The sequence below is a fragment of the Lithobates pipiens genome, unplaced genomic scaffold (assembly GCF_037356315.1).
Source record: "Lithobates pipiens isolate NorthernLeopardFrog02 unplaced genomic scaffold, aLitPip1_a1.2 Scaffold_25, whole genome shotgun sequence".
Classification (NCBI taxonomy): Eukaryota; Metazoa; Chordata; class Amphibia; order Anura; family Ranidae; genus Lithobates; species Lithobates pipiens.
In genome coordinates, this window is record NW_027507787.1 from 228,209,451 (window position 1) to 228,346,020 (window position 136,570).

At 46.5% G+C, this 136,570-nt stretch overlaps 1 protein-coding gene and 1 pseudogene across 2 annotated transcripts; one reads left to right on the plus strand and one right to left on the minus strand.

The window, feature by feature from the left end:
- Positions 1–41,535: 41,535 nt before the first annotated feature.
- Positions 41,536–42,529, minus strand: LOC143930011 (transmembrane protein 59 pseudogene; annotated as a pseudogene).
- Positions 42,530–56,241: 13,712 nt separating this feature from the next.
- LOC143930933 (NKG2-D type II integral membrane protein-like) lies at positions 56,242–121,449 on the plus strand. Of its 2 annotated transcripts, XM_077455622.1 has the most exons (6): positions 56,242–56,357; positions 69,428–69,484; positions 89,630–89,737; positions 93,655–93,702; positions 103,206–103,387; positions 121,210–121,449. In XM_077455622.1, exons 1-6 carry the CDS (start codon positions 56,306–56,308, stop codon positions 121,318–121,320), a joined length of 558 nt encoding a protein of 185 aa, XP_077311748.1. In that variant the 5' UTR covers positions 56,242–56,305; the 3' UTR covers positions 121,321–121,449. The 2 variants fall into 2 exon arrangements, with proteins under 2 accessions (XP_077311748.1, XP_077311749.1); XM_077455623.1 differs by lacking the exon at positions 93,655–93,702.
- The last annotated feature ends 15,121 nt before the right edge of the window (positions 121,450–136,570 follow it).

The window sequence follows — 136,570 nt, forward strand, 5'->3', positions numbered from 1 at the left end:
AAAGACTTAGTCCGCCAGACTGTCTGCTGAAAAAGTCCGCTGAAGCCCACACACGAGCGGATTGTCCGCTGAAACACGTTTCAGCGGACTAAGTTGGATGGACAATCCTCTCGTGTGTACGCGGCCTAATAATAAATAAAATGTAAATATAACAGACCCATCACATCAAGTCCATACACCCTGTTAGGATAGCTGCTGCCTGCAGCCAGTTGGTTTATAGTTTTTGATGGCCAAGTGCTTTCTGGTCCATCATACATATTGTTGGTCCTTTTGTTTTTATGTATTTTTATTTTTGAAATCCAAAGCAGAATGTGTGGATTGTGAAATGATGTGCCCCTTTTCCTTGTAAGTGCAGTGGGTATAAGTAGAAGAATATTTTGGATTTATGGATATCTCTGCATGACTGCAGGGTATTCTTATCATTTATTATAATATTGCCAGGAAAAAGTTTTCTTTTTGAAACATGAAACTGGAGTTCTTACACAAACAGCATGATAGAAAACAAGCCATTGTTATATTTATACAAGCTTTACCCAGTAATGAAGGGTTCACCCTAATATATCAGAGCTGTAGCTTTATGCAAAGGTGCTATAAGCCCCTGTACACAAGGTCGGAGATTTCCACAACCAAATCCATCGGATTTTGCCCATCGGATTTTGTCCGTCGGATCTTGTCCGAAATTGTTGCATACACACGGTCGGACAAAGTTGGCGAAAAATCCGATCTTTCAGAACGTGATGACGTAATTTCGTTACGATGGGACTACATTCAGGCTAGTAGCCAATAGCTTTGATGTAGGAATTTGATCTGAGCATGCGTGGCACTTGGTCCGATCAAAATTCTCTACACATGATCGGTTTATGTCCGACCGGCCCAGTTGGTCAGGAAATATTTCCAACATGTTGGAAAATTGGGTCCGACGGATATTCCGACGGAATCAGTCCGATGCATACCACACACAGTCGGATTATTCCGACGACACGGTCCGATAGGACACATTCCGACGGATTCTCCGACCGTGTGTACAAGGGCTTAGACAAAGTTACAGACATTATTTTGGTTGAATATTTAATTTTTAATGGTCCGACATTCTGCACAGCAAATATATAGCTAACTAAATGTTTGTCTAATGAAAGGTTCAAAATATGAATTTGTTTTGTTTATGTACAAATCTAACAATGAAAAATGCGTACATTTGAATCCAGCCACCTTATTGCCTCTATTGGAGGAGGCTGGAGACAAAGAGAAACCACATGTGTTAAATTGACGACGTAGGAATCAGCTGCTATGAGCCCAGTGCAGGACACACTCCCAGAAGACCCAAATATTTACTTCTGTGTAGTGTTATTCCCGGTTTTATACTGAGGATGGCCATACCCATACTGAGTATGCAGTTTATCACCCAGAAGGATACTCTGTATTCAGAGTCATTGGATCCTTTTTCCCCAGCTCAAGAAGCAGAGCTCCATGTTTTAGCAAAGCCTGTGAGCCATAAAAGAGTATATATATATATATATATATATATATATATATATATATAGATAGTTAAAATATAGAGAGCTTTTGGTTGCATTTGAAGGGCCAGAAGTTTGCTTTTACTTTGGCAGGTAAACCAATCAAGCATGCCAAGTTAATTTGATCGGCTGTTTTTCAGCCTTCCAGGTTCTTGCTGAGATAGCCATACTAACAGTAAAACTCAAACATGGAAGCAGACCAGGCAGCTCTAAGCCCATGTACACACGGTCGGTGATTTTGCCAACCAAATCCGCCGGATTTTGTCCGTCGGATTTAGTCCAATGGATTGTGTCCGAAACTGTTGCATACACACGGTCGGGCCAAGTTGTCTGATTTAGCGGTTGCCAAGAACGCGGTGACGTAAGCCGTGTACGGCGGGACTAGAAAAAGAAAGTTCAGCACCACGTCCAGCACCCTTTGGGCTCCTTCTGCTGATCTCGTGTTTTAGTAGAAGTTTGGTGAGAGACGATTCGCGCTTTTCAGATTAGTGATTCAGATCGCTACCGCTCTTCAGTTTGTGCTTGTCTTTGCGTATCTGATAATCAGTGCGTGCAGTCATTAAGTATTTGCTTCTCATTGTGGACTCTATCTTGATATAGTACGCTTTGAAAGGCATTTTTATTGTCTGCTTGCTTCTGCTATTCAGGTCGTCCTTTCAGGCCTTGCTGTTTATCGGTGCTTTCTGGTGTCCGTTCTGACCAGCCGACCGTTTTCCCAACATGTTTCGTCTACGTATTCATCGTACAGTTTGTGCTGTGCAGGGGTTCTTACTTTGACTTTGACACAAGCCCGGTCCATGAACAGGGAGGGGAGGCGTTTGTGGACCAAGAATTGGTTGCGCCAGCGTCACCAGTTCTCCCACATGCCTTTGCTCCGTGAGATCCGCGAGAATAATCCTGATCATTTCTGTATTATTCTCAGGATGACGGACCCTATTTTTCACTGTCTGCTGGCTTTGCTCACCCCCTTATATCACCAGGCAGGATACCTGCATGCGGCAAGCCATCACTCATCATCACGTTGCGCTACTTGGCGACAGGGAGAAGCCTTCAGGACCTCAAGTTCTCTACAGGCATCTCCCCCCAGGCTCTGGGGATCATTATTCCAGAGACCTGTTCTGCCATCATTCATCTCCTGCAGAAGGACTATATTATGCTAAGTTTTAGCCTTAAACATAACATTCTATGTATTTCATGATTGCTAATGTCTTGCATTTCTTTCCTCATTCCCTAATTACCATCATTGCAATATGCTCTAATTCATATGCTCTGCCCCTTTGTCCTCATGCAGATTTGCCTCACTAACTTCCCCACCATGCTCTTCTTGGCCCCTAAAACTATAGTCTAGTCACTTAACAATGTCTTTTGGCAGCTCCATGGTATTGCTTTACCCTAAACACCCCCTAAAATCTCTACAAATGTGATGTGTGTGCTTCAATTCATGCAAAGTGACCTTTTTTTGTTTTTTTGGAGTTATGCCAAACTCATTAGGAACCCCCCTCTCCCCAACTGCTACCTCAGCTGATAGCAATCTTCTATCTGATGACTTGACCCAACCCAATACACACTCTAAATACCCTTATCATGATCACATTTATGGACAAATTCACCAAAGCATGTAGTGTAAGGGCCTGCCTCAATACGTTCAAATGCTATTTTTATTTTTTAAACACATTAATTTTCTTGCTATGTAATAGCAGAATGTCAAAATGTCCTTCCATTTTGTTATTATGACACTTCTTACCCGTCTGGTGGGCTGCCATTAGTGTAACTAAGGAGGGGCTTCACAAAGTATCACACATTATTTAGGCATTCAGCTCTCAATCAAGTGGAGAGGGTTACCTGTCCTAAACATCCCCCCTCATTTTTTAGCAAGGGCCCATCAGATGGAGGGGGGGGTTATGACTCTCATAAGGGGACCTTATACTTTAGGCTTTAAATACTCATTTCAAAAAATGTTATACTAATTTTGCCAAAAATGTGGGTGTCTAATCTGAATGCAATGTTGATTTGTCAAATTACTAGTTTTTTTTCTTGTGTCACTACACAGTGTCCTTCAACGGGAATGGCAGACTGTGGCCTCCCACTTTGCCATTTTTATTATAGTTGTGCCTTTTTCACCAACAGTGCAAACCCAAGTTCAGAGCGAGATGAGTCTCTTCTTCAGATAATCTTATTATGTTGTGGGTCTGCTACACACACACACCTTCTTTTTGTTAACTAATGTATGTAGTGCATTACTGACCAAAATCATGCTCATTTTTAGCACCATGGCAGGAAAATGGCATGATTGTCCAAATTTACACATCACTGTTGATGCTTTTTACTAAAGGACATTCATATGTGCGTTTATTAAAGGTTTTTACAACAAGCCAAGATATTTTGGGTATCCAAAACAGAGTTTAATCATATTTTTGTTTTACTTGTTTTTTTTGTGTAAACAGGCATGTATCAAACCGTAAAATACAGAACACAGGAACTTACAAAGTTCAACTTGGAAAAGTGAAGACAATATCAGACATGAGTATGTACAAACTGGGCTGATATTGCCTTCATCACATGGGGTGTGACCCCTGAAAAATCCAAATTTGGAAGATGCACACAGTGTGTCAACATGTGCTATCTCCCATCATGGGGGATCAATGTACATGCTTTGGGGCTGCAACCCCTTCATCTCAGACACTTTCCACAAAACATGTACATTGATGCCCCATGATGGGAGATAGCGCATGTTTACACACACTGTGCATCTTACAAATTTTTAATTATGCAAAGTACAACATTTTTAGGTTAAAAAGCAAAAATAAAACCCTATCTAGTTTTTTATTTTTCACAGTCTCCCCAAAACATCAATGATGTTCTTCATTTTTTTTTTAACATCATTGATGTTTTGTTGTACAATTTCCAAATCACGATTGCACCCCATTATCTCCCCGATCAAGATCTGGGCACTTTCACTGGTAAAACGGAAATCTTCCTCCACATCACCTAGAAAACAAAGCAAACAAACACACCATGTAATCCAAATATGGTGATATACATTGATGAGCTTACCGTGCTCCATGTTCTCCGACACTCACCTGTTGTGGTGACAATTTGTCCAACCTCCACGATCTCTCCTTCTTCCTCCTCCTCCTGCTCCTCTGTTTCTTCTTTTGGAAATTGCCCTTCTTTGGGAGGGGTGTGGTCCCTGGTGTCCTCATACTTGCAGAGTCTTCTCTCCCCTATGAGAATGTAAACAAAGATTAACCACTTGCCGCCCGCCCTATTACAAATAGACGGCGGCAAAGTGGTTTCATAATCCTAACCGGACGTCATATGACGTGATCAGGATTATGAGCCGGGGGCGCGCATCGCGGCGATCGTTGTTGCGGGGTGTCAGTCTGACACCCGGCAACTACAATCTCGGTAAAGAGTCTCCGACGGAGACTCTTTACCACGTGATCAGCCGTGTCCAATCACGGCTGATCACAATGTAAATGGGAAGAGCCGGTGATCAGCTTTTCCTCACTCGCGTCTGTCAGTGCGAGTAGAGGAGAGCCGATCGGCTGCTTCTCTGACAGGGGGGGTCTATGCTGATCGATTATCAGCACAGCCCCCCCGAGGATGCCCACACTGGACCACCAGGGACGCCACCAGACCACCAGGGATGCCCAGCAGAGGTAATCCTCCCTAGACCACCAAGGATGCCAGTCAGGCACAATGGATGCCAATCAGTGCCCATAATGGATGGCAATCAGTGCCCACAATGGGCATCACTGATTGGCATGCATTATTGTTTGGCACTGATTGGCGTCCATTAGTACAGTATAACACCCGTGTTGCTAATGAGTGCCCACCTGTGCTGCTGAGTGCCCACCTGTGCCGCTAATGAGTGCCCACCTGTGCCACCTATCAGTGCCCACCTGTGCCGCCTATCAGTGCCCACCCATGCCCATCTGTGCCGCCTACCAATGCCCATCTGTGCCGCCTACCCATTCCCATCTGTGCCGCCCATCCATGCCAATCCGTGCCAGCTATCAGTGCCAATTTGTGCCACCTATCAGTGTCCATCCGTGTCGCCTATCCGTGTCGCCTATCAGTGTCGCCTATCAGTGTCGCCTATCAGTGTCGCCTATCAGTGCCGCCTATCAGTGTCCATCAATGCCACCTCATCAGTGCCACTTCATTGGTGCCCATCAGTGCTGCCTTATCAGTGCCCATCAGTGTAGCCCCATCAGTGCCCATCCGTGAAGGAGAAAACGTACTTATTTACAAAGTTTTGAAACTGAAACAAAAAAAAACATTTATTTTTTCAAAATTTTCAGTATTTTTTTATTTGTAGCACAAAAAATAAAAACCGCAGAGGTGATCAAATACCACCAAAAGAAAGCTCTATTTGTGGGAAAAAAATGATAAAAATTTCATTTGGATACAGTGTAGCATGACCGCGCAATTGTCATTCAAAGTGCGACAGCGCTGAAAGCTCAAAATTGGTCTGGGCAGGAAGGTGTTTAAGTGCCCGGTATTGAAGTGGTTAATTAGCACACAGAGGGCAGAAATAGGAATCTGAAACATTGCTTGGAAGTGTTGTACAATTGTGTTTTTGGGCCGAGTTACAAGATGAGAACATTATTGGGGACACTTTGTTAAGCTTTAATACTTCCCTGCAGAACGATGTTTCATACGAACGAATGAAACCATGACCTTGAAAGTGGCCATTTTAAAATGCACAACATGAAATCAAAGCACATGGAGCAGTATGCAAGCAAGAATAATCATATGAACACACGACAACTACTTACTTTTTTTAAGAACACGCTTGATCCTTAGGTACTGCTCGTGCTCCCTCAGTTTCAAGTCTGACCAGCGTTTTCTCAGTTGATCCTTGGATCGGCGTACCCCAAAATTCTTCAGAAGACTCTTCACAACTTTATTCATGATCTTGGCCTTTCTGATATTTGGGTTTGGGTAAGGTCCATACTTCCCTTCATAGTCGGTCCTGTTCAATATGTCCACCATCTCCAACATCTCTCCAAAAGACATATTTGAGGCCTTAAATCTTGTCTTCCTGGATCGGGACGTTTCAGGCTCCGGGCTTTCCTCACCCTCCTCCTCGTTAGTGGAACTATTAGTGCGCACCTGCGTTCTCTCCGCCATATGCTCTCCCCACTGCGCGGGAAGCGAAGGGGTGGGGAATAGTCTGGAAAGAACGTCAGGGGCAGGCGGAGTTTCACGCATACGCACTGTATATAAAACGCAACACTGTGTATCGTCCGTACGATCTGGGAGGAGAGCGCGAGTCACGGACGCGGCGAACGTGGAAACGAAGGTAACATTTTTAACTTGGTGCTTCACTAGACTAGACTGCTTGTATCTAGGCCGATGTTGGGACAAGATTAGGAGGGATTTTAATTGCATTAATAGTATTTGAGGGTTTGTCTTGTGTTGTGTCTTGCAGACAAAATGGATCCATTCAATAATGCCAACTTTATGGGGCTATTCCTAGAACTCTACATGGAGATGCCCTGCCTGTGGCAGTTCCACAACAAGTTTTATAATGACAGATCAAAGAGGAACGCAGCACTGGAGAAACTGCTTTCTTTGTTGCAGATCAGGCTCCCCACGGTAGACATGACCTATCTGAATCACTAAATTGTGGCCATGAAGCTTACATATTTCAGGGAGAGAAAGAAGCACCTGGAGTTCTTGAGAGCAGGAGATCCAGATGCTGTTTATTACCCCAGGATGGTGCACTTTGACAGGCTGCATTTTCTGGTAGACCAAGGGGTACCCAGGCCACCACTCAGGCCACCACTCTCCAGGCTTCCTCCAAGGCATCCTTCACCCCCAGCTGAGGCTTCTGATGTCCAACCTGGGCCTTCCAGGCAGCACCATGTGGTGGGGCCCAGCTTGAGACAGGTATTGCATTGTTGAACATATTTCTTGTGTTACATTTAATGATGTTAACTAGATGTTCTTATTGATCAGTAAGTTGAGATTTCTCCAAGTGGTTTACATCTCAATAGACAGTAGTGACCAAAAATGATTGGGATGGGAAAGAAAAATGCTGGTGTCAGAATGATAGTCTGTTCTATTTTGTAACATTCAATTAGCAAAAGCCAGGAGCACAAAATGGTGTGATTGATCAAAAAACTAAAACTATGTCCCCTTTTCATACACAGGATGACCTCAGTCGGGGGGAGGCTGTGGCAAGTGGCAGCCAGGAGGTCCACCAACGCCCTCCTCCTCCTGCCCCAGCTACAGGAGCCCAGCCACAGCCTGGAAGGATGCCTGGTGGGAAGTCCCAAAGGAAGACGAGAGAGTGATGGCCTGGGTTGAGTCTGGTGTGCCAGAAGATGCAGCCTCTTGAGGATCCCCATCCTGGGGACAGAAATGGCATCTGAATTTCCTGCTCTCTAGGACTTCAGGAGCAGACTTCTCTCCCTGAGATATCTACTCCACAGGGCACCAATTTTTGAATATCTCATTTAGTCATGTCTGCCCTGGGGGCCAAAGGCTGCACCAAAGTTAAGAAGTTTCTCCAGTGCTGTGTTCCTAGTTTTAATTTCGAGCAAACAAAATACATTTTTTTTGTTTGATGAAATACTTGTGTAATGTGTTTTCCTTCAAAAAGTACAGTTTATTTGTGAGCAGGCAGGTACATTTCCAAAATACAAAGTGAACTAAAGAACAAGGGGTGCCAACACTAAACAACCTCCTGTAGATTAAAAAAGAAAATATAAAAAATACAATAATGTTGTTGTTGTAAGTTTACACACAAAAAAAATAAAAAAAAATAAGGAGAAATGAGCAAAGTGTCTTTAAAGGAGATTTTTAGGGAATCCCCCCTCCCCCAAAACATCCAAAAAATAAAAAACAAAATCAAACATTGTGTAGATGTGACGCAAACTAAAATTGTATTGCTGAAATGGTTAAAAAAGAGTCATGAAATACGTTCGGGAGAAGTGTGTGTGACTATGAGCAGCAAAAGAAGTTCGTTCTTGCAGCATTGTAAAGAACAAGAGAATGCGCTTGATGAATGAATTTTTAACATTGCAGCGTGACGAATGTGCTATATCGCTTACGAGCAGTAGTTTTACCTGAACGAGCGCTTCCGTGTCGGAATTTGAATGTGAGCATGCGTGGCACTTGGTCCGATCAAAATGCTCTACACATGATCGGATTAGGTCCGACCGGCCCAGTTGGTCGGGAAATATTTCCAACATGTTGGAAAATTGGGTCGGACGGAGATTCGGACGGAATCAGTCCGATGCATACCACACACAGTCGGATTATCTGACGACACGGTCCGATAAGACGCATTCTGACAGATTCTCCGACTGTGTTTATGCGGCATAAGGATGCTTTATTTACAGCCCCGGACACTTGCTGGGTCTGTGCAACTCACAGATTCCACCCTAGTTCTGGCCCAGTATAGCTGGGATTAATAATTCAACTTTAGGGACCCCAGAATGAGAAGAACAAGTGGTCCACAGAGGGCAACTTCTTACGAAACAAGACTTTGGAAAAGGTGATCATTTATGTTTGCCAGACACTCTTTTCCCTTCAGCTTGACACATGGACCGAGTCATCAGTCACAAGCAGTTATGGCTGCTTTAGTAAATTAGTGTGGGATAGAGCCAGGGTTTACCACAGTTTGTTTTTATAACATATCACTTCTTGTTTTACCTGTTACCAATGGTGTTACCAAAAGCTGAACATCCCTTCCAGAGATAACAAAAAGATCTATCCAGATGCCCAAGTCAGGATCTTAGTATGTATTTTGTTTGTATGGACATGTTTTCTGGATGTCCAGTGGCAAATGCTACTACAAAGGCCACAGTAAAAAGTGTTATCAGAAGTAGTTTGTAAGTACAGAGTTCAGAATCTACAGAGAGTAACAGGAAATCAATTTTATAGGAGAGTCCTTACTAGAAGTTTTGAGGTTTTATTTTTACACCCCCTACTGTCTACAATGTAGCGGACAAAGTAGAGTAAGAAACTAGAAAACTTTTGCCTGAATGTTTTATATTTTATCAAGCCCGTAGGGGGATGTTGGACTCTTTCCCTATGGGATTTGGTTTGGGAGTGTGTTACTCACTTGCTTATATTTTGTCTCAGCAGCTGAAGTCCTCCATTCGGATCTCACAGAGAATGTTGCTGATCTTTTAAGATTTTTGACAAACTCATTTATGTGTTTTCTCCCCAATTCCAGATCCTAAAAGTTTGGAAGGATCTAAAACTAAAGCCAAGTGACTTGTGGATTGTTAAGAGACATTTATATATAAGGAAATGTTTGGAGACTCAATACAGCATCTATTTCATGTGGAGTTTTGCAAAACTTGAAGGAAAAGTGACCTGGATCCACACCAGAGACTGCAAAAATGACTAAATGAAAGAAATCTCTGTGTTTGATTTGTTTCCCTCTTGCGATAACAGTCTAGGGTAATTTTTGATTCAATTACTTTAATTGTAAGGGATATATATATTTGAAAAGTAGTTTTGCCATGTTGAAGTCATATTTGTCTTTTGTACCTCTTCCATTGTATGTAGAATTGTCCTTGTTTACATATGATAAGTCAGCATACCAACAATTAAGCTAGAAGGCCATTCTGGCCACGGGAGTGTACAGCCAGTACTCTGTAAATATGTCTTATCAATCATTTGTTTTTCACAGTGAAAAGTCATTTTGTAATGAAAAAAGCTGCTCAGCTATTATTTTCTCCACAATAGAGTTTTTGCCTCTTTGGCCAGGACTACCTCCACCTAAGCGTGTGGAGGTTCCAGGTTAAAGATGATAGCAGGTATGGTTAGTGATCAAAATATTGATCAAAAGAGAGGAGACTGTAATGGAAATTTGTAGGTTCTGTATATAATTGTATTCTATTTTATATGTATTGCGCACTGCCCTCACTGTGCACACGGCACTAATAATGTTTTCAGTACATGTTTTGCATTCTTTCGAGTCCTGATTAGAATTAGCCTGCCTATGTAACGCCCCTTGTTACCATAAACGTACAATTGTAATATTAATGTGATACCTACGTAATCATGTGTATAAAAACCTTCAAATGCGTCATAATAAAGGAGAACGGTTATTTGGAAAGATGCTGAGCGTATCTTTTGTGTCTGTTCCCTACTGCAGTAGTTATTATTAATTTGGAACCACTAATCAATATGAGGATAGGAGTTGCCTATCTATAAAATATCCATTTCAACACTGTAAACACATAAGTCCACCGGGCGAACATCGGCAATAGTCCGCCGAACGGGCGAATCGCGAACACGCAAAATTTGCCACGAAGCGACCGCCGGGCGAACAGTTCGGCCATCCCTAATTGGGAACATGTTACATCTTCCACCCTAAAAATGGCTGGAACAGGTTACATGTTCCCATAGGTGAACTTATGCTTTAACTGCTTCAATATCAGACACTTTCACCCCTTTCACTTTCAGCACTCTCACACTTTGAATGACAATTGTCATGCAACACTGCACCCAGAAGAAACTTTTATAATTTTTTCCACACATATAAAGCTTTCTTTTGGTGGTATTTAACTACTTCTCACCCGGCCAATGTATATATATACGGCCGGGTGGGAGCCTTCTCCTTCTGAGTGGACGCTCCTGAACATCCTTCAGAAGGAGGGGGATCGCGCACGCGTGTGCCCGATGCGCTCGTGTCACCCGGTCACGGAGCATCTCCGATCGGCAGGAGGGCTCTGTGATTGTGACTCATGTTCAATCACGGCCATCGTGATGTAAACAAACAGCCGGTTGCTAGGCAATCAGCTCTCCTCTCTTCACATGGAAGTCGTCGCTGAGGAGAGGAGAGCGGATCGCTGCAGCCAGCTGGTGATCAGTGAGTATGAGCTGTTTTTTACAGCTTTTTACTCACTGATCACCAACCTAGCGTAAAACACAGTATAAACACAATGTCCCCACACATGTCCCCAAAACACACGACCCCAAATAATAAAAACACATGTCGACCACATATGTCCCACTAAAATCACATGTCCCAATGATTATCTGCACACATATGTCTGTGATCATCTGCACACGCGGGTCGCCCGGCGGTCGGTTTGCGGTGTATTTTGCGTGTTCGCTATTCACCAGATCGGTGGACATATGCTTTTACAGTGAGAAAGAACTTTGACCCATGATGACACATCCATCATGGGGTACAGGACAGCCAATTGAGACATTTCAGCACATGGACAATTGGACATTCCCCCTAACTTATAAATAGACCTGATCTGGCGGCCATTTTACATTCTGTCTTATGTCAGTGTAGGGACAGGACGCTGTGTGGAGCAGGGAGAGACTGTAGTGACACAAATCCCTAGCTATTAGGTCCACAAAAGTCCTTTTAAGGACTGGTATAGGTGTAGTACAGTATATAGGGTTCAGTGCACTGCTGTGCTGGTGATTGCAGCTGTCTTCTGTCAGTGTAGGGACAGGACGGTGTGTGGAGCAGGGACAGTCAGTTTAATCACTAGCTAGCTATTACTACTAGGTGTACAGTATATAGGGTGCTGGTGCGCTGCTGCCGACTGCTGCCCTATTCTGCAGCAGTCTTTTATCAGTGTAGGGACTGAGGGACAGTCTGCAAATCACTAGCTACTAGGTCCACAAAGGTCCTTTTAATGACTGGTATAGGTGTACAATATATAGGGTTGTGGTGCACTGCTGTGCTGCAGATTACTGTTTGTTTCTGCAGCAGTCTTTTATCAGTGTAGGGACTGAGGGACAGTCTGCAAATCACTAGCTACTAGGTCCACAAAGGTCCTTTTAAGGACTGGTATAGGTGTACAATATATAGGGTTGTGGTGCACTACTGCTGACTGCTGCCTGATTCTGCAGCAGTCTTTTACCAGTGTAGGGACTGAGGGACAGTCTGCAAATCACTAGCTACTTGGTCCACAAAGGTCATTTTAAGGACTGGTATAGGTGTACAATATATAGGGTGCTGGTGCACTGCTGCTGACTGCTGCCCTATTCTGCAACAGTCTTTTATCAGTGTAGGGACTGAGGGACAGTCTGCAAATCACTAGCTGCTAGGTCCACAAAGGTCCTTTTAAGGACTGGTATAGGTGTACTATTTGGTGTGCAGTATATAGGTGTGTAATACACGTATAAAATACTTGCACATATAGAAAGCATAGTATAGTGCATTTCCACTGTGCAGCATTGTGATTGCTGAGTAGTTCTGCAGCGATACTACAAAGAGTGACAAAAGCAATAAAAAAAGTATTATAACTGGTTTGATAGACCAGTGGCCCCCAAAAACGACAGATTGAAGCGGGGTGTTATATACCTTCTTCCACATACATACTGCACTTCTCTAAAGACTTTTGTCACAGGGTCATTTAAAAAATGACAGGCAGAGGAAGAGGCAAGCCCTTCCGCAGGGGTGGTAGGGGTAGGGCGGGAGCAACAGGCTTGAGCCAAATTGGCAAATTGCAGTAGGTGCGTGCGATTACGTCAAAGGATGCACCAGACTTGGTTGAGTGGCTCACTCAGCCTTACTCTTCTGCACCCTCCGCTCAGTGCTTTATATCTCTGTGCTGGTGTCAGTGCTTTATATCTCAGTGCTGGTGTCAGTGCTCTCTATCACGGTCCTGGGGTCAGTGCTCTATATCACGGTGCTGGTGTCAGTGCACTCTGTCACGTTGCTGGTGTCAAGGCTCTCTATCTCAGTGCTGGTGTCAGTGCTCTCTATCACGGTGCTGGTGTCAGTGCTCTATATCATGGTGCTGGTGTGAGTGCTCTCTATCTCAGTGCTGGTGTGAGTGCTCTCTATCTCAGTGCTGGTGTCAGTGCTCTATATCACGGTGCTGGTGTCAGTGCACTCTATCACGGTGCTGATGTCAGTGCTCTCTATCACGGTGCTGGTGATCATCTCCTGCACCCTCTTCATAGCCTACCCTGACCTTTCCTCTCCTCCATGGCCTTCATGCGCTCCTGAGTCCTGAATTGTCAAAATTTCACAGATAAAAAAAGAATGCTTGTCGTTATCGATCCCAGATTCACTTCATACTTCTGGTATGTCAGTGGCCATGTGGTGGGACTATGTGTGCACAGCTAGTAAGTATTTTGTGGCTGAAAATATGACCTGTAGGTTTTTAAGGTTCACCTGCCATTGAAGTCAATGGGGCCTGCCGCAAACTTTGCGGTTCGCAAAAACTTTTGGCCACGTTCGTGAAACGTCCCGTCAGAAGTTTGTCCATCTCTACTGCACACATCTGTACATGATCATTTGCGCACATATGTCCATAATCACACAAACCAATTATTATACACTTAATGAATTTTTTTTTACCAAAAACATTTAGAAAAATACATTTTGGCGTAAATTTATGACAAATTTCAATTTTATTGGATTTCTTCTAAAATAGAAAGAAAATATTGTTTTTTTTAATTTCTGCTATTTTTTCGCTTATATTGCAAAAATTAAAAAACGGAGTCGTGAATAAATACCACCAAAATAAAGCTATATTTGTGCAAACAAAATGATAAAAATGTAATTTGGGTACAGTGTACCATGATTGCGCAATTGTCATTGAAAGTGCGAGAGTGCCGAAAGCTGAAAATTGGGCTGGGAAGGAAAGGGGCAAAAGTGCCCAGTATTGAAGTGGTTAAACACTGCTGGGTTTTTTATTTTTTGCTAAAAAAAGGGAAGGAGGGGCGTGGTCTGGAGTCGGTCCAAGATGGACGCATAGATCCGGAGCTCCCGTCTCCCGAGGTCCAGCTTCAGTAACAGCGGCACCGCACAACGCCGAACGAACACCGGAACATGGTGAGAACCCCCGGGGCGACGCGGCATCCCATTCACGATCCCCACGAGGACCAGACACTCAAGCAAGCGGCCAAATCCCTGCGATCTTCAGACCGCGGCCTAACAGCGGCATGCAGGCCTCACAATGCCCGGCCTCGCATGAGCCGCGCTCCCCGAGCTCCAGCCCACACTGCAGCGGTAACCGGAGCCAGCCTGGTTGAGTCAGGGCAGAGGCACCCACACGCAGTAAGCCTAGAAGATCTTCACAGCGTGGCGGCAGATATAAAGAACACCCTCATAGCGGCCATCACAGACATGCGTTCGGATATACAGGCCATAGCCTTACGTGTGGAAGAGGTGGAAATTACTCAAGCCCGCAGGATACTGCACTATGCCACGTACAGCAATTGACAGAGTCTCATGCCGTCCATCTTAGAGAGATCAATCGCCACATGGAGGACTTAGACAATCACGGGAGACGTCGAAACCTCAGGGTGAGAGGAATCCCAGAATCGATCGATCCTAGTCCCCTCTCCCTAGCGGTCACCAATATATTTAATGATCTCCTAGAAAGACCCCTGGACACACCAATAGTCTTTGAGCGGATCCACAGTCTAATAAGTCTTTGAGCGGATCCACAGGGCGCTACGCCCGAGGGGACGAGATTTGGACCCTCCTAGAGATGCGGTTTGCTGTCTTATGGATTTTCCACTGAAAGAGGAAATTCTCTGCAAGTCAAGAAGCAGGAACCAGCTCACATACCAGGGGGCACCGATAAAGATTTATCAGGACTTATCCAACATCACCCTACAACGTAGACGGGAGCTAAGGCCCCTTCTGGAAACTTTGAGATCCAGATCTATTATCTACCGCTGGAAGTTACCCTTTTGTCTGTCGGTGACGCACCAAGGCCGTACAGCAAATCTCAGAGTTCCGTAGGATATGGAACACTTTTGTTTTACATTGGATCTCCTGATGGTCCCTCTCCCAGATTGGTATAGTGACTTCCGCTTGCCGTTACCCAAGAGAGCCACTTCCATGGAAGGAGTGGACGAAGCAGGCACCTACAGCATCAGGCACTGCCGAGCCTACCCTCCCGCACCACTCACTCCACCACGGATACCAGGAGCCCAACGCAATGGTAGCCCAACGGCTTCCCCAGCTCACCGCAGGGCCCGCATTACCTAGACAGGTACTCAGGCCCTCTCTATACGCTTTTTTTACTTTTTGTTGTTGCTGTTGCCTCTCTTTGTTTTATGGTCCTTTCTCATGACACAGGGCCCTAGCTCTCTTCCTGGCGAGAGCAGGGGATGGGGAAAAGACTTCAGCCCGATAATAAGGTAGACTTTTCTATATTTGCAACGTATAGATGATACCCATTGCCCGGAACCACACTGAGACAATACTTCGAGCCTACCATATCTTTAATTGGTGCGGATCGGCTATAACTCCAATATCCCTGACTGACTCACGTAATGTATACCACTCCAAAGGAGCAGAGAAAAGGCCCTCACCTCTGCGATGTGTAACTGTCATCACTGGTTCTTTATCCTCTGACTGAAACTCTTTGTATTCCACTTGCCTTCAATGTTTTTCTACACAAGGTATATCAAAAGGCAGATTTTCCAGCAGAGTTCTACGCCTGGCTTATAGTTTACCTGATTATCCATAACAGCTCCCCCTAGAGACTCACGAAATAACAAGGAAGTAACAGGTCACTTCTCTAGGTGGAGGGTCAATCACGTAAGTCACTTATCTCTCTAACTTTTTGGCCCGTCCCTTCTGCCCTCCTTTCCTACTGTGCTCATACCTCACTGCTTCCTACCCTTTTTTTTTTCTCTCTTCCTTCCCCTTTTTTCCTAACTATGCAGCTCTTGTCTTCAGGCCAACAAGAATAGGCCTATACCCAGATAATGCATATTGCAATAAGAACTTTTTCTGCTATTTTAGGATTGTGAGTATCCTTTTTTGCCTATGGCTCAGCTATGATGGTGGGCGCGGAGCGCCAAGGGGGTTGCGCGCAGGTAAGACTGCCAATTGATGACAAAACGTATAACCACGCATTGCCTAAAGAAGCAGGGCTGTGTGTGACCCCCCCTGGCGCTGTGCCTTTGTTTACTCCTTCATTGGGGCATAGTCTTATTAATGGTTACTACTTATTTGTTCTTTGTCAATGTTATTGTTACCATGGTTGTATTCATTAACACATAGTTTTCTAGCTCTGTGTCATGGGAACCATCAATTGTAAGTGTTCAGTTATTTGTTCAGATAAGCTAAAGACATACATATATGGTGCTTACACAACATCTCCCCCCCAAGGCCCTGGTATGTGTTTTTTTTTTTCTCCCCAAAAAAAACCAAAATGAACTATAGCCCCTTCCACATCCCTAAACATTGGATTGAACCAAATTCAGGCTTCTCACTAACTGGCATAGTTCCTAAAATCGGACATACTCCATTATCTGAAACATACTCATGCTCACGATTTCGTCGCCCTAACGACAAGTTATCTAGGTTATTCAAAGGGAACTATTACTCCTCACCTGACACCCGGAAATTCTCACCATAGTAATTGTGCTCATTTGCACCATAGACCTCTTAGAGACGTGAAACGTATCCTTTTGTTGATCGTCACCTGCCAACCCCCCCCACAGTGGACTTTGGTAGATACCGCTGACATCAACTGGAGTATCCCTGAATCTTGAGTGGGATTGCAGGACATTTCCCACTTCCTGTACCCCTCCATCTTTCCCCATTCCTTTCCAGTAGATTCTCTCTCTTATATCATAACCTTCCCCGCCTTCTGGTCCCTTCCTATCCTCTCCAACTGTACGTCTGATCCCGCTCTCCCTCACCTCCCTCCCCCTACCGGTCCGCGTCTCTGGCTTCCCCAAACCAATATACTTAAAGGGGCTTCTTCCTACCTAAGTAAAACATGGCTTTGTCCAAGTCCAGTAGACAAAACCTCTCCCTTAAACTTGTTTCCTTGAACACCAAAGGCCTGAACACCCCAGAGAAGCGTTCTCAATTACTGTCTAACATGAGAAGTATGAAAGCAGACATAATGTTTCTCCAGGAGACCCATTTTTGCTCGCAAAAAACGCCACCCCTGACTAACAGATTATACCCCGTCGGCTACCACTCTACTTCCCCCGACTTCAAAGTCCAAGGGGGTCTCTATACGCCTTTCCAAAAACGTCCATATTGGCATTAAAGACAAAATCATTGATGACCAAGGCAGATTTATCTTTCTGAAGGGCACTTTTAAAAACCACCCCATCACCTTGGCAAATATATATAGCCCCAATAAAGCTCAAGTCCCCTTCTTTCGGGCCATCACGCGAATGTTAGCTAACTTCCAGGAGGGGAATCTTGATCCTTGGGGGAGATTTTAATGTTCCACTTGACCCTCTCCTGGACTCCTCCACGGGACATTCCCACTTACCCTACCGAGCCCTCAAACAAATCAAAAAATGCTTCCAAGAACTACTAATCCATGATACTTGGTGCACACTTCATCTGAACGATAGGGACTATACTTTTTTCTCTAACCCCCATAAAAAATATTCTCGTCAAATTGCAAATGGCAACCATAGAACCAATGACACTTTCGGACCACCACCCGATCACGATAACCCTTGTTTTCCCAGATAAGATCAACCATGCCTATATTTGGAGGCTGGACCCCACGATTTTGACAGACAATTCAAAAGAACAAGAGATCAGGGAATACCTTTCCAACTACTTTACTGATAATGATACCCCAGACACATCAAAATTTACACAATGGGAGGCTCACAAATGCGTCATACGAGGCAAATTGATCTCCCTGACGTCAGCAATCAAAAAAGAAAAGAGACTCAAACTGGCTAAGCTATATACCAAACTCAAAAATCTTGAATCTCTTCATAAACATAACCTAGCTATACAAACACAAATTAGTTGCGACGCGCACCCAGATAAAGGAGGAATTGGGACAACACTTACGGAAAAAATATACATTGTCTCAGAAACTCTTTTACGAATACGGTAACAAGTGCGGCCACCTCCTAGCACAAGCCCTACGTAAAAAAAATCTAACATAACAGTCCACCAGCTTCGATCCAAGATAGGCAAATTGATCACGACAAATCCTGACATAGCAGCGGAATTCGAAGCCTATTACACTGCGTTGTACAACCTCAAGGGCACTGACCCGAACTCCCCACGGTCTCCCGGAAACATAGCGGCGATAAAATCGTTCTTAGCTCAGTACTCCCCTGATAAGATCTCAGCCGAAAATGCCACTCATCTCGACTCCCTGATCACCATAACGGAATGGAACCAAGCGATAAAACAATTGAAACCAGGAAAGAGCCCAGGCCCAGATGGCCTCTCTGCGGTCTATTATAAAACATTCTCCGATACCCTTCAGAAACCCTTCCTTGCTGCTTTTAACTCTAAATCCCATGAGAACCCTCTCTCTAAGGAAATGTTAGAAGCACACATTGTTGTCCTCCCCAAAGAGAATAAAGCCCTAACTTGTACGAGTAGCTATAGACCCATATCTTTGCTAAATGCGGATGTTAAGATCTTTTCTAAGATACTTGCGAATAGAATCTTGCCAATACTCCCTTCAGTCATATCCCAGGATCAAGTGGGGTTTATCCCTGGCCGAGAAGCCAGGGATAACACTATAAAAGCAATTAACCTACACTATCTGATGACGCACACGAACCAAAAAGGTTTTTTCCTCTCTTTGGATGCGGAGAAGGCATTCGACAGAGTGTCATGGGAGTACATGGGAAAAGCCTTTTGAGCATTAGGAATGGGCTCGCGCTTCATGGACTTAATCCTCTCATTATACACGGAGCCCTCGGCCAAAGTACGAGTAAACAACACTCTGTCGAATGCCTTCGCCATCCACAATGGAACAAGACAGGGATGCCTCCTTTCTCCCATTCTCTTCGTACTTACACTTGAACCATTCCTCCGTAAATTGAGACTCAACCCCGGTATTACGGGTATTCGAACACCTGACAAGGAGTAAAAGTACGCATCCTATGCGGACGATATACTGCTATTTCTAACAAACCCAGTGACCTCTCTACCAACTTTACTGGTGGAATTCCGTAACTTTAGCCAACTATCCAACCTAAAAATCAATTTTTCAAAGTCCTTTGCCCTCAACATCTCCCTACCCCCACCTTTAGTCTCCCAATGCAAAGATAACTTTCCATTCCAATGGAAGCGGGATTCTATCACGTATCTGGGAATACAGCTGCCATCCAAGCTCTGGGATCTATACATGATGAACCACCTTCCCCTTCTGAATAAATTATCCTCTGACTTCACTTCATGTAATAAATCTTTATTTTCCTGGTTCAGTAGGGCGGCGATCCTAAAAATGAACACTTTACCAAGAATGCTCTATATATTACAAACGATACCTATACAACTCCCATCCGTATTCTTCAAAGCATACAGAAGCATCTGCTCCAGATTCCAATGGGGGAACCGCAAACCCAGAATTAGCTTTTCCCAACTTTCCCGCCCAAAAAGACTAGGAGGAATAGGTCTCCCAGACCTCCTAAATTATCATATGGCCATACACCTTACAAGAATAGTAGACTGGAATGTGCACTCGGCCCATAAGGATTGGGTTTCACTTGAAGCATCCTTCACAAACATGTATCTGGAATCCCTTCCTTGGATTCTCCCTAAACATATACCCCAAAGTTTAAAACACCCCCTAATTGGATCCACACTAGAGTGTTTTCGGAAATTATGTCACAAAATCCCAATATCCTCCATTCCGGGCCCACTAACACCGGTCAAACTAAACCCTGACTTTCCGCTGGGCTTGCATAGCAGATTCCTCACAGAATTCTGGCCACACGATCAGATGAGGGTTCACCAATTCTTTTGCCAACATAAACTACTGACAGCTTCCCAGCTATCTACCCAAGGAGATAAACCACCCATTCCTCCCTGGACATACCTATTGCTGACGCATTTTCTAAAAGCCCTCAACAAGGACATGCAATGCTCTAGGCAGCTCACACCCTTCGAAAGGTTATGCACCCAACATTCACCACAAGCCCACCTAATAGCTGTCACACATGAGCTCCTCTTCGCTAATTTTACCAGCTAACGACAGCCTGTCGTGCAAAGCATGGGAGAAAGATCTTGCCATATCGCTCTCAGAAGAGCAATGGGAAACAATCTTCCTAAACATCCATAAAGATTCCGTTAACGTTAATACCCAAGAAAACGGATATAAAATCCTAACCATATGGTACTGTACACCTTCCCTCTTACACACAATGAACCCAGCCATATCAGACGTCTGTTGGAGGTGTCATCAAGAGAAAGGCTCCCTACTCCACATCTGGTGGTCCTGCTCTTCCCTTCAAACGTTTTGGAAGGAAGTTTGCCGGATCACATCCCAGGTCACCTCATACACACTTGATTTCGCTCCAGCCCAATTCCTTCTCCACCACTCATCCTTATCACGTCATTCATATCACAAGTCATTGGCAATGCATATGATTAATGCAGCAAAACAATGTGTCCCCTTATTCTGGAATTCCAATTGTGCACCTTCACTCAAGGACTGGATTCTCAGACTTAATAAAGTGGCTGAAATGGAAAAACTCATCCACGTTGCACAGGATACACCCACAAAATACAGCACTAAATGGGCCTGCTGGTCTCATTTTCAGTCAACACCAGAATATAGGGCTATAATGGTTTCACCCACGCAGAAGAGGAATTAACAAGAGCCCACTCTTAGGCATTTCACCCGGAACTCCACTATAACCTCCTTCTCTGCCCTCCTCCCTTATCACTTGTAGGACCTGCCATACAGAAGATCATCCCTACCCCTGGCACTTAGGTCCCCTATTGGACCTTAGAGGATTGGGGGAAGCCAGAGACGCGCCCCCCCCCCCCAACATCCACCCTTGACCCTGTCTCCTTTCCTTTGTCCTCCCCCCGCCCATTCCGTACCTGGTCCCCAATACATTCCCCTTTCTTCCTTATTTATGCACTTTCCCTAATCGGGACCTTCCATCTGCCGGACACATATCTAGTTCATCCCTTCCTTTTTACAAGGCCCAAGAATGAGGAGCAAATACCCATTACATGATTAGGAGAACGCCAGACCTCCCTCCCACTCACGTGGTCCCATATAGTCAAAATTCTTTTAAGCCCCCTGGATTAAGCCCCCTAGACTCAACCATAGCACACCTTCCTATAATTACGCCCCCCCGCTCTAATGTTTTCTACCCCCTTCACATTCTATGCCTATCCACCAGGCATCCTACTCAGAACAGCAGGGAAGGTCACGATTCCTGACTCCCATTCTCACTTGTTATTGTATGTTTTGGTACCATAAGTCTTGTAATAAGATGAAAGTTTTGGGCTTTGTAACCCCTTATTGTGTGTTCGTCTCTACTATTCAAGACTTCTGTACGTTTTTTTTTTCCTTTTTCTCAATAAAGTAAAAAAAAGAAAAAAAAGTGAAAAAAAAAACAGAACTTTTTTTTGTTTCTGTCAGAAAAGTTTGTAAATAAGTAATTTTTCTCCTTCACTGATATGCGCTGATGAGGCAGCACTGATGGGCACTGATGAGGAGGCACTAATATGCGGCACTGATAGGCTGCACCGATGGGCACTGATGAGGTGGCACTTATGGGCACTGATAAGAGGGCACTGATGTGGAGGCACTAATATGCGGCACTGATGAGCATTGATAGGCAGCACGGATGGGCACTGCTTGGTGTTACTGATGGGCACTGATTGATGTTACTGATGGGCACTGATGAGCACTGATTTATTCCACTGATGGGCACTGATTAGGAGGCACTAATATACAGCACTGATGCGCACTGATAGGCTGCACTGATGGGCACTGATCAGACGGAACTGAAGGGCATATTAGGTGGCATTGATGAGGAGGCACTAATATGTAGCACTGATGAGCATTGATAGGCGGCACTGATGAGCAGGCACTGATGGGCACTGAAAGGCAGCACTGATTGGTGTCACTGATGGGCACTGATTGGTGTCACTTGTGGACACTGCCGGTGCTGCACTGGGGATTAGTGCCCTCATTATCTGTACAGTCTTCCCTGCGAGGAGATGCCGCTGATCTGCTCTGTCAGTGTGAGGTGAGGAGAGACAATAAACTGCACTTCCATATTTCCATGTGACTGGCTGTGATTGGACACAGCCAATCACATAGGTAAACGAGCCACGTCATCGGCTCTTGAACGAGACCAGGGTTGCACCATGTCCTAGGAACTACGATCTCCTCACTGGTTGTTGAGACTGTAACAGGAGGTCCAGCCCACCATTATTGTACTATACTGCGGGCGGGAGGTAGTTAATCTAAGGGTGTATAAGGCTTAGTTTATACTTGCAGATGGCGAACAGTAAAAAAAACATATCTTTGAGCCATGTTTTTACCGCCTCTCAACTCCACCACTGCCATTCAAGCTGGAAAGGCAGAAGACGGGTGTACACATACCATGGTTGCGATGATTTGTATTCTGGCATGAAAAATGACCCCCCCCCCCCCTCCCCTTTGCATTTGGTCAACAGTACCACCCGTCCAACGTGACTCATTTAGCTGAAAGGGGCCATGTCACATCTGCATGCAATGCTCTTGGTTGCGGTGCAATGGTGAGGGTTTTTAGGGCAGGCAGTGAGGAAGTGGCATAACAACTCCGGTGTAAATAAGCCTTAAAGGGGTTGTAAGGTGAAAAAACATCTGACACTGCCTGCCCCCCCCCCCCATTTTACTTACCTCACCCCTCGAAAATCCTGCGCTCGCCCCCACCACCCTCTTCACCGTTCAGCCTGGCCGCTGATTGGCTGGAGTGGATGGATAGAAAGCAGCGCAGCCATTGGCTTGTGCTGCTGTCAATCACATCCACTGATATGGAGCGTTGGGGGTGGGGCTGTGTGATACAGCGAGCGGATATAGCTGCCGGCTGTATCACGGAAGTGCGCCCGCAGGTGCTTCTCACCACGTGAGGAAGCCAAGACAGCCGCCAAGGGACCCCAGAAGAGCAGGTTCGGGGCCACTCTGTGCAAAACAAACTGCACAGTGGAGGTAAGTATTACATGTTTGTTATTTAAAAAAAAAAAAAAACACTTTACAATCTCTTTAAAAAAATTTTTTAACTAACCGATCCTTTCCTCAATTGGAAGACGGCCCTCCCCAATGAAAAGGCGCTGGATTGTCCCTCGTCATCCTCATGTTCAGTGGAGGGCTGTAGACACTGCATAGGTCTTGATGACGTCAGAACTGTAGACCAATGGAGCATGGGGGGAGAAGACACTGCGGGTACCTGTCTACCAGCGCTGGGGATCAGGTAGGTAAATCTACTTTTCTATGCCCCTTAGACCTAAATGACCAATTAACCCACGCAGCAGGGGAAAAGCTCCAATAATAGAGGAATTTTCAGGTTTACTGGGGTCAGCTTTAAAACTGCTCTCATTTATTAGTTGAATACTTGACCAGCATGTTCTAGTTTCGCTCACCGATTCCTCCCAGCACAGTGATTTCTTGTAAAACAAAACGGAAACTGTTTATTTTCCTTTGACTCATGTACTACCATGATACTCAAGGGGGAAGAATGCTGGAAAATAGAAGATTGTAGATGTACATGAAGAACGCACTTCATTTGAAAGCAGCTACAGTCACATGTGACCAGATCAATATATTTGTAGGCTTTGTTAGGATTTCAAGCAGAGCAACAAAAATACACCCAAAAAAGACATGGAAAAAAAAATGCATAGAGAAGACAGGACACCACCTTTGTTGAACCCCTTGTTGCCCATGGTACCCAAATATACAACCCCACTGGACTGGGCTATTGTCTGTGGGGCCGCCTATTTGCATATCTCCCTTTGTGCTGGGGACGCGCCGCACAGCACACTCCCAGCACAGAGACAGGGGTCTCACCGAGAGTCCCAGGCCCCATACTAATGGTTGGGAACCCGGAATGCCCGATTCTGGGTTGCCTGATTGATGTGATAGCCTCTGATTGGCTGTCATAGTGATCAGTCACTGTGAAACCCGTCCCTTTAATTTCTCTCTGTGAATGGAGGAGAGAGATACATCACATCTCTCTCTCTACTTGCAAGGAAAAAAAAGTGTGTGGAAAAAAAAATATAATAATAATAATAAATACAAAAAATGCCTAGATCAGTGCCAGGGTTAGCGTTTGGATCAAGGTCAGGGTAAGTATTTTTTTTTTTTTGATAGGATTATTTTTTAAATTAGTATCAGTGTTAGTATGTTTTAAGTAGAATAAAAAAAGCAAAATGTGCACTATTGTTTCTGGGTTGTGCTACGGTTACCGTAATTTTTTTACAGAAGTCTTTGGAAAATGTGGATAAAAAATGAAAACACATTTTTTTTCTTTACACAAAGTTGTCCATTTGTAAGATATTTTCAACACACAACATGTACATAGCAAAAACGACACCTCAAAATACATTCTGCTACTCCTCCTGAGTATGGCGATACCACATGTGAGACTTTTACATAGCCTGGCCACATACAGAGGCCCAACATGCAAGTAACACCTCTAGGGGTTCTAGGAGCATAAATTACACACATAAATTTCTGCCAACCTATCACATTGTTGAGAGCCCTTCATATTTCTTTTTTTTTTTTTTCACAGTTTGTGATTATTTATTACAGGAAAACTGTATAATTACACTTCAAACCCCTTGTAAACATTTAGATCCTCATTACCAAATTGTTTTATAATCTGTTGGTATCAGTTTTCATCCATTAAGTTTCATTAAGAACATATTAGTTTATGTTACATCACTGGACATCTTATACCTTGGTTAGGGATGAGCTTCGAGTTCGAGTCAAACTCATGTTCCACTTCAGCGAACAGTGAACAATTTGGGCTGTTCGCGGCAAATTCGAAAAGCCGGAACACACTATACAAGTCTATGGGAGAAATCTAAAGTGCTAATTTTAAAGGCTAATATGCAAGTTACTGTCCTAAAAAGTGTTTGGGGACCTGGGTCCTGCCCCAGGCGACATGTATCAATGCAAAAAAAAGTTTTAAAAATGGCAGTTTTTTTCGAGAGCAGTGATTTTAATAATGATTAAAGTGAAACAATAAAAGTGTAATAGTCCTTTAAATTTCATACCTGGGGGGTGTCTATAGTATGCCTGTGAAGGGGCGCATGTTTCCCGTGCTTAGAACTGTCCCTGCACAAAGTGTCATCTCGCAAGGAAAAAAAGTCTTTTAAAATCACTTTCCATTGTCGGCTCCCGTAATACAGACTCAATGAATGTTCTCTGTATTAGCCGACAATTCATTCATTGATAAAAAAATAAAAAATAAAAATAAAAATACGTGGGGGTTCCCCTAAATTCAATTACCAGGCCCTTCGGGTCTGGTATGGATATTAAGGGGAACCCTGTGTCAAATTTTAATTTTTTTTTACGTGGGGGTCCCCCTAAATATCCATACCAGACCTGAAGGTCTGGTATGGATATCAAGGGGAACCCCGCATCAAATTTAAAAAAACATTTGACGTGGGGGTCCCCCTAAAAATCCATACTAGACCCTTTACCCGAGCACACAACCTGGCAGGCCACAGGAAAAGAGGGGGGACGAAAGAGCGCCCCCCCCCCCTGAACCGTACCAGGCCACATGCCCTCAACCCTGAAGGGTCTGGTATGGATATTTAGGGGGACCCCCAAGTCAATTTTTTTTTAAATTTGACACGGGGTTCCCCTTAATATCCATACCAGACCTGAAGGGCCTGGTAACTGAATTTAGGGGAACCCCCACGCTTTTTTTTTTTTTTTTTATCAATGAATGAATTGTCGGCTAATACAGAGAACACTCATTGAGTATTCTCTGTATTACGGGAGCCGACAATGGAAAGTGATTTTAAAAGACTTTTTTTCCTTGCGAAATTACACTTTGTGCAGGGACAGGTCTAAGCACGGGAAACATGCGCCCCTTCACAGGCATACCCCAGGTACGAAATTTAAAGGAATATTACATTTTTACTGTTTCACTTTAATCATTATTAAAATCACTGCTCCCGAAAAAAATGCTGTTTTTAAAACTTTTTTTGCATTGATCCATGTCCCCTGGGGCAGCACCCAGGTCCCCAAACACTTTTTAGGACAGTAACTTGAATATTAACCTTTAAAATTAGCACTTTAGATTTTGAACGTTCGAGTCCCATAGACTTTAATAGGGTTCTAAAGTTCACATGAAGTTTAGGTCTGTTCGGCTCATCCTTAACCTTGGTCCTCTAGTAGGAAAAACGTATGGCTCAGCTGTCCAACTCCATTACAAAGAGGCTGCAAACAGGCCAGATTTTGGGTCAGTAAAATGATTTTCTGTTGATTGCAGAATTCCTAAAATTGGAGATGAACCACGGCCTTTGTGAGTGGAGTTGAACAGAACACCAATGCCTTACAGCAAGCTTAGATGGTTAACATAGTGGATGTGTGTTTCACAAGTCAGTGTAAAACCACAAGGTCAAAAAAGCCCTACCAATGGAGAGCTTCTTGAGGACATCCGATCTGACTAAAAAGGTTTAGCTGGTTACATGAAAAAATCCACATTTATGTACTACACATAAGCAAGACCAGTTATCCACAATGTTCTCAAGAATATCAAAACTCTCCTAGATACTAGAAGACCTTTACATCAAGCACTTCACCAGGTTAAAGTTAGAACAGAAAGATACATTTTAGATTGCAGTCTCTCAAACAGCTTTGTTTTACAATGGGCATTATAAAACACTACATTTTAAAAATGGACCACGCTGTACCAACATCTGGCTAGAGAAATGCAGAGGGTCATATATGTAGGACTGCAAGAATGTGTCTACAATAAAGAGTAAAACGTGCCATGAGAGCTTTGAGGTGGAAACACACCAGAATTCAGAGGGAAAAAACCCCACAAATACACAAATCAGAGAGAGCAGATGGAAATTGACTGCCCATGTTCTTTACAAGGTCCAGACTAGGTTCCATGGAAAGAAGCAGACTGCAATGCTACAACCCCTATCCCACACATAAAAAGGATGAGGATCAAACGCCCATGCCTGGACACACGCTTTACTTGCCATTTATAGACTCAATGAAAGACAGGAGGTCCAACACTGGAGCAGCTTGAATTAAAATCATAGACTTCACTACAAATCCATCAAGACATAAAAAAAACTCCTACAGTAAGATTTACACGCCTCAGCCACCCGCATGGGCCCTAGCCATAATAAAATGACCAAGGTCCATATAGGTGGCTAAAACGTTCCAATCTCACCGCAGACATTGGATTTATAATAAAGTCTACGACCCTACCTCAATCTTTCATCAAGACTAGGTTCCATACCGGGAGCTCCACTGAACCTTCCCTCCCCTGCATGGGACCCAGGAGTAGGAAGCCCTGAGCTACTTTGAGAAAACGAGTTTAAGCAGAAATGGCAGCCCCAATCAGTAATAAAATACAGAGATTTAAAAAAGAAAAAGTCTTGCAGGGTTGCTCCTTTAGAAAAATAAAAAGGAGTCAAGCAGGCAACCCACACTTCTGCTTCTGCATGGTGTCCCCCTACCTACCAACAGTGCATGAGTATTTTACATGCAACAGGAGAACACCAATAAAGTGTATGTCAAACCAAACGTAGTTTGTATTTTTATTTTTATATTATTAGCTTTGGTTAGAACGTTGGTTTTGACTTTTTACTGCTATATTGATTTTTCTCTTTTATAAGCCTGGCAACAATAACTTCACCAGAGAAGAGGGGAAAATATGAAACCGCAACATTTGAAATGTAAATGCCTTCAGTGAGTAGGCAGTAAGCACTTCATCTTCACAATAAATCTTATGCCGCGTACACACGATCGGAATTCTCGTCGAAAAAAGCTCTGATGGTTTTCCCGACGGAATTCAGATGGAATTCGGCTCAAGCTGTCTTGCCTACACACGGTCACATCAAATTCTGATAATTTATAATGAGGTGACTAGGGATGAGTCGAACACCCCCCGGTTCGGATCGCATCAAAACTTTTGAACGGACCGCAAATTCGTACGAACTTTAGAACCCCATTGAAGTCTATAGGACTCGAACGTTCGAAATAAAAAGTGCTAATTCTAATGGCTAATATGCAAAGATACTGTCCTAAAAAGAGTTTGGGGACCTGGCTCCTGCCCCAGGGGACATGGGTCAATGCCTAAAATGTTTTTAAAAATGGCCATTTTGGCGGGAGCACTAATTTTAATGATGATTAAAGTGAAAAAAAAGTGAAATATTCCTTTAAATATCGTGCCGGGGGGGGGGGGGGTGTCTATAGTATGCCTGTGAAGTGCCACGTGTTTCCCGTGTTTAGAACAGTCCCTGCACAAAATGACATTTAACGGAAAAAAAGTCATTTAAAACTGCTTGGGTTTTTAATGTAATATCTGGTTCCGACAATATGGATGAAAATCATTGAAAAATGGCATGAGTAGCCCCCCTGCCCATTACCAGCCCCTTTGGGTCTTTTACGGATATTAAGGGGAACCCCATACCCATATTAAAAAAAGGAAAGACGTGGGGCCCCCAGGCCCAATATACTCAGAACAGCAGTATACAGGCGGGGCAAACAAGACAGGGACTATGTAGGTTTGTTGTGTTAAGTAGAATCTGTTTGTAATTTTGAACTGGTACATTTTTAAAGTGTAGCACCAGTCAAAAAATCTATTTTTAAGCTTTTTGGAAAACATAGGGAAGGGTTATCACCTCTGTATAATTTGTTTTGCCGTCCGTCTTTTTTCATCTCACTTCCTGTTGTCTCCTTCCATTTGCAAGTAGGAGACCTTTGTATGTTGAATGTTTGAAAGTAGGGGCCTGCCCTATATGCTCTGCAGAAATGGAGGAACAAGGTGTTGGTGTTGTCACAACATTGTAAGCCCTATAAGTGACTCTTGGTGGGCGCTGGAGCGATTATATCAAGAATTGTAATTACATGCCTGTCAGGAACTTACCAGCAATGGACAGGCACAGCTGCGTGCACACAGGCGTCGGCGCGTGTTTCCTGCGCGTTCGCGTACGCGTTCGCGTTCGTTTACACGTTAGTGTGCACGTTCGTGCAAGCGTTCGTGCGCGCGCTCGTTTGCGCGGTCGTGAGTGGTGTGCGTGCGCTACTTGCCGCCACTGAACACTTAAATGCTCCCCAAGTGCGCTGGTGCGGCACTGTTTCGTCTCAGCTCCTGTGTACCTGAATACCTGATCCTGAACCTGATTACCTGCTACAGTTACCGACCCGGCTTCGCTTGACTTCTCTGCCTTCTCCAAACCCGACCCGGCCTGCCTGACCTCGCTACTTCTCCTGCCTGTGATTCCGTTGCCGACCTCTGCCAGTTTTACCGACACCTCTTTTGCCTACTGATTTCACCTGTCTGCCTGCCTGCTGACCCGGACCGTCTGACCCTGCTCCAGCCTGCTGCCTGTTCAGCCCTCGGCTTCTGAAGCTACTATTCGCATCTCTCAGCCTTCCAGCTATCTCCAGTCGCTCAGCCTTCCAGAGGAATCTCCGCTCTGCTATCAGTTCCAGCGGCCCTATCCAGCAGGCACTCCTACCCACTGTGCTCTCGAGACCGCTGTTCCCATTCCAGCGGCTCCTGAACCAGCGTTGTAAGAGAGGTCTCCTCCTACAAGTCGGGCTTCAACACCAGGACCTTAACAGTACGAAACAGCCATGACTGAGCCCGCAGGAGAGACCTCTCCCATGAAGGAGATTTGCACGCATCTGACGGCCCTTACCCAAGCCGTAAAATCGCTGCAGGATGGCTACGCCAGACTTGAAGGACAGGTCCAGAACCTTACTGATACGGGTCACGCGGCTTCTGCTCCTTCCCCCCCACCAGTACAGCCTGCCGCCTCACCATCCGTTGTCATGCTTCCACCTGAACCAAGGGTGCCCATCCCAGAGAGGTTCTCTGGGGATCGAACCAAATTTCGGGCTTCGGGATTTCAGCTCTACTTTGCCCTACAACCACGGACTTTCTCCCTGGAAGTCACTAAAGTAGGATTTGTAATCTCCCTCTTACAAGGAGAACCCCAGACCTGGGCCCACCGTCTACTTGAAGGAGATTCAGTCTCGACCTTCTCTCTGCAATCCTTTTTTGAGGCCATGGCCCAGCTTTACGAGGACCCCCAAAGGACTGCCACAGCTGAATCTGCCCTGTTTGCGCTCCAGCAGGGCCGTAGACCGGCCGAGGATTACGTCACGGACTTTCGACGCTGGAGCGCAGACACGGAATGGAATGATGCGGCTTTGAGGCATCAATTCCGCATGGGACTATCCGAGGGGCTTAAGGACGAACTTGCTCGAGTCGGCATACCAGAAACCCTGGAGGCCCTGATCTCCTTGGCAATCCAGATTGACCGTCTCCGGGAGCGAAGATCAGAGCGCTCCGCCCAGCAAGCCCGCCCAGTTTGGATGACAGCGAAAGCCCCAATGCCTGCTTCCCGTTACTTACCTCCGCCCAGCTCTATTCCGCCCTGCTCGGCTCCTGACACCTCTGAGCCCATGCAATTGGGTCTTATGCGGCCTGCTTTACCTCCAGAAGAACGTGCACGTCGCCGGCAGCAGAATCTCTGCCTCTACTGTGGTGGTTCGGGTCACTATGTCTTTAACTGCCCTGTCAAGACAAGTAAGTGTCTATCTTCTGCCTCTACTAGTCTCTCTGCATTGTCTGCCAATTCAACCCACCTTGCTGTTCCTCTTTTACTACAGCTCCAAGGAAGGACGGTGACAGTCAACGCTATCATTGACTCCGGGGCGTGCAGCTGCTTTATTGATTCCACCTTTGCGGGCCAACAGGGCATCCCGTTACGAGACAAGGCTCACGGACTTTCAGTTTTTCTGGCTGATGGATCTAGCATCAGTTCTGGGAAGGTAATTCAAGAGACTCTTCCTCTGCCTGCCATCATCTCCTCTCAGCATAAGGAATTCCTGACCCTTGATGTAATTTCCTCTCTAATGTTTCCGATCATTCTGGGCATACCCTGGCTCCAAGCCCATAACCCCTACATCAATTGGGCTACTAGAGAAGTCACGTTTCCTTCTTCCTATTGTTTGAAGCACTGCCTAACAGACTCCACCAAGCCTTCTGCCACCCTTTTATGTGTAGACTCTGATCAAGATCTACTTCAGACTGTACCCAAGCACTACCACGAATTTATTGATGTGTTCAGTAAGAAGGGAGCAGACACTTTACCTCCTCACCGCCCCTATGATTGTCCGATTGAACTACTCCCTGGGGCCGAGATTCCTTTCGGACGTATTTTTCCTCTATCAGAAAAGGAGCAGGGGGCACTTAAGACCTACTTGGATGAGAACCTAGAGAAGGGGTTCATCCGCCCTTCAACTTCCCCAGCAGGAGCCGGAATCTTTTTCGTCACTAAAAAAGACCAGACCCTCAGACCGTGTGTGGACTATAGGGAGTTAAACAAGATTACGGTTAAGAACCGCTACCCCTTACCTTTGATACCCGAACTCTTCCAGAGACTGAGGTCCGCTATAATATTCACTAAGCTTGATCTAAGGGGAGCGTATAACCTAGTTCGCATTCAGGCCGGGCATGAATGGAAGACAGCCTTCCGGACCCGATTCGGGCATTATGAATACTTGGTAATGCCCTTCGGGCTCTGCAACGCCCCGGCCACGTTCCAACACCTAATTAACGACGTATTCAGGGATTTTCTTGATGTATTCGTAATTGTCTACCTGGACGACATCTTAATATTTTCCAGTTCTCTCGATCAGCATCGGGAACATGTCCGCAAGGTCCTAAACCGTCTTCGTCAACATCGACTCTACGCAAAGGCTGAGAAATGCGAATTCGAGTTACAGAGCATCCGATTCTTGGGACTAGTGATCTCCCCAACGGGCATCAAGATGGATCCCCAAAAAGTGTCTGCTGTGCTAGACTGGCCAGCGCCTCTGGATAAGAAGGGCGTAGAACGCTTCATCGGCTTCGCAAACTTCTATAGGAAATTCATTAGAGGCTTTTCAGCTATAATTGCGCCCATCACGCAACTGACCAAACAAAACTCTCGCTTCTGCTGGACTCAGGAGGCCCAGAGTGCCTTTGAAGAACTGAAGCGACTTTTCACGTCTGCCCCAATTCTCAGTCATCCGGACCCGTCTCTACCCTTCATCCTCGAAGTAGACGCTTCTGAAGTGGCTGTAGGAGCAGTCATCTCCCAACGTCGAGGCAACAAGGACCTTATGCACAATGTGGGGTTCTTCTCCAGGAAACTCTCTTCCGCAGAGAGAAATTATGACGTGGGCGACCGAGAATTGCTCGCTATCAAAGCTGCCTTGGAGGAGTGGAGATATCTATTGGAGGGTGCTGCTCACCCGGTACTAATATATACCGATCATAAGAACTTAGAGTACCTAAGGTCTGCCAGACGACTGAGACCCCGACAAGCCCGCTGGGCTCTGTTCTTCTCACGTTTCTCCTTTCATATCACGTACCGGCCCGGATCGAAGAACGTGAAACCGGATGCGCTGTCACGTATGTATGACAATCCAAAGGACTCATCTGTTCCTGACACCATCCTGCCTGCCGGAAATTTTTTACTTTTACAGTCAGACCTTCTCTCTGTGATCAAAGAAGCATCCAGCTTCTGTCCTGTTTGTATTCAGAACAAGACGCCAAGAAATCGGGCTTGGGGACTGCTGAAACCCTTACCTGTGCCCGATAGACCCTGGAGAATGATTAGCATGGACTTTATCGTCGAGCTCCCATGTTCTGAGGGGTGCTCGACTATCTTTGTGGTCGTAGACCGGCTGTCCAAAATGGCCCATTTTTTACCCCTAAAAGGGACCCCATCTGCTGTGGAGACTGCCCGCGTATTCATTAAGGAGATTGTGAGGTTACATGGAATTCCAGCAAATATAGTGTCCGACAGAGGAGTGCAGTTCACCTCACGTTTCTGGAGGGCCCTGTGTGAGATCCTGAAAATTGAGCTGGCTCTGTCCTCAGCCTATCATCCCCAAACTAACGGGCAGACAGAAAGGACCAACCAGACTCTTGAACAGTACATTAGGTGCTTCACATCATTCGTACAGAATGATTGGGTGTCCCTGCTGCCTTTGGCAGAATTTGCCTACAACAATGCTTGTCATTCGGCCACCGGTCAGTCCCCTTTTTTCGCCAATTATGGCTTTCATTTAACCTTTCTGCCTGACTTTCTTTCAGAAACCTCAGTTCCAGCGGTCCAGGAGACAGTGGACTTCCTCAGCCACAATAACCGGGTGTTGCAGGAGGCAGTGGCTAAAGCCCAGGCAGACAGCAAGAGAGCCTTTGACCGGAGAAGAAGAGGGGAACTGACCCTACAACCTGGCGACCAGGTATGGCTTTCTACTAATAACATTAAAATGGCTTGTCCTTCCAGGAAACTTGCACCTAAATTTATGGGACCATTCCCGGTAAAGAGGAGGATCAATGAAGTTTCCTATGAGTTAACCCTGCCCGAGTCGCTTAGGATTCACCCGGTGTTCCATGTGTCACTGCTGAAACCTGCCGTCCCTGACCCTTTTCCTGATAGAGGAACTAGACCTCCAGAGCCCATCTTAGTGGATGGAAACGAAGAGTATGAGGTGGAGGCCATCCTCGATTGCAGAAGAAGGCAGGGACGTATTCAGTTTTTGATTAAATGGAAGGGGTTTGGGCCGGAAAACAATTCCTGGGAACCTGACAGCAATATCCATGCCAGGCGGTTAATTCGTGCATACTTATCTGCCCATCCAGAAAAGAGGGACTTGTTGGGCATCCGGAGGCTGCCCCTTGGGAGGGGGCAATGTCAGGAACTTACCAGCAATGGACAGGCACAGCTGCGTGCACACAGGCGTCGGCGCGTGTTTCCTGCGCGTTCGCGTACGCGTTCGCGTTCGCGTTCGTTTACGCGTTAGTGTGCACGTTCGTGCAAGCGTTCGTGCGCGCGCTCGTTTGCGCGGTCGTGAGTGGTGTGCGTGCGCTACTTGCCGCCACTGAACACTTAAACACTCGCTACTTCTCCTGCCTGTGATTCCGTTGCCTACCTCTGCCAGTTTTACCGACACCTCTTTTGCCTACTGATTTCACCTGTCTGCCTGCCTGCTGACCCGGACCGTCTGACCCTGCTCCAGCCTGCTGCCTGTTCAGCCCTCGGCTTCTGAAGCTACTATTCGCATCTCTCAGCCTTCCAGCTATCTCCAGTCGCTCAGCCTTCCAGAGGAATCTCCGCTCTGCTATCAGTTCCAGCGGCCCTATCCAGCAGGCACTCCTACCCACTGTGCTCTCGAGACCGCTGTTCCCATTCCAGCGGCTCCTGAACCAGCGTTGAAAGAGAGGTCTCCTCCTACAAGTCGGGCTTCAACACCAGGACCTTAACAATGCCATTGTTGAACAGTGGTAGAAAAATTGGGCCTTTGGTGGCGTGGTGCTGGTGCCACAACACTATAAGTCCTCACAGTTACTCTCGGTGGGCACAGGAATGGGCCCTGCTGTGAAATATTATATCAAGAATTGTAATTACATGCCCCTGTTAAACAGGGGCTGAAAAATTGAGCCTTAGGCACTGGTGCTGGTGCCACGACACTGCAACCTCTCCCATATACTCTAGTTGTAGTGCAGGAATGAGCCCTGCTGCAAAGCATTGCATCAAAAATTGTAATTAAACGCCCCTGTGAAACAGGGGCTGAAAAATTGGGCCTTAGGCACTGGTGCTGGTGCCACGACACTGCAACCTCTCCCATATACTCTAGTTGGAGTGCAGGAATGAGCCCTGCTGCAAAGCATTGCATCAAAAATTGTAATTAAATGCCCCTGTTAAACAGGGGCTGAAAAATTGGGCTGGTGGCATCACCCAGAACCAAAAATATTCTTCCAACATATCAGCGGAGGAGGAAGAGGATAGACAATCAACATAACAGGACAGTCACTCAGCATAGGCAGTCTTAAAGGGATGTGATATTTCAAAAAAAATTATTCGGATACATCAGCTAGCTTTAGGTGCTTGGTAGCTGTGGGTGATCCAAGACTGATTCATCTTTATGAGGGTCAGTCGATCAACCGAGTCGGTGGACAGGTGCACCCTGTGATCGGTAACAAAGCCACCAGCAGCACTGAAGGTGTGTTCAGAAAGAACGCTGGATGCAGGACAGGCAAGTAGCTCAATTGCATACTGTGCAAGCTCTGGCCAGTGATCCATCCTCAAGACTCAGTAAGCCAGAGGATTTTCGGTGGGGAAAGGTGTCCAAGTCTGACCTTGCCCCTAGGTATTCCTGCACCATGTAAATCAGACGCTGGCGATGGTTGCTGAAACCGATCATACCTTGGGGCTGCGGACTAAAAAATTGTCTGAACGCATCGGTCAGAAGGCCACCTTCTCCACCGCTCCTTTTGACCAATGCCTCAGCAACACGTTGTCAAGGATCAGGAGTTTGTAACCTCCCAGTCTCTGGGAACACGTTGCACAGACCTTTCTGCAAGGCCTCCCGGAGATGTCTCATCCTCTGCTCCCTCTGTGATGGCAAGATAAGGTCGGCAACCTTACCCTTGTACCGTGAATCAAGGAGAGTGGCCAGCCAGTAATGGTTAGCTGAGGCATTCGGTCCGGAGTCCTCTGGGTCACTAAGGACAACATGATCCGCAGCTACCTCCTCCCAGCCACGTACAAGTCCACGGGTTTCTTGGGACTGTAAATCATCCCTACAAGACTGCTTCTGCTGATGCTGAGTGCAAGCCTCCACCTCCATGCTTACACAATCATCCTCCTCCTCCTCCTCGTCCTCTTCCTGTGTGATGGGTGGGACAGCAGGAACACTGTCTGGATAAAGGGGGCCTTGAGAGGCAAGGAAGTCCTCCTCTTCCTGCCTCTGTTCTGCCTCAAGTGCCCTGTCCATTATTCCACGCAGCATATGCTCCAACGGGTGGGCAAGAGGTACAGTGTCACTGATGCATGCACTGTCACTGATCACCATCCTTGTGGCCTCCTCAAACGGTGACAGGACAGTGGATGCATCCCTGATCATGCCCCATTGGTGTGGTGAGAAAAAACTGAGCTGAGCCGTAGTCGCACAGGTACTCATTGATGGCCCTCTGCTGCGTGTGCAGCCACTGACGCTTGGCCAACCTGGTGGGCATGTCACATATAAGGCGGTTCTTGGGCAGGTTCAACTCCTTTTGGAGCTCAGCCAGCCGAGCACAGGCATTAAATGATCGACGGAAAGCTGGTGTGGCCTCAACCACCTCTCGGCCTGCCCGTGCAGAGCTGACAAAATATCTGACCCAGTGTGGCTCCTGTCCCCCAAACAAACCAGTGCAAGCACGGCATGGCATCGTTTTGCCTGCGTACTTGCGTAGCCCCTTGAACGCCTACTGAGCACCGCTGGTTCTGAAGACAGAGCACTGGAAGAGGCCATGGAGGAAGAAGAAGAGGAGGGGGTGGAGGAGAGAGGTGTGTCACAACCAGTAGTAGCATTTTGGAGGCGTGGTGGCGGAACAACCTCCAACTCTACTGTACCTTGTCCTGCATCCTTCCCAGCTGCCAGAAGAGTGACCCAATGGGCCTTGAAAGACAGGTAACGTCCCTGTCCATGTCTGCTGGACCATGAGTCAGCAGTAATATGCACCTTACCACTGACCGCCCTGTCCAGCGAGGCAAGGACATTGCCTTTCACATGCCGGTAGAGAGCCAGAATCGCCTTCCGTGAGAAAAAGTGGCGTTTGGGGACCTGCCACTGAAGAACCGCACATTGAACAAACTCACGGAAGAGGGCCGAGTCTACCAACTGAAAAGGCAGCAGTTGAAGTGCTAGCAATTTAGCCAAGCTAGCATTCAACCGCTGGGCATGTGGATGGCTGGGAGTGAACTTCTTTCGACGGTCCAGCAGCTGGGGCAGGGAAATTTGCCTGCTATAATCAGACATGGGTGTACTGCTAGCAGAGTGCCCGGAAGCACTTGGCTGTGACACACCTAATTCTACACCTTCATTCCTCTCAGAGCAGGTTTCAGAGAGGACTGAAGGTCTAGTGGGGTTGGAGATCCCAGCTGATGAGGAGCAAGGAGAGGTCTGCTTTGTTCTTTGGTGTGGGTCTTTGAGGTACGCTTGCCAACGAGCTGCATGGCAGGTCAACATATGTCTGGTCAAGCATGTGGTGCCCAAGCGGCTGATGTTTTGGCCACGCGAGATACGCTGGAGACATATGTTGCAAATAGCAGTGGTGCAATCTGATGCACTCATCTCAAAAAGGCCCACACCAAAGAACTTTTAGAATAACGTGCAGAGGCAGCGCCCTGCACAGGCGGAGCTCTGCAGTGTGATTCAGTCGGTGTGCTGCCCCTAAGCTGGCCCCCGGAGGGCATCCTGCCTCGTTGGACATGTGCCTCCTCCTCCTCTCTCCTACCAGGCACCCACGTGGAGTCAGTGCCCTCATCATCCCCTCCCTCTTCATCGCTGGAGCAAACATGGCAGTATGCTGCAGCTTGTGGAACATGACTGCCAGATTGCTGTCCTTCTTGAGCATCCCCTCTCTCTGTGCTCACGCTACTGCCTTCCTCTAGCTGAGTATCATCATCAGAGCCTACAAAACACTGGAATCCTCCTGGAGCATGTACCCAACACTGTGCTCAAAGAGTTCAGGGGACTCCTCAGGAGGGGTCTAGGGAAGGAGTCACTGATGATGACATTGAGACGAGGGAAGATGATGCGTTGGCAGCTGCTTTGCTAGTACCTGGAGCCTGGGTGAGAGAGGAGGAGGAGGATGAAGAGGGCTTGGTCATCCACTGTACCAAGTTTTAGGCATTATGCGGCTCAACACGTCCAGCTGTTGAAAAGAAGGACAAGCGTGTCCCATGGCCACGTGCTGATGATGACGATGCACCGCGTCCACGACCAGCACTGTTGTCTCTAGACACAGAGCCTGCTTGCCCTCTTTTATCGGCTCGCACCTGTCTGCCTCTCCTTGTTGGACTTCCAGACATGGTAATGGCTTGAAGGGAGATGGGAAAACCAGCAATTGGGTAGTGTATATTGTGCTGGAGGCACACAACACCCACTAACTCCTGCAGATGCCTTTATTATAGAACAGAAATCAAAGGGTAGATACTGGTGTATACTGTGCTGTGCTGGAGGCACACAACACCAACTAACTTCTGCAGATGGCAGATGGCTCAATTAGAGAAGAGCTATATAGGTGGATAATGGTGTATACTGCAGTCAGGGCACACAGACATTACCCACAATCTCCTACAACTGACTGCAAGCTCTATTACAGAAGAGCAATATAGCAAGCTATATAGGTGGAAAATATGGTGTATAGTGCGGTCAGGGCACGCAGACAACACGCACAATCTCCTACAACTGACTGCAAGCTCTATTACAGAAGAGCAATATAGCTAGCTATATAGGTGTATATAATGGTGTATAGTGCGGTCAGGGCACGCAGACAACACGCACAATCTCCTACAGCTGACTGCAAGCTCTATTACAGAAGAGCAATATAGCTAGCTATATAGGTGGATATAATGGTGTATAGTGCGGTCAGGGCACGCAGACAACACGCACAATCTCCTACAACTGACTGCAAGCTCTATTACAGAAGAGCAATATAGCTAGCTATATAGGTGGATATAATGGTGTATAGTGTGGTCAGGGCACGCAGACAACACGCACAATCTCCTACAACTGACTGCAAGCTCTATTACAGAAGAGCAATATAGCTAGCTATATAGGTGGATATAATGGTGTATACTGCGGTCAGGGCACGCAGACAACACGCACAATCTCCTACAACTGACTGCAAGCTCTATTACAGAAGAGCAATATAGCTAGCTATATAGGTGGATATAATGGTGTATACTGCGGTCAGAGCACGCAGACAACACGCACAATCTCCTACAACTGACTGCTAGCTCTATTACAGAAGAGCAATATAGCTAGCTATATAGGTGGATATAATGGTGTATAGTGCGGTCAGGGCACGCAGACAAAACGCACAATCTCCTACAACTGACTGCAAGCTCTATTACAGAAGAGCAATATAGCTAGCTATATAGGTGGATATAATGGTGTATACTGCGGTCAGGGCACGCAGACAACACGCACAATCTCCTACAACTGACTGCAAGCTCTATTACAGAAGAGCAATATAGCTAGCTATATAGGTGGATATCATGTTGTATACTGCGCTCAGGGCATGCAGACAACACCCACAAACTCCTGCAAATTGCTAAAAGCTCAATTACAGAAGAGTAAGAACGCTAAATCGGCTGATAACGAACAGTGTATACTGTGTTGAAGGTACACAGAGAACACCCACTAACTCCTACAGATGCCAACACACTACACAAGGCCGCCGCGCTGGTGGCCTTATATAGTGTGGGGCATGTACTACACAGCCTGAGCTATGATTGGCCACAGGCATCCTGCCTATGGCCAATCATGGCTCTCCTCGCTGCCGGCGTTGTGATTGGCCAAGCATGCGGGGTCACAGTGCATGCTTGGCCAATCATGAGCCAGCAATGCACTGCGATGGCGCAGTGCATTGTGGGCCACGAGCGCCACACGAATTTAGCGCGAACGGCCCATAATGTTCGGTATTCACCGAACGTGCGAACAGCTGATGTTCGAGTCAAACGTAGGTTCGACTCGAACATCAAGCTCATCCCTAGCGGTGACGTACAACACGTACGACGGGACTAGAAAAGGGAAGTTCAATAGCCAGTAGCCAATAGCTTCTGTCTCGTAGTTGAATCTGAGCATGTGTTATTTTTGGCGTGTCGGAATTGCATGCACACGATTGGAATTACCGATAGAAAGTTTTTCCGTCTGGAAAATTAAGAACATGCTATCAATTTTTGGCTGGCGGAAATTCGGACAGCTAAATTCCGATGGAGCATACACACGGTCGCATTTTCCGATGAAAAGCTCTCATCTGTCTTTTTCTGGCCGGAATTCCGATCGTGTGTATGCGGCATTAGGGTTAAGCAAGACAAACAAGAGAATTAAGCAGTTTCATTTTACTGAACATACCAGGACAGGTCGCCACGTAAAAAGGAAGTGAGAGGAAATGTGTCACAGAGCTTGCGATAGCCGTAAAAAAAAAACTATAGAGGTTCTAATCCTTCCTGCTCTATCCAAAACTAATAAAAAAATAAAAAAATAAAAAAAAAATAGTTGTTTTGACTATACATACACTTACTTCTTAAAATGCCATAGAAGGTGTCTGTGCAATTCAAAGCTCATCAATCCTTATGCAAGGATCCTATGCTATGCTGAAACAGTAAAATGTATCCTACCTCTAAGAATAAACTGCGTTTATAGTACACTTCAATGGCTGACTCATTTTTCGACTCATTAACAAGGAAAAATGTAATTCTCTGCTGCTTTCTGGTAGCAATTATACAAGCAAGCTTATTGCAGGTCACTGATTCCTTTGTTAAAGTTCACAAGTTCTCGTGTAAACAAACACAAAGTGCTCAGTGAAAGTTAGGCCTCTTTCACACGGGGCGGATCAGTAATGATCTGCCCCGTGAAGATCCGCTCGCTCAGCGGGGATCGCTCCGTTGTGCCCGCTGAGCTGGCTGCGGACAGGGCGGTCTCCGCACGCTGTGCGGGGACCGCCCTGTCAGCTCTCCGCTCTCCTCTATGGGGATCGGACGAGCACGGACCGTGTGTCCGTGTTCGTCCGATCCGCTCTGCAGACGGATAGAAAAATAGGATTTTCCTCCGTCTGCAGAATCGGACTGTTGCAGAGGCGGATGAAATCGGGTGTCTGCGGATGCTCATCCGCAGACACCTGCTATCCCATAGGGATGAATGGATATCCATATTTCATCCGCAAACGGATGGATGAAATACGGACATACCATCAGCATGTGTGAAAGGGGCCTAACTGTGTGAAACGGACACATTGGCAGTTTCATCCAGACTTGTGTGTCACGTAGGAGAGGCTTGCAAAGCAGATACAGAATGATGCATCATTGTATTACACTTTCGAATAATAACAGGTTTACAGTCAATGAGACCAGGATGCAAAATCAGGAGAATATTCACCCAGCAGCAAAAAGATTACGCAAAAGACTAGCTGTGCAATTAGATCCAGTCCTAGATGGTAATATACAACTCAGATTAGAGATCCCCATATCCCACACACCACATGGAAGCTGTTAATCTGATGGAGAGTTTATTGAAGTCTGTATTTTCTCTAGAAATCCATAGTGCTACAGGGCGCCCACCCCTTGTACACGGTCATAGGAAGTGATAATTGAAGGCTGCATGGCTGGTTATATGGCAGACTGGGCCAAGTCTACCTTTGTAGGCAAAGGGCCCGATTCTTCATTTTCCTGTGGGGCGCCATGAACGACCACCAACGATGCAGGAGGGTACTTGTATAGCTTCTCATCATTTAGATATTCAAGATCCCCATATATACTCAGCTTCTCACAAAGAACATACTGATCAGATGTGGTAGCTACTGTAGCACAACAAATCCAGAGCAGAACCAAAAAGAAAGAATCAATGTGGCTGTGAGGAGCCAGTTGGAATTCATAGCTAGACACTTCATAATGCTGGCTCCTCTTTCCAATTCCATGAAATCGCCTCTTCTGCTCCATGGTCCCTCTCCTGCACGGTCTTCAGGTGCTAGGTTTTGAACAGTATCCAGCAAGTTGCCTCTTGCAGATGGGTTTTCTGAGTACAATGGTGGCATTTGCTGAATTTCTGGTTGAGACTGTTCTATCAGAATACGCCCAGTATCTGCTTGAATGTAGAATGTCCACGACGATGATATGAAACTTTGAGCAGAATCCATCATGTCACTCCAGAAAGCTTTCACCATAGTCAGAGGGAAGAGGAAATGTATACGAGGCACCATGTCTGAGAGCTCTTCTTGACGTTTCACTGCAAAAGGCATCTGGCTGTTACAGCCCAGGATACAAGCATACTGCTCATTGGACTGGGGATAAGCATCTGTACAGGCTGATTCACATTCCAGCTTAGTCTTGTTCAAGTCTTCTCCAATCCCCGCAAACTGACAGAGAAAAGACGACATCCTCTATGATAGGCAAAGAGCTCCTCCTCCTCAGGGTTGGTGTGCAGGGGGTAGGTGCCCTCACAGACATGGTGGCAGGAAGAGCTGTCCCCCAAGGAGCCCAGAGCCCCCCAGCTACAAAACAGCAACAACACTGTGCTGCAAAACATCCGTGATGTCGCCATCTTTCACCTCTCAATGGCCCTTCATATTTCTAACACATAGCATGTACTGTACATACCAATTACAAACCAGAATACATTCTGCTGAGCAAAGGGTAAAGGCAGCAGCCAGGAACATGGACAGCGACAGCAAAACAGGCAGAAGGCAGGAATACTGTCCATGGTCAGTACAGGTAGAGGTGTTGTCAGCACAGCCAAATCATTGGTCCAGGTAGCAGGCAGGGATTTGGTCAGCAGCAGCAAAAGGATCGTCCATGCAGCAGGCAGGAATACTGTCCATAGTAAGAAAGGCAGCAGGCATGTACTGGCCATTGGGACTACTGGGAGTTTCCCGGTGGGCCGATGGCTCAGTGGGCCACTCTGATGTAAGGGGGCTGGTGATGGGACACTATGATGTAAGGGGGTTCTGATGGGACACTCTGACGTAAGGGGGTGCTGATGGGACACTCTGATGTAAGGGGGCTACTCATGGGACACTCTGACGTAAGGGGGTGCTGATGGGACACTCTGATGTAGGGGGCTACTCATGGGATACTCTGACGTAAGGCGGTGCTGATGGGACACTCTGATGTAAGGGGTGCTGATGGGACACTCTGATGTAAGGGGGTGCTGATGGGACAGATGTAAGGGGGCTGCTCATGGGACACTCTGACATAAAGGGGGTGCTGATGGGACACTCTGATGTAAGGGGGCTGGTAATGGGACACTCTGATGTAAGGGGTGCTGATGGGACACTGTTGAAAGGGGGCTGGTAATGGGACACTCTGATGCAAGGGAGTGCTGATGGGACACTCTGATGTAAGGGGGTGCTGATGGGACACTCAAAATGTAAGTGGGCCGGTCTGGATGAAGTCCAGGGCCATATTTCTGTCCCAGTCCAGCCCTGGCAGGCAGAGATATGGTCAGCACAGCCAACACAAGTATTTGTCCACGGAGCAGGCAGGACCACCAAGCTTAGGGCATCGGTCAGGAAAAAATGGGGACAGGGGTAGAGGCTTCTCCCACCAAAATCTCTTTGAAGCCTCTGGGCAACCAGACCTTGTTCTGGGAGCACAGAAAACCAAAAACGGTTTTTCTCAACTCATATGTGAGACCCTGTGTAGCAGGGTGAAAGATCAGTCCAAGGGGCAGGCAAAAACATGATCAACAGGCCAAGGTCAGTGCATGTAAAAGGCAGAAGTAGGCAGAGGCATAGTCGATAGTCCAGGGTCAGTTCACGTGAAAGGCAGAAACATGGCGGATAAACAATGCAGACGGCAGACAGAGGCATAGTCGATAAACAGGCCAGGGTCAGTTCATATGAAAGGCAATGATATGGTTGGTTGAGGCACCAGGGAAATATTCAGGACAGAAATTGAAAATGGGGAAATTACAGTCTATTAGAAATATGGGCTAATAGTTTACAAGAGTGTGATAGTGTCTGAAGCATTCTCTGATGCAAAGGCCAGGTTGGGAGGGACATTGGGGACAATGGAAACCGGTGTCTTTCCTAACTCCTCTTTTGGTGCACACTCGACATTTTTTTTTTTCCGTTGTCTTCCGGATCCTGATTGTGAAATATGGTCAGGAAAATGACACGCATGTAGTCTGTTGACACAATCGGAGCGAATGCTTTCTGGGGGGGATACTTGTTGATATATCAAGGCAGTGATAATGTCTTCAATATACTTTAGGAAGGTGTTGGGTGTTTCTGTCGATTTTTGATAGATGAAAGAATTATACATGGCCAAATGAAAAAAGTAAATTGCAACTTTTTTATACCAGAAGAGGGATTTTCGTGTTGATAGATAGGGCTGCAACATTTGATCCTTTAAATCCCCCCCCCCATGAATTTATTGTACTCATGGATACAGGAAGGCTTTTGAACAGGACCCCGGACATGATGTACACATCTTTGCTATGCCTCCACTTCACAGCCAACACTTCCTCGTTCCTCAAGCTTGTCGATTCCCCTCATTTGTAGCCTTGTGGTGGCTAGACTCTGTGGGAAGCCCTTTCTGTTTTTCCTTACTGTACCGTATGCCAAAGTATTCTTCAGGTATAGGTGGCGGAAAAGGGGAAAACTAGTATATTAATTGTCCATATAAATATGATACCCTTTTTTTCAAGAGTGAGAATGCCAACTCCCAGACAATTTTCCCACTTATTCCAATGTACGGTGGACACTCAGGGGGCTGCAGCTGGGAGTCCTTGCCTTTCTATATGTGGAATGATACGTACATATCCAGTGGAGCTTTCACAGAGCTTGTTGAGCTTAAACCCGTACCTCGCCCTCTTACTGGGGATATACTGCTTGATTCCCAGCCGGCCTGGGAAATGGACCAGGGATTTGTCCACAGAGATGTTCTTGTCAGGGATATAAATTTCGGCAAACTTCTTGGAGAAAAAATCAATTAGGGGCGAATTTTATAACCTCCCAGATCCACAGTAAATATATTCACCCTATTGAGACTCACAGGTGCTGGCTCTGCTCAAGATTGAGGAGAAAATAAGTTCCTGGATGGCCACACATCAAAAATAGGCATCTTTATTAACCAGTTAAAATCCAAGTACAGTCACATCATCAAATTATGGAAAACAGGATAGAATAACTAACGCATTTCACACCCCATCATGGTGCTTATTCATAGCTAAAGAAAAGAATAATGTTCATGAGTATATATAAAGACATTTGGTTAATTCTGTGAGATAAACAACCAATCAGAAAAAAACAATCAGAAAAGACAATTTCAAGCCAAAGTGGGCAAATTTTATAAAATTGATCAAAGTCTGGGTGATTTTTTTTTGGGGGTGGGGGCACTGTGAGTTATCACTGAAATGCAGGAAGCGCATTATAATTTCATATCGGGACCTGGACATGACAGATGAAAAAATTGCTTCTCCACTGTTAGGGGTCTCCATTCAAAAGGGTTGACATAGCTTGAGCTGGGGTTGTTTTCAATGAATTGTTGGGCAAAAAGATTGGTTTGGTCCACGATGCTTTAAACTAATTAGACAGGGAAAAATAAATTTAAAAATCAGATTCGGAAAAACCTTCAGTGTTGACCTGCACACCTGGCTGTGCTGTGAAAAGGGGGATCATGACTGACTCTGTGCTAGAAGGCATCGACAATGGGTTTGATAAGGCATCCGGAAGCTGGGTTTGGGCCTTAATTCTTTGGCGTGCAATTCCCGCACTTGCACTGGGCCTTTCCTCTTGGGGTCTAGCAGTTCTTATACTTGGCCTCTCCTCCTGGGGTCTAGCATCGTTGGCATTTGCCGAGTGGCCATTGGGGTTTCTGGCACTGCTGGTAGCTGCTTGGTGTTCAGACCATCTTCTTTTTGGACGGACTGCTTCCTCCTCTGATTCGGATGTTGATGTGCTGCCTTCGACGGGCTCATATTCTGAACCAGAATCGGAATCAGAACTGTAACTGAACGGTGAGAGCTCCCCGTTTCTCTCATCGGTCAGACTCAGTATTTGTTATGCCTCTTCTGGAGTGTATACCTTTCTGGACATGTGCTGTATGATGGGTGACACTCATGGGCTGCACATCAGGGACTAATGGGCTTAACGACAGGGACTAATGGGCTGCACCTTGGTAGTAATTGGCTACAGACAGGTACTCCTGATTAGGGATGGCCGAACTGTTCACCCAGCGGTCGGTTCGTGGCGAATTTGGCGTGTTCGCGATTCGCCCAATCGGCGGACTATTGCTGCTGTTCGCCCGGCGGGCATATGTGTTTACAATATGAAAGAACTTTGACCCATGATGACACATCCATCATGGGATACAGGACAGCCAATTGAGACATTTCCGCACATGGACAATTGGACATTCCCCCTACCTTATAAATAGACCTGATCTGGTGGCCATTTTACATTCTGTCTTATGTCAGTTTAGGGACAGGACGCTGCGTGGAGCAGAGAGAGACTGTAGTGACACAAATCGCTAGCTATTAGGTCCACAAAAGTCCTTTTAAGGACTGGTATAGGTGTAGTACAGTATATAGGGTTCAGTGCACTGCTGTGCTGGTGATTGCAGCAGCCTGTCTTTCGTCAGTGTAGGGAGGGACAGGACGCTGTGTGCAGCAGGGACAGTCAGTTTAATCACTAGCAAGCTATTACTATTAGGTCCACAATGGTCCTTTTAAGGACTGGTATAGGTGTACAGTATATAGGGTTCTGGTGCACTGCTGTGCTGGTGATTGCTGAGTGCACTGCTGACTGATTCTGCAGCTGTCTTTTGTCAGTGTAGGGACAGGACACTGTGTGGAGCAGGGACAGTCAGTTTAATCACTAGCTATTACTATTAGGTCCACAAAGATCCTTTTAAGGACTGGTATAGGTGTACAGTATATAGAGTTGTACACATATAATATACTTTCTTCCAAACATAGAAAGAATATTATACTTCACTGCTGCCCGATTCTGCAGCTGTCTTGTATCAGTGTTGGGGCTGAGAGACAGTCTGCAAATCACTAGCTACTAGGTCCACAAAGGTCCTTTTAAGAACTGGTATAGGTGTACAATATATAGGGTGCTGGTGCAGGGCTGTGCTGCAGATTGGTGCCCAATTCTACAGCAGTCTTTTATCAGTGTAGTGACTGAGGGACAGTCTACAAATCACTAGCTACTAGGTCCACAAAGGTCCTTGTAAGGACTGGTATAGGTGTACGATATATAGGGTTGTGGTGCACTGCTGCTGACTGCTGCCCTATTCTGCAGCAGTCTTTTATCAGTGTAGGGTTGAGGGACAGTCGGAAAATCACTAGCTACTAGGTCCACAAAAGTCCTTGTAAGGACTGGTATAGGTGTACAATATATAGGGTGCAGGGCTGTGCTGCAGATTACTGCTGGTTTCTGCAGCAGTCTTTTATCAGTGTAGGGACTGAGGTACAGTCTGCAAATCACTAGCTACTAGGTCCACAAAGGTCCTTTTAAGGACTGGTATAGGTGTACAATATATAGGGTTGTGGTGCACTGCTGCTGACTGCTGCCCTATTCTGCAGCAGTCTTTTATTAGTGTAGGGACTGAGGGACAGTCTGCAAATCACTAGCTACTAGGTCCACAAAGGTCCTTGTAAGGACTGGTATAGGTGTATAATATATAGGGTTGTAGTGCACTGCTGCCCTATTCTGCAGCAGTCTTTTATCGGTGTAGGGACTGAGGGACGGTCTGCAAATCACTAGCTACTAGGTCCACAAAGGTCCTTTTAAGGACTGGTATAGGTGTACTATTTGGTGTGCAGTATATAGGTGTGTAATACACGTATAAAATACTTGCACATATAGAAAGCATAATATAGTGCGTTTCCACTGTGCAGCATTGTGACTGCTGAACGGTTCTGCAGCGATACTACGAGTGACAAACGCAATAAAAAAAAAGTATTATAACTGGTGTGATAGACCAGTGGCCCCCAAAAACGACAGATTGAAGCAGGGTATTACCTTCTTCCACATACATACTGCACTTCTCTAGAGACTTTTGTCACAGGGTCATTTAAAAAATGACAGGCAGAGGAAGAGGCAGGCGCAACAGGCTTGAGCCAAAGTGGCAATTTGCAGAAGGTGCATGCGATTACGTCAAAGGATGCACCAGACTTGGTTGAGTGGCTCACTCAGCCTTACTCTTCTGCACCCTCCTCATCCTCTCGATCTGCACCCTCTTCTTCACTCTCTGCTATGTGCACCCCCAAAGACCAACCAATACCACCACCACCACCATGTCACAGGAATTCTTTTCTGATCCATATCAAGACATTTCCGATGCGCAGCCACTCTTGGCATTGGATCAGGAAGAGGAGGTAGCAACAACCACCACTCAGCAGTCTGACGACAGTACCCAGATCAGACAAGGAGGAGGTTGGTCCCCGGTGTTGCTGCCTACTCCGAGATCTCCAATTATAGCGGTGGGGAAGGTGACGTCGATGATGACGTGTCTAGTGATGTCACGTGGGTGCCCACGAGACAGGAAGAGGAGGGGAGTTCAGAGGGATATATGGACCAGCAGATAGGGAGGAGAAGCAGGAATAACTTACATTGCACAGGAGGGACAAAGCAGACTGCAAATGTATCAGCAGCGAGGCATCAACCATGTACGGTCACATCTGGTGCTCCCAGGACGCCGGCACATGGCTCCGCAGTGTGGGCTTTTTTTTTTTAACGTGTCCGCTGCTGACAATAGTGTTGCCATCTGCAATCTTTGCAGTGGGAGCAACGGAACCCACAAAGCCACACTCCAGGCTCTCACCGTCCAGCATCGTCTTCTACTTCTCCTTCTCCTCTCTCCTCACAATTGTCCTCCACTCCACCTTCCATCACGCCATCCTCATGTTTTTCTGCAAAAAGTCAGGCTTCCGTGGGCCAAATGTTCGAGCGTAAAAAAATGATGACGCCAGATAACCCTCTTGCCCAACGGTTGATGGCTGGCTTGTCAGAACTGATAGCCCACCAACTACTGCAATATAAACTGGTGGACTCAGAGGCCTTTCGAAAATTTGTGGCCATTGGAACACCACAATGGAAGGTCCCAGGAAGGAAGTATTTCTCACAGAAGGGCTTTCCAGAGCTATATGGTCATGTTCAGCGGCAAGTGAATGTATCTCTGGCACACAGTGTCGGTGCCAAGATACATCTGACCACAGACACGTGGTCTAGCAAACACGGGCAGGGAAGGTATATCACTTTTACTGCCCACTGGGTGAACCTTCTGACGGCCGTTAAGCATGTAAACCGTGGCACCCGTGTAGATTTGGTTTTACCGCCATGGATTGCATGCAGGCCTGCCTCTTCTTCTCTTCCTCCTACTCCATCCTCCTCCCTCTCCTCCTTTTCCGCTGCTAGCGTCTCTTCCGCTGTGCCGCTCAAGCTCCCCAGAACCTATTCGACATGCCAGGTGAGACATTGCCATGCTGTGCTGCGTCTGTTGTGCCTGGAAGCCAAAAGCCACACTGGCCCTGCACTCCTTTCAGCTTTGCGTTCACAGGCAGATCAGTGGCTTAACACCGCTCAATTTGACAGTTGGTAAAGTGGTGTGTGATAATGGTGCCAATCTGCTTAGTGCATTGAAACAGGGCAAAATTACACACGTGCCATGCATGGCAAACATCTTAAACTTGGTCGTACAGCAATTCGTTGTCAAATACCCTGGGGTACAGGACATCTTGCGGCAGGCAAGGAAAATCTCGGCCCGTTTCAGAAGATCTTACACGGCCATGGCTCGCCTTGCTGACATTCAGCGGCGACACAATCTGCCGGTCAGACATCTTATTTTCGATTGCCCGACGCGATGGAACTCAACCTTCTATATGCTTGATAGGCTGCTCCAGCAGAAATGTGCAGTTAACGTCTACCTGTACGAACTCTGCGGCAGAACAGGTTATAGGTAGCTGTTTTTTTTTTCACTGCGCTAGTGGCTGCTCATGCACGACGCATGCAGACTTCTGCGTGCCATTTGATGAGATCACCAAACTGGTCAGTCGCAGCCATGGCGCCATCAGTGACATGGTACCTCATGCCTTCTTTATGGAGCGTGCATTGCGTTGTGTCATTGATCAAGCCGTGGAGGAGCAGGAGCGGGAAGATGAGGAAGTCGCAATGCTGGATGAATTTCCAGGGGGGGCTACTCTATCTGAGACAAGTCAACAACAGGAGTCTGAAGAGGAGTCAGAGGAGGATGGTGCCGGGGCGGATGAGGAGGAGCAAGAAGAGCATGCTTTAAACCTCCCTGTTGTTGTGCGTGGATGGGGAGAGGAGAAAGAGGAGGATGACATTATCCTGGATGATGAGCAGGAGCCAGGCCACCACACCGCTTCCAGTTTAGTGCAAATGGGGGTCTTCATGCTCCAGTGTTTTAACAGGGACCCCCGTATAAAAAGCATAAGGGTCAAGGACCAGTACTGGGTGGCAACGTACTTAGACCCCCGGTACAAACACAAAATGGCGGAAATGTTACCACCATCACAGAGGGCTGTCAGAATGGAGCACTTCCAGGCCTTGCTTCGAGAAATTCTGTATTCTGCTTTTGCGTGCGCTCGCAGAGTTGGAATTCCCACTCCCAGAGAAAGAGTTGCGGGTACCAATCCAACAGTGCCTGCAAGAAGACGGCGGTTTGAAGATGTGTTGGTGACTTCTGATATGAGGTCATTCTTTCAGCCGACCCATCGACAGGTCTCATCCGGATCCAGCATCGGGGAACGCCTAGACCGTCAGGTGTCTGACTACATCGGGTTACCGGCCGATGTGGACGCTCTGAGGAGTGATGAACCCCTGGACTACTGGGTGGGCAGGCTTGACCTCTGGCCAGAGCTTGCCTAATTTGCAATGGAACTGTTGGCTTGCCCCTCGTCCAGTGTCCTGTCCGAAAGGACGTTTAGCACAGCAGGGGGGATCGTGACCGATAAGCGCACTCGCCTAGCTCATGACAGTGTTGACTACCTCACATTTCTAAAAATGAATGAGGCATGGATCTCGGAGGAATTCAACACGTGACCAGTAGACCATGTATATGCATAACTCTATAAATTACTTATTTAATCTAGCACATGGACCTTTTTTCTATATTTGGCTCACTTCCTTGTACAAAAAAAGCACACCGTACTATATGCCCGTACCCTCCTGTTTGAAGAGGTTGACCGGTGTCATATTTTTGGGGCCCAGCAGCGAGTTGCTGGTATCAGTGCTGCTGTCAGTGCTCTCTATCTCAGTGCTGGTGTCAGTGCACTCTATCATGGTGCTGGTGTCAGTGCTCTATATCACGGTGCTGGTGTCAGTGCTCTATATCACGGTGCTGGTGTCAGTGCTCTATATCACGGTGCTGGTGTCAGTGCTCTATATCACGGTGCGGTGTCAGTGCTCTATATCACGGTGCTGGTGTCAGTGCTCTATATCTCGGTGCTGGTGTCAGTGCTCTATATCATGGTGCTGGTGTCAGTGCTCTATGTCACGGTGCTGGTGTCAGTGCTCTATGTCACGGTGCTGGTGTCAGTGCACTCTATCACGGTGCTGGTGTCAGTGCACTCTATCACGGTGATGGTGTCAGTGCTCTATATCACGGTGCTGGTGTCAGTGAACTCTATCACGCTGCTGGTGTCAGTGCTCTATATCACGTGCTGGTGTCAGTGCACTCTATCACGGTGCTGGTGTCAGTGCTCTATATCACGGTGCTGGTGTCAGTGCACTCTATCACGGTGCTGGTATCAGTGCTCTCACGGTGCTGGTGTCAGTGCACTTTATCACGGTGCTGGTGTAAGTACACTCTATCATGGTGCTGGTGTCAGTGCTCTATATCACGGTGCTGGTGTCAGTGCACTCTATCAAGGTGCTGGTGTCAGTGCTCTCTATCATGGTGCTGGTGTCAGTGCTCTATATCACGGTGCTGGTGATCATCTCCTGCACCCTCTTCATAGCCTACCCTGACCTTTCTTCTCCTCCATTGCCTTCATGCGCTCCTGAGTCCTGAATTGTCAAAATTTCACAGATAAACAAAGAATGCTTTTAGTTGTCGATCCCAGATTCACCTCATACATGTGTTATGTCAGTGGCCATGTGGTGGGACTATGTGTGCACAGCTAGTAAGTATTTTGTGGCTGAAAATATGACCTGTAGGTTTTTAAAGTTTGCCTGCCATTGAAGTCAATGGGGTCCGCTGCAAACTTTGCGGTTCGCGATCTTTTGGGCGCGTTCGCGAAACGTTCCGTCTGAAGTTCGTCCATCTCTACTCCTGATGGGATCACGGTACAGGTACTCAGACGGGATGACAGGCACTCAGGCGGGATGACAGGTACTCAGATGGCATGACAGGTACTCAGACAGGATGATGTGGTGTTTAGGAGATATTCACATGGAAAGCAGCCGGTGATGTCACTGGTGCATGCGCTCTGAAGGGACAGCATACCACTTGGTTGTACTTCTCATGGGGAGGAGGGCAGTTTTTCTGCACTTTTGGGACCCATTTTTAGCCGACAGCCAGCTATAGCCCTCTGTCAGAGCTACAGACTGACAGTCACCACTCTTTGCTCACTGAAGGCTGAGAACTGAGTGAGCGGCTGGGGGCAGATGCAACATTGGATCGATGCTCCATCCACCTAGCTAAGTATAATAAAAAACAACATCTCTTTTAAAGAAAAAAAAAACCCTCTCCTTCCTAAGAACCCCCCCCCCCCCCCAAGCAAAGATTCCCACTGTAAAATATCTTCCTCCCTGTCTCTAAACCGACCCCCCAAAGCAAAAATATCTTCCTCAGTCAACACCCTCTCCCCCCAGCAAAGATTCCTAATTATGAAGAAAATCTCCCTTCATCCAATCAAACTCCCTCCCAGAAGCAAATCCCTGCCATTAACCACCCCCTGTAAACTTCTCTACAAGAAACTCCCCCTTCTCCAAACGCAAACCCACCCCCCTCTCCTTAATATCCCCCCAAAAGGAACTCCCCAGGCTGGAATTCTCACGTCCTCCTTCCCAAAACAGAAAAATGTAATGCCTCCCCACTTACCGGACCTCAGATTCAGCACGGCACAGAAGCATCCCCAGTCTCCCTTCGGCTGTGTCATATGATACCTCGAGGAGTCCCCGCAACCATGCACTGTAAATTGCCTGCATCTGAGACCTCGCAGTAATTTCATGCTTTTCACGGGGACCCCTTATTAAAGTGGATTGGGCACAATAGAAGGGGGATGGCTGCTGCACTCCAAAACTCTGATTGCTTCTACTGTGCTGATGCTGAGGCTAAACAGCAGGGACACTGTCTGGGCATTTTGCCAGGATGATCTGGTGGGGGTTTGAACACCCCTGACCCCCCCTTATCTATACCCCTGGACAGGTACTGATGACAGGTACTCTGATCATCTCAGACAGGTACCGATGACAGGTACTCTAATGAGCTCAGACAGGTACTGATGACAGGTACTCTGATTAGCTCAGACAGGTACTGAAGACAGGTACTCTTTATTTGGGGGGGGGGGGGCAATCAGGGCACAGTAATAGCACATTAAACTATAACTCACTGTTAACTGCCATCTCCTCCTCACACTGGATTTGCGATTGGACACAGCCGGTCACCTGTTAAAGAGCCAATTTCATTGGCTCTTTACCCTGATCGGGGCTGGGCTTTTTCCGAGGGAAAAGCCTCAACCCAATCGGTGCGCACGAGAGGCTCTGCATTGTGACCGGCTGTGATTGGATACAGCCGGTCACGCTGTTTCCCCACACTCCGCTGGCCGCTCATTACCCTGACCGGGGACACATCGGATCCCCGATCCCCATGCTGTGGGCCCTCGGGGGCCCACAGTAGTGGCGGGAAGCAGAGAACATCATATCAGCCCCGCCCAGGATGGGAGATCCCATCTGCGGACGTCACGGATCAGAAATGGTCCAGTAATGGTCCAGTAAAACAAAAGAATGCGCTTTGCCAGTGTCAGTTGTGACACTAGTGTATGTAAGTGTTTGGTGTGATGTTTTTAACATAAAGTTATAATGATTTTACACTATGTGAGCTTTTTCCTCCTTCGGACTGGGTGTACAGTGCATCTGGAAAGTATTCACAGCACTTCACTTTTTCCACATTTTGGTATGTTACAGCCATATTCCAAAATGGATTAAATTCATTATTTTTCTCAAAATTCTACAAACAATACCCCATAATGACAATGTCAAAGAAGTTTGTTTGAAATCTTTGCAAATTTATTAAAAATAAAAATTGAAAAAAATCCCATGTAGATAAGTATCACAGCCTTTGCTCTATTACAATCTCAAGTCTTTTTGAGTATGATGCTACAAGCTTGTCACATATATTTTTGGACAGTTTCTCCCATTCTTCTTTGCAGGACCACTCAGGCTCCATCAGGTTGGATGGGGAACGTTGGTGCACAGCCATTTTCAGATGTCTCCAGAGATGTTCAAGTCTGGGCTATGGCTGAGCCACTCAAGGACATTCACAGAGTTGTCCTTTTTTATCTTGGCTGTGTGCTTAAGGTCAGAATCACTGTAGGGATGATATTGGCCAGGTGATGAATGGTGCCTGGTTTTCCTCCTCTTGTATCTAGAGGACAGGAAGTGAAGGAAAAATTCCCAAATGAGACACAGATGGCAAAAAAATGGTTTAAGGGCTGTTTCACGCCATAGAAACGCAGTCCGGATGCATTTCGGATGCATTTCTGCATGCACGTTTTAGATGCTTTTTTGATGTATTTTGGTGTATTTTTACCCTGTGTTTTTCTTCAACTTAAATAAGGACATGTGTGTACCGGGGCATTTAGGTGTGTTTCAGTGTTTTTTTGATGCAATTTATCACGTTCCAGTGCAGTTCAGTGCAGAAAAAAATGCATAATGTTTTGCTTTCTTCTGGAAATGGAACATACTGGAACTGACCACACTGGAGTGAACAATGGCATTGGAAACCATATACCGTATGTACTCGAGTATAGGTCGATCCGAATATAAGCCGAGGCCCCTAATTTACCACAAATAAAATGGGAAAACGTATTGACTCGTGTATAAGCCGAGGGTGAGACATGCCTGTCCATCCCTGTGTGTCCATTCCTGTGTGTCCATCCCTGTGTGTCCATCCCTGTGTGTCCATCCCTGTGTGTCCATCCCTGTGTGTCCATCCCTGTGTGTCTATCCCTGTGTGTCCATCCCTGTGTGTCCAGCCTACCTGTGTCCTGTGCCTCTTTGTCCTTCTGCAGCGATCTGCATGTAAAAACATGCCAGGATCGCCGCACCTCTTCTACTCGTCTGTGACAGACGGCGGCCATTCCACTGTTCAAAAGCCGCGCCTCCGTCTGTGATAGGCGGAACACTCAATTTCCCAGCAGTCAGTGTTCCGCCTATCATGGACATCCTCTCATCCTCGTCCGTAGTATGAGGATGAGCGGATGTCCGTGATAGGCGGACCACTGACTGCTGGGAAATTGAGTGTTCCGCCTATCACAGACAGGGAGGCGCGGCTTTTGAATAGTGGAATGGCCGCCGTCTGTCTGCACGACACGCTGATCGGGTAGACAGACGGCGGTGACTCGAGTATAAGCCGAGGGGGGCACTTTCAGCCTAAAAAAAAGGGGCTGAAAATCTCGGCTTATACTCGAGTATATACGGTAGCCTACTATTCATGCATTTTTGATGCAGAAAAAAATGCCCTAAATTCCTTATTAAAATACCAGCTATCTGACTGTTATATTGATTCAGCAATACATATATGTTGTGGTGGGCCTTAATACTCTGTCGCCATGTATATGTGTGCTGCTGTCATAAATGGATGGAAACTATCGCAACAAAACAGGAAGCCAAATGAAGAAGTGACTCAATTCTGGTATTCAGTAAGCAAAAACAAATCTGTAACCACAAAACCACTGGATATATTCAGAATATTGAACCATGTTGCTAACGATTGGGCTGATGGAGTGGTTACTTCAGTTGAGGTTTCTGGTGATAAAAATAAAGTAGTTGATAGTAGTGTTTGTCATGCCATATGCACTAATGCTCGCAGTTGGGACGACAAGCTTTGTGAGCTGACAGCCCTTATGTCTAGGGAAAACTTGGACCTTGTTTCTAATTACAAAGACGTGGTTCAAGGATTCAAATGACTGGGAAACAACAATACCAAGGTATACACTACGCAGGACCGACAGAGTAGGTAGTGTTTGTCATGTCATATGCACTAATGCTCGCAGTTTAGTCTGCACAATGAATGTGGGCATGTCCAGGGTAGGGACTAGGGAGGTGCTTCCCCATTGTGTACAGCGTGTTTCCTCCTCTCTACAGCACTTGAACAGAACACTTTGAGGATAGTGATACACATCCAGCCTAAGATGGGGATTGTAAAGCACAGTGGAGATCCCAAGGACAAGACATTAGAAGAGGGTAAGAGTCACATTTTCCTCGCACTCAGAGCAGTAATAGTCACAGCTCCTCTAAGACACATCACCATTACTCAGCACCAAGCTGAAGCTGTTTCTACTGAACAATATCTCAAAAGAAACCAAGCAATAACTAACATATGGACAAAGTCTGCAAGCTTTGAACTGTATTATCAGTGCTGCTTTCTTTTTACATTAAGTGTTCTTTATATTTGTTTTTCTTTCCCTTTTACATTACAAAAATACGTCTTTTTATTTTTTTACTGCATTTTTTTCCCACTTCTATATCAATGCAGTTTTTTCTTTTTGTATTTGTGTTTTTGTGTATGTGATCAGTGTGTGTGCTCTGTTAGATACCTTCCGACTTTCTGAATTTGGAAAGAGGGGCACCTACTAGAAAACATGATATAAACAAAGGACATGTCCTTCACACACAGAGAATTAAAGCGCTATTCCAGACATTTTTTTTTTTTTTTTAAGTCGGCAACTACAAACACTGTAGCTGCTGACTTACCGTATATACTCGAGTATAGGCCGACCCGAATATAAGCCGAGGCCCCCAATTTACCCCCAAAAAAACTGGCAAACTTATTGACTCGTGTATAAGCCGAGGGTAAGACATGCCTGTCCATCCCTGTGTGTGTGTCCGTCCATCCCTGTGTGTCCGTCCATCCCTGTGTGTCCGTCCATCCCTGTGTGTCCGTCCATCCCTGTGTGTGTGTGTCTCCATCCATCCATCCATCCCTGTGTGTGTGTGTGTATCCGTGTGTGTGTGTGTGTGTGTGTGTGTGTGTGTGTGTGTGTGTGTGTGTGTGTGTGTCCAGCCTACCTGTGTCCTGAGCCTTTGTCCCGAGCCTCCGTCCCGTGCCGAGCCTCCTTGCCTCCGTGCCTCGCCGCCGTGCCTCGCCGCCGTGCCTCGCCGCCGTGCCTTGCCTCCGGTCCCGTCCCGTCCCGTGCCGTGCCGTCCTGTGCCTTGCCTCCGTCCCGTGCCCTCTTCGTTCGTCGGCGGCCATTGTAAAATTCAAAAGCTGCGCCGCCGCCTTCGCCTGTGATAGGCGGAACACTGAATTTCCCAGCAGCCTGTGTTCCGCCTATCACAGACGTCGTATCATCCTCGTCCGTAGTACGAGGATGATACGAAGTCCGTGATAGGCGGAACACAGGCTGCTGGGAAATTCAGTGTTCCGCCTATCACAGGCGAAGGGGGAGCCGGAGGCGCGGCTTTTGAATCAGAATGGCCGCTGTCTGTCTGCTCGACACGCTGATCGAGCGGGCAGACAGCGATGACTCGAGTATAAGCCGAGGGGGGCACTTTCAGCCTCAAAAAAGAGGCTGAAAATCTCGGCTTATACTCGAGTATATACGGTATAATAAGGGCACTTGTCCAGCAAGCCTGCGATGTCGGCCCCCCGAGGCTTATCCATCCATCGGATCGGGTGCCGGCGCCACCATCCTAACTAAGGGAAACAGGCAGTGGAGCCTTGCGGCTTCAACGCAACAATCTAGCGAATGGATGTAAGGTTTAGCAGTGTAAAACTCTTTTTTGATAAATACTGTATGTTTATTTTTATTTTTTTAATGCAAATATAAAAATCAGACCAAAATGAGAGACAAATGAGCAGGAAAGAGGGATAGAATGTATTTTATGTATTTTTTTTAAACTAGATAACTGGTGTAAAAGAAATTTGTAAGTTCTGTATATAATTTTATACTATTTTGTATGTATTGCACACTGCCCTCACTGTGCGCACAGTACTAATAATGTTTTCATTATGTGCTTGCATTCTTTTGAATCCTGATTAGAAGTAGCCTGCCTATGTTATGCCCCTTGTTACCATAAACGTACAATTGTAATATTAATGTGAAACCTTCAATTGCTTCATAATAAAGCAGAACGGTTATTTGGAAAGATGCGGAGTGTATCTTTTGTCTGTTCCCTACTGTAGCAGTTATTAATTTGGAACTACTAATCAATATGAGGATAGGAGTTGCCTATCTATAAAATGTCCAGGTCAGATGGCGAGCTTTGCCTAGGAGAGGATTTACAGGTGACCCTGAGAATCCGAAACAAGGAGCTTAAGGCGATCCGGGAATTTCTGATAATCAGCCGGCTGAGGTAAGCCTTTTGCTTACATTTGAGTTATCAGACTTCCTTGATCGGTAAGGCATTTTCAGGACAAAGGATACCTATTTTACTCCCCTTAATCGAACTGTAGTGATTGGTGGTTATATGTTATGTTGTCACTGTCTACTGTCCATCGGAGTGTTATAGAGAAAGGGAAGAATAGTGCTGTTCACAGGTATAAGTAGTACATCTGCTAGATAAAGTCGTTTAGAGGCAAAAGGGTATAGGCACACGTAGAGAAGACTGGCCAGTCATTATGGGCATTAAATTAATCAAGGGAATGAAGGGTAAGTGGCCCTCAAAAATGCCCAGGGCAAGAGGAGCGCTATATATGAAGCGAAGATGTGGTTATGCCTATACTAAGCCCCTAGATTAATGGTTAAAGTGGACAGGGATCCACAATGGGTAATACCAAAGTACAGAGGGACTAAGAAACAGCTAGAGAAACAGCTAACTATGTGAGCAGGATGGATCAGGGGTGACAATTAACACAAGACAAAAAGGGACATTTCGATGTTAAGTTGTGGGATGAATTTGGGGTCAGGCACTACAACTAGTAAAAAACAGAGAAATGAGAGTTAAAACAGAATACTTTATATGTTGTCAGTGAGGGAAGATGGGATGGGCACTATGGCTGCCCGTCTGATCATAGAAGCTAGAGTATGTGAAGTATGGGATTACAATACATGGGATGCCAAGGAGATCAGCACAAAATAAGGAAAGCAGAATTTAAGCAGGGAAATATTAAAGAGTTAAAAGAAAGTGAGAGAATGATATGCATGTGCTGTGTACAAATGGGAAAAATTTAAGCGATTTTAGAGATATATTCATGTATGTGTGTGAATGCTGGAACCTTTAGTTCTATCTCTTGTGTGTGTCATGTACGCAGATGTGACCCCCTCCTTTGCGCTCTCATGAAAGAATGTAGCTGGGATGAAAGATCAGTGATAAGCTGGAAGGACACCATGCCAACTTCTGTTTTTAGACAAAACATTTATAACAATGTCACGGGTTAATTAATCTAATGATAAACAATGTGAACACAATTATTTTTAATCTGTTTTCCAAAAATTGTAAAATTAAGGTTACATTTAGCCATGTATTACACAAATTTAATATCTTTTGATAGTGGAAACAGTGCATTTAAAAAGGGGAAATTAAGTAAAATTAAGTAAAATGTCCTAAGTGGAAGTAAACTCCCCTATCTTTTTCAGCCAAGGAAGCTGCCATCTTTGCCTCTGTTTAATCTTCAACTGCTATGGTGCTGCACATGTGATTTGTTATGACACCAGCCATTGGATGGTTTGATAGTTTGGCTGAGAGCACAGGCAATGTGCAGTTAGCATTCCCGGCATGCCTTTTTTTTTTTTTTTTTGAATAAAAACATTTTATTGGGTTTTGAGAAACAGAACAGAAATAGACAATTGCGGACGCACCCAGATGTAGTTAACAACAAAAACGTATTCAAGGTTAGGTACATTCAGGTAAGAAAATGACATACAAGGCATGTAAATTAGGTTAAGTAGTATAAGTTACAGTTATCTAGTGATATATATATTTTATGCAGTAACGATAACATTTGTATTTATTTCCGTATTTGTAACACATATCAGAGTAGATGGGGTGTCTTAAGTTATATGACAACATAGGATCCATTCTGAATATGTTTATATTCCGTTTCTGACAGACATATTGTGTGGGTTCCTATAATCTGGGACGAATAGCAAGAGGCTGTAGAACCTCTTGTACAACCTCATTTATGCCGAGTTATAATCCTACAGCCTTTCATCAGTGTATGGACTAGGCAATCCTTGAGTGTGTTTTATTAGACTCATCGCAGTAGAGAATAAACCAGAACTTCTACTCCTATGGGCTAATAAGTGGAGAATTGGGACCCTGGGATTCCACTCCCCCTCCCTCTCACCCCTACTAGGATCTGACTGTGAGAGGGGTGGGGAGCCCAAAAAAATTATAAGGTATATAAAAATTACCTCGTCCCATTGTTAGTGATTAATGACAGCCCATCCGTCAACTAGAGAATGTGACATGAAAGGTTTGATTGTAACTAGTATGTCATTGAAGTTTAGAGACAATATAAGGGATATCCACAGTTGCTACCAATTGTTAAGTAGGAGGGAGGGTATAGGAGGCTAGTTATAGGGAATATAAAATAGTGAGGTACAGATGTCAAATAAGTATATCCTGAAACAGGTAAGTATGTGGGTATTACCCCCCAGGTCAAGCTATTGGTTGTGCGCCCGTTCGTACCAACACGCACCCGCGTGCGTCCGTTCACGCCAACGCGCGCCCAAGGATACTGCTTAGTTCTCAACGTGGGGATTCCGTGAGCAGGCCTTCCATAAGCCACTGAATTCCGGGGACGACCATGACAGGAGCATTGGTTCCATGGTGAGGACGAAAAGTATAAGGGAGAGAGGACAACCCTGTCTGGTTCCGTTGGACAGGGAGAAGGCATCCGACAGGTGACCGTTAATTTTGATTTTAGCCGACGGGGACGAATAAAGTGCTGCTATATATGCTAGGAGATGTTCTCCAAATCCCACCAATCGTAAGACTGCTAGCATGTAGTCCCAGGCCACTCTGTCGAATGCCTTCTCCGCGTCCAGGGAAAGGAAAAAGCCAGGGGTGTTGTGAGTTTTCATCCAATAATGCATATTGATAGCTTTTAGGGTGTTGTCGTGAGCCTCATGATTTGGGATAAATCCTACTTGGTCTAGTGAGATTAAAGATGGTAAAAGGGGGAGTATGCGGTTAGGCAATATTTTAGCATAAAGTTTTATGTCCACGTTGATTAAGGAGATGGGTCTGTAATTGGGCACTAGGGCTGCATCTCTACCAGGTTTGGGAATAACTGATATATGGGCTTCAAGGATGTCAGAGTGTTTGGTGGGATCACTAGGCAATGTATTGAAAAATGTAAGTATAAATGGGCTCAAAGTTTCCGCAAACATTTTATAATACCCAGTAGATAATCCGTCTGGACCCAGGCTCTTGCCTGTTTTCAATTGTTTAAGGGCCATCATCATCTCCTCTCCAGTAAATGGAGAATCCAGGCTTGCCGCCGTGTCAGGGGAAATGGGTTGTGGGCTGTATTGTGCCAGAAAATCTAGTATTTTCTGTTGTCTGTCTTTTGCAGCGGTCTCAGTGTTCGGCGCTGGGAGATTATATAGATTCTTATAAAAATGTCGAAATTGATTAGCAATATCGGTGGGAGTTATGTGTTTTGTTTCCCTGTGGATCTAGGATATGATGAATGTTTGAAGAGGCTCGTTTTTTTTGGATTTCCCTCGCTAAATATTTGCTGGCTTTATTGCCGAATTCATAGAAAATGCGTTGTGTGAATGCAAATTTGCGTTTAATGGTTTTACCTAATTCTATGGTCAGCTCTTCCCTTGCTAACTGAAGAGACTGGAGTGTGGATTCCGCGAGTGATTGCTTATGTTTGGTCTCAAGGGTATGTACGCGCTCGGATAAGTCGTGTATGCAGGCCTGTCTGATTTTCCGTCGTTTAGCTGCTACGGCCATAAATTCTCCACGGACCACACATTTGTGCACTGCCCAGAGTGTGAGCGGGTTTGTGTCGTCAGACGTGTTCTCCTGGAAGTATTGCTTAAGGCATGTACTGACATTTTGAACATTGTCAGCGTCGGTTAATAGAGAGTCGTCTAAACGCCAGGTGAATGGTGCGACAGGTGACCGTGGAAAGGAGACAGTAACTGCGATTGGGTGGTGGTCCGATAGAACCATAGGGTCTACAGACGCTGTCAAAAGGGAATCCAAGTAATTTTGAGACATAAAAAAATAATCAATTCGCGTGTACTTGCGATGTGGAGGAGAGTAGAACGTATAATCTCTATCTCGTGGATGGAGGGTGCGCCATGTGTCGTGTAGAGTTAGCATCTGCAACTGTTTTTTGATTGCGCGCAACGCCCAATAGGTAATGGAAGACGTTACCGAGGATGAGTCTACTGTTGGTGAAAGTGGTATATTGAAGTCTCCTCCAACCACCAGCATTCCCTGGCAGAAGGAGGTGAGCTGATGAAGCTTTTTTAAGGAGTATAAGGAGTTGAGATCTTTTTTCAGGTGTATTTAAACCCCTTACGTTCAGGGAGTATAGCTTGACCTGGGGGGACGGGATCGTAATGTCCTTACGTGGCATGATGAAATGAAGTAATCTCACTAAGCAGATAAATAAGATTTAGATTGGGTTCGTGCAAAAATTGAAGTGGGGAAGGAAATAGGGAAGGGGCTGGGGATAAGGTAAAAGAAAAGATTTTTTTTTAAAAAAATTTACGTCACTGAGGTGTACCGGAAAGGAAGGGGACCAGCCCCCCCCTTTAGTGTTTCTAGTGTTCGGTCGGATACAACACCCAGATGAGGGCCACCCCTATTGTCGGAGGTATTCCCCACTGGGTCCCTGTGTGGGGGTTGGACAATACCGATCGGAAGGAAACTAGAATGTGGTTGAATGAAGAATCTACCGCCATCCATGGCCCTGATGTATATACTCATCAGATGACAGGGAGGTATCGAGTCACCATACATATTATAACTCAATTTGTGAATCTGGCGAGAGATATGTAAGCCTTGGTACCAGGGTATTATGCTGGATACATATGCGTCCAGATAGACCGCAACTCATGGTCTATTCAGACCAGTTATAGTCTATGGTATCACCTGTGGTTCTAGAGAGCCATAAGTCGGCAGACATCAACTCCAAGAATGACATTATCTCGATATTGTAGAGGAAAAGTAATATAAATGTCATTGAGTATATAATGAAAAACTCTGTATGCAACAAAACCTTGGGAAGCTGTAAACTGAAAGCAAGAACTGTAAAAAACAGATGATAATCAAACCAGTAAAGTAAACTTCCTAAACCTGTTTGTGAGTCTCATCATGCATAGCACTTCCATTTCCATGCTAGAGATAATTTGCTGGGTTTCTCTGCATGTCATATATCCCATTTTTACCCCATAGTCTAGCAAATAGCCATGTGACCTCTAAGGATGACTGAAGGGGTATTCTCATGAGAATACGGGCCTGTATAGAGTAGGCATAGTGTGTCCCTAGGGACATGCTATACAAGCCCTCGTTCCCCACTTCAGTCATGAAGACTTGAAAAGGAAAGTACGGTCAAATCTAGGTATCTACAACATTTTGAGAGTATGGGCCCATAACGAGCCTTGTGCAGCGGTTGACAAGCATGGCAGAGGTCTACCATACTTCTACTGCTGATAGGACCTTTGTTGACATGTGGGCGTGACCAGGTCATTGTGTCCTCATGTATCTGCTAGTGGGTGAAATGAGTACTACACCTAAGCCAGGAGGGGGTGTAGGAAGGCCCAAGTTGGTGCAAAGGCCTCTACATTATGGGCAGTAGAGGCTTAAGTCCTCCTATCGGTATGAGTTTTGGATTCTAAAGGATCCGCATATTTAATGAGGAGTGTAGGAAAACGTGTTTGAGCAAAGTCAAACACAGTCTAAGGGTTGGGGCCTTCCAGCACTCCATCGGTGCATCCCCACTTCCCAATCATAATGATGCGTATAGATGCAGATAGTAAACCGTAGGCAAGGTAGGTAAGTAGCTAATGCAACGGTACTTAAAACCTAATAGAAACCTGGTCCTATCCCTCTCCATAGCGTCAATTTTATGTCGAATTGGATTTATACAACTTATCCTGTATACCCCCTGCTGGAGATTGTGGGTTCGTGACTGCAACTGTACAATAGGGAAGTCTTTGGTCGCTGCTCCCCAAACAGCCATCCTGTCAAACCTTACACTTTGTCTTGTAAAAGGCTCAGCAGCGGGGAGGTAGTTAGAGTCACGGAAGTGGGGATCTTCAGATTTGGGGTCTAAACCAGGTATACGTCCCCAATAGTTTTGGGTCTAGTAACTCTATCGTGTATACCTAGGGCTCCTGGTATCTCAACAGCATATTAGTAGGGAGGATGCATATAAAAGAGAGGAAAGAGACAGCGAGAAGTTGGAGGTTAGGAAATGAATAAGGGAAGAGGCAGAAGGGGAAATGGTCCTGGACTTAGCTGACGCAGAGGATCAATATCGTGGAGAGCGCCCCCGAGGGGGACCGGTGTCCCGTCTCGCTCTCCTGGAGCTCGGTGAGTCGGTAGGGCTGCCATCCATGTAGGATTCCCTGCGAGATGCGTAGCGCCTGTTGCCCGAAGGGGATCTGCGCCTGCGATGTCTGGTGTTTTGGGCTTCTATCGGTTCTTCCTGAGGTCTTCCCCTTCCCGGTTGCATTCGGCTCCTGAACTCTGCATACCACGCAGGGATGTCCATGACTGGGATATCCATGGCCTCACAAAAGAGCGGGAGCTCCTCTGGAACTCTTAATAATGCACTACGGCCACGATAGGTAGCGGATAGACCGAAAGGGAACTTCCACTTGTACGGAATGCCTTTAGCACGTATCTTATCCAACAGTGGCCGTAGATCCCTTCTGTGTTGAAGAGTGATTCCTGACAGGTCTTGGTAAATGTGGATTGATGCGCCCTCATGTTCTAGCTGTATCCTGTTCCGTGCCTTTCGTAGGATTTCCTCCTTCAGCTTATAATCCACGAGGCAACACACTACATCCCGTGGGGGGTCAGAATCTCTCCCTTTGGGCCGCAAAGCTCTGTGAATTCTCTCCATAGCCACAGTAGACTGTGCTGGTTTATCTAATAGGTTGTTGAAAAGGCCTGTCACTGTCGCCTCTAACTGCTCTGCTTCCACAGATTCTGGCAGGCCCCTCACCCTCAGATTATGGCGCCGTCCTCTATTGTCCAAATCCTCTAAATGGCGCTGGAGGTCCCTCATCTGCAAGGTGTGAGTGTCTATTGTGGAACCGATAGTGCGGATGGATGAGTTGTGTTGAGCTGTTGTCATTTCCACCTCATGAACAGGGTTTCTTTAATGTCTGCTGCCAGAGCTCTAAGATCCATGAGGCTGGGATGCTGCTGCTGCTGCTGTGGACTTCCCTGCTCTTCAATGCCTGTCAGTGTGAGGTGGGGAGATCCGCTCGGCTGCGCTGTGTGAGGGCTGTGTAAGAGACTGGCGGGAAGCCGCCATGTTACCTCTCTGATGTCCGGGATAGTGTGGTTATGGCTGCTTTGCTGCCGTCGTGGAGAGCGGGATGCGGAGGACTGCCTGGACGCTGTTCATGATTTGAGCAGCGGCTGCGACGACAGAAGACTGGGCCACCGCTAGTAAAAGAGCTGAAAGAAGAAGTGGTGGCCCGGCAAGAAGAACCGAAGAGGGGGACAAGATGGTGCCAGCACTGACTGGCACCATCATGTACCAAAACAAAAACAGTGATGCCCAGCAATGCCACCCATCAGTGTCCAGCAGTGCCATCTATCAGTGCCCACCCATGCCACCTATCAGTGCCACCCATAATTACCCATCAGTGCCACTCATAAGTACCCATCAGTGCCACCTATGAGTGCCCATCAGTGCCACCTATCAGTGCTGCATACCAGTGCCACCGATCAGTGCACATCAGTGCCGCCTATAAGTGCCCATCATCAGTGGCCTCCAGTGCCACCTCATCAGTACCACCTCATTGGTGCCACCTCATCAGTGCCCATCAGTGTCGTACTTATTACGTGCTATTTGGCTGAGTAGAGTCCAATATTTATACAAGATGAAAGAAATTTTAGCGATGAAAAAGGAAAAAAGCAATAGTTTTATCAACACTTGGCAACCTTGGCTATTTATCTATTCGACTTAATATGAAACGCTTCTTACTTAGAATAACAAATACAAAACCCCTATATTACAGCATGCTTAAAACCTCATGTACGATATAAGTGATTAATGGTATGTCCCCCAATACTCATCCCCCCCCCTAACCCTATCCCCCCCTCCTCCCTTCCTACCCCCCCTCCCCCTTTCCCATACCCTCCCACCTATCTTATTCTTCTTAAAGCGGGAGTCCGCCGGGAGTTCTGCCGTTTTTTTTTTTTTTAAAGCCAGCAGCTACAAATACAGCAGCTGCTGACTTTTAAAATAAGGACACTTACCCGCCCAGCGCGCCCGCGATGTCGGCACCCGAAGCCGATCTCTCGATCGTCTCTCGGGTGCTGCCGCCATCTTGGGTATGGGAATCAGGAAGTGGAGCCTTTCGCGAGTCGCGCTGCGCAATAAGGATGGGCCCGCTGCCTCTGGGATCTGTGTGTTTCCCAGCAGGCAGCGGGGGACTTTCGGAAAGGGGCGTAGATCTACGCCCCTTTCCGCAGAGAGCTATCTCGGAAGTGGGTGCAGTTACCTGGATTATAAAGGTAACTGCACCCCCCTCCCCCCTGAAAGGTGCCAATTGTGGCGCCGGAGGGGGGGAGGATTCCAATGAGCGGAAGGTCCACTTTAGGGTGGAGCTCCGCTTTAACGCGAACAGACTATCATTTGAAATGAAAACACTGTTAAACCTGAATGTTCACAAATTGATAAAATGTTCACTGACGTTAATTTTCAATTTTCAATTAATTTTCAATTACTACTCTGTAACTGTATAATGTCAATGTAAACTACATTTTCTCTAATAAAATTCCTTGATTGAGAAAAGCAAAACAAAAACAAACTTAAAGTGTATGTCCACCCCAAATTTATTTTCCTTAGCTTTGAGTGTGTGTGGGTAGTCTTAGAACCTCTGTTAGATCTTTACTGCTCTCCAGGGTTTTACTAGACAGGAAGGGGTTGATTTACTAAAGTCAAATTTACTATGCACTTTTAAAAGTCCAGTTGCACTCCGCAAGGGCAGTTACTCCAGAACTTAGTAAATGAGGGAGAGCTCTGCTGGCTTCCATCATCCAATCTTTAACAAGCATAATTGCAGTTGTTTTTTTAATTTTCCTTGCATGCGATGGTTGTTCTTTGTAAAGTGAAATATATATATATAATGTATATATGTATATAATCACACACATAGGTTGGACTTGATGGACTTGTGTATTTTTTCAACCTCACCTACTATGAAAAAAATGAAATATTACCTCATTTACTAAGCTCTGGAGCAACTGCACTTTCAAAAGTGAAAAGGAACTCTCCAACATCCGCAGAAAGCAGTACAATCCTAATAAGTGTTCTTATACTTCCCCACTCTACTTAAAACTAGGGGAAAACAATGTGTTGGCATGATTTTTTTTTCCACTTTTCCAGATTTTTGAGAGTATTTACACAGATTATTAGCTTGACAATTTAGAAAAGACCAGCTACTTTAAACTTCCTGGAAGCAAAGCACATATAGAATACAAATATGGCAGTTGAACCTTTGCATGTTACATGATATTTGTGGAAAACTTTATCACATTGCCTGCGTGCTTGTATAAATATATTCAGTATGTGTGTGGGTGTAGATCATTTATGTTCTGGTTACCTTTTTTCGTAGAGGTTGGGAGCAGATGGTGTCTAGAGATAATGAGTACATAACAAGACAAGCTAGAACTTGTGGGAGTACAATGAGCTGCTCTTGCCTCAGTGGCAGCAATATAATAATTATGCATGAAAAAAATAAAAGAAGACATATTAGAGAAAAAAAAATGCCAATCTTCAATAGGTTCTTTACATATATTTTCTGCATGTAGCACTATACTCCATGAATTAGTTGTCCTTTAAAGTTTTTCCTTCTCTGCTTTCTTTCTGTACATTGATGCACTACTTTGTGTTTGTTTTTTGATTCTGTTGTCTATATATTGTATCTCTCTGCACTGCCAGTCTATGGATCAACCCCAAATGGGGCAGGTTCTGTTGGAGTTCACCTGGTCAGCTGAGAATCTGTCCACTGATCCCCTCTGAGCAGGTAGGTGTCTGTGTCCAGTCTGCATATGCAGAGAGTGTCCGCTCTCCTCTCCAGGCAGCCTGGTTTAAATAGGCTGCCTGTCCGTTTACACCCAACTACCATCTGATCTGCTAGACAGGGCACAGATCTGCCATCTGTCTGTTTTTATCGGACAGGATCGGATCAGATGTCGGCGGGTGTCAACAGACTGACAGGCGGCCCCTATAGGTCTGCCCATGTGAATGGACTCCTATTCTCAACCATGGTTCCATGGAACCCCAAGGTTCCTCTTGAGATTGATAGGGGTAACTTGAGCAATGAGCAATTTCTGTTCTCAAATATGTAGCCAAAAGAAAGAGGACCCTCACCTTGCCAAAATCCAAATTTAGTATAATATGTAGCCTTACATCAATAATCGTATTAGCAATCTGGAAGAAGTGATTTTAGCTACTGACCACAAATGTAAGGGGGATTTATCCTACTGATCATCACACTCTTGTACTATGAGCTGTAGATAAAGTAATTATTAGCAGGGGTTACCAGAGACCAAAAAGTTATTTCAAAGGTTCCTCTGTGTTATAAAGGCTGCTATAGATATACTACATGGCCAAATGATTGCGTACACCTGACCATCACACCAGAATGAGCTTATTGCAAATCCCATTCTAAACCCATGGCCATTTATTTGGAGTTGGTCCTGCTTTGTGGCTATAACAGTCTTCACTCTTCTGGTAAGACATTCAATGAGATTTCGGGGTCCATCTTTGGGAATTTACACCCATTCCAAAGGTGTTCAGTAGGAATGAGGTGAGGGCTCTGTGCAGGACACTTGGATTCCGCCACCCCAAACTGTTCACACTATTTCTTATGGAGCTGACCTTGTACACAGGCCCACAGTCATATTGGAATGGAAAATAACTTTCCCCAAACTGTAAGCTCAATGTTGGAAGAGCACAATTGTCTACAATGTTTTCGTGTCAGCATGAACCACTTCACTAAAAGGACCAGAACGCAATCATTTGGAGGGGTGTCCACAAACATTTGGCCATATAGTGTAGTATCTGTACACTTTATGTGCTGCTCCTATAATGTACATTGATATATTGCTGTCCTAAGAATAGTTGTAATAAAAGTGTTTTTCTCTCTGCACAGGATATTTAAACCCCCTCACAGGCAAAAGCCAAGAAAAGACTGCAAATAAATCTAAAGGTATGAAATAGCATACGTATGTACAACTGTGTACTGTATTGAGCTGTATTCAGGGCCGGCGCTCCCGCTAGTTGAACTAGGCAGCTGCCTAGGGCGCACTGCCACCTAGGAACTAGTGATGGGAAGTCCGGAACTTTTAAGTCAAACGGTTCATTTCAAACTACTCACTGAAATGAACCGATTGAATGAATAAATTCTTCGGTTCACTTGCTGAGTCTACTGACAAAAGTGAACCAAAGCTCTCACTCAACCTTCTTAAATGATTAGAATTAGGGATGAGCCGAACACCCCCCGGTTCGGTTCGCACCAGAACTTGCGAACGACCCCCGCGTTCGGTACGAACGTTAGAACCCCATTGAAGTCTATGGGACTCGAACGTTCGAAATGGAAAGTGCTAATTTTAACGGCTAATATGCAAGATAGTGTCCTAAAAAGGGTTTGGGGACCTGCCTCCTGCCTCAGGGGACATGGGTCACTGCAAAAAAAAGTTTTAAAAACTGCCGTTTTGGCGGGAGCACTGATTTTAATGACGATTAAAGTGAAAAAAAAAGGTGAAATATTCCTTTAAATATGGTGCCTGGGGGGTGTCTGTAGTATGCCTGTGAAGTGCCACATGTTTCCCATGTTTAGAACAGTCCCTGCACAAAATGACATTAAACGGAAATAACACCATTTAAAACTGCTTGCGGTTTTAATGTTATATCTGGTTCCTGCAATATGGTTGAAAATCATTCAGAAAAATGGCATGGGTAGCCCTCCCTGCCCATTACCAGCCTATTTGGGTCTTGTACGCATATTAAGGGGAACCCCGTACCCATATTAAAAAAAGGAAATGCGTGTGGCCCCCAGACCCTATATACTCAGAACAGCAGTATACAGGCGGTGCAAACAAGACAGGGACTGTGTAGGTTTGTTGTGTTAAGTTGAATCTGTTTGTCATTTTCAACCGGTACATTTTTAAAGTGTAGCTCCAGTCAAAAAAACTATTTTTAAGCTTTTTGGAAAACATAGGGAAGGGTTATCACCCCTGTATAATTTGTTTTGTCGTCCATCTTTTTTCATCTCACTTGCTGCTGTCTCCTTGCGTTTGCAAGTAGGAGATGTTTGTAAGTTGGATGTTTGAAAGTAGGGGCCTGCCCTATATTATAGCGGTATGTACTGGGTACAGAGCATGCAGACAGCACGCACTATCTCCTAACACTACTGACTGCAAGCTCTATTATTAACCACTTGACCACTGGGCACTTAAACACCCTTAATAACCAGACCAATTTTCAGCTTTCGGTGCCCTCACATTTTGAATGACAATTACTCAGTCATGCAACACTGGACCTATAGGAAATGTTTGTCCTTTTTTCACACAAATAGAGCTTTCTTTTGGTGGTATTTAATCACCTCTCAGTTTTTTATTTTTTGTGCTATAAAAGAAAAAAGACCGAAAATTCTGTGAAAAAATGAATTTTTCTTCGTTTCTGTTATAAAATTTAGCAGATTAGTCATTTTTTCTTCATAAATTTTGGCCAAAATTTATACTACTACATATCTTTGGTAAAAATAAGTACAAATTGGTGGATATTATTTGGTCTTTGTGAAAGTTATAAAGTCCACAAGCTATGGTGCCAATATCTGAAAATTGATCACACCTGAAGTACTGACGGCCTATTTCCTTTTTTTTTTTTTTCCACACAATTGTCATATTATCAGGTTATTTCACACACACAGCATATGCATACCACAAATTACACCCCAAAACACATTTTGCTATTACTCCCGAGTACTGCGATACCACATGTGTGAGACTTTTACACAACGTGGCCACATACAGAGGCCCAACATGCAGGGAGCGCCATCAGGCGTTCTGGAGCACCCAGGCCAATTCTGACATTTCTCTCCTACATGTAAAAATCATCATTTATTTGCTAGAAAATTACAGAGAACCCCAAAACATTATATATATATTTTTTTTTAGCAAAGACCCTGGAGAATACAATGGTGGTCGTTGCAAATTTTTATCTCACACGGTATTTGCACAGCAATTTTCAAACGCGTTTTTTTGGGGGAAAAAACTGTTTTGTGCTTAAAAAACAAACAAAAAAAACAGTAAAGTTAGCCCAATGTTTGCATAAAGTGAAAGATGAAGTTATGCTGAGTAAATAGATATCAAACATGTCACTCTTCAAAATTGCACATGCCCGTGGAATGGCGCCAAACGTCGCTACTTAAAAAATCCCGACGCTTTAAATTTTTTTTTACTGGTTACATGTTTTGAGTTGCAGAGGAGGTCTAGGACTAGAATTATTGCTCTCGCTCTAACATTCTCGGCGATACCTCACATGTGTGGCCCATGCGAGCACATGGGGACATGGGCGCTTTAATTTTTATTTTATTTTTTTATTGTTCATTTTACTTTATTTATTTTAGTTTGACATTTTTTTCCCCAAAAATATATTTTTGATCACTTTTATTCCTATTACAAGAAATGTAAACATCCCTTGTAATAGGAATATGGGGTGACAGGTCCTCTTTACAGTGAAATCTGGGGGGTCAATATGACCCCACATCTCACCTCTAGGCTGGGAAGCCTGAAATAAAAAATAAAAAAAAGATTCTGGCTTTGATCGTACTGGCGAGTTGGTAGAAGCACCGGAGGGCGGTGAGGGGTGGGGGGCGTCTATGGCTGGGTATTTCAGGGTATCACCGAGTATGGCTGGGTATCTCCGAGTATGGCTGGGTATGGCAATTTATGGCAGGGTATTACAGAGTATTGGCAGGGTATTGGCGGGGTACTACAGAGTAATAGCAGGGTACTGCAGAGTATTGGGGGGTACTACAGAGTAATGGCAGGGTACTGCAGAGTATTGGGGGTACTGCAGAGTAATGGCGGGTACTGCAGAGTAATGGCGGGTACTGCAGAGTAATGGCGGGTACTGAAGAGTATTGGGGGGTACTGCAGAGTAATGGGGGTTACTGCAGAGTAATGGGGGTTACTGCAGAGTAATGGGGGGTACTGCAGAGTAATGGCAGGGTACTGCAGAGTAATGGGGGGTACTGCAGAGTAATGGCAGGGTACTGCAGAGTATGCACTGGTATTGCAGAGTATTGGCAGGGAATTGAGGGGTTAAATTCGGTGAGCAGCGATGTGGGCACTGCAGATGCAGCCCACATCGCTGCTGACACCGATCTCTTTCCCCTCCGCTGTACCGATCGGTACAGAGAGGGGAGGGAGGAACCGGCGTCATAACATGACGCCGGTTTGTTTACAAGTGATCACTCCGTCATTTGACGGAGCGATCACGTGGTAAACGGCCGCTATGAGCGGCCGTTTACCGTGATCCGTGATGCGCCGGGTCCTGTGGACCCGGCAGTCACGGATGCTCTCGAGTGCGCTCCCCAGGGGGCGCGCGAGAGCAGAATTCTGGGAGGCCATTAATTAACGGCCTCTCAGAGTTAAACAACCGCCCTGAAGCCGTTAATCGGCAATGGGCAGTTGTTAAGTGGTTAAAGCTAGATCACTAGCTATATAGGTGAGGTGAATATAGTGGTGTATACTGCAGTCAGGGCACAGACAACAACCACTACACAGCAGCAAGATAGGAAATCAGCCAAAAACGATTGGTGTGTACTGTGTTGAAGGTACACAGAACACCCACTGCTTCAGATGCTAACTAACACACTACACGAGGCCGCCTCAAAGGCGGCCTTATATAGTGTGGGGCGTGCACTACACAGCCTGAGCTATGATTGGCCACAGGCAGGATGCCTGTGGCCAATCATGGCTCTCCTCGCTGGCGGCGCTGCGATTGGCCAAGCATGCGGGGTCACAGTGCATGCTTGGCCAATCATGGGGCAGCAATGCACTGCGCCGCCGCAGTGCATTATGGTCCGCGCGCGCGTCACTCAAATTTTGACGCGAACGGCCCAAACGTTCGGAATTCGCCGAACGGCCGAAACAGCCAATGTTCGAGTCGAACGTACGTTCGACTCGAACACGAAGCTCATCCCTAATTAGAATCAAAAGAATGATTCTTCACAGAAGGTTGGCAGGTCCTGGGGATGTTTACTTGTATCTATTTCTTGCTCAAAGCACAAGCACAATCCTACTGTTGTGTCAGACTGTCAGACCACAATTTGTCAGATTAGCCATCATCATCAATTTTGGTGACGTGCTTATGCAGCTGTATAAATGAAAAGCGGGTTTTTGTGCATGTGAACCTTTCTGGTGGGCCAACTTCACAGTTAACATTGCTAGCCATCAGATTTTTCCATAGTCTTTACTGCGCATGCACATGAAAAATTATCAGATTTTACTACCGTGGGCGGGCGAAGTATCCACGGTAGTAAAATTCATTTGTTAGGCTCCTTTCATAGGTGTGCAATTTTTGCCACAATTTTTACCGTGACTTTGATGCGATTTTGATGCGACTTGAAGCAATATCTATGTAAACTTGAGGTCTCTGCCTCAAGTCGCATCAAAATCTGACCACAGTAGTGCAGTTACTACTTTGAAGTCGCTGTGACTTGAAGACACACAGATATGAATGGTACTCATTGTAAATTGGAAAGGGTTTCCTTGCATCACACCAGTGTGAATCCCAGCCCAAAGAAAGTATTATCAAAAGACAGTTAAATATAATTTTTTGTAACAGTTTAATAAGTACAGTTTTTTTATCGTAATTATTCCAGTACTTTAAAATAGTTTGATAATGTTCTATTAAAAACTGTTGATTTTTTTCTATCTTGTGTGTGTTATTTTATACACCACTGTAGAGGTCATGGCTGTAGGAATTAAAAAAAAAAAATCCAAGGATCCAGGGGGCATAGAAATCTCAGGACCAGAATGCAGAAAAATATTACTATAAAGCAGAATAAAATGTATTTTTTTGTTATAAAAATGAGACCGCTCTCTCATTCAGTTATATAGCTACTAAATTAGACACAATTTGTCCCTTTTAACATGCATATCTCCTTTAGGATAAGCCAACTAAATACTAAAGGGTTAAATAATTAATCTGAATCAAGATATCTTCTTATCCTGACTCTTTGTCCTCTCTGTCTTTAAAGCAGTCTGTAGTGTACTGCTGCTACCCGATCATTGATTTAGCGTATGGTTCTACTGGTGGTGACTAGGGATGAGCTCGGTGTTAGAGTCGAACGCATATTCGTCTCAAACACCGGCTGTTCGCCTGTTCGGCGAATCCAGAACTTTGTGGGCCGTGAGCGTCACACGAATATGGTGTGAACGGCCCACAAAGTTCTGGATTCGCCGAAACAGGTGAACAGCCGGTGTTCGAGTGCATTGCTGGCTCATGATTGGCCAAGCATGCACTGTGACCCCGCATGCTTGGCCAATCACAGCGCCGGCAGTGAGGAGAGCCATAATTGGCCACAGACAGGATGCCTGTGGCCAATTATAGCTCAGGGGAGTTTAGTACACGCCCCTCACTATATAAGGCCGCCAGCACAGCGGCCTTGTGTAGTGTGTTGGCGTGCAGGGAAAGAGCAGAATAGGCAGGGACAGTGTCTTTTTGCATGGGAACCTAGCGCTGTTACAGTGGGTGCTGTGTGCCTCCTGCACATTATTCACCTGAAGATACCCCTTATTGCTGGTGTTTTTTTCTGTTTCTGTACACAGGCATCTTCAGCAGTTAAAGTGGGTGTTGTGTGCCTCCTGCACAGTGTACACCTGAAGCTACTCCTTGTTGCTGGTGTTGTTCTGTTTATATAATACAGGCATCTGCAGTATTTACAGTGTGTGTAGTGTGCCTCCTGCACAATATACACCTGAAGCTACCCCTTATTGCTAGTCTTGTTCTGTTTCTGTAATACAGGCATTTGCAGCTGTTACAGTGGGTGTAGTGTGCCTCCTGCACAGTATACACCTGAAGCTACCCCTTATTGCTGGTGTTGTTCTGTTTCTGTAATACAGGCATCTGCAACATTTACAGTGGGTGTTGTGTGCCTCCTGCACAGTATACACCCGCAGCTACCCCTTATTGCTGGTGTTGTTCTGTTTCTGTAATACAGGCATCTACAGCAGTTAAAATGGGTGTTGTGTGCCTCCTGCACAGTATACACCTGAAGCTACCCCTTATTGCTGGTGTTGTTCTGTTTATGTAATACAGGCATCTGCAGCATTTACAGTGGGTGTAGTGTGCCTCCTGCACAGTATACACCTGAAGTCACCCCTTATTGCTAGTCTTGTTCTGTTTCTGTAACACAGGCATCTGCAGCATTTACAGTGGGTGTTGTGTGCCTCCTGCACAGTATACACCTGAAGCTACCCGTTATTGCTGGTGTTGTTCTGTTTCTGTAATATAGGCATCTGCAGCAGTTAAAGTGGGTGTTGTGTGCCTCCTGCTCAGTATACACCTGAAGCTACCCCTTATTGCTGGTGTTGTTCTGTTTATGTAATACAGGCATCTGCAGCATTTACAGTGGGTGTAGTGTGCCTCCTGCACAATATACACCTGAAGCTAACCCTTATTGCTGGTGTTGTTCTGTTTATGTAATACAGGCATCTGCAGCATTTACAGTGGGTGTAGTGTGCCTCCTGCACAGTATACACCTGAAGCTACCCCTTATTGCTAGTCTTGTTCTGTTTCTGTAACACAGGCATCTGCAGCATTTACAGTGGGTGTTGTGTGCCTCCTGCACAGTATACACCTGAAGATACCCCTTCTTACTGGTGTTGTTCTGTTTCTGTAACACAGTGTAAGGGAACTGTGTGCCAAGTGCACGCTGGTGTGCATGCGTGCGCGCATGGGACTAAAAGAACCAGCAGAGATCAAGAAGCGCGCGTGCTGGTGCATGTGCGCACGGGCACAGGGGACCACAGATGTTTGTGTGTGCCTATGAGCATGCGCGTGTGCATCGTGTGGTGTGCCTCATGCGGCGCGCGGGAGCGTGCTTTAGTGCCAGTTGGCGCCAGTTAGCTTATTTAAGAGCGACTCCAGCAGCAGACCAGCGCTGGCTGGTCTTTCAGCTTAGTTCCCGTTACTCTGAAATCTGCACTATCTGTCTGATTACCTGTTGCTGACCTTGGCTCCCGTTGTCCCTGCTCTGAACTCTGCTGTTCCTGATCCCGGCTTCCCATTTGACCCATCTATGCCTGATGTTACTGTACCCTGCTGCCTGCCTGTTGACGAACCCAGTTTCCCATCTTACCAGTCTCTGCCTGATGTTCCGGTACCCTGCTGCCTGCCTGTTGATGAACCTGGCTATTCTTGTGATCTTGCTTAGGTGCCCTGCTCGGCTCATGGTTACTGCTTGAGTGTTTTCCACCATGGTCCTGCTACCAGCTGAGACTTCCTGCTCTGCAACCACGGTCCTGCTACCAGCTGCGACTCCCTACTCTGCAACTACAGTCCTGCGACCAGCTGCTACTTCCTGCTTCAGGATTCCGGGCTTCCATCTGCAGGCACTCGTGTGCCTCCTGTCCCTTGGCTCCTTCTGTTCCACTCTCAGCGGGACCTGGGCTGGAGATACAAGAGAGGTTGACCTAGTCATTTCAGTCTCCCCACAGGTACGTGACAGTACCAGTCAGTCCGCAATGGAGTCTGAAAGGGAGGCCTCTCTGTTGTCAACCCTCAGCCAGACTGTTATCGTACTCTCCCATGTAGTGCAAGGGTTGCACATGGACTTTACCCGCATCCATAACCAACTGCAGTATACTTCCAGCTTAACTCAAACCGGACTGTCGTACCTTACTGAACCCAGGGTGCTTTTACTTGAACATTTTTTTGGGGGCCATAAAAAATACAGAACTTTTCAGAATACCTGTGAACTATATTTGTCTTTGTTGCCTCATACATTTCCTACCCAGGAAGTGAAGGTGGGATTCCTCATCTCCTTATTGCTGGAAGAACCTCAGGCTTGGGCATTTCAGCTTCGGGAACAACATGACCCTATCTTGGCTTCAGTCAATTCCTTTTTCGCTTCCATGGCTCAGTTATATGCCGACCCTTCCTGTCGCCAGACAGCAGAAACTTCACTGAGTCATTTACAACAAGGCTCCAGGCCGGTAGAGGAATATGTCTCGGACTTTCGTTTATGGAGCACTGATACTGAATGGAATGATTCAGCTTTACATTTCCAATTTCGTCTTGGCCTGTCAGAAGCCATCAAGGATGAGCTCGCCAGAGTAGAAATGCCTACCTCCCTGAATGATTTAAAACATCGTGTTTAAGGTTTCGTGATAAAGAATCGTGATAAAAGTTTTATCCGGCCCTCTTCATCCCCTGCGGGAGCAGGAATATTTTTTTTTGGAAAAAAAGGACCATTCCCTCCGGCCTTGTATTGATTACCAGGACGTGAATAAAGTAACCATAAAGAATCGATACCCCTTACCCCTTATTCTTGAACTTTTCCAGAGGTTATGAGAGGCCCGTATATTCACAAAATTGGACTTAAGTGGGGCATACAATCTGATCAGAATAAGAGAGGAAGACGGCCTTCAGGTCTCATTTTGGACATGCGAGTACCTGTTGATCCCCATTGGACTCTGCAATGCTCTGGCTACCTTCCAGCATTTCGTAAACAATGTGTTTTGGGACTTTCTTGACTTATTTACGATCGTTTACTTGGATGACATCTTAATTTATTCCAACTCCTTAGAGTCACATCGAATTCACGTGCAGAAAGTCTTAAACAGGTTGAGGAAACACCATCTCTATGCCAAGACGGAGAAGTGTGAATTCGAAAAGCTTACCATCCAATTCCTGGGACTCATTATCTCTGCAGGCGGAATTGCTATGGATCCACAGAAGGTATCAGCAGTACTCCCTTGGCCTGCCCCTTCTGATAAGAAATCTGTACAGCGATTTGTGGGTTTTGCTAATTTCTATAGAAAATGTATTAAAGACTTTTCCTGTGTCGTATCCCCTTTTACCCAGTTAACCAAGTCACACACAACCTTCACGTGGACTGCAGAAGCCCAGACAGCATTTGAAAAATTGAAGAGCCTTTTCACGTCTGCACCCATTTTGAAACATCTACATCCTACTCTGCTTCATGTCCTTGAGGTGGACGTCTCCGAAATAGCCGTGGGAGCCATACTGTCCCAACGACAAGGTCGCCTTTTTTTCCAGAAAACTAAGTAACCCTGAAAGGAATTATGACGTTGGTGATCAGGAATTGCTTGTCATCAAGTCTGCCCTTGAAGAATGGCGTTATCTGCTAGAAGGAGCTGCACATCCTATTCTTGTATTCACAGATCATAAAAACCTGGAACACTTAAGAACAGCGAAAAGGCTAAGACCTCGCCAAGCCAGGTGAGCTTTCTTTTTTGCAAGATTCCATATCACTTACCGGCCCGGATCCAAAAATGGGAGATCTGAAGCCCTTTTGCGCATGTTTCAAGATACTGAGGTATCCCCTGAACCTGACACCATTTTACCCGCTAACAACTTTGCGTTACTACAAACCGATCTCATTTCCCAAATCAAGACATCAGTCCTGAGTCATCCTCCCTCTCAAGAACTTCACCTCCAGCTTAAAGACTTTCACGGTACACAGATTTTTGTTCCGGAACAGCTACGAACGACAGTCCTCTGTGTGCCATGATCACCCTCTGGCAGGGCATTTCGGGGTACACAAGACGTCAAAATTGGTCCTTCGCTCCTTCTTGTGGCCAAGCGTAATACAATTCTGCAGAGACTATGTGAGATCTTGCACCACGTGTTTATGAAATAAGACAGACAGATCCAAGAACTGGGGGCGGCTGGAACCTCTCCCTATACCAGATAAGTTATGGAGCATGATCTCCATGGACTTCATTGTTGAGTTACGAACATCCGAGGGATCCACCACCATTTTAGTCATAGTGGATCGCCTATCCAAGATGGCCCACTTTGTTCCTCTAAAAGGTACTCGTTCTGCTGCTGAGACTCCATCGTCTTTTGTTAAGGAAGCGGTGCGTCTACATGGCATCCCTGTCAACATTACATCAGATCGTGGAGTACAGTTCACGTCCAGATTTTGGAAATCTCTGTGTAAAGTCTTAGGCATAAAACTCTGCTTATCATCTGCTTACCACCCACAGACAAACGGCCAGACTGAAAGGACGAACCAGACTTTGAAACAATATCTCTGATGTTTCTCCTCCTTTGCACAAGATAACTGGGTGTCCCTTTTGCCGTTGGCAGAGTTTGCCTACAATAATTCTGTACACTCCTCTATCAAGCAAACCCCCTTTTTCGTTAATTATGGGTTCCACACATCCTTCTTGCCCAATGTTTCCCAAGAATCCCAGGTACCAGCAGTCCAGGATCATCTGGAATTCTGGACAGCTAACAATCTGTTCCTGCAAGAAGCTATCTCCAAGTCCCAGGTAGATGACAAAATATTCTTTGATAAAAGAAGAAGAGGTAACCTGGATCTGAAACCTGGAGATAAGGTCTGGCTGTCTACCACAAATCTAAAGCTGGCTTGCCCTTCACGGAAGCTTGGGCCGAAATATATAGGCCCATTCCCCATTAAAAGAAGGATTAATGCTGTTGCTTTTGAATTAAGTCTACCAGAAAATTTGAAAGTTCATCCAGTGTTCCACATGTCCCTCCTGAAACAATCTGTGGCTAACCCCTTCCCCGACGAGAATCGTAAACTCCTGCTCCTCTGTTGGTCAAAGGAAATGAGGAATTTGAGGTGGAAGCCATCCTGGATTCCCGGAAGAGAAGGGGCCAGACTCAGTTCCTTATAAAATGGAAGGGCTATGGCCCTGAGGACAATTCTTGGGAACTCTGCTCTGATGTGCACGTTCCACAATTGGTCCAAGCCTATCTTTGCCTCCATCCCAAGAAGAAATCCTTAGTGGGCATCCGGAGGCTGCCCTTAAGAGGGGGGCAATGTAAGGGCACAGGGGACCACAGATGCCTGTGCGTGCCTATGCTCGCAGGAGCGCGCTTTAGCGCTAGTTGGAGCCAGTTAGCTTATTTAAGAGGGACTCCAGCAGCAGAGCAGTGCTGACTGGTCTTTCAGCTTAGTTTCCGTTACTCTGAAATCTGCACTATCTGTCTTATTACCCGTTTCTGACTTTGGCTCCCATTAACACTGCTCTGAACTCTGCTATACCTGATCTCTGGTTCCTGATCCCGGCTTCCCGTTTGACCCGTCTCTGCCTAATGTTACAGTACCCTGCTGCTCACCTGTTGACAAACCCGGCTTCCCATCTGACCAGTCTCTGCCCGATGTTCCAGTACCCTGCTGCCTGCCTGTTGACGAACCCGGCTATACCTGTGACCTTGCTTAGGTGCCCTGCTCGGCTCAGCGTTACTGCCCGAGTGTTTGCCACCAGGGTCCTGCTACCAGCTGCGGCTTCCTTCTCTGCAACCACGGTACTGCTAACAGCTGCGACTTCCTGCTCTGCAACCACAGTCCTGCTACCAGCTGCGACTTCCTGCTCTGCAACTAAAGCCCTGCGACCAGCTGCTACTTCCTGCTTCAGGATTCCTGGCTTCCATCTGCAGGCACTCGTTATCCTCCTGTCCCTTGGCTTCTTCTGTTCCACTCTCAGCAGGACCTGGGCTGGAGATACAAGAGAGCCCGACCTCGTCATTTTAGTCCGCCCTCAGATACGTGACACACAAGCATCTGCAGCAGAGTGGGTGTTGTGTGCCTCCTGCACAGTATATACCTGAAGCTACCCCTTATTACTGGTATTGTTCTGTTTCTGTAACACAGGCAGGCAGCTGCAGTAATTACAGTAGGTGTACTGTGTCATGTGCTCAGTGTGCACCTGAAGCTACCCCAATTGCTGGTTTTCCTATCTCCCTGCAGGCCATTACTATGTCTGGAAGGCCAACAAGGAGAGGCAGACAGTCACAAGCCAATAAAAGAGGGCAAGCAGGCTCTGTGTCTAGAGACAACGGTGCTGGTCCTGGACTTAGTGCATCGTCATCAGCACGTGGCCATGGGTCACGTTTGTCCTTATTTTTGGCAGCTGGACGTGTTGAGCCACATCATGCCAAAGACTTGGTAAAGTGGATGACAAAGCCCTCCTTATCCTCCTCATCCTCTCTCACCCAGGCTCAGGGTACTAGCAAAGCAGCTGCCAACGCCTCCTCTTCCCTCGTCTCAATGTCATCAGTCACTCCTTCCCTAGACCCACCATGTCCTCCTGAGGAGTCCCCCGAACTGTTTGAGCACATTGTTGGGTACATGTTCCAGGTGGATGCCCAGCATTTTGAAGGCTCTGATGATGATACCCAGCTAGAGGAAGGCAGTAGCGTGAGTACAGAGAGAGGGGATGCTCAAGAAGGACAGCAATCTGGCAGTCACGTTCCACCAGCTGCAGCATACTGCCAGGTTTGCTCCAGTGATGAAGAGGGAGGGGACGGTGAGGTCACTGACTCCACGTGGGTGCCTGATAGGAGAGAGGAGGAGGAGGCACATCTCCAACGCGGCAGGATGCCCTCCGGGGGCCAGGTTAAGGGCAGTTCACCGAATGAATCACACCGCAGAGCTCTGCCTGTGCAGGGCGCTGCCTCTGCACGTTATTCCAAAATTTCTTTGGTGTGGGCCTTTTTTGAGACGAGTGTATCAGATTGCAGCGCTGCTATTTGCAACATATGTCTCAAGCGTATCTCGCGTGGCCAAAACATCAGCCGCTTAGGCACCACATGCTTGACCAGACATATGTTGACCTGCCATGTAGCTCGTTGGCAAGCTTACCTCAAAGACCCACACCAAAGAACAAAGCGGACCTCTCTTTTGCTCCTCATCAGCTGGGATCTCCAACCCCACTAGACCTTCAGTCCTCTCTGAAACCTGCTCTGAGAGGAATGAAGGTTTAGAATTAGGTGTGTCACAGCCAAGTACTTGCGGGCACTCTACTAGCAGTACACCAATGTCCGATTGTAGCAGGCAAATTTCCCTGCCCCAGCTGCTGGACTGTCAAAAGAAGTTTACTCCCAGCCATCCACATGCCCAGCAGTTGAATGCTAGCTTGGCTAAATTGCTAGCACTTCAACTGCTGCCTTTTCAGTTGGTAGACTCGGCCCCCTTCCGTGAGTTTGTGCAATGTGCTGTTCCTCAGTGGCAGGTTCCCAAACGCCACTTTTTCTCACGGAAGGCGATTCCGGCTCTCTACCGACATGTGGAAGGCAATGTCCATGCCTCACTGGACAGAGCGGTCAGCGGTAAGGTGCATATTACTGCTGACTCATGGTCCAGCAGGCATGGACAGGGATGTTACCTGTCTTTTACGGCCCATTGGTTCACTTTTCTGGCAGCTGGAAAGGATGCAGGACAAGGTGCAGTAGTGTTGGAGATTGTTCCATCACCACGCCTCCAAAATGCTACTACTGGTTGTGACACACCTCTCTCCTCCACCCCCTCCTCTTCTTCCTCCATGGCCTCTTCCTGTGCTCTGTCCTCAGAACCAGCGGTGCTCCGTAGGCTTTCAAGGGGCTACGCAAGTACGCAGGCAAAAAGATGCCATGCCATGCTTGCGCTGGTTTGTTTAGGGGATAGGAGCCACACTGGGGCAGATATTTTGTCAGCTCTGCAGGGGCAGGCCGAGAGGGGGTTGATGCCACGCCAGCTTAAGCCAGGAATGGTGGTTTGTGACAATGGCACCAACCTCCTCTTCGCCCTCCGACAGAGACAACTGACCTATGTGCCCTGTATGGCTCACATCCTTAACCTGGTGGCGCAGCGGTTCTTGGGCAGGTACCCAGGCTTACAGGATGTCCTGAGGCAGGCCAGGAAAGTCTGTGTGCATATAATACCAGTGCTCGGCTGGCTGAACTCCAAAAGGAGTTTAACCTGCCCAAGAACCGCCTTATATGTGATATGCCCACCAGGTGGAACTCAATGTTGGCCATGCTGCAGCAGCTGCACATGCAGCAGAGGGCCATCAATGAGTACCTGTGCAACTATGGCACCAGGACAGGGCCAGGGGAGCTTTTTTTTTTCACCACGCCAGTGGGGCATGATCAGGGATGCATGCACTGTTCCTTCTGTCCCACCCATTACACAGGAAAAGGAGGAGGAGGAGGATTGTGTCAGCATGAAGGTGGAGCCTGGCACTCAGCATCAGCAGCAGCAGCAGTTTTTTAGGGATGATTTACAATCTCAAGAAACCCGTGGACATGTATGTGGCTGGGGATTATGTTGTCCTTAGTGACCCAGAGGACTCCGGACCGAATGCCTCAGCTAACCTATGCTGCATGGCCTCCCTGATCCTGCAAAGCCTGCGGAAGGATCCTCGTATACTTCAGAACAAGGAGAGGGACCATTACTGGCTGGCCACTCTCTTTGAGGGTACAAGGGTAAGGTTGCGGATCTTATCTTACCATCGCAGAGGGAGCAGAGGATGAGACATCTCCGGGAGGCCTTGCAGAAAGGTATGTGCCACGTGTTCACAGAGACTGGGAGGTTACAAACTCCTGGTCCTGGACGTGTTGCTGAGGCTTTGGTCAGTCACAGAAGGAGCGGTGGAGAAGGTGGCCGTCTGACCGATGCGTTCAGATAATTTTTTAGTCCGCAGCCCCAAGGTATGATCAGTTCCAGCAACCATCGCCAGCGTCTGATTTACATTGTGCAGAAATACCTAGGGGCAAGGTCAGACTTGGACACCTTTCCCACAAAAAAAAATCCTCTGGCTTACTGGGTCTTGAGGATGGATCACTGGCCAGAGCTTGCACAGTATGCAATTGAGCTACTGGCCTGTCCTGCATCCAGTGTTCTTTCGGAACGCACATTCAGTGCTGCTGGAGGCTTTGTAACCAATCATAGGGTGCGCCTGTCCACAAACTCAGTTGATCGACTGATCTTCATAAAGATGAATCAGTCTTGGATCAACACCAGCCTTCAAGCACCTGAAGCTGATGTAACCGAATAATTTTTTTTGAAAATGTCACATCCCTTCAAGACTGCCTATGCTGATGCTGAGTCACTGTCCTGTTATGTTGACTGACTATTCTCTTCCTCCTCAATGATCCTGCTGATAGCTTGGAAGAACATTTTTGGTTCTGGGTGCCTCCACCAGTGGCTAAGGCCCAATTTTTCAGCCCCTGTTTAAAAGGTGCATGTAATTACAATTTTTGATGCAATGCTTTGCAGCAGGACTCATTCCTGCATTCCAATTAGAGTATCTGGGAGAGGCTGCAGTGTCGTGGCACCAGTGCCTAAGGCCCAATTTTTCAGCACCTGTTTAACAGGGGCATGTAATTACAATTATTGATATAATATTTTAAAGCAGGGCCTGTTCCTACACCCACCGAGAGTAACTGTGAGGACTTGCAGTGTTGTGGCACCAGCACCACCACCACCATCACAACCACCAAAACGCCCAATTTTTCTACCACTGTTCAACAATGGCATGTAATTACAATTCTTGATATAATCGTTTACAGCAGGGTGCTCCAGCACCCACCAAGAGTCACAGTGTTGTGGCAACACCAACACCTTAGGCCCAAATTTCTGCAGAGCATATAGGGCAGACCCCTACTTTCAAACATCCAACTTACAAACGTCTCCTACTTGCAAACGGAATGAGACAACAGGAAGGGAGATGAAAAAAGACGGGAGGCAAAATAAATTATACAGGGGTGATAACCCTTCCCTATGTTGGAGCTACATTTTAAAAATGTACCAGTTCAAAATTACAAACAGATTCTACACAACACAACAAACCTACACCCTCCCTGTCTTGTTTGTCCTGTATACTGCTGTTCTGAGTATATAGGGTCTGGGGGCCCCACGTCTTTCCTTTTTTTAATTTGGGTACGGGGTTCCCCTGAATATCCGTACAAGACCCAAAGGGGCTGGTAATGGGCAGGGGGGGGGGGGGCTACCCATGCAATTTTTCTCAATGGTTTTCATCCATATTGCCGGAACTAGACATGACATTAAAACCACAAGCAGTTTGAAATGATGTTATTTCCGTTAAATGTCATTTTGTGCAGGGACTGTTCTAAACACGGGAAACACGTGCCACTTCACGGGCATACTATAGACACCCTCCAGGCACGATATTTAAAGGAATATTTCACTTTTTTTCACTTTAATCGTCATTAAAATCAGTGCTTCCGAGAAAACTTCCATTTTTAAAAAAACTTTGGCATTGATCCATGTCCCCTGGGGCAGGATCCCCACACCCTTTTTAGGACAATATCTTGCATATTAGCCTTTAAAATTGGCACTTTTGATTTGAAATGTTCGAGTCCCGTAGACTTTAATGGGGTTCTAAAGTTCGTACGAATTTTCGGTCCGTTCGAAGGTTCTGGTGCGAACCGGACCGGGGGGTGTTCGGCTCATCCCTAGTGGTGACTCATTGTTCTTTCAGTGTACTGTGTTCTAACAAATATGATTCTTTAACTCAGTAAGGCCCCTTTAACACTGGGGCGCTTTGCAGGCACCACAGCGCTAAAAATAGCGCCTGCAAAGTGCCCTGAAACAGCTGCTGCTGTGTCTCCAGTGTGAAAGCCCGGGGGCTTTCATACTGGAGCGGTGCGCTTGCAGGATGGAAAAAAAAGTCCTGCAAGCTGCATCTTTGGAGCGCTGTAGTAGCGGTGTATTTGCGGGCGGTTTTATCCCTTTTTCGGCAGAGTGAACTGTTTCTAATGGATCAGTTCACTCAGATGATTCGATTCAATCAGTTCACTGGAAAGAACCCTATCTCTCATCCCTCAATCCCCCTCTCTCTCTCGCTCATCCCTAATCCCCCCTCTCTCTCTCTCATCCCCAACCCCCCTTCTCTCTTTCTCTCATCCCCAACCCCCCTTCTCTCTTTCTCTCATCCCCAATCCCCCCCTCTCTCTCTCTCTCTCTCTCTCTCTCTCTCATCCCTAATCCCCTCTCTCTCTCTCTCTCTCTCATCCACAATCCCCCCTCTCACCCCCCTCTCTCTCTCTCATCCCCAATCCCCCCTCTCTCTCTCATCCCCAATTCCCCTCTATTTATTTCTCATCCCCAATCCCTCTCTCTCTCCCTCTCTCATCCCCAATCCCCAGTCTCTTTATCTCTCATCCCCAATCCCCCACCTCTATATCTCTCTCCCCAATCCCCTCTCTCTCTCTCTCATCCACAATCCCTAACCCCCTCTCTCTCTCATCCCCAATCCCCCCTCTCTCTCTCTCTCTTCCCCAACCTCTCTCTCTCTCTCTCTCTCTCTCTCTCTCTCTCTCTCATCCCCAATCTCTCCTCTCTCTCACCCCCAATCCCCCCCCCCTCTCTCTCATCCCCAATCCCCTCTCTCTTTCTCTCTCATCCACAATCCCTCCCTCCCAGCAGTTAAATGTAATCATATTGCTACACTTAGAGGCGCCTCTCTTCTCTTTTATACTCTGTAGCTCCTGCTGGATTTTGCATCTAATCCCCTTGTGGAGGCTTCCATTTGTGGATGGACACAACCTATGACATTGCTATAATCTTTTTATATGGACTATAAACTGAAGGACCTATGAATAAATGGTTGTGGAAAGAATTATTTGAGTTTCCAGTATTTCTTATGGGGAAATTTGCTTTGATATACAAGTGCTTTGGATTACAAGCATGTTTCTGGAAGGAATTATGCTCCCAATCTAAGGATTTACTGTACCAACAATACAAACTGCATTAATACAAGCTCAGCAGAAGGAGGAGTGCAAATACATTGACAGCAATATGCCACGTAGATACATTGTATCAAGAAACTTTTACTAAAACAAAAATATAAAAGAAAGTGCAAGTAAGTAATATGGGGAAAAATGCAAGTGAAGCCACAATAAAAAGAAAGTGCAATCAAATAAAATATGAGTAAGTGATAAATATTACACAGAAAAATAAAAAAACGATGGATGTTGCTAAAATTAATATTACTGAATAGCCAATTGAAATTGTATTATAATTATGATAATAATAATAGCATAAAAGAAGACATACATTTTTTTTCACAATACTGTGTTGAGCTCACAACTCTCATTGAGACCTTTAGGAGAGAATGTATGAAGCTTGTATATCCCTAAGGTCTCCCAAAGTTTGTGAAAACATTCTGCAAGGAAAGACTGCTCGGTATGACTTCTATGATCCATCCCCTAAGACTCAAAGCAGAACTACCATGCTGGAGAGGGATGGAAATGTCCCTCATCTGACTCATTCAGCTGTATGTGTTCTGACTTGCATGTCAAATTACAAACCATTTTTCAGTATAGTAGTGTGGTGAAGAACTGGCTGAAAAGCAAAGAGGAGACAGAGCGGAGGATGTCACTGCAAATTCTCTTCAAACCAGCACAGTGAAGAAGTACAGAGACCAGTTTTAATCTCACTGGCATCATGCTTGTCTGAAAAAACAAAATATATACAGCTAGGAAAACAGCATTTTCAGAAGGTGGTCAGCAATGCAACCCCTACTTCACCTATTGAAGGTTTCTATGCAGCAAGAAAATGAAGCTCTGGCAGCACACAAGTGATTTGACTGCAATGGTAGAGAAAAGTCCAGGAGACAAAGCATCATGTGTGATTAGATTGTCACTATGCCAGCCTATGCACTGGGCAACAGTGTGCAGATTCATATGTACGTGACTCTAACATTTTCCTTCCCACTAAGCTCCCTTAAGGCTTAACAATAGAAATGTATGACACAAATTATTGAAGATTTCTATTCATGAATACGTCATTAAGTGAAATCTAAATATCTGAATTTTACCTGGTATCAGCCACGTGGAGTCCCTGCGCATCATAGCTATGACTGTGAGATGGAGAAGTAACACAATAAGCCAATTAGTTGTTCTCATGTGCTGACAAGGAGCAGACTGATAGGAGGAGAGAGCAAAGTGACAGATGAGCTCATAGGTCCACTGCTTCTCCATTCATTGTCCTGTCACAAGCTGGGGGAAAGCAAGACCCGTAAGTGCTAGCACAGGTCTGATGTCCTGACACAGTAATGAGTGCATGCTTGCTGTAGAGGAAAAGTAGTAACATGGTGGGGAGACAGGAAATCTTGCAGGTGGTAATTGCAGGCCTTAGGAAGGGGGTGGCTCACTGGGTGCCCCATCTTTTAGGTCCCATAGCAGCTGTGTAGGTTGATTTCCTCTGTGTACCATCCAAGCAGTGGACACTGATCTCCATTCACTCTGAAGTGTTCATCTGTGACTCTTATGTTCTGTCTGCAGGGGCGTAACTATAGGGGGTGCAGCAGTCGCGACCGCAACCGGGCCCTGTGATGCAGGGGGCCCATGCAGCCCCCTCTACATATGGCCAGCAGCAGCATAGGCAGCTAGGGGTACCAGTGCACCATGCACACAGGTGGTGGAGGTGGAGGGTGACTAGCAGAGCTCCATGCTCGACTATCGCACTGGCTGCTCTTTAGTTGTGCATTCCCCGCATGACCTGTGTCCTCGGCCGGCTCCTCAGAGTACCCCTCTCCTGCTCCATGCATTGCCGCTCAGTCCGATGTCTGTTATCCCCAGCCAGAGTCCCCCCCCCTGAGTCCGGCCCACACTGCACTGCATACTTCCCGGGTAAACAAACTTTAAGCACACAGATGCAGTGCAGCCCTATGAGAGCCCCCCAGAGGACACTGCAGGCTTGTCTGCCAGACCCCCTCCTACCCCGTCATACACAGATGATGAAAGGTCTTTCTGGGAGATATGCTGATCACCCGTCCAGCACACTGGATGGATCCCAGGCCAACATGGATGAGTGTGCGACCTACAGCTTGGTCATGGTGAGTGAGAAGACCTCATCCCCCACACACTATTACATACCCCCTCCATCTCCCCCTGGGTACAGGGACCCCTTCTCACGTGGGGACAGGGACCCCCTCCTCCCCTGGGGACAGGGACCCCTTCCCACCTGGGGTCAGTAACTTCATCTGCCCTGGAGAAAAGGACCTCATCTCTTCTGGGGACGGGGACCCCATCCTGCCTAAGGACTGTCCCCCAATGGGGCACCTAAAAAATGTAAAAATAATAGGCAAAAAAACTACTGATACCAGTGGTGGAACTACAGGGCTCACAAAGGTCATACCTGGTACCACGCCCTCGAGTTCCACCATCGCACTCGGAGGGAAGGGCCCTGGCTGGGGTTCAGGGGGGCCCTTTATGGTTTCTTGCATCGGGGCCCTGAAGGTTCTAGTTACGCCACTGTCTGTCTGATTTCTACACCAATAATGATAAATATCAGATTTCATGTTCCTCTAATGTCTGATCTCTGTATTGTTTTTAGGATTTTGTGAGAAACTCAGAACATCCACAGTTCCTTTGGTCTTTGTTTTAGTTGGAGCAACAATATTAGTAACTGTGATCCTCATCCTGTCTTCTCTGTCTGTAAGAAGTAAGTCTTAATTTTACTAATAAGTAAACAAGGCAGAATCTGAGAAAAAGAAAAATCAATGTTTCAAAAAGCAGTTCCAATCCTTACAAAATGGATACATATAATATTACACTGTGTATGTGTATCCTTGTATGTGCCTGCGTGGGTTTCCTCCCACACTCCAAAGACATGCTGGTAGGTTATAGTGTATGTAGTATATGCATGACTATGAGTTTAGGGGCCTTAGATTGTAAGCTCCTTGGGGGGGTCTGATGTGAATGTACAATATATGTGAAGTGTTGCGTAAATTGACAGCACAATATAAGTACATATAATAAAAAAATAAATACAAATTTTAGAAATAGGAGGAAAGGCTACACCCACATGAGTGTCTGAATTGTGCATAGAATCTGGCAGATTGTGCCCCCTTCTTTCATTTTTCATAGCTTGGAAATCGTAACTGCCCATACACTAGTAGATTTTTGAACCAATTTTCTTAAAAACATTCTTATGAAAATTCTCAGAACATTTGATGACTTGATAAATGTTGTTCCAAAGTCCTTAAATTTTTTGTTTGCTGTAAAGGCAGAAGGTTTTTTTTTCTATCTTAATGCATTCTTTACAATAAGATAAAAAAAACCTCCTGTGTGCAGCAGCCCCCCTCAGTCCCCCTAATACTTACCTGAGCCCCATCTCGATCCAGCCACTTTGCATAAGAGATTTGGCTGTCCGAACTCTCCCTCCTGGTTGGCTGAGACAGCAGCAGGCGCCATTAGCTCCCGCTGCTGTCAATGAGGTCAGTGAGCCAATGAGGAGAGAGGGGGGAGGGACCAAGCCTCGGCTCCGTGTCTGAATGGACACACAGAGCAGCTGCTCACCTCGGGTGCCCCCATAGCTGCTTGCTGTGGGGGCACTTAACAGGAGGGAGGGGCCAGGAGAGATGAAGAGGGACCTGAGAAGAGGAGGATCTGGGCTGCTCTGTGCAAAACCACTACATAGAGCAGGTAAGTATATGTGTGTTACTTTTATATAAAAAAAAAACAAAAAAAAAAACAAGACTTTACAATCACTTTAACATTCAACGGTGGAATGAATGGACTTTCTCAAATGGAAAACACATTTACTGTTAGAAATGTGTTAGTCAAAATAATTTTTCTTGATCCTTCAGATTTTCTTATCAATTTGGTTGAAAATAAACGACTTGACCCCACTAACCATTTGAAAATTGTACCAACATTCTTAAAACAAAAACATTTCAAACAGATTTCTACTAGTGTATGGCCGGCTTTAGCCTGGTCCTCCCGTTAGGGACCCTAAAATGTATCTAATCTAAGCTGACCAGACATCCCCAGTTTTCAGTGACAGTCCCCGGACTGAGGACACTGTCCATGGACAAAGTCTGTCCCTGGTTTTGTCCCCGGATTTAGCACCGAATTAACGTAAACAGGGCATTGCATGCAGGGTGAGAAATAGCCTGGTGGCCCGGATGCCGATGCCCCCTGCTGGAGGACGATCTCACTGCCACTCCTGCTGGTTGTCAGTGGAGGAGAGGCAGAGCCAAAAATTGACTGTGTGAACAGCTGAGACCAGGAGGTGAGCAGATGTGGGGGGGGATCTTTTTGAGGGCAGTGAGGGAGCAGGGGCCAGAGCTGATGCAGCTGCATTGAGAGATGGAGAGTTTAGCTGTAGTGGGGGGAGGGCTAAGAGGTGGCTGCAGAGATAATCTGTAAGAGAAGGGTGCAGAGGTGAGCTATGGATGTGAGGGCAGAAGTGTCCTCTGTACATAGAAAACTTCTGAACCCTGCACTCTATATGCCTAACACCATCCTGTATATTATGCAGTCCTTTGCCCGGCGCTCTGTGTATTATGCAGTCCTGTGCCCAGCGCTCTGTGTATTATGCAGTCCTGTGCCCAGCGCTCTGTGTATTATGTAGTCCTGTGCCCAGCACTGTGTATTATGTAGTCCTGTGCCCAGCACTCTGTGTATTGTACAGTCCTGTGCCCAGCGCTGTGTTTTATGCAGTCCTGTGCCCAGCGCTCTGTGTATAATGTAGTCCTGTGCCCAGCGCTCTGTGTATTATGCAGTCCTGTGCACAGCGCTCTGTGTATTGTGCCATCCTGAGCCCAGCACTGTGTATTATGTAGTCTTGTGCCCAGCACTCTGTGTATTATACAGTCCTGTGCCAGACATTCTGTGTATTATGCAGTCCTGTGCCCAGCTCTCTGTGTATTATACAGTCCTGTACCCAGGGCTCTCTGTATTATACAGTTCTGTGCCCAGCACTGTGTATTATGCCACCCTGTGCCCAGCACTGTGTATTATGCAGTCGTGAGCCCAGCGCTCTGTGTATTATGCAGTCCTATGCCCAGTGCTCTGTGTATTATGCAGTCCTGTGTACAGCGCTCTGTGTATTATGCCACAGTCCTGTGTCCAGCACTGTGTATTATGTAGTCCTGTGCCCAGCACTGTGTATTATGTAGTTCTGTGCACAGTGCTCTGTGTATTATGCAGTCCTGTGCCCAGCACTGTGTATTATGTAGTTCTGTGCCCAGCACTCTGTGTATTATACAGTCCTTTGCCCATCGCTGTGTTTTATGCAGTCCTGTGCCCAGCGCTCTGTGTATTATGCCATCCTGTGCCCAGCACTGTGTATTATGTAGTCCTGTGCCCAGCACTCTGTGTATTATGCAGTCCTGTGCCAGACGTTCTGTGTATTATGCAGTCCTGTGCCCAGCTCTCTGTGTATTATGTAGTCCTGTGCCCAGCTCTCTGTGTATTATGTAGTCCTGTGCCCAGCGCTCTGTGTATTATGCAGTCCTGTACCCAGGGCTCTGTGTATTATACAGTCCTGTGCCCAGCACTGTGTATTATGCAGTCCTGTGCCCAGCACTCTGTGTATTATGCAGTTCTGTGCCCAGCACTCTGTGTATTATGCAGTTCTGTGCCCAGCACTCTGTGTATTATGCAGTCCTGTGCCCAGTGCTCTGTGTATTATGTAGCCCTGTACCCAGTGCTCTGTGTATTATGTAGTCCTGTGCCCAGCGCTCTGTGTATTATGCAGTCCTGTACCCAGGGCTCTGTGTATTATACAGTCCTGTGCCCAGCACTGTGTATTATGCAGTCCTGTGCCCAGCACTCTGTGTATTATGCAGTTCTGTGCCCAGCACTCTGTGTATTATGCAGTTCTGTGCCCAGCACTCTGTGTATTATGCAGTCCTGTGCCCAGTGCTCTGTGTATTATGTAGCCCTGTACCCAGTGCTCTGTGTATTATGTAGTCCTGTGCCCAGCACTGTGTGTATTATGCAGTTCTGTGCCCAGCGCTCTGTGTATTATGTAGTCCTGTACCCAGAGCTCTGTGTATTATGTATTTCTGTGCCCAGCTCTCTGTTTATTATGTATTTCTGTGCCCAGCACTCTGTGTATTATGTAGTCATGTACCCAGCGCTCTGTATATTATGTATTTCTGTGCCCAGCACTCTGTGTATTATGTAGTCATGTACCCAGCGCTCTGTGTATTATGTATTTCTGTGCCCAGCACTCTGTATATTATGTAGTCATGTACCCAGCGCTCTGTATATTATGTATTTCTATGCCCCCGGATTTCATTTTAAAAATCTGGACACCTTAATCTAATACCACAAGCAAAAACATTTAATATAGTGCAGCTTTCTAGTTCTTGAGTGTGAGGCTGTATTAGGTTCTTTTTTCTTTTATTTTTACTTGGTGATCCTGCAAATAAGACTCTCCCTGACACTTCATGTCTAGACTTATTCTTCATTGTAACTATAGAAGGAGCCATGGTGGTCACACGGGCTGGACTACAAGCATGTTTGCCTTTGTTCACCTTGAATACATGGTGGGTTTATGTGGCTTGTAGTGTACACAATATAGTAGTTTGCAAGACAGACATAAGTTTCTTTGTTCTTTTTTAACAGCTTCTACACAAAGTGACAAGGACCTCCAAAGTCTGGAAATATCAACAGGTATTTTCACAGTTTGTGCTGCTTGAGCCCACAACAGATACAGTGTCCCCGATTTATAGATTTATTAAAAGAAAAGGGTGTGCTCACTTTTTTTTGTTTACCAACGATTTTTATTTTTGTTTAACCACTTAAGGACCGCCGCATGGCAATGTACGTCGGCACAATGGCACCGACAGGCACAAGCATGTACATGTACATGCTTGCCTTCCAGCGGGTGGGGGGTCCGATGTGACCCCCTCCCGCTGGCTGCTGCGGTCTGTTTCGCTTCAGGAGCGATCCGGGATGAGGGGATGGCCGGTGGTTTCTGGCCATCCCCTCTCGATCGCTCCTGGCGAATGAGAAGCTTCCCCCCGCTGTGTAGTGTAAACACAGGCAGGGAGGAAGTGATGTCATTCTCCTCGGGGCGGTCGATTGACCGGACTGCGATGAGAACACATAGTAAGTGCACCAAACACTACACTGACATGTAGGTACACACAGGCACACAAATCACCCCCCGATCACCCCCCTCCCAGTCACAGTGTCACTGATTGCAGTGATCATTTATTTACTGATCACTGCATTTAGTGTCGGTTGTGACAGTAAAAAGTGTGAGGGCAGTTAGTGTTAGGTCCAGGGTAGCCCCCTACCCCTCCAATAAAGGTTTAACCCCCTGATTGCCCCTAGAGTTAACCCTTTCACCCCCTTTTGCCAGTGTCACTAAGCAATCGTTTTTCTGATGGCTGCATTAGTGTCACTGGTGCCGCTAGGTAGCTAGTTATTTTTTTAGGTTTTTATAGCGCTAGGTACATCCATATACTACCCAATAAAGGTTTTACCCCCCTGATTGCCCTTACAGTTAACCCTTTCACCAGCGATCACCGTATAAGTGTCACTGGTGACGCTGGTTAGCCAGTTAGTTATTTAGGTTCCCCGTCAGGTTTTTATATAGCATCAGGGAACCCCATATACTACCTAATAAAGATTTTAACTCCCTGATTGCCCCTAGTTAACCCTTTCACCAGTGATCACCATATAAGTGTTACGGGTGACTCTGACTTGGATGGGTGACTGTGCTTTTTATAGCATCAGGGCACCCCCCATTTATTACCCAATAAAGGTTTAACCCCCTGATCACCCGGCAGGTGATATCAATTAGGTTTTAGGGTCAGGGTCTGCGTCGCCCCAGGCAGCGCTAGGTTAGTGCCAGTACCGCTAACACCCACGCGCAAAGCATACACCTCCAGTAGTGATATAGAATCTGAACAGATCAATATCTGATCTGATCAGATCTATACTAGCTTCCCCAGAAGTTTAGGGTTCCAAAAAAACGCATTGTTAGCGGGATCAGCCCAGATACCTGCTAGCACCTGCGTTTTGCCCCTCCACCCAACCCACCCAAGTGCAGTATCGATCGATCACTGTCACTTACAAAACACTAAACACATAACTGCTGCGTTCGCAGAGTCAGGCCTGATCCCTGCAATTGTTAACAGTTTTTTTTGGTAGCGTTTTATATTTAAATCCTGAAGGCAGTACTTGGTTTTCGGGGTCCTGTACGTGGCTAGGCTCCCAAAAAGTCCCCCACATGTGGTTTCCCCGTACTCGGGAAAAGAAGCAGAATTTATTTTGGGGTGTAATTTCACTTATGCCCATAGCATGTGTGAGCAATATATCATTTAGTGACAACTTTGTGCAAAAAAAAAATTGTAATATTCCTGCAACTTGTGGCAAAATATAAAATATTTTATGGACTCAACATGCCTCTCAGTAAATAGCTTGGGGTGTCTACTTTCCAAAATGGGGTCATTTGGGGGGGTTTGTGCTATTTTGGCATTTTATGGCCTTCGAAACTGTGATAGGTAGTGAAGAGTGAAATCAAAAATTTGCACCCTTATGCCGCGTACACACAATCAAACAAGCGGATGGAAAAGTCCGGCAAACTGAAGTCCGCCGGACAACCCCCCCGTGTGTAGCCTCCGGCATACTTTTTTGACCCGAAAGTACGGCGGACTTAGAAAGTAGTTTTGCACTCCAATCTTCCCGCCGGACTCGCATTTCGGCGGACAATCCAGCCGTGTGTGTGCCAGTCCGCCGTACTTTTGAAATGAGCGGACTTTTCCCGCCCGGAGAAAAGTCCGCTCATTTCGAGCGGGTCTCCAGGTAGGCGGGGCCCGCGAAGGAGACGTTGCTGGCCCCGCCACCTGGTACGGACTTAAAGGGGAACCCAACGGCGAAAAAATCGGCGTGGGGTTCCCCCCAGGTCCACATCAGACCCTTGTCCGAGCACGCTACCCGGCCAGCCAAGAAAGGGGGGGACGAGCAAGCGCCCCCCCTCCAGAGCCGTACCATGCCGTGTGCCCTCAACATGGGGGGTGCCTTGAGGAAGGGGGCGCCACGCGCCCCCCCACCCCAAAGCACCTTGCCCCCATGTTGATGAGGACAAGGGCCTCTTCCCGACAACCCTGGCCATTGGTTGTCGGGGTCTGCGGGCGAGGGGCTTATCGGAATCCGGGAGCCCCCTTTAATAAGGGGCTTATCGGAATCCACTGTCACCGCCCCGGCCGCCGCCTTCTGTTCTTCTGTTCTTCTCTTCAAATGTTGCCTCGTCGAGTCCTCTGCTCACAATGGCTCTGACCGGGTGCGCGGCGACTTATATAGGGACATTGCCGGATGATGTCCCCGCCCATTATGGTGTCACAGTCCCAGAGGATGCTGGGACTGTGACATCATAATAGGCGGGGACATCATTCCCTGATGTCTCTATATAAGTCGCCGCGTGCCCGGTCCCCATCATTGTGAGCGGAGGACTCGACTAGGCAACATCTGAAGAAGAACAGAAGGCGGCGGCGGCGGCGACAGCCTGTAAAAGAGCTATAAGAAGGCGCGGTGGCCCGGCAGAAGAACCGAAGAGGGGGACAAGACCCCCGAAGTCGGAAGAAGAGGCCGCGGCGAGGAAGAAAGCCGGGCTAGTAAAAGAGCTACAAGAAGATAGTGGAGGAGTCCGGCGAGAAGACCCCCGAAGACGGAAGACCCCCGGAGCTGTGCAATAAACTATTTTATCTTTTGTGTGTTGTGTTTTTTTTGTACTTTATTTTACAGGTGAATGGGTAGGGGTACGTTGTACCCCATACTCATTCACATAGGGTGGGGGGCCAGTATCCGGGGGCCCCCTTATTAAAGGGGGCTTCCGGATTCTGATAAACCCCTCGCCCGCAGACCCCAACAACCAACGGCCAGGGTTGTCGGGAAGAGGCCCTTGTCCTCATCAACATGGGGACAAGGTGCTTTGGGGTGGGGGGGGCGCGCAGCTCGCCCCCCCCCTTTCCTGGCCGGCCGGGTAGCGTGCTCGGACAAGGGTCTGATGTGGACCTGGGGGGAACCCCACGCCGATTTTTTTCGCCGTTGGGGTTCCCTTTAAGTCCATACCAGGTGGCGGGGCCAGCGACGTCTCCTTCGAGGGCCCCGCCTACCTGGAGACGCGCTCGAAATGAGCGGACTTTCCTCCGCGTGCGTAGGCGAGTCCGTTCATTTCAAAAGTAGGGCGGATAGTACGGCGGACTTAGTATGCCGTATTAGTTCACTGAAAAAGTGCCGTGTGTGGGCAAGTAGCCCGTTCAGAAAGACCGACGGACAGTCTGGCGGGAAGTCCGCCAGACTAAGTCCGTCGGATAGTCCGCTACGTGTGTACGCGGCATTAGAAATCCTGAAGGCAGTGATTGGTTTTCGAGGTGCCGTACATGGCTAGACTCACAAAAAGTCCCACATATGTGGTATCCCTGTACTCAGAAGAAGCAGCAGAATATATTTTGGGGTGCAATTCCACATATACCTATGGCATGCGTGAGCAATATATCATTTAGTGACAACTTTTTGTAAACTTTTTTTTTTCTTGTGTCATTATTCAATCACTTGGGACAAAAAAAATTATATTCAATGGGCTCAACATGCCCCTCAGCAATTTCCTTGGGGTGTCTACTTTCCAAAATGGGGTCATTTTGGGGGGGGGGTTGTACTGCCCTGCCATTTTAGCACCTCAAGAAATGAGATAGGCAGTCATAAATTAAAAGCTGTGTAAATTCCAGAAAATGTACTCTAGTTTGTAGACGCTATAACTGTTGCGCAAACCAATAAATATACGCCTATTGACATTTTTTTACTAAAGACATGTGGCTGAATACATTTTGGCCTAAATGTATGACTAAAATTTAGTTTATTCGATTTTTCTTATAACAAAAAGTAGAAAATATCATTTTTTTTTTTTTTTTTTTTTCAGTCTTTTTCCTTTTATATCGTAAAAAATAAATATCGCAGAGGCAATCAAATACCATCAAAAGAAAGCTCTATTTGTGGGAAGAAAAGAACGCAAATTTCATTTGGGTACAACATTGTATGATCGCGCAATTACCAGTTAAAGCAGTGCAGTGCGAAATTGTAAAAAGACCTCTGGTCCTTAGGCTGACAATTGGTCCGGGGCTTAAGTGGTTAATATGAAAATGAGAACAATCAATTTACAATGCAAAGTCATAGACATCATAAGTATAAACCATTATGATATAGTCCAGTAGTACATACATAAGAAACGTAAATGGTTACAGTTTTAGAAATAACATTAACAGTATCCTTTTGACTGCCCTATTTTTTGGAATCAAAACTTCTGTTATTCTTAAAATGAGAGTATCTTAGGAGTGTCTCTATTTTGATTCTACATACCTAAAGAAGAAAAGAAAAACAACAAAAAAAAGAAAAGGGTGAGGGGGGAAAGAGGGGAGAAGAGGGGTGAATAAGGGTGTGTTCTGGCATAATGACGGCTGGGCACTATTCATAAGAACAACCATTAACCTTGGGTTTTACTGATCAAAGGATGACCAGGAGGCCCATTTTCTTTCAAATATTGGCATAGTATCCATTAAAGTGTGGTGAATTCTCTCCATAAGCCTGATCGCCTACATGCGTCTTATTACCTGGTCCCAGGGAACCAGCGGCGATCTCCAGTGCAGGGCCATTGTCCAGTGCACCGCACTGAAGAGCGTATGGGCCAGCTTCTGGGCCGGGGGGCGCCCCCGGGAGGTCCGCAAACAGAAGGCCCATCTGGTAGGTAATCGTTTATTGTATTCCTGTGATTTGGGCCAAATTATTAGCTACTTTTGGGCAATAGGATCCTGCAACTCCAAAAAATATGGACTAGGGTACCCCTGTCCGGACATCCTTGGAAGCAGCCCCCCAGGACCAAGGGTTTAAGTTTGTTCAATCTTGAGGGGGTATAATACCATCTAGTGTGGAGTTTTATCACTGTTTCCCTATCTGCCAAGGATTTTGTGCATTTTCTCATATTTGATATCATATCCAACCACACATCACAAGCTATATCCAGGCCTGTTTCTGTCTCCCAGCCAAGCATAGCTTGTGACTTCGCGGGGAGATCTAAGTCATTGAGAAGTTGATACACTGTAGAAATAGTACCTTTGTCCCTAGAGGAGGACCGACATAAAAGTTCAAATGTGTTTGGTGTATTCGAACTCTCTCTTTGATAATGGGAAGCATAAAAATGTCGGATCTGCAGGTATTTATATTTTTCCTCCCTGGGTAGACCATGCTGCTCCTGCAGGAAGGCAAAAGAGCTAAAGGGGCTTCTTGGGACAGTGCCTCTAAGGTGGTTAAGTCTTTCTGTATCCAATGTACAAATCTATTGGGAGTGTTGTAGGACGCTTGGAACCTGGGGTCTCCCAGGAATGAGGCCAGGGGGTTAGGGCATATGATTTCTTGTATAAGGACCATAGTTGTAGTGATTGGGCGACCAATCCATTTAGAGTTGCTAAGTGCTTGGCCCGAACTTCTTCTACCCAGAGAAGACCCAGGAGGTAATAAGGATTCACAGAGGTTCTCTTGAATGGAAGCCATGGGACCATTCCCGGGGGGAGTGCCATTGTGCAATTTGTATCAGCCTGAGACATAATATAGCTACAAATGCGGGAGCCCCAGGCCCCCCAGCGCTGCTGGTCTAAAGAGAAGTTTTTTGTTCAGCCTAGGTTTTTTGTTTTGCCAAACAAACGTATTGACCTCTTTTTGAATAGTATCTATAGTTTGACGTGAAACATATAAAGGTAAGGATCTAAAATAAAAGAGAAGTTTAGGGAGTATAGACATCTTGATGGCCTGTATCCTACCCAAAAATTATATATGATACTTATCCCATATATGTAGTAATTGTTTAACATGAGCAAAGTATAGCTTGGGCAGGGATGTGGCATGTTTAATACCCAAGTAGGGTAATGTTGCCGTGCATAGAGATTATCCAAAACTTGATTGAATACCCATTAGTAGGGATGAGATGAACACCCCCCGGTTCGGTTCGCACCAAAACCTTTGAACGGACCAAAAATTTGTACAAACTTTAGAACCCCATTGAAGTCTATGGGACTCAAACGTGCTAATTTTAAACAGAACAACACCAGCAAAAAGGGGTATCTCCAGGTGTATACTGTGCAGGAGGCACACAACACCCACTGTAACAGCGCTAGGTTCCCAAACAAAAAGACACTGTCCCTGACTATCTTGTTCTTTCCCTGCACGCCAACACACTACACAAGGCCGCCGCACTTGCGGCCTTATATAGCGTGGGGCGTGTACTAAACCCCCCTGAGCTATAATTGGCCTGTGGCCAATTATGGCTCTCCTCGCTGCCGGCGCTGTGATTGCCCGAGCATGTGGGGTCACAGTGCATGCTTGGCCAATCGTGAGCCAGCAATGCACTGTTATAGCGTAGTGCATTGTGGGCCATTCGCGCCACACGAATATGGTACGAACGGTCCACAAAGTTCTGAATTCGCCGAACAAGCGAACGGCCCATGTTCGAGTCGAACACCAAGCTCATCCCTACCCGTTAGTGTATGTTGCAGAATGTTAATTGGTGGAGTGCAGCACATTTTGATAGATTAACTCCCAGGCCTGACAGACTGTGGAAGGTGTTTAACACAGGGATCAGGTTTGGCAAAGAGACCAGATAAAAAAAGAAGTACATCGTCTGCGTAAATGCTTCATTTAAAATCCTGTTCCCCCTTCATAATATAACCCCCAATGTTGGGATTCAAACAAATCGCTGTGGCCAGAGGTTCAATCGCCAGGGCGAAAAGCAGGGGGGATAGGGGACATCCCTGCTGATCCCCCTGCCCAGATGGAAATATTCTGAGGTGCAACCCGTCAATATAATTTGAGTGCAAGGGTGGTAGTATAGAGCCCTGAAACCATGCAAAAACTCCCCCCTAAAACCAAATTTGGACAGGACGGAGTCTAAATAAGGCCAGGTGACACTATCAAATGCCTTATGTACATCTAGGCTTAATAGAAAAACTTTTCTGGAGTATAAATTTGCGTCTTGAATTATATTGGATGCTAAACGGATATTATCAGTGATTTGCCTAGAGGGGATAAAGCCTGTCTGGTTAGGGGACATCAGTGTGGGGATTATCGTTGAGAGCCTGTCGGCAAGAAGGCGGCTGAAGAGTTTCAAATCACTGTTTATCACCAAAATTGGTCGGTAGTTTTGGGGGAGGGAATGATCCTTGTTTGGCTTGGGTATCAGGGAAATGTTCGCAAGTAACATGTCTTCAGGGAAAGTGTGACTTTCTAGAAAGTGTTTAAAGAGTTTTACTTAATGGGGGATCGGGTGTGCCCACTTAGAATTTTCACTTATCTTAGTGAATGAGGAGGAACAAAGTGAAGAATCACTTTGAAAAGAACACCCAATCATGTACAAAGAAAATATAAAGAAAACTGTATTTTGCTTGAATGCGTTTTAATGCCTTCTCAATGGGTTCCCCCTTTAGCCATAGCATTCTACTTACACCAAAGTTTGTTTGGGAAGTCCGTTTGATCTGGGCATATTGTTATTGACTCGTTATTTGCTGCATAGTGTTGCTGACTGTTTCTTTAGACTGTTTCAACCAAGTCCTGGATATTTATGCAGGTCTTGGCTGATTAATGTTAACCCAAACGTTATTTTTCTTGAAGTAAACTAAAAGAACAGAACTGTGTTGTGTATTATTATCAGGTTATTCTAATTACCACAGAGTGGCCAGAGGGGCTGGGACAGTTTGCTGGGGCTGAGAGGCAGAACAACGTATTGAACCAATAATCAACAGCAGCTCCTCTGGGGGTTTGCTACACTTGTATTCTCTCCCTGTCAGAGTAGAGGTGTCAGGCTGTTAGGCCCCCATAGAGGCTGTCCTTTTTGTGCCTGAGTTTGCTGCTAGTAGCAGATACCGAAGAACCTTATATAACATAGATGCTCTTAGAATTTCATGAAAGAAATCTAATGGTTTAATTTAATACCAGCAGCCTGGCCCTGGATAATATCGGTTATCAACTCTGAGCTCTGGTAAGAGACCGGTCAGCCTCCATGGGGACCTTCTGTTAGACTCTAGGCTGACAGTTCTGCTCTGGCAAGGAGAAAATAACAGTACACAGCAGCCACACCCATCACTGAGAGTTCAGGCTGCACTAACATCACTAAATAGAAGATTCTGATTCCTACATATACCAACAGGGCTGCTTTATCATGGGGCCCATACAGCCTTCCTGTTTTCTTTAAGGCTGGGTTCACATTATTGCTGCATGCTCACAGCTGGGGGTCCGGTGCGTCCTGGTTCACTGTTTAAGTTCCAATTTCAGCCCAAATTTTTGTCTGAATTCGGACCTAAAATGACCAAAAGAAGCACAGGACCCCTGTGCAAATTTGCACAGGAGCCACAGCGGGGATATGTGATCCGGCTCCATAGAGAGACAGTTACAATCTCCTACTATTGCAAATTGAATGCGGGGACCCCTCATCCAATTCTTAATAGTGCAAACCCAGCCTTAAGTGTATATACAGTATCTACTTTTTTCCTTCAGTGTTGGAGTCGGAAAGAGTTAATATCCCTGTAACCCTGTTTAACTTTGTTTTTCCACCTGTGTTCCATTGGGGTATTTTTTTCTTCACTTCTTGTCAACAACACATGAAAAGAAATGAGAGAAAATCTCTGCAAAGTGAGAGGAATCACCCATGTAGAGGGGAGTTCACTTGGTAAGGTTTCCCCACACCTACTGCTCTGGTGATAACTCAACAATTATGCATTTCCTAAAACTTTCTGTCTCAGCAATAATGTTACTAAGACAAATAGAGAGGCCACATTTCCCAATAGGAGAAATAGACAGGTATAAGACTAATGAAATGTCCTAACCCCTTGTCACGCTACCGACAACTATAAAAAGAAAAAGCTGATGCATATACCGTATAGTATATATCTTTACTGGAGGTGACACAGCCCTTCATCAGTATTGCCATTACTACTTTCTGATTGGGCGTTTCACCTCTAATCAAGCCCAATTTTGCTAACATTTCATTATACAATGATTATTTGTTGTTTGGTATTTCTGTTTGTATTTTTGTAATATCCTTTTGTAATTTTCTAATAACATTAGTCTTTTAGTTCATAAGTAAAAAAAAATGCTAAAATAAACTACAGTATTTCATATATTTGTAGGCAAGACACTTGAAGCAAAAGTGGTAGAGGGTCCAACATGTGTTCAGTGTATGGAAGATTGGGTCTTATACAGAGGAACATGTTACTATTTCTCAGACCAGAGTGATACATGGAACAACAGCCAGAACTTCTGCAAATCACAAAATTCATCCCTGGCAATTATTTGTAATGAAAAAGAATTGGTGAGTAATAACAAACCCATTTCCACCCATCACCTGACACTCAACATGATCAAAATGCAATTCCATTATCCATTGAAATAGATATTTTATAGATAGGCAACTCCTATCCTCATATTGATTAGTGGTTCCAAATTAATAATAACTACTGCAGTAGGGAACAGACACCAAAAATACGCTCAGCATCTTTCCAAATAACCGTTCTCCTTTATTATGACGCATTTGAAGGTTTTTATACACATGATTACGTAGGTATCACATTAATATTACAATTGTACGTATATGGTAACAAGGGGCGTTACATAGGCAGGCTAATTCTAATCAGGACTCGAAAGAATGCAAAACATGTACTGAAAACATTGTTAGTGCCGTGTGCACAGTGAGGGCATTGTGCAATACATATAAAATAGAATACAATTATATACAGAACCTACAAATTTCCATTACAGTCTCCTCTCTTTTGATCAATATTTTGATCACTAACCATACCTGCTATCACCTTTAACCTGGAACCTCCTAATGCTTAGGTGGAGGTAGTCCTGGCCAAAGCGGCAACATTTTCATTGTGGAGAAAATAATAGCTGAGCAGCTTTATTCTTTACAAAATGACTTTTCATTCTGAAAAACAAAGACATATTTACAGGCTGTACACTCCTGTGGCCAGAATGGCCTTCTAGCTTAATTGTTGGTATGCTGATTTATCAGCGTATGTAAACACAGACAATTCTACATAAAATGGAAGAGGTACAAAAGACAAATATGACTTCAACATGGCTAAACTACTTTTCAAATATATGTATCCCTTACAATTAAAGTAATTGAATCATAAAGTACCCTAGACTGTTATCGCAAGAGGGAAACAAATCAAACACAGAGATTTCTTTAGGGAGAGATAAAGAACCAGATGGATGGCAGCGAGTTTGACATCAAGTTTTCAAAAAAGAGCATTAGCGTATATAGATGGCTTAGATTATTCATTATATAACATTATCAGAAGGATTCAACGTAGTGTCCATACCATGTCGCAGGCCTATCCCCTTGTAGACCAGTTTCCCCCAGCTTTCCATTGTTTATCAAAGGAAGCTCTCTCTCCTTCTTTATTAGCTAGAATGGACTCCTAGGTATAATTAGTTTGTGTGATCATGAGGACTTCTGACAGATTGGGTGTCTTGTTAGTTTTCCAATTTTTGGTTATCAATAATCTAGCTGCTAGCAAAATATAAGTAATCACTGTGCGAAAATGTTGAAGATAGTTCTCCACACTTAAGCTTAGCAGCGCTAGACCGGGGTTAGGAGGCTTTAGGATGGCAGTAATGTGTGAGATAAATTTGAATATAGTTCTCCAGAAGCTGGTGAGGTGCTTGCATGACCAGAAAATATGCAATATATTGCCTATTTCACCACATCCCCTCCAGCACACTGGAGAACCACTGGGGGAGAACTTGGAGATCCTGTATGGCGTGAGGTGCCATCTCTGAGCTATTTTCAGGGTAAGTTCTCAGTGATTTACACATCTAGTTGCCCAATAGGTTGTTTTGAATGCTATTTGCCACTGAGCAATTGTGAAGGATTCTCTTAGGTCCCTTTCCCATTTAATGAAAGGTGGGCATTTTATAAAGGAGGTTTTATTTTTAAGGAGATTATAGATGAGGGATATTCCTCTTGGGGCCATGGGGGTGGCTGTGTAGAACTGCCATGCCTCTCTCTGTATTTGCATGTAGTGTCTTTCTAAGGTTTTCAGAAAGTGAGAAAGTTGAATATATCTGTAGTAGTCAGCTAGGGGTAAGTTATACTCCTTGGCTAGTTCATGAAATGTTTTGAGGTTATACTGTAGTTGTCATGAAATAAGTCTGACAGATTAGCAATACTCTTCATGGTCCAGTTCTTGAAGTTGGAATGGGGAATAACACTGCAAAACTCCCACTGGTATTGGCACACCAGTGACATTTGGGGATGTTAAGGAAAGTTTGTGGAGGTCTCTCCAAGCCATCAAGGCGGCTTGAATAGTTAATGGAAGAGAACAAAGTGGTTGCAGGTTTATTATGTCTAACAGTAGAAGATGCCTTAGGTATAGAGTTGGGCTAAGGGCTTGCTCAATAGTGGTCCAGAGAATATCTGGGGGCGGAGATCCAATGTCTAAGCTGGGCAAGTACCGTAGCTAAGTAGTAATCTTTTATATCGATTGAGCCCATTCCCCCTACTAGTCTATGCTTAACCAGAAGTTTCTTGGAACATCTAGGTTTACCTTTTTTCCAAAGATATTGTTTAAGGAGAGAGTTTAAAACGCTTTGAGATAAGTGTTTTTGAGTGGCATAGGTAGTGTCCGGAATATATAAAGTATTTTGGGAAGTAGGATCATTTTGAAAGATGCCAGGTGGCCAGGTTAAGTCAGTGGTAGCTAAGCGTTTTATTTCTCTGGTCAGTTTTTCAATGAGTATATTGTAATTGGCCTCTGCTAGTTTCGACGGGTCGGCTGTTATCTGTAGTCCTAGATATGGGATATGATTTAAGTTCCATGTGTATGGGAAGTTCTCTTGTAAGTGGGATTGGAGGGAGGGAGGGACATTGAAAACTAATATTAGGTATTTTGTAAAGTTGACCTTGTAGTAAGACACCTGGCTAAATGTATTCATAATTTTGTGAGCATAATGTAGAGAAGTATGTGGGGAGGTTAGGAAGAGGATAATGTCATCTGCAAAAAGGTTGATGTTATGTGAGTGTCCTAGTAGAGAGAATCCCGGGGGGTTCTCGGGTGAGTTCTAATTTTCTCCACCAAGGGTTCTATAATGAGGTTGAATATGGAAGGGGACAATGGGCACCCTTGCCTCGTGCCATTTGTTATGGGGAAGGGAAAAGATAATGTGTTAGAGGTGTATACCTGTGCCCTTGGGGATGAGTACAAAGCCAGAATGGCTGATAGTATCGGGCCTGCAAAGCCAAACTTTTTAAGTGCATGTCTCATGTATCCCCAATGGACCCTGCCTTCTCCACATCCAAAGAAAGCAGCAGAGAAGGCATCCGACAGGATCTTGCATATTATATAAGATCAATAACTCTTCTGGTAGCATCCTCCGTGGGATTTGAACCTGGTGTTGTCGGCACTTCAAAAGCCGCCGTTTGAGAATATCAGGGAGATTCTCTTGTTGACCCTTTCACAGAAAGTGGCTTTTCCTAGTGGCCATAACATCAGCCAGGAGGGTTTCGGAATTGGCGGCCTTGTCCTGCAAGTCGCCTTATCTGGTCATCCACAGGGATAAGGTGGTGTTGCGTCCGCAACCGTCCTTTCTACCGAAGGTGGTCTCGGCTTTTCATATCAATGAAGACATTGTATTACCATCGTTGTGTCCTAAGCCGAAGTACCCCGTAGAGGTGGCCCTTCACACTCCCGACGTGGTTAGGGCTCTAAAAGTGTATTTGTCTGCCACAGCCAAACTCACTGTTTGTTTCGGTGGCTGGTCGGAAGAAGGGTATGGCGTTCTCGTCTGCCACCATTTCTAGGTGGATCAGACAGATTGTAGTACAAGCCTACGTCTTCAAGGGGCAGGTGCTCCCCTTTCCGGTCATGGCCCACTCTACAAGGGCAATTGGAACGTCTTGGGCTTTCCAGCACCAAGCGTCAGTCGCTCAGGTGTGTAAGGCGGCGACCTGGGGTTGTCTGTCCATACATTTACCAAGTTCTACAAGGTAGACATCAGTGCATCGGCTGATGCCTGTTTTGGCCGCAACGTTTTGCAGGCGGCCGTGTAGTTGCAATTGAGATATTTTTTCCTGGTTTTTCAATAAAATGACAGTATTGTTGGTTAATGCCCTGTTGCATTACTTCCGCACAAAGTTTGCGGTGTTAGGGATTTCTCCTGTTGAGAATACCCGATTATATGGCAGTGTTTTTTTCCATACACTGCTGTTTTTTTGTGGGTTTAGTTTCACTAGTTCCCACTTGCCATGGTGGATGAAGTTTTGATGCTGTTTTTTCCCACCCCTCATTTGGCACTGCTTGGGGACGTCCCATTTAGTTACAGAGAGAAGAAAAGATTTTACGGTGAGTACAAAAATCCAATTTTTTTTTTAACGCAAAGTTGTCCATTTATAAGATATTTCCAACACATAGCATGTACATAGCAAAAATGACACCCCAAAATACATTCTGCTACTCCTCCTGAGTATGGCAATACCAAATGTATGAGACTTTTACAGGGCCTGGCCACATACAGAGGCCCAACATGCAAGGAACACCATCAGGTGTTCCAGGGACACATAGCATGCACATACCAAGAATTACACCCCCAAATACATTCTGCTGAGCAAAGAGTAAACAAAAGATTACCTGTGGTTTTAGCAGCGCAGTTGTCCACAGGATGATAGCACTGGTCCAGGCAGCAGGCAGGGACTTGGTCAGCAAAAGTGAACACAATTTTCCAGGCAACAGGCAGGTATACTGTCCATAGTCAATACAGGCAGCAGGCAGGGATACTGTCCATATACAGTCCAAGGTCAGTGCAGGCAGAGATTGTCAGAAGTGCCAAAATATTGGTCCTGGTAGTAGGCAGAAACATGGTCCATCCATGTGGTGTGGTCAGTTCATGCGACAGGCAGAGGCATGAATGGCAAAGGTCCTACAGGCAGCAGACAGAAGTAGGGCCTTGTTCAGGACAGAATGGGGATAGGGGTAGAGGCTTCTCCACCCAAATCTCCTTGAAGCCTCTGAGTCTCCAGACCCTAATCTAGAAATGAGAAAACAAAGGAAATAGTTTTCTTCATCCAGAAAAGCAATTCTGGAGCCCCTCACAGATGTGAGACCCCTGTTATGAATCCCACTAGTCCACGGGGAGGGTACAAGATCAGTCCAAGAGGCAGGCAAGAGACATGGTCAAACAGTCCAGGGTCAGTTCCAGATCAGGCAGAGGTATGTACAGAATCGGTAGGCAGAATCGTGGTTGAATAACAGTCCAGGGTCAGTTCCAGATCAGGCAGAGGCATAAACAGAATCAGTAGGCAGAAGCGTGGTCGAATAACAGTCCAGGGTCAGTTACAGAGCAAGCAGAGGCATAAGGGGTGTGAACGCAAATGGCAGGAAGTGAGGGTTATTTTTACCATACTTCACTAATAATGCACTGAAGTATGGTAACGGCGGAAACAGTCACCTATACAGAGGCCTGGTTGGGAAGGGCATTGGGCACAATGATAAGTGGTGTCTCTTCTCAATCCTGCACCCCCGGCTTTTTTTCTGACGTTTTTGGCCTGTTGGTCTGGGATGGATTTTATCAGGAAAGTGGCATTCAGAGAGTCTGCTAATTACATTGGATTGAATGTTTTCTGGTGGGCCATTTGGGTATATAAGGGCAGTGGTGATTTCCTCCTGGTAGCCAAGGAAGGGTATGGGTCTTTCAGTGGATTTTCAATAGATTACATACGTGTTGTATATGGCCAAATTAAAGAAATAAATTGAAACTTTTTTATACCACTGGTATGTTCTTCTTGTGGAAAGGTAGGGTTCGAGCATCTGGACGTTGAAGTCGACACCCCCCATGAACATGTTGTACTCATGGATACATGTGGGTTTTTGTATTGGGCCATTCCTCCTGGTGATTTCAACGAATGTATTGCTGTGGATCGAAGAAAGCATGTACACATCCCTTCTGTCCCTCCACTTCACAGCCAGAATTTTCTCTTTCCGTAAACTCGCCGCTTCCATGGGCGTCCCCAGCAGGGGGCAAGGGGGGTCAAGTAAAACCCCCCCTGGAATCCCCAAGGTGTTGCAGCCACCGCCATGCTGCATTTTTTTTTTACTGAGTCTGCTGGCAGCTGCATCCTCTGCTCTCTCCTCTGGATCACAGTGCTGGATGGCTCTGTGTTCGGCGGCCGCTCTGTAACACATAGTCCCGCAGTGCTCTCCTCCACCACGACACTCTCCTGCCCCCCTCAGTGCTCTCTTCCACTACCACACTCTCCTGCCCCCCCCCAGTGCTCTCCTCCACCACCACACTCTCCTGCCCCCCAGTGCTCTCCTCCACCACCACACTCTCCTGCCCCCCCCCAGTGCTCTCTTCCACCACCACACTCTCCTGCCCACCAGTGCTCTCCTCCACCACCACACTCTCCTGCCCCCCCAGTGCTCTTTTCCACCACCACACTCTCCTGCCCCCCAGTGCTCTCCTCCACCACCACACTCTCCTGCCCCCCCCAGTACACTCCTCCTCCACCACCACACTCTCCTGCCCCCCCAGTGCTCTCCTCCACCACCACACTCTCCTGCCCCCCCGTGCTCTCCTCCACCACCACACTCTCCTGCCCCCCCAGTGCTCTCCTCCACCACCACACTCTCCTGCCCCCCCCAGTGCTCTCTTCCACCATCACAATCTCCTGTCCCCCCCCCCCAATGCCACCACACTCTCCTGCCCCGCCCCCAGTGCTCTCCTCCACCACCACACTCTCCTGCCCCCCAGTGCTCTCCTCCACCACCACACTCTCCTGCTTCCCCCAGTGCTCTCCTCCACCACCACACTCTCCTGCCCCCCCCCAGTGCTCTCCTCCTCCACCACACTCTCCTGCCCCCCCCAGTGCTCTCCTCCACCACCACACTCTCCTGCCCCCCCAGTGCTCTCCTCCACCACCACACTCTCCTGCCCCCCCAGTGCTCTCCTCCACCACCACACTCTCCTGCCCCCCAGTGCTCTCCTCCACCACCACACTCTCCTGCCCCCCCCCCAGTGCTCTCTTCCACCACCACAATCTCCTGTCCCCCCCCCAATGCCACCACACTCTCCTGCCCCGCCCCCAGTGCTCTCCTCCACCACCACACTCTCTTGCCCCCCCAGTGCTCTCCTTCTCCACCACCCTTTCCTGCCCCCCCCCAGTGCTCTCCTCCATGACCACATTCTCCTGCCCCCCCAGTGCTCTCCTCCACCACCACACTCTCCTGCCCCCCCCCCCCCAGTGCTCTCCTCCACCACCACACTCTCCTGCCCCCCCAGTGCTCTCTTCCACCACCACACTCTCCTGCCCCCCAGTGCTCTCCTCCACCACCACACTCTCCTGCCCCCCCCAGTGCTCTCCTCCACCACCACACTCTCCTGCCCCCCCAGTGCTCTCTTCCACCACCACAATCTCCTGTCCCCCCCCAATGCCACCACACTCTCCTGCCCCAGTGCTCTCCTCCACCACCAAACTCTCCTGCCCCCCCAGTTCTCTCCTTCTCCACCACCCTTTCCTGCCCCCCCCAGTGCTCTCCTACACCACCACATTCTCCTGCCCCCCCCCAGTGCTCTCCTACACCACCACATTCTCCTGCCCCCCCAGTGCTCTCCTCCACCACCACACTCTCCTTCCCCCCAGTGCTCTCCTCCACCATCACACTCTCCTGCCCCCCCCAGTGCTCGCCTCCACCACCACACTCTCCTGCCCCCCTCCCCAGTGCTCTCCTCCACCACCACACTCTCCTGCCCCCCCAGTGCTCTACTCCACCACCACACTCTCCTGCCCCCCCCACAGTTCTCTCCTCCCCTGTTCTTGCTGCCCCCCCTGCTCTGCAGCTCTCCCCATCCTTCTCTAGCCACCATCCCAGTGCTCTCCACTCCCCCCAGTGCTCTCACCCTTGTCCTCCCCCAGTGCTCTCCTCCACCACACTCTCCTGCCCCCCCCCCCCCACAGTTTTTTCTCCTCCCCTGTTCTTGCTGCCCCCCTGCTCTCCAGCTCTCCCCATCCTTCTCTAGCCACCATCCCAGTGCTCTCCCCCCCCCTGCCCCCCCTCTGTGCTCTCCCCCCAGTGCTCTCCCCCCTGTTCTTTCCCCCTCAGTGCTCCCCACTCCTTCCAGTGCTCTCCCCCCTGTTCTTTCCCCCTCAGTGCTCTCCACTCCCTCCAGTGATCTCCCCCCCCAGTGCTCCCCCCCGTTCTTTCTCCCTCCCAGTGCTCTCCCCCTGTTCTCCCCTCCAGTGCTCTCCACTCCCCCCAGTGCACTCCCCCTGTTCTTTCTCCCCCCCCCAGTGCTCTTCAGCTCTCCCCATCACTCTCCAGCCCCCACCCCAGTGCTCTCCAGCCCTCCATTCTCCCCACCCCTGTTCTTTCTGCCCCCCTGGTGCTCTCCAGCCCCGCCAGTGCTCTCTACCCTCCGTGCTCTCCACCCCTGTTCTTTTTGGCTCCCCCCAGCACTCTCCACTCCCCACCCCTGTACTCTCTACTCCCCCTGCATTTTGCCCCCACCCATGTGCACTCCACCTCCCCATAGTGCTCTCCAGTCCCCGTGCTTTCCACCCCGTTCTTTCTGGCCCCCACTGGTGCTTTCAAGCTCCCCCCATTCCTCTCCACTCCCCCCTGCTCTTTGTACCCCCCAGTATTCTCCAGCCCCCGTGCTCTCCACCCGTTTTTCTGCCCCCCCAGTGCTCTTCACCACCCCACACTCTAAGCCCCCCCCCGTGCTCTCAGCCTACCGTGCTCTCTTCCCCTGTTCTTATTGGCCCCCCAGTGCTCTCAATTTCCCCTCCCCCAGCGCTCTCCGCTCTCCACCCCTGTGATCTCTACTCCCCTCGCTCTTTGCTCCCCCTTCTCTCCAACTCCCACCCAGTGCTCTCCACTTCCCCAGGACCAGAGGGCAGGCTGACTGGGGCCGGAAAATAAGGCCAGGGACCACTCCATGTCACAGCAAACAGATCCTCTGGAAGGAGCACCGCCCCCATCCAAAACTAGAACAGACCCTGCCTGCTGCTCCATCATGGATATCCTGCTGGCATGCAAGGTACCGTACCGAGCATCAACAACACACCTTCCCACAGACAGGGACATGGGGCACAGGAGGGGCTGCAATGGTGGGCACAGTGAGACTGCATTCACGGCACAGTGAGGCTGCATTTGGTGGGCACAGTGGGGCTGCATTTGGTGGGCACAGTGAGGCTGCATTTGGTGGGCACAGTGAGGCTGCATTTGGTGGGCACAATGAGGCTGCTTTTGATGGGCACTGGTGAGGCTGCATTGAGCTCTTGCATCAAGTCTACAGTCTCTGACCATCTCCTGTAGCATGTCTGCAGTCTCTGAGGGAGTCTGGAGAGGAGCCAAGAGTGGGAGCACCGACGGGATGGGGGTCATGGGAGAAGTGAGACTTGTGTGGACTGTGGACAGGAAACTATAGGATAAAACCAGAGCCACCAAGCTGGAGCCGACTGACTGAGCCGCGCACAGTGCACCTGAGAGGAGGTCAGTGAAAGCAAACCTTAGAGTATTCTTTCTGCAGAAGGTGGTCCCCCCACGTTCTGAGTTTCTGGGGTCCCGCTTGATGATTGATCACTTACCACTATTAACTGGAATTTGAATATATATATATATATATATATATATATATATATATATATATATATAAAGCCCTATGTGATTTCATATCTATATCTAATACTCTCTTCATCAAATGTGCTTTAAAATGTATGGTTTTCCCTTTCATGAACAAGAAAATAATGACGTTATGCTGTTGGGCTGGTATAATAATGCTGTGAGGCTGATTTTAAATTTTTTCCAGGGCTGGTTTTTGAAAGCATGGGCGTCCGCAAGGTTACTCAGGTGGCTGCGTACCATGCCCATATAGCCTAGAGAATGTACATCTTTTTACATTGCAATACATCTGTTGTTGCCATATTTTTATCTCGATGAAAACAGCCTATACAGTGGCAGTATGAGATCAAAATAGGGCCACAACAGACGTATTGCAATGTAAAAAGATGTACATTCTCTAGGCTATATGGGCATAGAACACAGCCGCCAGAGTAACTCCATGGTTCCATGGTTTTGTTGTCGGAAAGTCTGATCGTGTGTACGAGGCATAGATGTAATTTCTCTCTGCTGTTTCATTCCTCTGCTATCAGCTTGAATCATTTCTGACAATTTTACCTGACACTATGAGATAAAAAGTGACAGGGGAGGGAACTCCAGCACACAACCTGTGGTTGACAGCCTCAGCTCTGTTCAATTGTGCTGTGTGAAGTTGTGTGTGTCTCTTCTATCCAATCAGTTCTCAGAGCTCTCCTCACTGAACTCTGTAGTGTGTAATGTCAGCCCCCCCCCCCCCTTTTTCTGAGCTCACAAACTTTAAAATTCATCATTTGGAATGGATGTAGAGAATAAAAGACTGCAGTTAAACTGGTTCAACTTGTGTAAGAGAATTTGTATCATCTCTGTGTTTCACCTGAAGTCAGTCACTTAACTGGGTATATGGAAGGGTTTACAACCACTTTAACTGGTTGCCACCCACCCACTGTCAAATGACGGCTGGGCGGTGTGGCTCTTGTTCTGGGATGACTTTATATGATGGTGTCCCAAAACAGCGGCTCTTTAACCATGTTGTGATCGGCTGTGTCCAATCATAGCCAGTCACATGTAAACAAGGAAGTACCGGTAATCGGCACTCCTCGCCTCACACTGACAGAGTGTGAGGAGAGGAGAGCCGATCAGCGGCATCTCCTGACAGGGGACAGCTAGGGATGTAATCAGTGCCCTGATTACAATATTGCAATACAGTGCCCACCATTGCCCACCAATGCCAGCTATCAGTGCCCACCAGTGGCAGCAATCAGTGCCCACCACTGCCCACAAGTGCCACCAATAAGTGCCCATTAGTGATGCCAGTCAGTGCTGGCAACCAGTGCCACCTATCAATGTCGCCCATCAATGCCCATCACTGCTGTCAATCAATGCCCATCAGTGTCGCCCATCACTGAAATCCATCAATGCCCATCAATACTGCCTATCTTTGCTGCCTATCAGTGCCCACCAGTGCTGCCTTTCAGTGCCCACCAATGCCGTCTATTAGTGCCCATCAGTGCCACCTAACAGTGCCCACTAGTGCCACATATCACTGCCACCTATCAGTTCCCAGTGCCCATAAGTGTGGCTCATCAGTGCCGCCTCTTCAGTGCCCATTAAGCCCCATACACACTATCAGATTGTCTGCTGATTTTTTCCATCGGATTTACCAAAACCATATAATATGATGTAAAACCTTTGGAGTTTCAATGTGTATGCAATCAGGCAGGCCCTTCTACTACATGGTTTTGGTAAATCTGAAGGAAAAACTCAGCAGACAATCTGATAGTGTGTATGGGGCTTAAGTGTCCCCTCATCAATCCCTACCAGTGCAGCTTATCAGTGCCCATCAGTGCCACCTCATCAGCGCACATCAGTGAAGGCGAAAAATGACTTGACTGACAGAATTTTTAATTTTTTTTCAAAATATTTGGTCTTTTAAAAAAAAAAAAAAATATATATATATATATATATATATATATATATATATATATTTATGGCTGGAGCCCTATGGCCGATATGTATCTGAACAAAACAAGCTTATCATGAGACACCTTATATGAAATGGACCTGAAAGTGTGCCTTTGGTATACCTGGACGGTATACCAAAATAAGGGGGCATACCCAGTAATTAGAATAAATGTGATTGAAGAGAAATGTTTTAGATAAATGCCCTAAAAAGGGGATGGGAGGGAGGGTATTGCGCACCGGAAACCGACAACTACCACAGGCGAACGGGCTGGTTAAATACCCCCCGGGCTCCTCCCATAAATTCAGGCCACCATACTGGCCTTCTTACTTATGGCTGGAGCCCTATGGCCGATATGTATCTGAACAAAACAAGCTTATCATGAGACACCTTATATGAAATGGACCTGAAAGTGTGCCTTGGTCTAATGGACGGTATACCAAAATAAGGGGGCAAAACAGTCAGGTAGGGATAAGAGTTTTATTGTTTCCTGGTTAATCTTTATTGAGCCAGTTGAGTGAATGCTCGTGACATCTCTACCTGTGGGTTAGGGATGTACCGAGTGAAGCAGGCCGACTTCCACCTGCCCAACCTTTTGATGACGTGGTCCGGGACCCCATGCCGGGATGCGGATGAAGCTGCTCCGATGCGGAAGGAGTGGCCGGAATACTCACTGGGATTGAGGAGCAAGTTGCGGAGGAGAATCCTGACATGCTTAATGAATTGGTGGTTAGTTAGTGGTTTGACCAGGAAGGGCAAAAGAGGGCTAGAGTCCGGGAGCTCGGGTAGCCGAGAGAGAAGCTGTGTAAGCACCGCGACCGGGCACCAGGCATTGTTAGTTTTGTAGAGGTGGATGTCTACGCCGGTGCCTGTCTGCTGGGTCTTGGTTACCGGGAGGTGGAGGATGAAATGGTCCTGGTGACGGAGCAGATGACGTCTGCGGAGGACTGGGCTGTGTGGGCTGTTGTGAGTGAACTCACCGGGCCGAAGGAAGCCATAGAAGGCTAGGTAAATGGCTGCCTGTATGACCAGACTGGGGAGAGCACCGAAGGGGTAGCTGGTGAGTATGGTGGACATGTCCCTGAAAATGGAACTGGTGATGGGGAGCCGTTTGACTTTCACTGGCGGCTGTTGTTTTTGGATGCCGCGTAGTATGGCTCGGACAGCGTGGGACGAAAAAACAGAGGGATTGGTAGGATCCTGGATTGAGAGGAAGTGCTGAACGCCAGCTAAATATAAGCGGATGGTGTTAAAAGACAAGGCCAGTTGGTTGTGGCAGTACGAGATGAAGGCTAGTATGTGTCTAGCATCTGTGGGGGTGCCTACTGTGGAGGCAACCAGAAATGTGTTGAAGGCCTTCCAGGCTACCTGGTAGGCTTTCAGAGTATTGTCCGATAAAGAACGGTTGATGAGCTGCGTGGCTCCTAGTAGATGCGGCTCTAGTCCAGGGTCAACTGCGACCAATGCGGGATAGGAGCTGATGCGGTATCTGCACTGGGAACCTGTAGAAAGAAGGACCGGAAATTAAAACGGGACAGGGCGTCAGCTGCGAGGTTATATTTCCCTGGGATAAACATGCAGACAACGTTAAATTGGTGCTGTAGCGACAGCTGCACCAGCCTGCGTAGGAAGGACATCACGGAGGGAGATTTAGACCTGCCTTTATTGACAATTTCGGCTGTGGCCTGATTGTCGGTGGTGAAGCCTACCGTTTGTCCGGACCAGGTAGGGCCCCAGAGCTGGGCGGCTGCAACCATGGGGTAGAGCTCGAAGAGTGAAGAGGATTGACTAAACCCCGGGATCCTAAGAATTTGAGAAGGCCAGGGTCCGGCGAACCAATGGTGGCCAAAAATTGCTGCAAACCCTGTAGAGGCCGCGGCATCTGTGACTACCTGTGGTGAGAGAGGTGAGATGCACGGGATGAAGAGAGAGATGCCATTCCAGTTGGACAGGAACTCGTCCCACATTGCCAGGTCTGCTAAAGCTGCGGTGTCTAGGCAGAGGATTTGATCCGGGTCTTGAGCCTGAGACAGGTAGACCAACAGGCGTGATACAAAGGAACGGCCTTGTGGAATAATGCGCATGGCATAGTTGAGCATGCCCAACAGCGACTGCAGCTGTCTTCTTGTACATCCCCTGGTCCGAGTGAATTCGTGGAGTGCCGCCTTGATGCGGGTTAGTTTGTCAAGGGGCAGGCTGGCTTTCATGGAGCTGGTGTCTAAATTGACTCCAAGGAAGGTGATTGAATGTGCGGGTCCTTCCACCTTATGTTCAGTGATGGGAACATTGAGGTTCCCAAAGACGGTCCTTAACTTGTCGAGATCCCTCGGAGGTGTGCCTGGCCGTTCTATCAACAAGAAGTCGTCTAGGTAGTGGATAATTTGCTGACAGCCGACCTTGTGTAAGAGAATCCACTCGAGGGACTGAGCGAACATGTCGAACAGCCACGGGCTGCTTTTGGAGCCGAACGTCAACTTCGTAGCGAAGTAATATTGATCCTTCCACTTAATCCCGTGCCAGCACCAGAGGGACGGGTGGATAGGCAACAGTTTAAAGGCGTCGGATATGTCCGCTTTGGCCAGCCACGCACCTGTGCCTACTTTAAGGATGGCCTGAATTGCCATGTCCACGGAGGAGTACTTTAAGGAGAACTCCTCAGAAGGGATCAAGGAGTTTAAGCTGGGAATGTGAGAAGAACGAGGCGCAGACAGGTCATACACTAAACGGTTTTTATTGGAAAACTTGCCCTTGACAAGCCCAATAGGGCTAACTCTCCACATATTGAAGGGGGGCTGAGTGAAGGGGCCTATGACGAAGCCTCGATCCACCTCGTTCTGCAGCAGCAGGTCGATGGCCTGTTCGTCGGAGGCTGCTGAGCGGAGGTTTCTGCACTCGTGGGTTTGGTGGGGTAGGGAGATGAGGCCGGTGTGGAAACCTGAGGTGAAGCCACCGATGAGGAAGGTGGCTAGTGAAGGAGTGGGGTGCGTGTTGAGATAGAAGCCCAGGCAAAGCACATCTATACGGCTTAGTCAAGAGCCTTTGTGCGCTTTGACCTCGCACAAATTTCTGGGGTGTGCCCTGTGGCATATAACGCAGATGTGCAGTAGACGGCACTGGCTGTAATTGCAAGAACCATAGTTAAAGTTATTGCAGATGGCCGCACCCCCAACGGTTCGGACCGTGCGTCCAAACTTGTCCACCTGGTTCTTAGGTGCCGAGCCTGATGGGCCTAGGGCTGCGGCAGAGGTGGAGGGGAACTCTACTGGGCGACTAGCCGGTATGTTGGCGCACCAGGGAGCGGTATGGGTGGAGGACTGGCAGATGGCACACAGGGGTGAACGAAGGCTGGCAAAATGCCGGCAGAATAGTTCCGTATCCATAAGGCTCCAGTCTGTGGGTGACTGGAACTGTGCCAGTTTGGCGGCTGCTTTCGCTGAGAAGGAACGATGGTAATCGTAGAAAGCAAAGCCACCATATTTGTATCCCAGGTCCACCACCGTGTGGAGATACAAATCTAGTTCTACCCTCCTGGCAGGAGAGGCTGAGCAAACGACATCTCTCAGCGTTCCAAAGGCTAGGGTAAACTCGGGGATGGATAGTTTACGGTTCAGCCTGGGGTCCTTAGCTTTGAGGACTACGGATACATCCCCCCAGGTGTAAGCCTTATTCTCTGCCAGGTCATGTACTGAAATGAGCAAGGAGGCAAGGTTAACATCCTTGCCGTCCAAGATGTCCTTCCTAATGCTGGCCGGCACCAGATGTGCTGGACAGACCACGGGACATATGCCTTCGGTACCTGTTGGTAGTGGAGACGGGACTGAGTCCGGAACCGGGGTGGCTGTGGCTGGGAGTGTTTCTAAGAGGGTCACTCTGGTTTGAACATCCGTGACCGAGCTGGATAGAGACGACACCATGGCATGTAGTTGGCCTATGGCCGTTGAGATGGACTGCAGAGTAGCCTGAGGCGGGGTACTAGGCCCGGCGGTAGCTGGGGGGGTAGAGAGGAGCCTAAACAGCTCTGCTTTCCTAGCTGTGGCTGGGAAGGGGATGCCCCTGCGTCTGAGCTCTGCTGTCAGCCTAGGGATAGTCCAGCCCCTGAAAGACTGTATGCTGTCGCTCACTGAAGGCGGGCGAGGTGACAGGGGGGCAGTAAGGTCTTCGCTGCCGAGCTGGGACATGGCTCCTGATGGATCGTGTCCTAGGAGTGATGTCCTATCTCTTTGGGGAAGATAGATGGACGACCGGAACCTATAAAGGATGACAAAGTCAAGACTGTTTCTCTATTTTCCAAGTGAACCCACCTGTTGCTGGGTACTAAGGTGGAAGCGAACGCGTATACACATATATATTGACGTGTGCCTTAGCGTACATACATATGTGTATCAGTCCGTCTCGCTGTCGCCTTTTCCACTCCTAGCCCTCTTGTTTTTTTTTTTTTTTTACCTGGGAGACAACGTCCAAGCTGGTGCAGGGTGGACCTGCTAAAGTTAGACTGACCTGGAGAGAGAAACAACAGATGATAATTGTTGAAGGAGCCTAACAAGGAAACTGACAAGCGACGTAAGCGGCTGGCTAACACAACTGAAGTGCACCGGTGAGTAGATATTTCTTCGCCACAATTTCTAAGTCATCGCGCCGTTATTTCCCTCATACTTTCTGTTTTCCTTTTGGGGTTTCCTTCTCTTTTTTTTTTTTTTTTGGCCGAACGCCAGGCAACCTGTGGAAAAAACTAATGAAATGTGGCTGTTCCCTCTGGGGCACGCCGAACCGTATCGATGCATCATAGATGCTACTGGATTCGGGTCGGGGCGCTATAAGTGATCGTGAGATGAAGTATGGTTGCCGTGACAGAGGCACCACTGGTCGTGTCGCTAGTACGACTGACAACAGCACGGACTCTGGAGTACGTACTGAAATGTGGGAAATAACCTGGGGCGAACCGGAACGAATCGGTGCATGCGATCGTGCGACTGGATTCGAACCGGAGCGCGGAATGTGACAGTGAAATGAACTAAAGGACTATTGTCATGACAGAGGCCTGGGACGGCCGGCCACGGACTGAGGCTGGAACCGACCCGGATTTCTGGAGCATGCACTGAAATGAGGCCGAAAAACCTACAAACCTGGGACCGTCCGGACGAGTCGATGCAAGTGAATGCGATCGGACTCGAACCGGGCGTACTAGATGAGGATGAAATGTTTCCCATGGTAGAGCTACGACTCGGAGAGGACGCGACTCGCGACCGTCAACGAACGGGCTCTAGCGCATGTACCGAAATGAGGCCAACGCAAACTGGGACACGTCGATCGAAACCTGTGCGTTTTGACAAAGCGACTGGTATTGATTCGAACGTGATAGGTGACGTGAAATGACTCCCATGACAGGGCCCGGGTTGGAATGGTAACGAACGGGCTCTGGAGCATGTACTGAAATGAGGCCAAGATCCTTGGGATACGTTGGTCGAACCTGTGCGTTTTTATTTGAAAAGACGACTGGTATCGATTCGAACGTAGTAGGTGACGTGAAATGACCCCCCCCCATGACAGAGACCCGGACGGTTGGAACGAGCGGGCTCTGGAGCATGTACCGAAATGAGGCCGAGTACCTAGGGGCACACCGGGACAAATCGGCGCATTTGGTTTATGCAACTGGATTCGAATCGGAGCGTAGTAAGTGACAGGTGAAATGAAGAAATGGCCTACGTGAGCCAGCTTGTGGCAGAGGCACGAGTCGTTGTGCCGTAAGATACGACTGGCAACGATATGACTGCGGCACACGACAAACAAGATTTAGACAACCAGCTACTAACATAGTATTACAAGCAATATCTACCGAACGACGCCCGTGAAATGAAGGGCGTATGCGGACATGTGCGTTTTGAGTGATAACAACCCGGTATCATCACGAACGATATGACATTTTTTGGGTTTTACGACACTCAAACAAAAATGGAAAGGAAGGTCAATCGAGACCCCTACCTGTGGCAGTCGAGCCAGCGAGATTGTACAAAACCGGACGGAACACGAGCACTGCGAGACTTCCTAGAAGGGAGACGTTTGTCCGAATGGTAATCAATGGTGATCAACACGCGCTGTCGGCCTAGTGACGTGGTATTGCGCACCGGAAACCGACAACTACCACAGGCGAACGGGCTGGTTAAATACCCCCCGGGCTCCTCCCATAAATTCAGGCCACCATACTGGCCTTCTTACATATATATATATATATATATATATATATATATATATATATATATATATATATATCCAGCAGTGTTTAAATACTACCAAATGAAAGCTCTATTTGTGTGAAGAAAATGATAAAAAATGTGTTTGGGTACAGTGTTGTAAGACCGCGTAATTGTCATTCAAAGTGCGACAGCGCTGAAAGCTGAAAAATGGCCTGGGCAGGAAGGGGGTGTAAGTGCCCTGTAGGCAAGTGGTAATGTTCTATGGATACCCATAATATATAAATAACCCCTATGTGTAAAGCAACACTGGAGTTGATTCCAGTTCAGTATAAGGTTTTTTGGGAAGAAATGTGTTATTTTAATTGTTTTTCTTTCTGTTTTGCAGAAATTTTTAAATCTTCTAAAATCTAACAAATACTGGATTGGACTGAGCAGAACACAAGATAACTCAGGCTGGGTCTGGACTGATGGGACACTCCACTCAGAAACATTGTAAGTTCCTCCCCTAAAACTGTAAAGGTCAGCGACACCTAAAGCCAATATTTTAGGTTTGGCTCTACATTAGTTTGTTGAACCATCCCTCCTTGTACAACATATTTCAAAATATTTTGAAGACCCCAGTGGAAAAATAATGATTTGCCGTAGATTGGAGTATGTGATAAGTCTTTTCTTAGCCTCCTCAATGTATTACTAAAGCCCCATACACACGATCAGATTTTCTGCTGCGTTTTTCCTTCAGATTTACCAAAACCATGTAGTGCAAGGATCTGCCTGATTGCATACACATTGAAACTCCTAAGGTTTGACCTCATATTATAAGGTTTTGGTAAATCTGAAGGAAAAACTCAGTAGAAAATCTGATAGTGTGTATGGGGCTTAAGTGAGCAGTGAAACCCGTGCAAAGTCATTATTATAAGCCCTTGTACACACAGTCGGACATTCCGATGGAAAATGTCCGATCGGACCGTGTTGTCGGATAATCCGACCGTGTGTGGGCTTCATCTGACTTTTTCTGTCAGAATGTCTGACCAACAAAGTTTGAGAGCTAGATATAAAAATTTTGTGACATGATCCAAGACACTTACTTTAAAATCCTTTACAGGTTATCTGTTTAGAATCAACTGGGAATGATGGGCCACGTTCATGGTGCTATATATCATGTGGTGCAATTACAGTTTATATACACATGCACACCCTATACACGCATTTGCATTTTCAGGAGTATGCAGGGTGATACAGTTACTTTCAGTTTATTTTTATTTATTTTTTATCATACTCTATTATTATTTTTTGCTTTTTTTTTTTTTTCATTTACATTTTTTACAAGCAAGTTCACTATGCGATTGCATTTGGGCTGGTGACAGGCTTTATGGAAACATCAGAGGTCTGTTAGATCCTCAATATCTCCCCTGCCTTCCATTAAAGTGAATTAACCACTTCCCACCTGGCCAATGCACATATACGGCCGGGTGGGAGCCATCTACTTCTGATAGGACGTTCAGGAACGTCCATCAGAAGGAGCGGGATCGCGCGCGCGTGCCCGCGCAGCGGCGCAATCCCGATGCGCCCGTGTCACCCAGACACGGCGCATCTCAGATCAGCAGGAGGGCTCTCTGATTGGCCCTCCTAATCACATGACGGCCGTGTCCAATCACGGCCGTCATGTGATGTAAACAAACAGCCGGTTGCTAGGCAATCGGCTCCTCCTCTCCTCACACAGAAGTCATCGCTGAGGAGAGGAGAGCAGATCGCTGCAGCCGGCTGATGATCAGTGAGTATGAGCTGTTTTTTACAGCTTTTTACTCACTGATCACCAGTCTAGTGTAATACACAACACACCACACAGTGTAAACACAGTCCCCACATATGTCCCCATAACACACATGTCCCCAAAACATACATGTCCCCAATTAATAAAAACACATGTCCCTAATAATAAAAACATGTCCCCCACATATGTCCCACTAAAATCACATGTTCCAATGATTATCTGCACACATATATACGTGATCACCTGCACACATCTGTACATGATCATTTGCGTACATATGTCCGTGATCACACAAACCAATTATTATACACTTAACGGAATATTTTTTACCAAAAACATGTAGCAGAATACATTTTGGCTTAAATTTATGACAAAATTTGATTTTATTGGATTTCTTTTAAAATAGAAAAAAGAAAATATTGTTTTTTTTCCAAATTTCCACTTTTTTGCGCTTATATCGCAAAAAATAAAAAACAGAGTCGTGAATAAATACCACCAAAATAAAGCTCTATTTGTGCGAACAAAATGATAAAAATTTCATTTGGGTACAGTGTAGCATGACCGCGCAATTGTCACTGAAAGCGCTAGAGCGATGAAAGCTGAAAATTGGGCTGGGAAGGAAGGGGGCGAAAGTGCCCTGTATTGTAGTGGTTAAGCACAGATCATACTTAATTAGCTGCTCCCCTGGCTGTGGCAGATGAAATAATAGCTCTGAAACCAGAAATACTCAGAGCTGAGCACCTCCGGCTTCACAGACAGCAGAGGAGATAGGCAACTCCTCCCACTTGCCATTCTCATCACTTTGGCTTCATGCACACGAGACGCAGATGCAAACTCTGCTGAACACATGTTTTTAAAAGATGAAACAGCAGTGTTTTACCGCATTTGCGTCTAGAAGCGTTTAGTTAAGCTAACATCATAGACCCTCCTCAGCTCAAAAAACAGTATTATTAACTATTTCAGCAATTTTGTGAGACCAGAGTGAGTAGCAGCAGCTGTGAGAGCAACAGTGTACTTGTATTTAGCGTGTCACTTGCCACGGCACCTGCCACAAGTTATGGATTGTCCACTTGCCACGTCACTTGCCACATCACCTGCCACGTCACTTGCCACATCACCCGCCACATGTTGTGGATTGTCCACTTGTCACATCACTTGCCACCTGCAATGTCACTTGCCACAAGTTGTAGATTGTCCACTTGCCACGTCACCTGCCACAAGTTGTGGATTGTCCACTTGCCACGTCACTTGCCATGTCACCTGCCACAAGTTGTGGATTGTCTACTTGCCACGTCACTTGCCACGTCACTTGCCACAAGTTGTGGATTGTCCACTTGCCACATCACCTGCCACATCACTTGCCACGTCACTTGCCACATAACCTGCCACATCATCAGCCACAAGTTGTGGATTGTCCACTTTCCACGTCACCTGCCAGGTCACCTGCCACATCACCTGCCACGTCACCTGCCACAAGTTGTGGATTGTCCACTTGCCACGTCACCTGCCACGTCACTTGCCATGTCACCTGCCACAAGTTGTGGATTGTCAACTTGCCACATCACCTGCCACATCACTTGCCACGTCACTTGCCACGTCACCTGCCACATCATCAGCCACAAGTTGTGGATTGTCCACTTTCCACGTCACCTGCCAGGTCACCTGCCAGGTCACCTGCCACGTCACCTGCCACGTCACCTGCCACAAGTTGTGGATTGTCCACTTGCCACGTCACTTGCCACGTCACCTGCCACAAGTTGTGGATTGTCCACTTGCCATGTCACCTGCCAGGTCACTTGCCACGACACCTGCCACAAGTTGTGGATTGTCCACTTGCCATGTCACTTGCCACCTGCCATGTCACTTGCCACAAGTTGTGGATTGTCCACTTGCCACGTCACTTGCCACGGCATCACTTGCCACATCACCTGCCAAGTCACTTGCCACGTCACCTGCCACAAGTTGTGGATTGTCCATTTGCCACGTCACCTGCCAGGTCACTTGCCATGTCACCTGCCACAAGTTGTGGATTGTCCACTTGCCATGTCACTTGCCACTTCACCTGCCACATCACTTGCCACAAGTTGTGGATTGTCCACTTGCCACGTCACTTGCCACCTGCCATGTCACTTGTCACAAGTTGTGGATTGTCCACTTGCCTCGTCACTTGCCACGTCGCCTGCCACAGGTTGTGTATTGTTCACTTGCCACATCACCTGCCGCAAGTTGTGGATTGTCCACTTGCCACATCACCTGCCACGTGACTTGCCACATCACCTGCCACATCACTTGCCAAAAGTTGTGGATTGTCCACTTGCCACGTCACTTGCCACGTCACCTGCCACATCACCAGCCACAAGTTGTGGATTGTCCACTTGCCACGTCACCTGCCAGGTCACTTGCCACGTCACCTGCCATGTCGCCTGCCACAAGTTGTGGATTGTCCACTTGCCACGTCACTTGCCATGTCACCTGCCACAAGTTGTGGATTGTCCCACTTGCCACGTCACCTGCCAGGTCACTTGCCACGTCACTTGCCACCTGCCATGTCACTTGCCACAAGTTGTGGATTGTCCACTTGCCACGTCACCTGCCACGTCACCTGCCACAAGTTGTGGATTGTCCACTTGCCACGTCACTTGCCACGTCACCTGCCATGTCACTTGCCACGTCACTTGCCACAAGTTGTGTATTGTCCACTTGCCACATCACCTGCCACAAGTTGTGGATTGTCCACTTTCCACGTCACATGCCATGTCACCTGCCACGTCACCTGCCACAAGTTGTGGATTGTCCACTTGCCACGTCACATGCCAGGTCACTTGCCACGTCACCTGCCACGTCACCTGCTACAAGTTGTGGATTGTTCACTTGCCACGTCACTTGCCACAAGTTGTGGATTGTCCACTTGCCACATCACTTGCCACCTGCCATGTCACTTGCCACAAGTTGTGGATTGTTCACTTGCCACGTCACATGTCACTTGCCACAAGTTGTGGATTGTCCACTTGCAATTGCAATTGTTAAAAATATTTTTTTAATGGTTTTTCAGCATTTGCAATCATTTTTGAGATTTTTAATGTAAAAAAAATAGGTCACCTTTAAAAACGCTTATAAACTAAAACACGGTAAAACGCAAAAGCTTCCACGTTTCAGATGCAAAACGCGGTAAAACGTGTTTTGTGTCTGAAACGTGGAAGCTTTTGCGTCTGAACCCATTTTTTGGCTTCTGGAAAAACGAGGTTAAACGCAACTGCATAAAAACGGCAAAAAACTAGACTGCGTACATGGACACATAGGATAACATTGAATGCGTTCAGGAGCAGTTGAAAAAAGTGTCCAACTGCCTCTGAACACGCGTTTAACAGCGTCTCGTGTGCATGACATCGGGTGCTGGCTGAACAAAAAATAAATAAAAGCTCATAGTTGGTACTGCAGCCATGAGCTTGTTTTGAACTTTTCACTCTCTGTCCAAAGAGCTTAAAGTGGTTGTAAACCCTTACAACACACTTTGACCTACAGGTAAGCCTAGATTAAGGCCCCTTTCACACATGCGGATGGTATGTCCGTATTTCATCCATCCGTTTGCGGATGAAATACGGGCATACATTCATCCCTATGGATGAATGTCCGCCTCCGCTACTGTCCGATTCTGCAGACGGAGGAAAATCCTATTTTTCAATCCGTCTGCAGAGCGGATCGGATGAACACGGACAGACAGTCCGTGCTCGTCCGATCCCCATAGAGGAAAGCGGAGAGCTGATAGGGCGGTCCCTGCACAGTGTGCGGAGAACGCCCTGTCCGCCGCCGGCTCAGCGGGGACAACGGAGTGATCCCCGCTGAGCGAGCGGATCATCACGGGGCGGATTACTGATCCGCCCCGTGTGAAAGAGGCCTTAGGCTTACCTGTAGGTCCAAGAAATATCTCCTAAACCTACACAGTTTAGGAGATATCTGCCCGAAGACAGGCACCGGTGTCTACGGCGCATGCGCCGTAGACAGCGGAGCACAACGACGAAGATGCCGCGTGTGTCGGCTCCCGTGCGCATGCACGGTAGTGACGTCATTGCGGCTTCGCCGAATGACAGCGGCGGAGCTGCGAGACCCACCGAGAAGATGGATGCGGCGGACTACAGGGGCAGCGGTGACTTCGCTGGCTCCTGTGTCAGATAAGTGACACATAATGGGCTACTATGCGATGCATAGTAGTCCAGTGGCGGCCCGCCCATAGGGGGCGCCGGGCGCCCCCCCCCCCTTTCAGGCAGTCACAAAAAAAATTGAAAAAAAAAAATTTTTTTTTCAAATGGCCCTTTAAAAAAAAATTGAAAAAAGTCCTTAAGTGCCCTGTGTACGAGCTCCGGACACAGTGCACTATGTGAAGCGCCACGTCAACGCAATCACAAGATTGCAGACGTGGCGCTTCATTTGCGGGGTTTTAACCCTCCTTGTGGCGCAATGAAAAGTGCCGATCTGCATCCGCCCGGCGCCCATAGGTTTACTATGCTATGGGCTTTGAGTGACAGACTAGTTAGTCTGTCACTTCCAGTTTTCCCTGTGTCAGACCAGTGCGCCGAGCGGAGGAGTGAACTCCTGCACTTGCCGCTATGAAACTCAACAACAAGGTAGATGCTGGAAATCCGCAGGAGGGGGGCAGAGCTCAATGATTCCACTGACAGCCAAACGAGGCACAGCAACACCAGTGGAGATATTAGAATCACTGACGATCAACACAAGGCTGGTCTCCTTATTTCTACAGGATGGATGGAGGGGGAGGTTTCACACGGGCTGTGTGTTTATCAAGTGCTGATCGTCAGTGCTTCTATTATCTCCACTGGTGTTGCTGTGTCTCGGTTTGGCAGTGTCAGTGGAGGCTCTTGTGAAACACAGAGCCCATATGAAGCCTCCCCCCACCCACCCATCCCTCTGTCCCTGATTCATCCCACCCACCATCCCTCTGTCCCTGATTCATCCCACCCACCATCTCTCTGTCCCTGATCCCTGATCCATCCCACCCACCCACCATCCCTCTGTCCCTGATTCATCCCACCCACCAGCTCTCTGTCCCTGATTCATCCCACCCACCAGCTCTCTGTCCCTGATTCATCCCACCCACCAGCTCTCTGTCCCTGATTCATCCCACCCACCATCTCTCTGTCCCTGATTCATCCCACCCACCAGTTCTCTGTCCCTGATCCCTGATCCATCCCACCCACCATCCGTCTGTCCCTGATCCATCCCACCTACCATCTCTCTGTCCCTGATCCATCCCACCATCCTTCTGTCCCTGGTCCATCCCACCCACCATCTCTCTGTCCCTGATCCATCCCACCAACCATATCTCTGTCCCTGATCCATCCCACCCACCATCTCTCTGTCCCTGATCCATCCCACCCACCATCTCTCTGTCCCTGATCCATCCCACCATCCTTCTGTCCCTGATCCATCCCACCTACCATCTCTCTGTCCCTGGTCCATCCCACCCACCATCTCTCTGTCCCTGATCCATCCCACCTACCATCTCTCTGTCCCTGGTCCATCCCACCCACCATCTCTCTGTCCCTGATCCATCCCACCAACCATGTCTCTGTCCCTGATCCATCCCACCCAACATCTCTCTGTCCCTGATCCATCCCACCATCCTTCTGTCCCTGATCCATCCCACCCATCCATCCCTCTGTCCCTGGTCCATCCCACCCACCATCTCTCTGTCCCTGATCCATCCCACCAACCATGTCTCTGTCCCTGATCCATCCCACCCAACATCTCTCTGTCCCTGATCCATCCCACCATCCTTCTGTCCCTGATCCATCCCACCCATCCATCCCTCTGTCCCTGATCCATCCCACCCACCCATCCTTCTGTCCCTGATCCATCTCACCATCCTTCTGTCCCTGATCCATCCACCCATCCCTCTGTCCCTGATCCATCCCACCCACCCATACCTCTGTCCATGATCCATCCCACCCACCATCCACCTGTCCCTGATCCATCCCACCACCCCTCTGTCCCTAGATCCATCCCACCCACCACTGATCCAACTCCCCACCCCACCTCCATCCCTCTGTCTCTGATCATCACCATCCCTCTGATCCCACCACCAAAGGCAAACATGTAAGATATTGCATTATTGCAGTCACTAAATGTGATGACTGTATTTGTTTTATTTTATTAGGCTTTCTTGTACTTCATTGTCTGCGGTGACCTCTGCCTATTGCTGTTTCCCGAGCACCTTTTTTGTGTTTCCTGTTTTTTTTCTCTGGTGAACGAGGAGTGTGGCTGGGCTGTCAGACATATTGATGTGTCATTAGAACCTGGTGTATAATGTAGAGCCTGGTATATAATATACAGAGCCCTGTCTATAATGTAGAGCCTGGTATATGAAGTATAGAGCCCTGTGTATAATGTAGAGCCTTGTATATGATGTACTACAGGGGACGGAGTTGGTGGATTCTATAATGGGTGGGGCTTATGAGAAGTGGGATGGGTCAAAAGGGTGGGCAGGGTCTAGCGCCCCCCATCTCAAAACTTCACCAGCCGCCACTGTAGTAGTCCATCATGCTTTACCTTTGCAGGGAATGAAAGAGGAAGTAAACTCATCAGGGTTTACTTCCTCTTTAACATAGAACTATAGGCAAAACTTTTTTTTTTCAATTTGGATAGAGCAAATGAGGGTTACGACCCCTGTCAGATTTTTTTGCCACCTGTGTTTTATAGCCAAACAGAAAGTGAGAGGAAATCCCTGCAGATTAAGGGAATTCCCTGGGTCCCCCCAGGTCACCAGAACTAGTGTCCCCATTGGAAGATTTTCAATCTATTACTTTTCTGGGGACAACCCAAAATGTGGGATTTTCTTTTACTTTGACTTTCAACAATAATGGTGATCAGATAAAATAGAGAGGGTGAATCTCCTTAACGGGGCACAGACAGCAATAAGAACTGACAGGGGGTCTAATCCTCCTACACTCCATCCAAAACTAAGACAAAAGTTTATTTATACTTTAAGTGATTGTTCAGAGATCATAAGATCAAGACTATAGATGCAAAATAAAAATACAGATCCAAAATCTGTTGTCAAGAACATATATTAGTTCTACACTTTCAGGGCTGGATTTATATTTTTTGTTAGAGATCTGAGCTCTGTAAACAGACTTCTTCTGGCACAGTAGATGAGGACAAATTGTTAAAAGTGTAAAAAGAGACTACAGCACCACCTGCTGGTTTTATATCAGCATACAAAATATCCACATGCTATATTTCATATTCACGTGACAGAAAAATATTTTTTTAGTTCTGACTATAAAAGGCATAGAAATAAAATATAAAACCACTATATACAGTATGTGATCATTATATAACAGCAAACTTTTTATGTAATGTTATGTTTTGTTCTTTCTTTTTTCCAGATTTAATATTTATAGAAAACCATCAGTCCCTGGTGAATCAGAGAGTGTTTTCCTGAATGGTGAAGGTTTTAAAAGTGATGCTGGAAAATATCCAAAGAAATATATTTGCAGCAAGAGTTTTTCATGCCATCCTCCCTAATACACAGAGATGCTCTGCAAGATTACAAAATCCTGGAGTGCAAACTGTAATGCTGCGTACACACGATCAGACCAGAGTCTGTTGGACAATTGGATCGTGTGTGGGCTCCAGCGGGCTTTTTCTTCCCAAAAGTGCGACAGACCTAGAAATAAAACTTTCTTCAACTCTTTCTGACGGACTCAAGTCCGGTCGAAAAATCCGTTCATCTGCGTGCTAGTCTGACAGACTAAAACCGACACTAGGGCAGCTATTGGCTACTGGCTATGAACTTCCTTATTCTACGTCATCACGTTCCAATCCGTTGGACTTTTGGAGTGATCGTGTGTGTGGCCAAGTCCATTCATTTGAAAGTCCAGCGGACCTCAGCTGCAAAGTCCATCGGATTGTCTGCCGGACCAAGTCCACCGAAAAGTGCGGTTAAATTTACAGTTTTCATTTACAATCTCTTTTTTCCCCTTTACCCAACCCCTCCTTGTCCTTTATTCCTATAGGTAAATTCAAATACTACCCCAGCAATTGCAGATTTCAGCGTCATTTCTAACATATACGGTCATAGGGTGGCACAGTGGTGTAGTGGTTAGCACTCTTACCTAGCTAGTCAAAAGGGTCGCTGGTTTGAATCCCAACCACTGCACTACCTGCCTGGAGTTTGCATGTTCTCTCTGTGCCTGCGTGGGCTTCCTCCCACACTCCAAAGACATGCAGGTAGGTTAATTGGCCTCTGTCCAAAATTGTCCCTAGTATATGAATGGGGACCTTGGATTGTAGTCTCCTTGAGGTTAGGGACCGATGTGAGTGTGCAATGTACCGGGATAGCGACAATTGTAGAAACTCACTCAAGTTGAACTGGATGGACTGGTGTCTTTATTCAACCTTACTAACTATGTACAATGTAAACATTGAGCTTTTCTCTTACTTTTGATATTATATGTATTATATGTATTTGTATTGCAGATTTCCCAATAAAGAACAATGGTAAATAAAATAGCACATTTTCACTCAAGGCTTTCAATGTAGTACTTCATGCAAGAAGCACTCTTTACAGATCAATAATCAAAGGAAAAAGCTTATAGCCAATATCTGAGAGTAATAGGAAATTGTACATTGGTGCAAAGTGTCAAAATGGAAATCACAATGCTGTGGCAGCATTTTCCAAATCGAGGGGTGTGTGTGAAAGCTGGCAGATTATGGTTAACCTTAAAGATGAAGTTTGGCTAACAATGATTTTTAGCCCAATAGCTTTTGCGGCCTAATTTACCTGTAATAAAGGATTCTGTAGAACTCTTCACTGCAGGGATGATCTGTCCTCTTCCTGTTTCTGAGCTTCCCACAATGCAATGGTGAATAGATTCAGGTCTCTGAATTTAATTCATTATAAAAATCTCCCAACAAAGACCTGTCCTTTCCTCTCTCATCATTTATTGGAGACTTTTTTTTTGTTTCATTGCTTGCAACATGATCAATGAAAGTGGGAGAGAATCCTTGCACTCATTTGACTCGCCTCAGTCATAGATCATGTTGCAGGCAGTAAAAGAGACTTTTCTCTATGGATGAGGAGGGAGGAGGGGATGGGTTCTCATCTGGATCTTTTTCCATGGAATTCAGTCCAGATACCCAAACCTATTAACCATTGCATTGCCAGAAGTTCAGAGAAAGGAAGAAGACAGGGCACCCACTCAGTAAAAATGTCCCCTCTATCCAGCTGCCTGCACAATGTGGGTCATACCTCCACTAGAGGTAAGTTGGATCACTGAAGCTGTAGGGCTGAAAATCATTGGAAGACATATGAGCACAAGGGGATGAAGGGGATACATTTTCGCTGATATGATTTGTGGATATGAGGGATGTAAAATGTCCTCCTCTTTTTGGGGTGTCTGGCTCCCAATAAAAGGACGACTTGTTCTTAAAATAAGGGTTGGATTTACTTACAATAGGAATACCAATACATTACATTTATAAATAAGGAGAGGGGAAAAGGGAAAATGGGGGGGGTAACAGGGGAAGAAGGGGATCTTCACTGGTCTAACACCCACATACACGCATTCTCTTTGCATCTCTCATACTCAAGGGCCCTTTTTGTCCAGAGTTGAAACACGCCCTCCAGTTGGGGGGTTGGTAATTGCAGTCAGTGAAGATATCTTAAACAAAAGGTCATAAAAGCGCATTCCTGTCCAAGGCTTACAGATGACTTCTTGGTCTCCACATCAGCTGTCCACATGATCTCCCAGCCCAAGAAGTAAGCTGTCATTTTAGCCAAACTACGTTAATTATTCTCCATAGATGATGCTTTAACATTTTTTACAGGTTACCTGTTTAGAGTTAGAGTAGGTCTAGCACTAGAATTATTGCACTTGCTCTGACATTCGCGATGATACCTCACACATATTGGTCTGATTTGCTGCTTTCCTGGCCACTAACGGGCAGGTAAACAAAGAGCCAAAACCGCAAGTGACGAAATCCTTGTTGCTTTAAGTTTCAGAGGTGGAGGAACAACAATAATTACTCTCTTCACACTTGAGACCACTAGAGAAACTATTGAAGTCACCCCAAAGTCTTGTAAGAAGAATATCAAAAATATATAAAATACTTAGAGAGGAAGCAGATCAGGGGTACCCTACTTATCTTGAAAAATGGGAAGGGGAGATAGGCCCATTAAGAAACGATGAACATAGGAATAAAATAATTAGAATGACTCCTTCGCTACCAAAAGACTTACAAACGATCTAAATGTCTTATAAGTTGCTAGCTAGGGTACAGAGAATTAGAGGCGATGTTTCGCCCACATGTTGGAGGGGTTTACGGTATTGGGGACGTTCAAACATCTGTGGTGGGAATGCCCAAAAATAACACCTTACTGGGATAAAATAATAGAAACAATATTTCTGATCACAGGCGAAAGGATTGAAAAGCACCCATGGGTGTGTCTGTTCCATGATTCAGAGAAGGGGGTCTCACACTACAAACGGTCATTAATCCCATACTTATTAAATGCAGCTAAAGCTCTGATCCCTCACCACTGGAAAACCCAGCAGGTTCCGACAATAAAAGAATGGATAAGGAGGGTTGAGAGGATCAGCGTTATGGAAGAGTCGATACACAAGATGGAAGAAATGAAAGGAAAATACCAAAATATATGGAAACAATGACTTATATTTATGAAAACGGAGAGATATGTCTCTATGGTAGAGGGTATATCGGACAGAGAGGGAGGGGAAGGAGATAAGGAGGAGTGGTAAGGGTCTTTCTTTTTCTTTTTTTTTTTTTGTAAGGGGAGGAGGGGGGAAAAGCTGCCTTGACCACTTCAATACAGGGCATTTATACACCCTTCCTTCCCAGACGAATTTTTAGCTTTCAGAGCTCTCACACTTTGAATGCCAATTACTCAGTCATGCAACACTGTACCCAAACAAATTTTTTATCATTTTTTTCATACAAATAGAGCTTTCTTTTGGTGGTATTTAATCACCACAGTTTTTTTTATTTTTTGCGACATAAGTGAAAAAAGAGCGAAAATTTTGAAAAAAAAACTTTTTTTTAGTCTCTATGATAAAATTTTGCAAATAAGTCATTTTTGTTCATAAATTTGGGCCAAAATGTATACGGCTACATCTCTTTGGTAAAAATAACCCAAATTAGTGGATATTATTTAGTCTCTTTGAAAGTTATAGATTCTATAAGCTATGGTGAAAATCGTTCGAAATTGATCACACCTGATGCACTGACGGCCTATCTCATTTCTTGATGCTCTGAAATGTCAGGAAAGTACAAATACCCCCCAAATAACCCCTTTTTGAAAAGTAGACAGTCCAAGGTATTTAGTAAGAGGCACGGTGAGTTTTTTTTTTTTTATCACAATAAAGTTTATTAGTAAAAGAAATGGTAGATACAGAAAATAATATGTATCATATAAAGGCAAAACAAAAAGAAAGTTATGGACAGTAAGTTTGGTCTTGTAATCACAGGAATGGTATCTTAGGAATGAAGTAATACAATAATAGGATCATAATAACTATAATAGATGTAAAAATAGAATGAGTATAATCATACATTTGCAATGTGTTACTTTGAGTAATAAATGGTTAGGGTACAGGAATTGGTATATATAAGTAAATGTGATATGATAGACAAGTACTGTTATGCCCCGTACACACGAGAGGACTTATGTCCGACAGACTTCCAAAGGAGTTCCGCCGGAGTTCCGACGGAGTTCTGACAGACTTTTCGGCCGAACGGACTTGGCCACACACAATCACACTAAACTCCGACGGATTCGAACGTGATGACGTACGACCCGACTCGAATAAGGAAGTTCATAGCCAGTAGCCAATAGCTGCCCTAGCGTCGGTTTTAGTCCGTCGGAGTAGCATACACACGAGCGGAGTTTTCGAAGGGGACCGGGTCCGGCGGAGTTCCTTCGGGAAAATTTGAAGCATGCTTCATTTCTAAAGTCCGTCAGACTTTGGCGAATCAAAAGTCCGTTGCAGCCCACACACGATCGGATAGTCTGACGGACTCAGTCCTTCGGACTTTGGATGTTGAAAAGTCCGCTCGTGTGTACGGGGCATTAGTCTGAGATAGACATTTTCAAAGGTATTCCGGTAAGGGGAAATGGAATAGCTGGGTCTGCGTGCTATGTAGTAAGAGTTCGATATACCTCTGTTTTGGTAAAATTTCGCCAGGGTTCCCATATTTGTAGGAATTGAGTAATAGAACCTTGTTTAATAGCTATAATTTCTTCCATATCGTAGATATGGTGAATCTTACGGAGCCAGTCTCCAACTGAGGGTAAAGAGTGTGAGTTCCAATGTAACGGGATCAAATTTTTGGCTGCATTAAGGAAATGCCTGATCAGTGATTTTTTATATGATCTATATGAAAGATTGTTTATATGCAATAAACACCAAGCTGCGTCTAGAGTTGCGTTTGAACCTGTAATGTGGTTGGTCCAGTGTCTGACTTGATTCCAGAATGGTCTCAGTTGCGTGCAACTCCACCAGATGTGCAAAAAAGAGCCTGTTTCTGACTCACATCTCCAGCAGACCCTGGAATACTGGTGAGACCAATTGTGTTTGGTAAGCGGTGTTATGTACCACTGTGTGCGGACCTTGTATGAGATTTCCTGCATTCGAGTGCTGAGTGCACATTTGTGGGTAAATATGTTTGCTTTTTCCCATTGTTTTGTGGAGAATTGAGTATTTAGGTCCCTTTCCCATTTGAGTTTATATGTATCCGTTTCATTTTTCCCTTGAGAAAGGAGCCATTTGTATAGGATGGATGTGGTTTTTCTGGTTGGGGTTTTCCTTAAGCATATGAGTTCAAATGTGGTCATAGGTCTAAAGATCAAGTCTTTGTGTTTGTTATTGGATATAAAATCATGTATTTGCATATATGACCATTCTGATAGGGAATGAGTTGGGATTACCTTATTTAATTCCTTTCTAGATTTTAACTTATTATTTTGAATGCAATGTGTTATCAGTAAGGGGTCGGAGGGATAAGAAGTGAACATCTTGGGATTGTTTAGTCCGGGTATAAAATCTGGGTTGTTAGCCAAAGTCGAGAGGGGGCCCGGGTTTGTAGATAATCCTAGTGGAATTGCTACTCTCTTGAATATTTTTAGTGTGTTATTAATGGTAGGGTGTTGTTTAATTGAGAGCGGGAGGTTTAGATAATTTGTCCAGGGGAGATGTGGTATGTCTAAGGTGGAGTGGGCTTTTTCTAGGTTAACCCAATCTTTGTGGTTAGTGTGACAATGCCAGTCTATAATTCTAGATAATTGTGCGGCCTGGTAATATTTCCTAAAGCCAGGTAGTCCAATCCCTCCTTCTTGTTTTAATTTGTGTAGGTATGTGAGTTTGATGCGTGATTTCTTGTTTGCCCAAAGAAAGTTCCTCTGGATTCATGAGAGACGTATGAAGAAAGATTCAGGCAGTTCTATCGGGAGGGTATGGAATAAGTAAAGTAGTCTTGGCAGGATTGCCATTTTTAGAATCGTAGCCCTGCCAAACCATGAGAATTTTCCTTTCATCCATTTTTTTAAGTCCGTCTCTATGTTTGTCAGGAGAGGGTGGAAGTTGAGCGAGTATAGGGAGTGTAGATCTTGGGAGAGATGAATTCCTAGATACGTCAGAGAGTTTTGTTCCCATTTAAATGGGCAGTTAGACTTGGTCAGTTTTTCAGTTTTTGTGTCCAAATTCAGGCCCAGGGCCTCACACTTTTTTTGATTTATTTTGAAGTTGGATAGGTGATTAAAGTCTTGGAAGGTTTTCAGAAGATTGGGTATTGATATATGTGGTTGTGTGATATAGAAGAGCAGGTCGTCTGCATATGCTGCGGTTTTAAACTCCCTGTCTTGAATCTTAACTCCGTGAATAGCTTCTTGTTTGTTTATTGTTCTGATTAGTGGTTCAATTGACAGGATGAAGAGTAATGG

Bases quoted from the DNA above. Each gene is read 5' to 3' on its own strand.
- LOC143930933 (XM_077455622.1), top strand. From the start codon at position 56,306: ATGGGGATTGTAAAGCACAGTGGAGATCCCAAGGACAAGACATTAGAA. The intron at 69,485-89,629 runs GTATGAAATAGC...TATTGTTTTTAG, and splicing joins GACTGCAAATAAATCTAAAG to GATTTTGTGAGAAACTCAGA. The intron at 93,703-103,205 runs GTATTTTCACAG...ATATATTTGTAG, and splicing joins AAGTCTGGAAATATCAACAG to GCAAGACACTTGAAGCAAAA.